The sequence below is a fragment of the Meriones unguiculatus genome, chromosome 7 (genome assembly GCF_030254825.1).
Source record: "Meriones unguiculatus strain TT.TT164.6M chromosome 7, Bangor_MerUng_6.1, whole genome shotgun sequence".
Lineage (NCBI taxonomy): Eukaryota > Metazoa > Chordata > Mammalia > Rodentia > Muridae > Meriones > Meriones unguiculatus.
The window spans coordinates 30,401,815-30,523,041 of NC_083355.1; the positions used below are offsets into that span (position 1 = coordinate 30,401,815).

Genomic DNA, 121,227 nt, shown 5'->3' on the forward strand with positions numbered 1-121,227 from the left:
AGCCTTATAGCTGTCATGAAACCGTCCTCTGGTCTGTCCTGCCCCTCCTTCTCAGCACAGCAAACCGAAGAAGGGCAATGGGCAAAGTTCCTGGGACTCTAAGGATGCCCAGTAGTTGTCCACTGGAATGCAGAGATGGGGTCAGTAAGGGAAGGCAGCCTAGAACAGAAGAGCATGAGTGAAGATAGGAGAAACTGGTAGGCATGTGCTGTGGTTATACCTGGCAAGGCTCACTTACGCTGAGCCCCCAACACTGGCTTAGTCAGCTTTATCTCTGCATCTCACCAAGAGCTGTACACGTCATTGCAACTCATTGAACTGATAAAATACCTGGTGCTTCCCTGGTGTCTTCATATGAAACCAAAAGAACGGATTGAGGTAGATGGTTACTCTGGCTGTTCCTAGTGAAGTACAGCAGCTAACTTCCGTGCCCTGTGTCCTCCCCCATCTTTTGACTCAGGCTTAGCCACACACCTGATTTTTACTGGTAGGTCATCAGCAAGTAAAGACTTCAGAGACAGCGGGTTGGTGCTTATTTACTCTGCTGAGAAGACATGGAAGAACCATTCAAGGAGGCCAAGAGAGAAGAGAGAGACCTTGATACTATGTGCAGGGGGGAAAAAAAAGAAAGGCTAAGCCATGCAAGCTCCCATCTGAGCTTCACCCAGAATGCACAATGATAGAGAAGCAATAAAGTGTTAGATACGTAAAAAACCATTAGTTTTGGAGTCTATCTTCCAAGAGTGGAAAATTGGGATGATCATTTTTTTTTAATGGAATTGTCAGGACAAAACAATAGCATGGCATAGAAGGGTCTTGAAAATGGACCAGTGCTGTTTGTAACTCAGGCACAGGTCAACCTACATCGTGATTTGCCACTCTGTATCCCCCTAAAAATCCACCTGAGGGACTAGAGAGATGGCTCAGAAGTTAAGAGCACTGGTTGCTTTTCCAGAGGTCCTGAGTTCAACTCCCAGCAATCACATGGTGGCTCTCAACCATTTATAATGAGATCTAGTGTCTCCTTCTGGCATGTAGGCAGAACACTGTATATGTAATAAATAAATCATTTAAAAAGAATGAAAGAATCGCATATGGAGATCATCACAGAAAACCACAACTGGACACAATGCACAGATGAACGGATTGTGGGAAGCATAGCCCCTAAATCACAGCTCCTACCTGTGTATGTCAGGGACCATTTCAGAAGGGGGAGCTGAAGCATTGTAAGGGACAGAGTACCAGGAAGTGTGCTGTGAGGGAGCCTTTCCTATAATTAAAACTCTGGAACACTGGCTATACACTTGAGGTAGAGAAGCCAGAGTTAGAGAGAGGGGAGAGTTGCTATGGTAAGGGGACAGGGCTCCAGGGTGCCAGTATCCAGAGATGACCAGCGGAAGTAAATTACATGAACCAATTTTCTCAAGGGATCCAGTGATGAGTCACCATGCCAGTTCATCCATCTGCAAGGAGAACCATTTCAAAGCCACAATGTTAGGTTCATCTAGGGTGGGAAGGAAAAGATTGCGCCGGACAAGTAGATTCCTTGAATCGGTAAGGTTTCATATGTGGAAACAAGGGGAAGGGGAGGAAAGGGCAGAGAACTGTCAGTGGAGGCGGGGGTGGGGGTGGGGGTGGGGGTAAAGCATCGGAGCCCTGCTGAGGGATGCCAGTGCTGAAGGGCTGTCACACTGGCATCTTTTCTTACACTTGGAGTCTTCATTTGTTTCCAGTCAGAATGCTTGCACCTCTCCTTGTGCATTGGCTCACAGTTATGGGGAAATTAAGTTAAGGAGATATCTCCCTCTCTGAAAAGATCACAGGAAGGGAAACCCTTTGTGTGTGTGAGAGAGAGAGAGAGAGAGAGGAGGGGGAGAGAGGAGGGGGAGAGAGGATTAACATGGGTGTCTTCCTATATTTTTGAGACAGGGTCTCTCAGTGACCTTGGAGCTCACCAGTTGCCTAGGCCAGCTAGTCAGTGAGCCTTTAGCAATTTCCTATCTCTGCCTTCCTAGTATTGGGGTTACAGGCCCCTGCTGCTGCTCCTGCCCCAGCTTCAAGCTTTTGTCCCTTTCCTCCCTCGCTCGCTCCCTCTCCGCCCTCTAGTTCGTTTTACACAGACGCTGGAGATCCACACTTGTGTCTTCATGCTAATGACCCAAGTACTTTTTATTCACTAAACCATCTCCTCAGCTCCCAGTGAGATCCCTCTCTTGTGAACAACAAAACAGTTGAAGGATTTGGGGACTTAAAAAAAAAAGACCATTAACTTCAAGAGCAGCGCAGGCACTTCCAGGACTCTGCCTCCAAGAAGAAACGCCCAGGCAAGCTCTCTCTATTACTGTTCTTCAAGTCCAGGTTAGGTTTGCTTCCGTGACGGTCACACGGTGCGCTTTTGACAGCTAAGACTCGTGCCTTGTCCATCTTCTAATCGGACCCGGCACAGTCACTGGCATGCAGTGATACTCAATAAATGTCCACAGCGGTCTCCACCGAGGGGGAGGGGGCTCTTGCTATCTCTGGCGTCTGACATTACAAGAGCATCTCAGAAGGTCAACTTAACCATTCATTCTGTGCAGGTTTTAGCCTGAGGAAATGAAGGTCACGAGAGCACCCACCCTCCTACTAGAAAACTTCTGCTCAGGGAAAGACCTTATCTTGAGCTGCCTTTGCCCCTGGCCAGCGACCCTTCAGGGTTTTCTGAATTTTGGGTTTCTCCTCTCTTCTCTCTTGTCCCTCACTCTTGATAGTGAGGCACATGAGTGGTGAGTGTGTGTGTGTGTGTGGTGTGTATCCCACTAACGTTTGCACTGCAGAGACCTGATCTATATTCGCAAAGGCCTTTGTATCTCCTTGAAAAGCCTCTTGCTGACCCTTTCCCACAGGTCTGAGGCGATGGCTCACTGCAGTCAGAGCACTAGCCAGACATGGGTAAGGCCTGAAGTTCAATCATCGTCAGTACTGCAAAAACCACCACATAGGCCTGCCTCCTCCAGGCAGGGGGACTTAGTAGTGGCTGGAATGTGTGTAAAAAGTGTAAAGGGAGAAAGAGGGCTGTGAGGATACTGTTGTTCGTGGGTCTCACCTCTCCTGACAGGCGAGGTTGAGAGCCTGCGCCCTGCCCCATCCACTCTGCTGGGGGCGTTCCACCCCCATCTCGAAGCCCTCAGCACCTACGTCAAAAGACTGCCTCCTCTACCAGCTCTAGAAAGGCCAGGGGGAAGTGCTGCAGCCACAAACGATAAGATTCCCTCAACCTTTTAACAAATATTTACACAATTATTTTAATTGACATTCAGTCCTTCTAGGTTGGCTCAATTACAGCGGCGCGGGGTCTTGCAAATACTCCCAATATCCCATTCAGTGTGTAAATCTCTAGTGCCGTCCTTCCGTTGCAAGCAAAGGTCTGTCTCATTAATTGCCCCCCGACAGCGTGGGAGACAGTTCACTCTAGCCTCTGTCTCTCCATTCTACAATTTTCATCCTGTTTAGAATTCAGGGAAGTATTTCTTTTAGGTGCGATGACATAAAAGAGTGGGGCTAGAAAGAAAGCACCAAACCACCAAGTCAGGGACCAGGAGAAACACTTACAAGTCCTTCGCTTTAGGTCTATCCAAATCGGGGTTTCCTAAACTCGGCCTCTGGCTGGAGCTACCGGGGGAGGGGGGTTCAGGCCCTCATCCCAGGGGGTCTAATTTAAATCCGGGATGCCACCTGGCCAACTCTTTGTTTATTTATTTTTTCCTTAAAAATTCCCAATTTATTTCCAAGATGAAAACCGCTGGCACGAATTCCTTATTGCTTTGCTCACTCTGGAAAAAACAAAACACACACACACACACACACACACACACACACGCACGCACGCACGCACGCACACACACACCAAACCCAAAGAGCTAGCTCGCAAACAGGTCGGCACCGGGGTGAGCGGGGTTATTCCGGGGGCTAGGCAGCCACCGAACCAGGAGATCGGTCACCTGCGCTTCCAGCAGCCCACCGTCCGCGGCCAGCTCCCGAAAAATCAGAGCGTGCGGCGATGCTACACACGCGGCCCTCGGAGGGCGGGGCTGGGGGGGCGGGGCTGACGGGGGCCCCGCCCCCGCACGCCTATCGGCGCGCGGTGCGGGCCCTGACGTCACTCTTGTCAGGGCAGCGGCACATGGACTGCCTGATGCGCTGAGCCGGGCGCTGCGGGGCCGCTGAGCGCGGGGAGCAGCGGCCGCGGCGGGGAGGGGGGTGGGGCGGGACGGCGCAGCCTCCGGTGCTGGCGCTGAGGGTCCGGGGCCCGCGCGCTGCCTTCTGCTCCTCTGCAGCCGACCGCATATTCCTCTTTTTCTTTTTTTCTTTCTTTCTTTCTTTTTTTTTTTTTAACCCTTACAATTTTGAACATTTTGCAAGACTGAGTCGGTGGGAGGCAGGTGAGAGCATCCTGCCCTGGGCCGGGGGAGCCCGCGGCGCTCCGTGCGCTTTCCCGGGAGCGTCAGCACTGAGAAGCCCGAAAGTTTTTTGTTTTTTGTTATTTTGATATTTGTATGTTGATATATTTACAAAGACAGGAGTGATTTTTTCTTCTTCTTCTTCTTCTTCTTCTTCTTCCTTATCTGCCTTGCTTTGAGAGCGAGTACTTTTTGGTTGGCAAAGGACGGAGGAGGGGAAAAAAAGCTCATCAACGTTTCGGGACGGCGACCTGGCCTTCTTTTTAAAAAGACAGTTGAGTGCATCACGATGGAGAAAATGTCCCGACAGCTCCCCCTGAACCCCACCTTTATCCCGCCTCCCTACGGCGTGCTCAGGTCCCTGCTGGAGAACCCGCTGAAGCTCCCCCTTCATCCCGAAGACGGTGAGCGTTGCCTGGGCTCGGGGAAGGGACGACACTCGCGGGGACCCCACGCCTGGCTCGGCGCGGGGCGTCTCTCTCCCTCTCGGGGAGGCTCGCTCGCTCTCCCCATCCCCCACCCCGCGCTCGGAGCCAAGGGGATCACTTTGGGGCGACGTTTGAAAGCGCGCCGGGGACCCGGCTCGCCCGCCCTCTAGGTATGTCCTCCGGCAGCGCGGGGGACAGGTGAACTTGACGGGTCAGGATCTCCGCCCCGAGGACGGAGCCTCCTCGGGGAGACCGGGGTCTCAGGGACCGGAGGGGAGGAATGGGGGAGGTGGCTGGCTAGAACCCGGGCGTGTGTGCGCGCGCGTGTTGGGGGGGTCTCGCTCGGCAGCCCGGGTATTTGGACTGCGTTACTGCTTTCCTTGCTGTTGGGCGCTGTGGACTCCCGCGGCGGGAGCCGAGAGGCGTTTTCTCCCGCAGCAGGGCAATTCCCACAGCCCGGTGGGGGTGGGGGTGGGGGAGTGGTCTGTCGGCGGGAAGCGGTGCACGCCTCCGGCGCTGACACTTTCCCGGTGCACTCTTCCCGGTGGGAGGGGAGAGCTGAGCAGGCTCACGTGTAACCGCGTGCAGGAGCCTCCTCCGGCTTGAGCCCTTTCTCGGTAAGTCTCAGACCTTCCCTAGGCAACCGTAGCTTGGAGCCCAGAAGACGGGGACGGGGTGGGCATGCAGGTGAGATCGGGCGGGGAAGCCAGTTTATACCCCCCACGGGTTTGTGTTTGGGGCTGATGCAGTGCCTTGCCTCTGGTCGTCTCCCAGTGACAAGAGCGAATCATGCTGCTCCTGCAGAAAGTCTTCAAAGATTATTCGGCTGCAAATAGCTTCGGGGTGTGTTTGCATCTTTTTTCCCCCCCCGGGGAGGGGACGCCTGTTGCATTGCAAGAGTTGCCGGTGCCTGATTGCGCGTACGGACCCCCACCCTCCCCACCCCACCCCTCGCGCGCGCCTTAAGGAGGAGCAGCATTTGGGGGAAAGCGGTTGCGGCTGGCTTTTGCGGTCCAACTCTAATGAGGTTGCGGAGGATCTAGATTAGAATGAGTGGCAGTGGGGCGGCATTTCTTTAAGGGGGAGGGGGAGAGAGAAACCACATCAGAATCAAATTCTGTAATCCCAGATTCCACCCACACCTGAATATTGGCAAAATGCAGAGAGCTTGGTAAAGACCAAATCCGGGGGAAGCTGTATTTCCAGGCAGGAAGTAGCTGCATTCTTCCGTCCTGGTGTAGAAACCAGCACCTTTGCAATAGTACTGCTGTGTGACTGGGTGAATAAATGCATACTTTTTTTTTTTCTTTTTCTTTTTTTTTTTGTAAATTGGGTAATACTTAAATGTTTGGGGAAGAGAAAGAAGAAACCACGTTTTAAAACTTAGTCCTTTTGCATATGTGTCCAAGCAAATGGATGAGTTTGAAAGTTCTTCCCTCCTCCCCTAAAACTCCCACCTGTCACCCCTCCCCCACAGGTCCTTGGCTCCTTCTAAGAACGGAGCATCCTTTTATCTTTCTTGTAGATGGGGAGAATTGTAGTCTCGCAAGTTTATGGAAACAGTGCGTGGAAAGGGGTAGTGCAGGGGGTTGGGAGCTGCTTGCTAGGACTAAGCATGAATACCCTGGCTTGTAAGTCTAAATGACCTCAGATTCTTGCTGTAATGAGTTTCTGAGAGATAGGATCATGCCGGGTTACTGGTGGTTTCCTTAAAAAAAAAAAAAATCACATCGGTTGAATATGCTCTTGGGTGTTATTTTCCCGGCATTGATTTCAGTGACTTAATCACTTCAAATAACACACCGCACTGGAGGAGGACTGTTCTCTTGTTTTTATTCCAGATCAGACGGTAGCCCTGTCCTGTAGACCAGAGCTTTCTTTCCAAAGTAAATAGGAAGATGTCGAAACTCTAGGTCCACAAAAGACAGCACCCAGAGGCCTCAGTGCCCACGAGAAGTAGTTTTGTAACAGATGGCAGGAAGGCTGGTGAGAGAATGACCCCTTTTCTGTTTTTGAAAGCAAAGCTCACCTTTCCCCTTCTCTTCCTTCAGCATTTAGCAAAGATAAAGACAAAGGAAAGAAGCTGGATGATGAGAGCAACAGCCCGACAGTCCCCCAGTCGGCCTTCTTGGGACCCACCTTATGGGACAAAACCCTTCCTTATGACGGAGATACTTTCCAGTTGGAATACATGGACCTGGAGGAATTTCTGTCAGAGAATGGCATCCCCCCCAGCCCGTCGCAGCATGACCACAGCCCTCACCCTCCTGGGTTGCAACCTGCTTCCTCCACAGCTCCCTCGGTTGTGGACCTCAGCAGCCGGGCCTCTGCACCCCTCCACCCTGGCATCCCGTCTCCAAACTGTATGCAGAGCCCCATCAGACCAGGTAAATTCTGGAAGGTTCACCCTTTAGGTGTGGGGGTAGGGGCGGGGGAGGGAGAGGTTGGCAGAAGTAGGAGAGCTTAGCGTCCCTTTCTAGAGAGGAGCCCCCTCTTCCTGTCCCGACTGGCCTTCCCCCCCTTCAGGGAGCATGCCTGGCTCTCAGTCAGAATAAGACTCTACGGACCTGTCCTTAGGAAGCTGGTGTTTTCAGGTCTGGGGTGTGAGCCCAGAATGCTCATTTTAACCAACTCCCAGGAAGATTCTGAGCAGTTGGCTCAAAGGCTACAGTTTTAAGATAATCCAGCCTGGAGTAAATGACTGGGCTAGTAGGTTAATGGAGGCATCCGTGTAACTCCTGCCCCCTTCACCTGGTCCCCAAACACAAAGATAAAAGCATCTTGCTGGATAATTTGGGTAGACCCCAGAAGGCTGGGTTAACCCATATCCATTCTTCTCTGGCCTAAATGGGCGACTGAGTAGAGGCATGGGTAGGTTGTTTATTTGTTTTCCATCCATCTCCTTTGGTCGTTGACTAGAATCTAAATAAAAGCAGGCTTTCCTGTTCACTGAGGCTAAGCCTCTTTCTTCCTAGCACTCTGTGTCCCGTGAGCCAATCTGCCTCATATTGTTTTCACTGTCATCCGTTTATCACATTTACTCCACCGTCACAAAGCTTGTGACAGGGCTGGGGAGATGCTCTTCATTCTGTGTGCTTGTGTGAGGACCAGCATCTGACCCCCGCTGCTGGGGAGCTGGAAATAAGAGCATCTCCGAGGTTAGTGGGCACCCATCCTAGGCAAATCAGACACACGTGAGTCTGATACACACCTTCCCACATTCAGACAAGCTCACACATATACACAAATAAGTAATAACAAGCGGGTTGGCTTTTTTTCTTTTTTAAAATAACACAAAAACGTTACCTGGAAAGAACTATGCTTTAAAACCCATTGCCAGAGGGGTAGGGCTAAGCACAGACTAAGGCCGCCCCAGACCCAGACCTTCAACACTCAGTAGCACAGAACAAGCAGAAAGAAAGCTCATTTTATGCACAGGTACTAGGAACAAAGATTCAGACTGATAAATTGGCAGGAAGGTCATGGAACGGAAGGCCCTTAGCTGCAGGGAAAGATGGAAAACGGGACAACGAGAGACTTGTGTTAGCGGTTTCTGCTGAACTCTGTGCCCTCGACTCATGCAGAAATTTCTGTCACATGCAGAGCTGGGTTTAAATGGGAGGAAATGAGGGGAAGGAGGAAAGGGTGCCCCGCCTTTTATAGGTTAGTCCTGGAGGAATCCTGGAGATCAGTCCTTCCTAGATCTCTGGACTTTCAAATCTATTTTACCCCGTCTCCAAAATCTACTTCGGTTGATAACTCTAGGCCACTGGTTCTATTGGAATTAAGTTTTAATCTCCAGCTACCCCCAAGGGTGCATCACCCTCCTGATGTGGATTAGACAGCTTGCTATGAGGAATGCGTAGCGCTGATGCCTTCGGTTTGTTCACCGGGAGCGGCAGACTGTAGACACTGGCACTTCTCACATTCTGCTGCATAACTGAGTGACCTCAGCAATGACCTCTTGGAGCTTCGCTTTCCCCTTTAATAGGAAGATATAATTTCAATTTGACGGGCCTATTTTGGAAACGGTAATTCAGCGTCGGATGGCTAGCTTCAGGTATTCTGTTAATTCAAGTGGTTTGTGGTTGTAGTTAACTCTTAGTGTTATGACAGTCCTTGTCACCCGAAATACCTTCCTAAAGTCACTAGATAAAGTTACACAGCTTTCCTTTGGAGAGCAGTATGGGAAGAGTTTGCTCACTGAGCACTACTGAAAGTGAAAAATTGGCATCTTAGAATTTGAGGCTCAAGTCGTTTGTCAGAGCTCCAGAGAGCCCACTGTGGTCCGTGATTCAGGTGATGGGGCCTCCCCCAGCCAGAATTGCTGTTCATAGCAAGGAACTCCCAAGTGTCTGTGGGTATCATTTTATTGAGTTACAGAAAAAAAAATATACCAAAAGGTCTGAAAATAATCCCTCCACTTAAACCTCCTTTCAAATGTGGTAGAATTACATTTCAAAATGATTTTATTGTTTGAATTAAAAATCCAGTGATATTCCTAACAGGAAAAAAATCCAAAGCTCTTTTTCAAATGCCAGTAGATAAAAAAAAAAAAAAAAAAAAAAAAAAAAAAAATCACATTCTGCCATTCATATAATTTTGCTCATGATAAAGATTATACTGAGAACCGGAATCTAGAGGACACAGGCTTGAAGGATGTGTTATCTCAAGCAAACTAGGAGAAGGAGGAAGTTCTTGGCTATTCTGCATAGCTCACAGGGCTGACCAGAATAGAAGTAACTACCCAGTGAATCTTGAGGAAAATAAGTCTTCTGAACGGAAGAGCACATATGTAGCAATGAGCATTCTGGGAACTGAGTGATTTCAGTCTCAATTGAGATTTCTCAACCTTGGCACTCTCTCTTGAGGGTAAGTCTTGTGGTATATGGCCTTGTGGATTTTAAGATGTTAAAGGACATCCCTGCTGTCCCATGTTGAGGCCAGTGGCACACACTCTCTAGTTGTGGCAAATAAAAAAAAATGTCTTCAGTCACCTTCCAATGTCTCCTGGGAATAAAATCACTCCTGCTTGAAAGTTAATGGCTTGGACCTTCAACTTAGGCAGCAAAATCTAGACTTAACTTAGGCTGCTATCATACAAATGATTCCTTTTTTATTTCCTGTAACACTCTATGGCAAAACTTTTGAGAAAGTGAAGAGGCATTGGCTTGCCAAGAAAAAAAAAAAAACAACAACAACTGTGTATTAATAAGAGTATTTTGCACTTTTAGGGGATAGAATGAAGTTACCAGGGTAACCAGGAGATAAGGCAGCGCAGTTTAAACATTTGCCTTCAGCTGTTGCTCAGTGTGCAATTTTGACGTGTGCATTGTCTCAGTACTGCTTCCTGTCTGGGTGAAAGGTAGCGGAGCCAGACTGACAAATTATGTAGAATGAGGGCTACCTCGAGGGTATCTTGGAATGGCAAGGTGAGCACTGTTGTGCATTTTCAAAACTACTTATCATGACTGCTCCCCAGACCCTTCTCCTATGTTATGCATCCTGGTCTGATTCCTCCATGTAGGTATCTGATCAAAGAATGACTCAGTATCTGAAGAAATAAACTTGTTTCCTGAAGACCTATTCCAGAGACATATTGAAAGCTGTGGTGGTGACGATGATGTCATAGGTTGTCCGGCCCTTGGAGGGGGGGTGGGGGTGGGTCTTGGATGAAGCAGGGGCTTCAGGGTGTCTGAGAGCAGCATCTTGGCTCTTCCCAGACCCAGCAGGCTGGTAGGAGCCATTCTGTAGTCTTTGGCCTTTGCATGTCAGATCTTATCAGAGGTAGTGGGGGTGGGGGTGGGGGGTGGGAGCTTGTTCTTGGAGGTTATATGCTGGGTACTAGGAAAAATAAGAATCTGTTTGCCCTGAGAATTGAGTGACTGCTTTAAGGACAGCTGTCCCTTTAGGGAAAGTCATCTATAGCAGACAAAGGCAGAGTTATTTTTAAACCCTGCGCTTGTAAGGATGGATTTGAAACCATTTCTTCTGGTGTATTTTTTTGGGATGTCCTGCTACTTTAAGGCCCAGATTCAGCTGAGAATTGTGAAGGTTTTCTTTTCAGTTCTGAGCCCAGGGACTGGGCTATGATGAAAGTCGGGTACGCAGAAAAGTGAAAACCCTTCCGTGTGGTCACATGTGAGAAAAGGAGGATGTTGAGTGAGTGGCTTTGAGAGATGGGGACAGGGGCAGTTGCTGTAGGTTTGTAGCCTGGCGTTCGTGTTCCCATTCCACTCACTGTCCTTGATAGTAGGGCTTTTTGGCATGGGAGGGAAGGTCCAGCTATGGAATTTGTGTAATTACGTATAGAACTCTTCGAAGGCGGTTTCAGGACTATGGGAAGTTCCACAGAGGAAAATGGGTGATGCCCACCACCCGGCTTCTCTTTACGGTTTTTCGAGACAGGGTGTCTTTGCATAACCTTGGCTGTTCTGGACTCGCTTTGTCCAAACTGGCTTCTGAACTCACAGAGATCCACCTGCCTCAGCCTCCCCGAGTGCTGGGGTTACAGACATTTGTCACCGTGCCTGGATGGTGCTTACGTTAAGGACCTGTAAGATAACATATTGCGTATGTCCATTTGCTGGCTGGATTGGAGCCCTGTGAGTGATGGGGCCGTGCAGACCACCTCATTTGGATGGAGGGAATTCTGAAAGGGAGAGAGCAAGTCCAGTTTGTCCTGAACGTAGCCTTTTTAGAATTACTTATCTTGTCCCACCATGCCTTGGAAAGGGGACAGGCTTGTTCTGTTCTTGAGTCTATGTCCCTGACGTAGACAGAAAAGCAATCCCTGGAGTGGGGCAAGAGATATTTGGGGAGGAAAACGGAAAGCAAGACAGCTTGGCGGTAGGAATGGAGGCTCCAGGAATGGAGCCTGAGGTTTTCATCCTAGACTCACCCCTTGGCTTGCCAGGTCATTTTGTGTCTACTTCTTAAGCTCTCTAAGCCTCAGTTTACTTAGCAATAGAACAACGGAGGCTATAAATACTCCCTCACCCACCCCTGGAGTTTCATCAGGCTTAAACAAGATAAAGCATGGCAAAATATACTGAAGTGTCCTGCACAGGAAAGCTCAGTGTCCTCATGAGCGTACTGGCAGGGGGGGAAAAAACAGCTGGGTTCCCTGTCCCCATTCTTCATTTAGGGATTTGTTCATCTAGTCCTCTTCCCTCTGCAAAAACAGGACATCCTTCTCCCCCCGGCCCCCCGGCCTCCAACCCCCAGCATGCCCAACAATCATTCTTGCGGTAGGTCTGACCTTTCTCTCCCTCCTGGGTTAGAACAAATCACTTCCTTGATGTTCACCTCGAAGCATTGCCCCTGGGTTAGCAACTCCTATTCTGCCCGTGGGAAACAACCCAACATCCTTCCCCCACCCTCCCCTCTTGTGGGAGCCCTGTACACCCTGGCTGGCTGCCTGCATGACCGTGTGCTCCAGGCACGTGGCCATGCCCTGTGGAGCTTGCCCAACCCTGGATGGTATACCCGCCTGTCTTTCCTTTTTCTGTTGTTCTTTTCCCTCCTCCCTCTTTTCCCTTCCCGGGGAACTATAGCAAGTGCCAGTGAGCAATTGTAATCCTGACCCTGGCACAAGCAAGCTGAGCTCCAGAGGGAGGATCATTGCTAGGCCAGGGAAACCTGTTCTGTCCAGTGGCTTCCCAGCCAGCCCCTAAGTCTGGCCCTCTGGCCTGCCTTTCAGAGGCCCCATCTCCTCTCTCTTTCCTGCACCGTGGCTGTGGGCAGGATTCCTGGAGGCTGGCTGTTGCCAAGGGTCTTGGCAGAGCGTTCTCAGTTCAGCGCTGTGCCTACCAGACTAGAAAAATAGCACTAGAAAGACAGAATTAGGTGGAGGAAAGGGAGAGATGGGGGGGGGGGGGAGTTGGGAGAGAGCCTTGATGACATCCTAATACAGAACGCCAGAGGGTGAGGAGACAGCAATGATTTATCATGTGTCTCCGATACCTCTCTCCCAACTAACACTAATCACTTTTACCCAGGAATCATTTTTTATGTCTTAGCAGTGAAAAGGAGGGGGAGAAGGAAGCTAGAGGAAGTAATAAGATGCAAAAACGCATTTATAGCAACCAAAAGGCAGAGAGAGCGATGGGTGGTATGGTGTTTGGTTCTGTAGTGTCAGGAAGACTCATCTTTACCCTTTTTCATTTCTTGTGTCTGGCATCCATTAACTCCTGTAAACATCGTCACCTAAGCCACTGAACCACTGCCTTGCCATAAGCTTAAATTTCTCAAGACCTACTGGCCTGGTGGCTTACCAAATACCCTGTGTCTCAGAATGCCCCGGGTTTGAGACATGGCCACATACAAGGTTCCAATGACTTCTAGAGCTTGGGCTCCAATACACAGAGCCAGGTACGAGTCCTGAACTTCCAGGCTTCCACCTGCTCTCAGGTGAGTCATTTAAATGACATGAGCATCTGTGTTCCCTTCTGGGATTCTGGAAGAGTTATAGGATCTCTTTCCTAGAGCTGTGAAGGTCATAGGAGACAGTGTGTGGTAGAGCCTAAGCGCAGAGCCTGGTGCTCAAGAAGTACCCACCACAGCTGCTGGGAGCGGCATCCCCAACCGTCAGTGAGTGTCACCCCCTTAGAGGACTGAGCCTGGGACTCAAGACAGTGTTGATACAGTCCTTTTGACCAGAATTCAGGTGGAGCATTCTGGCTTTCTCTTCAGCTTCTCTGGTTCGTCTTACCTGGCCCTCAGTCAGCCTCTGGGTTTTATTTAGGTGGTGGTGGCTGACTGTGGCCTTTACTCATTTCTCACAGGATTAAAAACTGAAGCAAGCAAACAAAATGCAGCCTGAAGAAGTTCTTGCTTAGGTTTATCTCCTGAGCTATTGGCTAGAAAAACCTTTCAGGGCCACAGTCTAAATTTTTTTTACAGTACGTTTTAATAAGTGCACTTGGCCCCAGGAGAAAGCAAAGCAAGGAGACTTCTTAGGGTGTTACAAAAGGAAAGTTTAGATGGTACCCCTGGTGACCTGGAAAAACTGTTCATTAATATTCCCGATGATACCCCCCCCAACACACATACTGTTTTTCTTTACTATGTACATTCTTGGACTTCCCGAACTTTCCCTGTGCAAGGCACAAAATAGCAGGCACCAGCATTTCCCACAAGTCAGCTCTGGGGCCTTTCTCTAGTGATACAAGGGTGAGACTGGAACAGAGAAGGCTGTAAGATGGCAGGAGCATAATGGACAGGCCGCTAAATAGCATCAGGTTTTGCTTTGTTTCCGTTGTGCTCCCGGGGGAAGGAAGATGAGGGGAGGGTTTGGTTGCTTTGTCTCCAGAGGGTAACCATTTCAGAGGGAAGTCCAAACTTGTAGGCACACAGGTAAGTGCCAGGACAAAGCATGCTCTCAGTGCCAAGTGATGAGTTTATCGAGACCTCAAGTGTCTATGGAAAAAAGAAAGGGTTGATGAAGAAGGCACCAATAACACTTGAAACCAAGGAAGGGATCAGTGCCAGCCCTAGCTGGCAGACCTCACAGGAAGTAGCCATGGCTCAGGACAGGGGTGCTCCAGGCCTGGCTTCCTGGAAGAGCTGGACCCGGTGCTGGGGCTCCAGAAAAAGTGGGGGAGCTGGTTGGAGAACGGGCAATGGGGGCACGGAGCCGTAGAGGTGTGGAGTCAACAGTGTGCTTGGGCAACAGAATGCAGACTGAGTGTGGCTGCTGCAGAGGGCTTGTCTGCAGGAGACCAGGAAGAGTAGCCATTCGTAGAGGTGGCTTCACGCATACCAGGCTTCAGAGACTGAGCTCTGTTCCGGAGGCAGTGGTGAGCCATTGGAGGTTCGTGAACAGGGAAACAGCATGTGGACATTTCTATTTGGGTTCAAGGTTAGATTTGAAACATTTTTAGAACCTTGACAATAGTTTCCTCTGGCGAACTAGGATTTCCTTATTTTTTATTATTTTGAAAATAAACACTCTCCCTTCAACATCAAACAGCTTTTTAAAAAAACACGATGTTCTAATTGATCTAGATGAAGTTATTTCAAAACACGGGGTTTAAGTTTCATTTGTGAAGCCCATAATTTTGGTGATTGGGGGAAGCACTCTCTGGCAAGAAAATAGTTGGAAGGATGTGAATGGTTTAGAATTTAAATGTCCAAAAGTAGAGCTGGCCTCATAGGAGCAAAAAATAGATTTTAATAAACTCAGCCCATTAGTGTTCATTGCTTTTAAATGCCTCTATTTTATACGGCTTACTAGGTTTGCAAACAAGTATATTGAACCAATTGTTATGAGCACATTTGTGTGTGTGTCTGTATGTGAACATGTAAGTGTTGGAGGAGTGAATGCCCCAGTATAACAAACAGTCCTTGATCTTAAGGATTAATTCATCAGTAGTATCAAGCTAAAAATACTTACCCAAGTTTCTGGCCAGGATATTAATTTTTATTTTGGAGGATTTTTTGTTGTTGTTGTTGTTGTTTTGTTTTTTTTGTTTGTTTTTTTTTTTTGTTTTTTTGTTTTTTTTGAGACAGGGTTTCTCTGTGTAGCTGTCCTGAACTCACTTTGTAAACCAGGCTGGCCTTGAATTCACAGAAACACCGCCTGCCTCTGCCTCCCTGAGTGCAGGTTATTAACTTTACTTGTGAAACAAAGGAAACATCTTTGCACTGCTGCATGACTGCTCTCCGACCTTGTATTGGTGGCTCCCTTCTTCCCTGAAACCAGAATGAACTGTACCTCACCCATTCAGTAATATGTGTAAGAAAAGAGGTGCCGGAGAAGAAGGCTTGGTGGGAGGTGAGAGGTGATGGGACGGGAGTCAGCTGCTGAATGGTACATGCTTGAAATGACTTGTTTGGGTTCCCCTAGAGTTTTTCCATATCAAGCTAGCGTTCGTTATAGGAGACCGGAAGATTTATGAGGACCTGAACCCATCCCCGTGAGTAAAAATAAAGGGATGAAAGGCAGTTGTGCAGTTTCACTTCCAGCTGCGTACAGTGGACGGTCCCTGGGGGGAGGGGGTGCTGATGGAACCTGGCATCTCCTGGAGAAGAAATCACACAGCATATGCTTCTCCTCCACCAGCATCCCATGGGCACGAACCCTGTGACCGAATATATGAAAATTTTCTAGAATGTTCTCGTTCCCTCTTTTCCAACTTTACCAGGCATCGTTACCATCCAAAATCACTATCCCCCCCGGTGTCATGTTCTCTCCTGGAAAAAAGAAAAAAAGAAAAAAAGATTGGTCACACCAAGTTCCTAAATAGTTTTATTTTTAAAAGTTTAATCTGGCATGTTTATTATTGTTATTATTGATGAGAGGATGCTTTGGAATTTGCAGGCCTTATGATGAGGTATGGTCCTGGCTAATGGAAACCCCTTGGTAACTCCAATCTTCCCCCGTAGACCCTAGATTCCTAAGAAAAACAATGAGTGTGTGCTACAGAAAGATGCTCATGGGACCTACAGCACTAAATCATCTGTGACAGAATGTTCTTGCGAAGAGTGGAGCTGCATAAATGGATCGGCAGAAATAAGTGCTTTGGCAGAACTCCTTGAGTGGGGAAGAGCGGTGTTTGCTCTTCTAATTAGCTCTGAGTAGCAGGCTGCCCTGATGTGTTTGCTGAGGAACCCAGGCAGAGGTCTCCTTACTGGTCTGTTAGAGCTTCGATGTTTTTTAAAAATTCATGCTTGTGCGTGTGTGTGCCCACATGGAAGTCAGAAGATAACCTCAGTTGTCATCCTGATGGATATAGTCCGTCTCCTTTGAGACATAATTTCTTGTTGGTCTGACTCACCCATCAAGCTAGACTGCCTGTCCAGGGATCTCCAGGGATCTTCCCCTCTTTGCTTCCCCAGCGCTGGGATTACAACCCCACACCACTGGCTTTTTATGTGAGATCTGGGCATCAAACCCAGATCCTCACGCCTGTGAGATGAGCTCTGCACCAGCTGAGTCACGTCCCCAGCCCGAGGCCTGCCACGCTCCGTGGAAAGGGCTAAGCACGCAGTCTGTTCATGCCCACTGAGTACTTTTTGAGTTGAACTGAGTGAGCAAGAAAGAGGAAAAGTTTGCCAGTGAGGGAAAGGATGCCACGGGGCTGGGGGCGGGGCGCTGACCAATGGCAATCAGTGCTCTAAACCAGATGAGCGCCATCCCCCAGGTACACAGCTGCCAGTATACAGGATAGAGATCACCATACCCCAAGGTATTATATGAGCTCTCTTAGGGATGTGGGCAAAGAAAGCCACAGGTTTGGCATGGAAGACTTAATTCACCTTACTCATTAAGACAAGGGCTTAAGACCACACCTTGAAATTTGATCCAGAGGACTGTGAAATGAAGGAGGAAGTGCACGCTAATGCAATCGCAATAGTATTGCTTTACTTTTCATCAAATGCTTTTTAAATTACATTTACTTGTTTAATTGTGTGTGTGTGAGTGTGTGTGTGTGTGTGTGTGTCCATTCACGTGCCTGAGAGTGAGTGCTTACCGTGTGCCACAGACAGTTCATGCATGGAGGTCAGAGGACAGTTTTCATGGGTCAGTTCTTTCCTTTTACCATGGGTGCTCTGGCATCAAACTCATGTTGGCAGACTTGGCAGTGAGCCATCCTGCTGCCCTTGTATTGCTTTTAAAAGGCCCCAAAGCCCTGGAGAGGTCACAGGGGGAAAGGTCAAAAAGTAAGAGCGAGGATAATGTGGAGAGAAGCAACACCTGGGTAGAGTTTCTGCAGGGCCGACTTCATGAGAACTGCACGGGTTTTATCTCATTGCAGCTAAATTCTTTATACTAATCTACATTTTCAGGGGATCCAACTGTCATGTTTCTTCAGAGAATCCACAGTATATTTAAATGCCGGCAATATGCACAGGAATGAACAATTTTTTCCTAAAGTTTTGATCTATGTGAAAATACACTTCATTCGTAGCTTATGAATGAAACTCACCCAAATAGAGAAGGTCAGCTAATAGTATCCAGTTATTAGATTCCATAGACGTTTGAAAGTGTACTGTGTAGTGTATATTTTATAGTGTGTATATTTTATAAAGTAGGCATAAGGAAATATTTGAGCCTGCTTGTGTCTGGTATTTTTTTTTTTTTTTTAATTACAGCTTGTCTGGAGGTAGCACTGCACTGACTTAGATTTTATGATCATTTGTCTTGAATCAGTGATACTGAAAACTTCACCGTCTTTGTATGTATGCAGTATGTGCATGAGTACATGTCTGCGTGTGTGCACATACACATGTATGTGTGTAGAGACCAGACATTAGCATTCAGTGCCTTCCTCTATTGCTCTCCACCTTACTTTTTGGAATGGGGTCTCTCACTGATTCTGCCAGAGTCGCTGGCCACCGAGTCTCAGGGTCTTCCTGCCTCTGCCTTCCTTGTCAGTGCTAGGATTCCGGGTGTCCGTTACCACACCCGGCTTTTATGTGGGTGCTGGGGTTACAAACTCTGGTCCTTAGGCTTGCATAGAAGATGCTCTACCCACTGGGCCCTCTCCTTTGTCATTTTATAAAGGAAGCTACCGTGAAAACATAATTTGGGCAGCACATTTGACTGATGTGAGCAGGAAATCGTCTTTAAGGACTTTAACCGTGAGTGAGTGTCTACATTGGTGCTCTTAACCAACAATGTGCATTAGTCGAGTCAAGAATCTCTGACTTGGAGATGTTTCTGTGACGGCGTTCACGACCCCCTTTGCATTGTTGCCCTTCCTCTCCAGCTACCCCATCCAGTGGCGTTTTCATCCTTCTGTCGTAAAATTCCGTGTTAGTACATGAAAACCAAATAGCTCTGTTTTCATTGTCTTGTCATTAGAGAGGCTGTCATAGACAGTTCCCAAAGATGATCTTTGTTGGTTGTTGTCCCTGTTTTTCCTAACGAAATCTCACCTGTCGGAGCAGTTTCTCAGTCTTCCCCTTTCCGTGCAGAAGTGAGTGTTAGACTTCTGCCCCTGGCTTCAATCTTGGCTCCACTGTTTACCAGCAGGGTAAGGCCTCTCTTTGCCTTTATTCCTGTGAGAGTGTGTGTGTGTGTGTGTGTGTGTGTGTACACAGGTGTGTGTGTAAGGCAGAGGTTGACCAAGGTGTCTTCCTTAGTCATTCTTCACTTTTTAAAATTCTTTCTTCATATATTACATCTGATCTCAGTTTTCCCTTTCTCCTCTCTCTAGAGCCTCCTCCCATCTCCTCTCCCCAGACCCATCCCCTCCCTGTCTCCCTTCAGAGAAGAGCAGGCCTCCTAGAGGCATCAACTAGACACAGCACAACAAAATAAGACCAGGCACATACCATCACATCAGGATGGATAAGGCAACCCAGTAGGAAGAATAGGGTTCCACAGGAAGGCAAAACCAGGACAGCCCCTGCTCCCACTGTTAGGATTCCCACAAGAACACCAAGCTCCTCAGCCATAACATATATAGAGGGCCTAGGTCAGGCCCCTGCAGGTGCCCTGGTCTTTCAAGTTGCCCTGAGTCCCAGTCAGTTGATTCTGTGGGCTGTGTTCTCTTGCTGTGTCCCTGACCCCTCTGGTTCCTCCCGAGCTCCACCTAATGTATGGCTGTGGTACTCTGCACCTGCTCTCATCAGTCACTGGATGAAGTCTGCAGGGTCTCTTTTGAACCTAGAGCTTCTCATTTTGGCTACTTTAGGTAGTCAACTTGCCCAGCGCATCCCATTTATGCTCTAGAACTTGAGATTACAAGAGTGGCTGACGTGCCTCTCTGTTTTTTGTTTTTTTTTTAAATGAGGTTACTGGGGATCTGAACTTAGGTCCTCATGCCTGAAGAGCATTCATCTACCAAGCCATGTAGCTCTGTAGCTCTCCATGATATGGGTAAGCCAGGGGGATGCCAAGAATTTCATGGAAGAGGTTGAAGCAGTGATTCTCAACCTTCCTAAGGCTGCAGTCCTTTCATGCACTTCCTCATGCTGTGGTGACACCGAACCATAAATTATCTTCATTGCTGCATCATAACTGAAATATCTGCTATTGTTATGAGTCATGATGTAATCTTAATCTGTGTTTTCCGATGATGTTTGGGAGTTCAAAACCCACAGGTTGAGAAATACTGTTGTAGAGCCTTCCTTCATACTAAGCATGGTAGTGGTTCTTGAAATTTAGTCTTTTTCTAGGAGGGTTGAATGTTGGTAATACAGTGCCAAAATGTGTTTTCTTTTATTCTCCATCAGCTCTTCCATCTTGATTACGGGCAGCTTAAAAATAAATTGGGCATATCTTAGTGGCCAGAAACCATGGCAATCAGGATGAAATCATTATCAAGGCAGAAATAACAAGCTTTGATAGAGCTATCCAGCGAAACACAGTCCTGAGAGCAGCCACACACTTGTCCGGACCCTTATGTCACCAAAGTAGATTGGGTTTGAAATCCCAGCTTTTGTTGGAAGCCTTGAAATGTGGATCTCATTCTAAGCCCTGGACTTTTCATCTAGAAATGGTGGCCTGCTTCACAGGGTTGCCATGGGGGTTAAGTTAGGGCAAACATGATATCGGTGCAACAGCCCATGGCTGTGCCTACTTAGGAGTTGCCACTGTCACTCTAAGTCAGAGTCATATCCTTTTGTCTAAATAAAACTTTCTAAAATGCATTTGTAGCTCTTAGCTTTGGAGTATCAGTTGCAAGCTGTTAGGCTGAGTCTTCACGAGTTCTCAGATTCTTGCTTAGGGACAATGAAGAGATCTTGTGTCTAGTTCTCCTGTGTGACCACTTGGGAATATTGTCTTATGCTAACCACCTGTTTTAGTTTGGGTTTTATTGCTGTGAAGAGACATCATGACCACGGCAACTCTTATAAGGGACAACATTTGATTGGGGCTGGCTTACAGGGTCAGAGATTTAGTCATTATCATCATGGTGGGAAGCGTGGCAGCATCCAGGCAGACATGGTGCTAGAGAAAGAGCCGAAGAAGGAGACTGTGTAACTGGGCGTAGCTTGAGCATAGGAGACCTCAAGGCCCACCTCCACAGTGACATACTTCTTCTAACAAGGTCACACTTACTCCAACAAGGCCACACCTCCTAATAGTGCCACTCCTCGTGGGCCAAGCATTCAAACACACAGGAGTCTGGGGGGTGGGGGTGGGCATCAATTACCATACCACCTCTTTGGGTTTTATGTCTATAAAACGAGAACGGCTCATGTCTTCTTCATTCATGTGTCACAGATGTAAGGTAGCCAATTGCAAAGTGGGCCAGACAAACCTCAGTGCAAAGTTCAAATTGGGTTGGCTTTATTATTTCCACTGGATTCGAAATGGCAACAGGGGCAATGCATGGCTGTCCCCCTTCAAGCGTAGCCTAGCTGTGAAGAAGGAAGAACTCGGAGTAGGCTGACCTAGGTTTTGGCAGCCCCTTCGGCAGGGTGAGGGTGTGTGCTTTTGGACAAGTGACCCCTGTTCTCAAGGCCCTGGTGTTCTTGTCTGTGAAACGCCAGGTGCTGCTTTTAACTTTGTGACTCTATGAACTGTAACACTCAGAGTCAAATTTTGCGGCCAAAACCCCATTTTTTTTTCTTAATTTTAATCCTCCCAGAGCCAAGGTGATGGCTTGAGAACCTGACAGCCTGCCATTCATAAGGGATGATGGTGTTTAAAAACTGCAGCTTAAATGCCAGGCGTTTGACACCGTTTGAGGTGGGAAAACAATTCAAGTGGGTTAAAAACAACAACCTTAATTCCAGGTGGGAACCACTGGGCTCCTCAACATTCCAGAGCCACTCTGGACCTCAGCTATCTGTCTGCAATCATTGTTCCAGGTTGGCCGTGGCAGTGGTGGTTTGTTAGCCAGACATAACACAGGCCCACAGCTACCTCTGTTGATGGCAGTTTTCCCATCTGGGCTCTAGCTGCTCCCTGATGTGCCTGGATGCAGGATTGTTCATGGTGTAAGCTTCAGCGCGTAGCCTGGAATGTCATCCAGAAAGATTCTGAGGTTCAGCCTCCATTAGTGGGGAGAGTTCTGCGATTAATTAGCAATGTCTGCCGTGCCAAGGTGTGGCAGGGCTAGGCCGGATATGTGCTGTCCCCTCCAGAGCAGGTAGGGAAGATCCTTTAAGCTGTGTACCCTCCAGCCGGGCAGCAGATCAAGGACTTGGGCCAGTGTTGTTTCCGGTGTCCTGGAAAAAATGTTTTTCCAAGCCTCCGGCAGGTTCTCTTTTATTCTCTTGGGGAGGCTCATTCTAGTTAAGTGAGCAGAGAGAATGGAAGAAAGGAAGTCTGTTGATTCTGCTCCACACTCACAAGACAGGAGCTGCAAGGTCAAGGAAGCTGGAAATTCTACTGTGTAATTCCACGGAAACGCCAACGAAGTCCAGGCAAGGTGCCCTCTGGCCCAGCAAAGGCAACCACAGACCACAGACCTTGCCTGGCTGTGGCCAGAGGTCATGGCTACCAATTCCCTGGACACTAGGCCTTGGTAGGCATCCAGTCATCCAGTCCAAATCCAAGGGCCCTGGAGAATTTGCCAGTCTATCTGAAATTGAAGGTGCCTCTCAGTTATCCATGCTGATGGCACAGAGTATCGGAGGTCTGTTTCTCTCCAGCTTTGGAATGTGACTTATGCCTTTGTACTCTTGATCTGCTTTCCCGGTGATGTCTGAGTATTTCAGATTTTTTTTTTTTTTTTTTTTAAGAAGCGTGGAGGGGGTGAGGAGTGCTTTTTTGCAGCTTTCAGTGTGTTTCTCATAGCCAGCCAAATATCTCTGAGCCTACTTAGTTTAAGCCCATGAATGGTAGCAATGAAATCCTAACACCTGCCTCTTACTGTGCTCCATGGGGTCCTGTGGGACAAGAGATGGATCCAGGAGTGTGTTGGGCGAAGGGGCTGGAGGCTAAACCTTGTGAAGAATCTACTCAAGACCTCACCTTAGAGTAGAGAGTGGCTGGGACTTCCTCTGTTCGTTCTGCTTCCTGTTGTTTTTCCAGTGACTGCACTTGAGCTCTGCATACAATTAACTTTCCATTATCCCGGAGCCCGATTAGTCAGCTTGCAGATTAACCAAGGTGAAGGCTCACCTGGGTCTTCCAGGTGCTCTTCAACTCCGTTGCTCTTGTTGATTAATTAGTCGGTTATGGCTGATTGACTGCTCCGTGATTCTGGAGCCCTGGGACTGGGTTATTTACAGCAGGGGAGGGTGCTCAAGGGGCAACTTTGTCCATGATTTTTGACTCTCTTTAGGTAGAGGTTTTCGCTAGTCCTGGAAAGCTCTGAATTCTCTAGCACAGTGCCTGAGAGGCTCAGACATTCCCTGGGGTCCTGCTGCTGTACCCTTACCCCACCCAACACTTTTTCCAAATTGGGAAATTTAAGTTGACCTCGGGGTGCTGTGAATTTTGAAAGTCATTGCAATTAGAAATCTGGTATGTTGAAGGTAGTCTCAGTACACAGCAATGGAGGCTGCTGTCGCCCTGCCTCCTCAGTCTGTGAACTTCCTCCCTCCAAGCTTGTAGATTGACAGCCCTGAGACACCGGGCATGGGAACCTGTCAGAGGTCTGTGGAGGTCAAGGTCATGGTGACAGTGGGGGGTAGGTGCTGCCTACAAATGCAGGTTTCTCAAGATCCTGTTCTCCCCCGGGGTGATTGTTGGAGATGCTTGTGACTCTATCTCATTATCGTCCTACTTCACAGAAGCTTTGCCTGAGTCTCGGTGGGGTGAGCGAGCCTTATCTTACACAAGGTCAGAATAAACCATGTAACCTGGAGTTCCCGAATCTGGGACCATCTTGGTTTGGGCAACAGATAACTCGAGTCTTTCGTATATTCTAAACCATGAGAAAGTGTCCGCTGAGGAAGGGTGGGGGGCACAAAGAAAGAGGGGACATGCATACGTCATATTTGATGGGGTTCTGTGGGTTGTCGCACTCATGGAGCACCCGGCAGGTCTCCCCTGGCTTCTCGTTTTACACTCCCCAGACCTTCATGCCAAGGGTTCAGCGCCCGACACCTCTTTCTAGCCAGGCCCATGGGTTTCTTTGGCCCTTCGTGTTTTCCCAGGGCTGTCAGTGTGTATGTACAGTCTAGAGATCACATTTTATTAACACAAAGAAATCTGCTTGGGCTGCCTGGTTTTGCAGTCACGTGGAGAGAAATGTGTTCCTTTGGTCCTCCAGCCTGCGGCTCCCTGTGCAAAATACAGCAGAGAGCTGGGCACTGGGCCAAGCTTACATTTCACTTCGGAACACACTTTCGAATCACTCCTTGGCAGAACATCCCCGGCGGTGTCTATTTGGGGAGTAAGTTAGGGAAGTGTTGTTTTTCTCTTATGAGTGTCGGGAGATAGGACCTTTAGAACATGTTTTACTTTCCCCATCCTCACATCTTCAGGGCGCCCAGATATCGACGTGATCCAGGAAAAGGCAGCAGAGAGAACCCCCCCTGCCCCCCCAACTTTTTTTTTTCCTTTGTCCCTGGCTGCCCTGCAAAATCAGTGAACACAGCCAGCCCTGCCTGGGATGGAGACACTTAAAGCCAGGGTAATAACATCAAAAGCAAAGTTCTGCAACGCCGGGGCAAAGGAGCCACTCTCCCAGATAAAACAACATTGTTGTCCAAATCTTTCTTTCCAAAAGATCTGAGACTTTCCTCAGGTTGAGCCTCAGCCAGCCAGCGAAGGAAGTAACTCCAGCGGGCCTTTGGAATGGTAAATGCTATGAAAATAAACAAACAGACCTCTTCCATTCCGTTCTCCCTCCCTTGTCTATTTTCGTTTCTTCCTCCCGTTGTTCTTTAGCCCTCTGCTGTACCCTGCCTGCTCTGTGCACCTCTCCCCACCTCCATATTTTCTGGGAGCAATCTGCCTTCAATCAAACAGTAATGCCTATCTTCAAAAATGAGGACTCCGGAGACTGGAAGTCTAATTCAGGCACTCTTTCCCTGCCACCTGAAGCCTAACTTGAATCCGAACAATGAAGTTGCTGTGGAATTTTAAACCTCCTTAAGAAAGACCAGAATGGGGGCTGGAGAGATGGCTCAGAGATTAAGAGTGCTGTCAGCTCTTCCGAGAAGTCCTGGGTTCAATTCCCAGCAACCACATGGTGGCTCACAACCATCTATAATGAAATCTGGTGCCCTCTTCTGGCATCCAGGCAGAACACTATATTTGCAGTAAATAAATTAAAAAAAAAAATCAGAACGGGTAAAAAAAAATTGCCAGCATCATATGGACTTCTCTTCTCCTAATGCACTAGAACCCTTTCATGAAAAGAGACTCTTTATCATTCTGGTCACCCCCTCCCATAAGCAACATAAGGATTTCCCAAGGGCCAAGCCTTGCTCTTATTCTAGCATCTGAAACTTGGGAAGGCTGCACTTTCATTCCGTACTTTGTGGCCAAGCAGCAACTGATTGGGACATACAGACCCTTCCTTGGCAGATGTGGTGTGCCTGTTTGCTGCTTCCAAGGCCAAGTAGCCACTAGGAGGCCACTCCTCACCTTGGAGAGGATGCATAGAGCCAGGCTCCAGCTTCCTGTCGCCCTGAGCTCCCTGCAAAGCCTTTGCTTGCTTTGTAGAAGGCAGGTGACAGAGACTCATCCACCTGCCTGAGAACCTGTTGGTAATTAGCTTAAAAAAAAAAATGCCAGTTCTCACGTGGCTGTTGGGTGCTGTTAACTCAGCGGGGAGGGAAGGCAGTGCCACTTCAAGAAATAACACTGTGTGCCATCGTGTTTGCCATTCCAAGGGGAGGTTAGATAAGGTTAACAGAGAGGTGAAGTCACCTGCACCTTCCAAGAGATCTTCTGCAAATGCTGGGGAATATCAGAATTTCCCCAAAGCTATTCGGAGCCACACCCCTTTCTTTTATATATGAGACTGGGATATTTTTTTTAAAGTCCGGTCTTCTTTTCGGAGGAGACTGGAGATTGAACCCATGGCTTCATGCATCCTAAGCATACACTTGACCGCTGAGATCCACCCGCAAACCCATCACATTTTTGGTGGTGGTGGGGTTGGGAGTGCTTGACAGAAATCCCTGAGAGAATGGAGAGTCAGTCACTTTTATCAACACCAAGTGTCAAGTTCTCCACAGTGATTGTGTGGGCCATCTTCTCCAGTGTCTTAGGCCTGGTGAATGAGTACCTGGCTAGTTACTATTTGCCACCTAGGGAAAGACTGTTGACCTCCACCCCCACTTAGAGAGCACTTTGGGAATGTCATTTCCCTTTACAAGCCACAGTGTATGTCTGTGGAGCATTGTGACAATAGGACAGTTATTATTCAGGCTGTGCCCGGAGTAAGACAATCAGTCCTTAAGGTTGCAAGACCTGATTGTTGGCCCCTCCTCTCACCAGTGGGAAACTTTAAGCTCTCAGGACTTTCACCTTCTGCATAAAGAAAGGTTTTCGGAAGCTGATCTTCTTGGCTCCCACGGATCTCTATAAGGAGATCAAGCCGATCCTTTGTGACTAGGTTTTTGTCGCTAACCTGTGTTTTCCGCCAGAACTGGTAGCTGGGAAACATTCGTTGAGTAAATAAATGATGTATCAAAGGTTCTGCTTTTGTTAGAAATGGCTTTAAATAGATGTTTGGGCTGGGTGGCAGACCCGCCCAACATGGTGGGTCATTGCAAGAGGTCCTGATGGAACTCATTGCGCCATTGGGCTACACGTTAGCCAGTGGGTCTTGGAGGAGGCCAAGTGTAGTCTTTCCCAGCTGGGACAGACTCTAGGATCCTTCACTCGTGACACGTTGATAATCACATGTCATCATCTTCTGATTGGTCGTATAGAAAATGGAGAGACCCTTCAGAGTAGAGGACTAAGTGATGCTTGCAAATCCAGGTGACTAGCCAGCTCCAACTCTCCACCCTTTAACCACAGAGACAACACCCGGAAGCCAGCCGCTCCACATGCCTGTGCCAAGATCTCCCTGTAAGAGTTCTTAGAATTCACCCAATAGGTTCTTAGCTGGGATTTTTAACTGGGTAAGTAGACAAAGTCCAGGTGGGTTGAGGGAAAAGGTTGTAATAGACACTTAAGCACTGCTCTACAGATGTGCTGTTTGCGGCCTCTTTTGTGTGTCAGATTTGACTGGCTGACAAAATGGCGACTCTCCTCACCCCGGTCAACAGCTGCCACCAAAGCACCCACAATCAGCCGCAGCCACTACCGCAGTGTCGCCCTAGGGGAAAGGGTCAACCGCATCTTTCCAGCACCCTCCCTCAGTGTTCCCTACACTGCATCCATTCTGAGCCTGCTGTCCCATCCCACGCGTCCATGCCAGGGAATGGAATGTGGGTCTCCGGCAGCAGCTGGAGTTTAATCCCTCCCACATTCACCATGCCTCGGTTCACGCATGTGTGAAAGAGAGGGATAGCCCTCTTAGCTGCCAGGCTGAGGCAGCAAAGGTGTGCCTCATATTACCTGGTCGCTACCTTAGTCACGTGTGAATCTAACGATTGCAGGGCAAGTCTCAAGAACTTTTGTTTTCATCAAAGAAAGAGATTTCATATTTAAGACTGAACCGTGACGCTTCTTGGGTTTTAATCTCTCCTAGAACTGCCCTTCCGATTTCTCAGTAAACAAGCCTGATTGCAGCCTAGTTTGTGGAATTCTACATTCCCTTTGTTTATACTGTGCAGAGGGCAAGAGGCTGATTGGCCTGGAGTTCTTCTTTGCTCCACTGTGGGATGCAGAAAGACTACTGTCTTGAACAGTGTGGAGGGACCGCCTTCTCAGTGAGCCAGAGAAGCAGATACATAAATAAGCAGAAACACTTTAACAGAAGGGCTCAAGCGCAGACTCAGGACACAAGAGCAGCTTTTGCCCAAGTGACCTCAGGATGGCAGTGGGAGGACCATTGGGTATGGCAGCTGTGCCGGACAATAGCCAGTCACCAGTGTGCTCTGCAGATGGAGGATGGAGCTTCCCTTTTTCCTCCTGTCTGGGAGACCCTTACTCTAGCAAGAAACTGTGTACCCTTTCATCTGGATTTCAGCCTTCTATCAGGCAGCAGGTAGAAAGGAAACAGCTCCCTCGTTACCACTCCTCCCTTTATGCTTCTGATAGTTAGGGCGATAGGCTGCACAGTCTATATGTATTATCCCGTTAAACTCCAAAGCCACTCCTGGGTATTACTAGCATTGGTATTAGGTTGGTACTGTTATTGCTGCCCTTTTACAGATGAAGCCTGGAGAAAGTGCGTGCAGGATGGTACAGACAGCAGTTATCTGGCTGGGCTGGGATAGGCTGTGGTGCTACCATCTGGCACTGGGTCTCTATGTTAGGTCACCGCAGCTTTCTCCACTACACAGGACAGGGCTCTTTGCCCGAAGAAGGTAGCAGAATGTTGGGAGCCATCAGTGCAACTGTGCCCATGAGATGGCGTGGTGCCTACTAGGTTCTGGGGACCTGAGTGTGGAGAGGCACAGGGGAAAACATGTTTTGATCTGGCGGCATCTCTAGAGGCCCAGGCTCTCTTCAACCAGCTCCTAGGGAATCTAATTTTAAAGGACAGCCAGACCAGCTTGCAAAGCACAAGGTTTATGTTTAAATCATGAAGATTTAGTTTAAAAGTGAATTCTGTGCTTTTGTATGACTCTCAGAGCCTCGGTTCCTTCTGACATAATATCAGCGGAGAAGCACTCAGAATGAAGAAGGCAACGTGTAGGAATGGCTGGGGGGTGGGGGGAAGTTCGGAACATGGAACATGGCTGTGTCTGTGTGGCTGCTGGTGCCCAGCTCCAGCACGGTTGTATAGCAGAGGGTCTGTGGACAGGCAAAAGAACTTCCATCTTTCATGAATAGAAGCATGCATGTTTGTCCTTAGCCAGAGGAACGCATGAATTTCTGACTATGCTGGGCATCAGCTGTGTTTAGCCCTCAGGAAGATATGGGATGGAGACTTTTCCTCAGTGTTCCTGTCTATCTATCTCCCCGTGGCACACCTAGTGAGGGCTTTTTCCAGATGACACGTGAAAGAAGCAGTCCCTCTAGATCTGCCTCCGGGAGGCGGTACAGGGCATTGTAGCCTCAGTTGGTAAATATTAGTTCCCTTCCCCTCCCTGTGTGTAAGGCAAGTTGTACGAGTGAGTGAGGCTTCAGGAACTCAGAGTGCAAAAATAGCTGCGCCTGTGAGGATGTGGCCTCTTTTTCCCCGAGTGTGGACCAGATGTCAGGCTGCCTGGTGAGGACTCAAGGAATGTGACAGCTTCCTTCTGGAGGGCTTCATTCCTTCTCTCCAGATGGAAGCCTCCATTCCCATGTGATTTTTTTTTTTTTTTTTTTTTTTTTTTTTTTTTTTGGATCTGAAAAACAAGAACAAAAAAAAGAGGACGGTTCAAGAGTCTTGTCCTTTATCAAAAGCATGTGTGTGTGCATGGATTTTAGGTATTACCCTTAAGTCAGAGATGTGGCCATCGCACCAGTTCCTCCTCTGTTGCTTAGTGACAATGAAAAGGAATGGGAATCTGTAGCCTATGGATATTCATTTTTGAGTTGCCTGTATCCATTCTTGACCCCACGTTTATTCAGAGCCAACCATTTACCGTGCACCTGGCTGGGTGTCTACAGTTGAGAGATGAGGAAGATGTCTTCCCTTGAACTGATAAAGCCTATGAGCTGCAAAGGAGATAAATAATTGTCAATGCTGTGTGATAAGTGGTAGAAGGAAGAGATGAATGATGATCTCTGAACAGGTCTAAGAGGGACCAGGAAAGGGATCCCTCTCAATTCCATCCTCAATTTGTGTCTTGAAGAATAAGCAAAAAAAAAAAAAAAAAAAAAAAAAATGGTATCAGCAGACAGGAAGGATTTCATAGGTGACTTAATGAATTTCTCTTAACTGGCATTAACGGTGTAGCAGTAATTTGAAGGAAACAGCAAATCTACACCAGTGACTCATAGGCAGAGGCCATTCAGGGTATTACAGGATAGAGGACGTCAGAAAAAAAAAGACAGGGAAAACCAAAATATGACAGTGGTGGTTGCTGTTTAACCTGAAGGAATCGCCTTGCCAAGATGAAGGAAGGGTTTGTGGCACCGTGTAGGGCCTGTGTCGGCACTCTCAGGGCCGCAAACCATGTGTCCCAAACACGGTGTGTTTTAAAAGGATGCTGGGCGGTTAGGAGCGGCATGATTGATCCGGTTTGGAAGTTGCTGTGGCAACACACCTACCTCTAGAGAGCTGGTGTCTGTGGGAAGGCCGGTAGGCTTGTGGCTTTTGCCCTCGACTATCCTGTGCCCCGCTATCACTTGCTCTGGGCCAAAGGTCCGGATAAATTCAAAAGAACAAGTGCCCCACGTGGCTATTGCAGCCAGTCTCTGTGAAATTGACCCTGAAATAAGATAAGGAGGTGGTTAGTAAACCAGCTAGAGGGTTACAGGGAAAGAGGGGGTGGCCTGACGACTCTTCAGGAAGCATCTCCCCATGTTGGAAGGCATGGAGTGGATTTCCATGAAAAATGTAAATGCGTGTGGCCTTCTTGCGTGTAAACTGCCCGTGTTATTAGCAGTAGCACGGAATGCTTTGGGGACATAAGCATTCCCCAAATGCAGAGGGTCTGTGCTTCTTTCATGTGTCATCTGGAAAAAGCCCTCACTAGGTGTGCCACGGAGTCTCCATCCCATATCTTCCTGCAGGAGAAACAGAGTTTGGAGTGGCAGGAAAGATTTGGGTTAATGAAGGTTTGGCTGTGGGGATGTTTGTGATTGCCTCTGCAGCTCCACCTTCTGGCAGATCATTGTGTAATGTGGTTAGAGGCCGGCTTTGGTTTGCAAAACTCCTGATGCGGAGGCTGCCATTGCAGTTCTTAACTTGGGCCTCACACAAGGAAAACTAGTGGCAACTCTTCACATTTTTATTTTAAAAATCCCTGTATTACAAGAGAAAGCGGCATCATTTTTTAAAGTCAGAACTGTACCACAATATAGCTTGAGTTCTTATAGCCTGTTTCCAGATTGGCTTCCAACAGTCTCTTACATGCTCTTCCAGAGAGTTCTTCTGCCTTTGTAAGCATATACATGTGTGTGTGTGTGTGTATTGTGTGTTTGGGCACATGAAAATATGTGTATATATACTTACGTGCACCTGGCACATGTTGTTGTAAGACTTGCCTCTTTAATATCTGTTGGAGAACTATCCGTATTAGCACATACAGATCTGCCAGCTGCGTGGAATGCTGTTGTCTGGGTGTTCTACGGTTCATCGTCGCTTCTAGGCGTTTAGATTGGATTCTTCCACAGATGCCATCGTTCACGTTTGTAGTAGACCTAAAATTTAATTCCTAGAAGTGGAAATGCTGGATCAAAATGTGTAGGCTCCAGATGAACTGAACTAATTCACACTCCCACTAGAGGCACGAAGAAAGCCATTTCCTCTTTCAGTGAAAGAAAAAAAAAAAAAAAAGAAAAGAAATCAGAGAGGCCAGGCCGCATTTCCAGATTTTCTGATGGAGCCAGGAAGCATGTTGGATGAAAGTGTTACCTCAGCATTCCTAAGAGTCTCACAGGTCCATCTCTAAGGAGGTGGAAAGATGAGCAAGGGTAGAGAGCAAGGGTAGTTGCTGGGTCATGCCCTTTGAGATCCAAACAGCAAGACCTCATGCATTGCTGTGAGTCGGGAGAAACAAAGTGATGGATTTCTTCTGAAACTCCTTTTAATTCGGACATCTTCAGTGAGATAGATGAGTCTCTGTCCATAAACATGATCTACTGAAGCAACAAGCTCTGGAAAAGGGCCACCTAGGTTCTGTTGGATACTTTTCCTCTCTCTGTTGTAATTATTTTGTCATGATGCTTTTCTTTCTTTCTTTCTTTCTTTCTTTCTTTCTTTCTTTCTTTCTTTCTTTCTTTCTTTCTTTCTTTCTTTCTTTCTATATGCTTTTAAGAAAAAGTTGTGGCCTGGGATTCCTTAGAAGAAGTTATTTTGTAGATAATTAAAAGTTAACCTTGTTGACTTTTGTTGCAGTATGAAATGTCCCAGGTTGATGCAAAGCTTGCCAGCTGTACAAATTCAAGGTTTCTTCTTTGTCCTGCTTAGGTGACACAGAAGATTGAGACACAGGAAATGTCAGCCAAGTTATGAATCAGTCTAGATATTGCCTTTCTGGGCAGCCCTGTTTCAGAAAAACATCACTAGCCTTCAGTTCCTTACTGTCCTTTGAGGGCATACTATCTCTCTCTCTCTCTCTCTCTCTCTCTCTCTCTCTCTCTCTCTCTGGGAGTCTTGGTCCTCTGAGCTGCTGGAAAGCCACGTGCTCTGCATTGTTGTTGTTTCTTTCCTCTCTCTTCCTCTTCTTTTCCCTCTCCCCTTCCCCTCCTTTCTCTCTCCTCTCTATCTCCATGGCAGTGCACCCTTCACACACACACACACACACACACACACACACACACAGAGAGAGAGAGAGAGAGAGAGAGAGAGAGAGAGAGAGAGAGAGAGAGAGAGGAAAGAGAGAGAGAGAGGCAAGAGAAACAGAGAGATGGAACTAATTTGTTTTCAACTTATGGCATTGCTTTGTTTTTCTTTTCCTTTTCCTTTCTCTCGCTAGAAATTAAACCCAGAGCATCAGGCATGGCAGACAAACCCCTTTCTTTGCCACTGAGCTATATCACCTGTACAATTTTATTACAATTATTATCATTACTTTGGAGACAGGTCATCACTAAGTTGCTCAGGCTGCCGCTAAGCTTGTTACGTAGCTCAGCCTAGCCTTGAGCTTCTGATCCTCCTGCCTCAGCCTCCTGAATAGCTGGTATTACAAGCATGAGCCATCATGCCTGGCTTCTTTCTTTCTCATTCTGAGGAAACTTCTTCCTGCCCCCTCTTACCTAGGGTTTTCCTAGTGTTCTACTTTCATTTCTGTTGTTGTAGTAAAACTGTCCAAAAGCAACTTCGGAAAAAAAGGGTTTATTTTGCTTAAAATTCCAAGTTTTAGGCCATCCCTGCAGGAAGTTAAGACTAGAACTTAAAACATCATATCCACAGCCAGGAGCAGAGAGAGAATAAACATGTGGATCCTAGCTTGCTCACTTGCTTCACAAAGCATTCTCCTGTCTCAGAGAGTTCAGGATTCTCTGCCTAGGGAAATGTGCTACCTAGACTCAGGGAAGGTCTTCCTACATTAATTCACAGTCAGCACAACCCCCCCTCCAGACTTGCACATTGGCCACAACCTAGTTCCTTAGTAAGACTGTGTCCTGGGTAATACTTCGTTGTGGCAAGTTGGTGGTAAAGTAACCACCAAGCCTCCCATATTCTTACAATCGCTTTTCTTTTCAGTCAGCTCATTTGCATGATTAGGGAAGGTTTGATTTTTGCCTTGGGGGTTTATGTAGGAAGTATAAGCAGAGTAGAATGTTAATGTTGTCTGTCAATGAACTGCAATGACAAAGCGATTCGGGGTGGGGGAGGGTGTTCTTGGTTCATGGAGTTGCTGTAGAGGACTAAGATGGGACATCTTTTTGGTGAACAGTCTTGCTGGGCATGGGCTGGAGGGCCTGAGAGGTAGTTGCAGCATTGATTATCCAACTGCTCGAAAGTGACTCAGTGCTGAGTTTCGGTCTACCGAGAAGCACACAGACCTCACCTTGTACCTGTGAAAGAGGAAAGCAGGTTTTGTCCCATGAAGATTTCTGCACAGACTACATTCTGCAGAAGCCAGATGGGTTCGGTTTGGCTAATCTTAGTGCAAGCTGGGAAATTTCAACTGAAATAACACATTTCTAAGAAATTGTCTGGTATGGAATATTATTCTCCTGTTTGTATAAGAGAGCAGCATGGCTATAGCATGCATGAAGCTGAACTACTGTATGCTTAGATGTAGTAGGGTCTGCCTGTACCTTTCTTTCTTACTTATGGCCATAGTAAGAAAGAGATTTAACAAGCATCCTTATTTTTCTTGCTTTCCATATCAATGCCTGTTAAACAGTTTTTCTGGCATGCAATACTTAAATTTATTTAGAAAGTCCACATAGGCCTTTGCCCAAATCTTGGGCTTCCATCTGAATGTAAAAATCAGACATCTCCTCCATGACTGTTTATTTAGACTATAGATACCTGTAATAGACCCAGGGCTCTACAGTTTTTTCCCTCCCTGTGGCCTCAGGGACTGATGAGGGAACTGTAGTTGTTTCGTGACATCCTCCCTGCTATGAAGAAAGCATACACCCAGGTCCATACCAGTTTGCACAGGAAGTCTTGGACACTGAAGACATGCACGAACCAGACGCTAACCTGCCCATCACTGAGTGCAAAGGCTGATAGCACTGGTCATCATTCACCTTGAGATCTTGGAAACAGGGAATCCATTTTTTTAGTACCAGTTGACCCTGTGGGAGTTAACTCAATTTCTGCTCTGAGATCCAAATTTCTGATTAAGCATGCCATCCGCCACAGGGACTCCTACCACCAAGCGACCATGGGGCAGATGTCTCTCGTAGTCAACCATAACAGTGGCTCCATGGACATTCACTTGTCCTTCTTTCCTCTTTTCCATAACATCGCTCTCCAGACCTACATACAAAAACACATAAAAAAAATGAGTAGAGCCGTTAGGACACAGGTTTAGTAGAGAGAAAAAAAGAGGGTTACCTTTATCAAACTAGGTCTTTTGCTTATAAAGATGCTTTTGAGAGAGCCTCTCTGAGATTTTCTGCACAGATACAGACACCTAACATTGCAAGACATGTGTGAGAGCCCCAGTGTTCCTGCCTCATGCAGGAGCCCTGTCAGTGTTGCTTGAAGGAAATTGTCTGATGTTAGCTGTTGGTGTTAGTGATATCTCTGATGGGCTTGTTGGGGTGGGGGAGTGGAAGTGTAGAAAGAAAGGACTTAAGTGTTACGCTTAATTTTGAATATAGCCTCCTTTAACTCACCATCTAAGTTTCTGCAAAGTACTTAATCTGTTCAGTTGTATTGTTTATCTGTTTGCTTGTTTGGTTTAGTGTTTTGTTTTGTTTTTGAGATAGAATTTGGCTACTAGCCCAGACTGGCCTAGTGCTCCCGACCCTCTTGTCTCCACTTCCCAGTGCACCTCCCCACTCATCTTGCACTGTTTCTTTCTTGTTTCATGGTGGTGATATTGTAGCTCCTTGGCTAGGAGGCATGCAGACTGCTCATTGGTGAGCAGCAGGGTCGTCAGGAAGATCTCTCATTGGTCAGTCCCATTTCCATTTTGCTACAAAGCTGGTAGCGTTTTCTAAGTACACATCACTGAGGCTCCTCTTCTGCCTGACCATAGAGGGTCAGTGTTCCTTCCCCAGGATCTTTTCTTTGACTTTCTTGATGCTGTGTGTCCTCTCCTGGAGAAGCGTCAGGATCAGCATGTTTGTAACCAGTTAACATTGCTCTTCAGACATCTAAATCTGCCTGTAGAACTGAGGTGCGTGTCCTTGGGGCTTCTCTACCTGGGGCCTGGGGGCACATGGGGCCACTAGATGCTGCCTCTTCCTCTGATTGTGTTCGCTTTGCCAATTTCCCTATGAATGAATGATAGCACCTCCTCTCCAGGTATACACGCTAACATCTCCTTCTCCCTCTCCTCTTCCCATCCAGTTGGCCAAAACTTACACTTATCCCACATCAGTAATGAGTCTTCCGTGTGGGTGAACCCTCATGCTTTCCGCTCCTCTGCTAACCCCACATCCACGCCATAGCCACATTCATCTTCCAGAAAAGAACCACGCGCACACATGATGTACTCTGATCTCCCCAGTTGGCCCCCATTTCCTGGATGGTAAAATCTGAACATCTCTAGCTGTTCTTTGCTCTCAATGCGCTCTACATGCCCCTCAGCTCCAGCTGTTCCTTAACTGGTGAGTGACTTCTGTGTCTGTACTCTTCCTGTGTTCTCTTCCCTTTCCCTTGATCTTCATCTCTTTCCTTTCTGGCCAGTTTCCAGACTTGGCCTAGAATAGATGCCAGCTCCCTTTGAAAAGCGTTTCTGCATGTCCTGTACTCCCTCCAAAGAGATACATTAACAATCAACTTTTCCACCGCAACCTTTGGCTCTTTGGACAAAGTTCTTTCAACCACTTAACACCTCGTACTCTAATCATCTGTGTACTTACTTACCAGTGTCTAGATCCAGACCACTTGCTCCTAAAGTTTAGATTTCCTTTTTATGTTCTCAGAACCCAGCTCACAGTAGGCATCCAATAAAAGTTTTTTAAAGCAAACCTTTTTTTTTTTTTTTTGTCAGCAAGCCTTTGTTACTCTCCTGTATAAGTCATGGCTGTGGTCTTGCCTGGAAAGATTTACAGTCAAACTTGAGAACTGGTAATTACTTAAAAGTCAAGAGTCACATAATGTGATACAAACTCCATATGGCATATGTTGAGTGCAAAATGGCATAGATCTCTTCCAAGGGAGATCAGTTTGCCCTAATGTCTACTATTAATTCCATAGTTAAGGGGAGGCAGAGGGCTGGAATCGGGGCTTGCTAGGTGGTAGGACAAAGAAAGGTGGAAAGATATGATGAAAGAAGAAAAATTTGGCTTGGGCAGATTATACATAACAGAGACGATATGACTCATCATGAGGCTATACACCACCAATGGTTTGAGACTGAGAGGCACTGAAAAATTATGGGCTGCTTTTGATTATGGTACAGGTGTCCTGAAGGGGGTAACCTGGTGGTTCTGTTGATGGGTGGACTAGCACGTGGCAGAAGGACCTGGTACGGAATATGAGAGGGGTCCCGAAATACGAGAGGGGCCCGAAACACAGAAGAGAAAGTACTCAGAAACTCCCCGTTTATTGCTCGACCTAGAAGGAGCCTTCTCCAGCTTCGCAACGTTCTATCTCATCATTTCATGCGAGTGCACACAGAGGCTCAGGGAGTTGCCCCACAAGGTTCCCATAATCTGAGAGGGTCTTTGGAGTCCGGGCCATGGCTCATTTCTCCGTTCTGCCTAAGGGTAGATGGTTAAAGTTTAAAGCCAGACGGCGTTGAGAAATAGTCCGTTTCCAGGCACAAGGAGCCCTGCAGGAAGGGTGAAGGTCAGCAGGAGGCTGGAATCGATCTGGGCTTGAACACATCCAGCCTGAGGCGATAGCGAGCGTGGAGGGACCAGCCGGCAGTCCGAAGCTCATTTAGCACTCCTTGTGAACCTTCGGCGTCCACAAGTTGTAGAGAGCACTGGAAAGAAGCCAAGGCAAGGAGGTTTCGGGGAAGCACGGTCATGTCAAACTTGGAGCCTCATAGGAAAAAAAACCGTGTAGCTCTCCTTGAGATGCCACAGATACTCCTGAATGCTATTCATGTTATCCAGAAGTTGATTTTTTTTTTTTTCAAACAATCCTGTTTTCCTTCCTCTGTTTTGTTTAATTTGGGCCAGGGGTTGGCAGGGGCAAGGTTGTCACTGTGGAGAGCATGGGCCCTTTGTTTGCACTTCAGTCCTGGGTTCAGAGTGGATGAGAACAAACACGGACTCTTCCTTTGGTCTCCTGTCTCACTGCTGCTTTCTAAATCCAAACCGAAATTTGCACGTAGCCCAAAGGAAGATCGTCAGCGTAATAACTAATCCTGGCAGCACTTTGTAAACTGCAGGTTTCAAGTGACTAGGCCTGCACATTTCCACCAACTCCAGCAATTAAAGAGTCTCTGGGGACCTAGGCAGTGCTGATTCTAGTGGTGGGTATTGCCGTTGAAGACGGGAAGAGCCGCTTTCTGAAAATAGACTGCAGGTATGGGACAGTTCATTTCCAGGCTCGAGAAGGAGGTCGCCTGTCCTAGGGGGAGTCAGGTAGATTGCTTACTGGCTCAATTTCTCCACCAATAATATGGACCCATGTAGGACTACCCATTTCACAGGGTAGGCAGGATGGGCAGAATGAGGTCATAGGTGGGCAGCAGATACCCAAGGAGATTTAAATGTTCATGTTGAGAGCAAAAGCCCTTCCCTCATCCTTTGTGGACCTATGGTGGCATCAACAGCCATCGTCACCTTGCACATGACAGGGGCTCTCCAGTAGGTTGACTGCAGTTTGTCTTCATTCTTCCCACTCCATTTAGATCCTTTTGGTTTGTCCTTTATTATGTACGTCTGAAAGGCAGTTTGGACTGGTCCTTCTATATTATACCTCTGGTGCTGCAGCAACCTTGGGAAGAGGAATCTGGCTGCTCCCTTTCAGAGGGACCGCTTTAAGGCCAGTTTGCAGAGTTTGAGCCAGCCAGCGGTTGGCTATCTGACTTCATCTTTCATTCCCCAGGACATAACACTACCTACCCACTCACAAGTGCAGAACAAACTAGGAAACCACCCCATTTCTGCATAGGTCCAAATATTGGAGTGGAGTGTGGGACAGGGAATGGGTGTAGGGGAGGAGCAGGGAGAGCAAGGCTTCTTGTTTCCCGTCCCATGCATGGCATCTGTATCCACCTTTACCATCCATGGCATCTATAGCTACTTTTCTCATCTATGGCATCTGTATCTACCTCTCCCATCCATGGCGTCGGTATCCACCTTTCCCATCCATGGCATCTGTATCCACCTCTGAGGCTTCTGAGCTGCAAGATCCCAAATGGAACTCACGCTGATGCTCAGGACTGTCGGCACTGTGAGTTCATTTGTGGCCTCCTGGCATGCTATTACATCTATCTAGAGGAGAAGCCACAGAGCCATATATGCTGACTTCTGCCATTCTGTAATGCCTCTCATCCTCCAACAGGTCTGGGTGAGGTTCTCAACTTAGGGAAGAGCAGGTAGAGGGTACTTAGTTGTCCTTTCCTTGAGGACCAAAAGTGAGAAGGCCTCAGGCCACACACACTCTGACCTCTAGTTGAAATATCTCTTCCCTCCCCACCTGACTGGCTTCTGCCAGGCTGTGGTTGTGAGCTCTGGTCCCACCACTCAGCGGGTTCAAGAAGGCAGATTTTGTTGACAGCTCTGGCAAGAGGACTGCTGACAAACACCCTTGGAATGAAAAGCCTCGATAATCCTCCAGGCCAAGCTCCTGCCAAGTTAGAAGCTGCAGAGTCAAGTCAAGGCCACTCTGAGTACTGATAGGCAGCCCCAGGGCAAAGTGCTTGTCCTGGGCACAGAGTCACACCTGGCGGTGTCTGACAGGCCTAGCAAGGCTAGGGCTAGAGGCAATGAGAGCCGAGGGCATGGCAGGAGAGAGGTTCAAGCTCCAGACCCACCTGGGGTCTTCCCTCTTGCTGTGTGTCCCATGGTTCCAGGTGAGGTGAGCGGCATTGTCTGTCGTCCCCCCCCCCCCAGTTTTCAGGTGAGGGGACAGTACAGTGACTGGCCCCAAGCCTCAGAGCTGTGTTGGTGACCTGCCTTCATTCCTGATAAGCAATGTTCTCCCCCTTAGGCTCGGGGTCCTGAGCAGGAATGAGGGCCTCAGCATCACGTTCTTCTCATAGCAAACAACAATTGTCATGCTAATCATACAGAGTATAGGTATAACACACTTCTTCCCCGAGTGGAATGGCCTGGAATCTAACTTGTTGTTTATATATATGACACCCTTTCAGGAACCCTGTCTCCTCAGGAACAGGAGGCTTACAGAGAGGTTCCTTGCATATGCTGGGTTGTGAGGGACCATAGTGACAGGTGTGCTGGCCTGGTTCGTCAGTGGTTGTCTTGTCAAATGTGGTCCTGCTCTTCACACAAGCTCACTATCTTGGAGCTAGAGCAGGGAGGAAATGAAGCAATGACACAGAGGGAGAGAGGAACAAGGGCGGAGACCTGGCTTTTCTGGGGTCTGGTGTGTATGACACAAGGCTGTACTCGTCTCTTTGGATTTCGAACTCCTGTCTAGGCACCTGTTGGGCTCTGAGGCATGGGGATGAAAAAGTCTCCCTTTAGTCCTCTGCTGCTGATGCAGGAGAAGGTGAAGTAAAGGAGAAAGCATGCATTTAGGCTCTGGATGCCTAGTGGCTGAGTCCCAGCTAACTTGAGTGACACAGTGTAAGTGGTGTCATCGCTATGGCCTTTGTCTTGTGGATCTGTAAGACAGGAGGCAGTGTGACTGTCCCCTGAGCAGGGCAGGCTGGGCGTTCAATGCAGTACAGTTTAGAGGATCCCTAGCCAGTTCTGTTTGGAAGATTCCCAGGCATGATGCAGGGTTGATCCTGGCTTGCCCTAGAGGCAGGTCGAGGCGTCATGGCCCCACCAGTGGTCCATTTGCCTGTTGCAGAGTGAGGAAGAGGGGACAAACCTGGCTGTTTTATTGGTCACGCCTGGCAGACGACGCAGCATTTCCAAGCTGATTTTGCTCCTCTGCTTCCCATTCCTTTATTTCCACATCTGGAGAATGAGGATAGTGGTAATTCCGCTCCCAGAGAGCTCACGTGAGGATTGAACAAACGAGGTAATCTTTCTGAAAAGCCTGATGAGGCGAGGGTTCCACCCGGTTACCCCTCAGTCACTAACGATGATACTCACGGGAGGGGAGCCACCTGCTTTGCCTCCAGGACACACTGCATCCGTCTTCACACTAGACAGAACACACTAGCTCCCTTCCTGCTGTCTACACGCCGGGGCTCAGGTGGCCCTGCAGCGTTACTACTTGCCCTCATTTGTGCTGACAGCCTGTTACTCAGTGAACGGAAGTATTAGGTAAGAGCCTGGAGATCAAAGTCGTCTTTTCCATGGGGCTTTCTTTGTATTTATTCTGCAGTCTTGAGAATGACTACTCTCTGACACCATATCTGAGTACATCTTCAAAAATGTGAGTGAGTGTGTGTGTTAAGGGGGAGGATTTATATGTATATGTATATGTATATGTATGTACGTATAGACATATATGTGTATATAAAGAGACTGACTGACAGAATGAGCACCCCGAATGCCAGGCTACGGATATTTAAAACCATCCAAGTCTTGACAAGCTTCTAGTTCTTGGGGGAGCAGAGGTCCTTTTCCAATATAATCCTAGGCTAAGCCTTTTCTTTCTTTCTTTTGGTTTATGCATGTTCATATGCACACACGCACATGTGTGCAAGCTGTGGCATATATGTATGTGAAGGCCAGAGGAGGATGAATGAGCTGCTGTATTGCTCTCTCTCTGCTCATTCTCCTGAGCTCGGCTCGAGGAAGCGAGCCCCAGTGATCTTCCTGTCTCTGCCACCTTGGTGCTATGGTTACAGCCCGCACAGGGCCATGGCCAGCTTTGTCAGGATCTGAAATCGTCTCCATGCTCGCAAAGCAGGTTTTCTCACCCAGAGGGCCACCCTTCCAGCCCCAGGGTAAACCTTTTCTCTCTGTGTCTTCTTTTCCTCCTTCCCCTGCCATTTAACTACTTTCTTCCCTTCCATGTCCCCTCTTTTTATTTAATCTACATTTCTTCTTTCATTAACTCCTGTGTCCCTTCTTTGGTTTCTTCTTTCATCCTGTTTCTTGACAGCTCCTGGGCCCCCCTTTCTTCCTTCTCCTCTAACTTTCCAGCCCCTTGGGTGATCTTCCCTCAGCAGCATTTACCAAGCTCCCTGCGACACAGGTATCCACAAAAACATGCCCGCTTAAAAATATTTTCATCTTTCAGGTTTTGAAAAGTAAAGGTGCCCCGCCCCCCCTTAGAAGCAATTTGAAAGTAAACATGAGAAAAATTAGTCCCTGTTCCAGCGCTTGTAAAAAATAATAATGTGTCTGATGATGAATGCTAAGAGGAAACCCAAAGGGCAGTGGGTGTGGCTCAAGCACATCAGAGGGTTACAGCTGGAACCAAACTCATGCAAAAAAACCAGCCATGTGGTGGAGGGAAAGAAAGTTGTAGGTAGGGGACAATACCAAACACCTATGCCTGAGGCAGCAGGCACTTGCATGTGTGTGTAAAGAGGAAGGGCCAGTGTGGGAGAGGAGTCTTCAGTGTTGTCATATGTGGCGGTGGAATGATTCTGGAAGCTTTGATACCAGAGGTGCCTGGGTGTCTGTTTGAGTTTCTTCTGGCAGCAGGATTACAGTTGGGCCTGGATGGAAGGACAGGAAATAGTTAGGAGGACAGAAGTTGCAGTTGTTCTGGAAAGGGGTGGTGCTGGCTTAGAAATAGGGATGGACCTGCTGTGTGACCCAGCCTCTGATCGTTGGATTTACTTTTTGCGTAAATGGTTATGGTTATATATAGGCCACTCATCAGGTTCTTTCCAGGTACTATGCTAAACCTGTGTTCATTGTCTGGTTCATTTTCGTGTATTTCTTCCCTGGCTGTTCGGCCCACACTCTGATCTCTTTTTGTATACAAGGAAACCAAAACTCAGAAAGAAAAGATACCATGAAAAACATCTCTGTCTCTCTCCCACTTGCCCCATCTCTCTGTGTCTCACAAATCTCTATTTGTCTTTCTGTGTTTCTCTTTGTCTCTGTGTGATATATTTCTCTGTGTCTCTGTCTCTGTCTGTCTCAGAGAGGAGAAACCAATCATCCCTCTTCCCAAGCAGACTTTGACAGGTGTGGAGGAGCGATTGTTCTTCTATCCACAAGTGTCCTGATGTGTAATATTCAGGTGGCAGAGCTGGAATTAGAAAGAACTTAAATGCATTTCCCTTCCCAGTTCAACGTTAGCTTCTTAACCCCTCGACGTAATGTGAATGGGGCCGTAAACATTCCCCATGTGCAGTAGCTCAGTTCCCGGAACAGCAGACCTCAGCTCAGTTCATCACTGCCATGAGAATGCCAACCAGTCACAAAGACTCAGGGACATACGCAGGTAAGGATTTACTGTTCACTCCCCTGCAACTGCTGTGAGTCAGTCGGTGGCTGTTCTGACCTTAGCTGGACCCACACTTCTAGGAGCAGGTGATTGAGCTGATCTTCTAGCCTCTCCAGCACCCTCCACCTTCCTGCAGGCTCGCCCAGACGTGTTTATGGTCATGACGCAGATGCTGCTCAGAGACGGGAACCTGCACAGTGCCTTTAGGCTCAGCTGCAGCAACACCAAAGCGCTCTTCACTCTTCCCATATTCTCTTGGCCAGGGCCAGGCAGGAGACCAGCCAAGATTTGAGAGGCTTGGAAGTAGATTTGCTTGAAATTGCTAAGTCACATGGAAAAGTCATGGGCAGGGGAGGGACCTTGGGTCACTGGAACATACCTGTATTTGTAGGGTCCTTGTTAAAGGAAATAACATCCCTTTCCATCAGAGCAGAAACCAGCTGACCTGGACTCAGAGTCTGGGAAGACTCACATCTTTAGGATATACTCAGGAGTTGTTTTTTTAATTGAATCTTTGTACATATTGCACTCTCTCTATTGATCCTGAGATACTATTACAGTCCCCCAAGGCAAAGGCCTTCTTATATTCTAAAGGGATTTCCAGGAACAGGGGTGTTTTATGTTAAAGCAGTCAGGCTATGAGCCCCGAATGTGCTTTGTTTTTCTTTTTTTCTTTTTTTCCTGAAATCTGGGAGGTGCCAAGAGAAGAAAAAAAAATCCTATTATGACCATCTGGGATCCAGGCAATCATAACAGGCAAACAGATCTCAAACTAATGATAGAAAGAGAAGTAGGCAGGAGAGAAATATCTGAGACCAGGCTTTGGACCATGAGACTTTCCAGCCATCGCTTGGAAAGGGACTTCTTTGGCCAATGTACACATCACCCTCCCTCTTCTCAGCCTTTCTTGATAGAGGATTTCCCTCAGCCTGCTCATCCTCCTGAATGATGTCTGCCAGCTAATCAGCTAATTGAACAGGGGCTGCTAAACTCTTATGAAAGAAGAGGAACAGAAGGGTTTCGGCAAGCCTATGAGGTAACCAAATCTTAGACCAACTTTGGGTTTGAAGGTGACTTTGAATCTCTTCCCAGATTTCCTTAGGATCTCTGTTCTACTCTTTCCCCTAGAATCTTCCTTGGCTCTTTTGGAAATAAGTGTCATCATGAGGCCTGTAGGAGAAGAACACAAGGCCCAAAAGACTACATAGTAGGGTTGAATCTGCAGGATTTAAATCAGGCCATAGAGAAACATCAAACTTAAATACAGGAGGAAAAAAGAAAAAAAAAAAACCCCACACAATTATCTTAACTCTTTTTTTTTTTTTTTTAAAGAGGGTGAGGCATTTGAGGAAATTTAATGCTCTTATTTCTGATCTAAAAATCAACTGCCAATACAATAAGGTTGGAGCTCCCTAACTGTGAGGCTGTGACCTCTTGGGCTTAATGGTGTGGGATGTTAACAGCATTTTCCATTGACGTCTGGACAGAGGGATCACCCGTCTCACCTCATCCCACCTCGTGTTACAGGTGCAGCTGACGCGGTGAGATTAAAACTCTTCAAAAGAAAGAAGTGGGAATTATAAGCATTCAAAGCAAGCTGTAACTGGCCCCTGTGGCGGATGATAAAATCATTTACTGAAACGTTAAGAAAAGTCAGACTTGCTAGAACTGTTAGAAGCAGGATGGGGGGAAAGTGGCTGGATTTGAGCCTGGCATTTTAAAACCAATTACGTCCTACATACTGGCAAAAACCAGCTAGGAAATAAAGGAACCAGTGACAAATGCTAAAGCGCACTTAAAAATTAATAAACGCAGGAAAAATGTGAAAAGTTAAGACTACCGTAAGAACTGAACTGCTGCATGTACTTTAAGACCCCCAAATAAAAATGGGATCTTCAGTATGTTTTAAAGATAACTGTTGCTTCGTGGCTCACTTGCAATCTTTACCCAGAATTCTCAAGTGCATTCTGAAACTCATCCCAAAGGATGTGTGTATGGGAGCAACCACAGACATTCTTATAAAAAGTACAGCAGTGAAGACAGAACTTGTCCCGTGAAACGTGAAGCCTCACCAGTATCAGTCACCAGAGCCAGGCATTTGGAAAACATTCGCTAGCAACCTTTTCATGTTGTACAAGAAAAGGAATTCTGGGTGACTCAAATGAACTCAAGTTACGGTTGTAATAAAGAGAAGTACAGGGTTATGTACAGATACTGGGCGTGTTGTATACATGTGTAAGATATAAATTGCAGTGGAAAAATCTCTCATTAGTAAAAAAAACTGTAAGAACACGGACAGTGTGGGGAGAGCTGTTATATGAAAACCAGATGGGAAGATTACATCAGTAGTCAATAAAGTTTCATTTTGAAATCGAGTAAACACTGGGCTCCTGAGATGGCTCAGCAGATCAAGGGGCCTTGCCGTGGAGCCTGATGGCCTGAGTTTGGTACATGGTAGGAGGAGAGAGCCAACTCCGACGAGTTGCCCTCTGACCTCAACTCAGGTGCACACGTGAGCCTACCCCAGTAATGCACAAGGTTCACAAAGAAATACAACACAATAAAAGTATTTTTAAGTTAATAAATAAAGCCTGCATCATCTTTTTAAGTCTTTTTGAGAATTTCTCATAGGTATATTGTATCTATATTACCATTTCCACTCCTCCCTCTCCCGCTTCTGCTGTGTCCCCCGACTTCCTCTAGAATTCATGACCTCTTACTTAATTATGTATAGTTATATAATCATATTTCATTATATATTATCATATTACATGGAATAAAATACTTATTGTAAGTATTTATATGCGTAAGAATTCCCCCGTCCACACTGGCATGTCAGCTGGTGGTGTACTGCAGGGATTTTGTGGCTGTCGCTTCCCTGACCCATATAGAAGATCCTATCTCACAGCAGACATTATGGTCCTCTTACAATCTTTCTGCTGCCTTCTCCTGGATGTTCCCTGGGCCTTAGCTGTGGGAGCAGTGTTGTGGATAAATCAGTTGGGGGATAGATAAAACCAGAAGGGTACACAGAGGAAAAGTTGGTTCCCAGTTATCATGTGGGGTGATAGGCTTGATGCCTAACTGGAGAGATGAAAATCAGTGGTGATGATTCGTGCACATCAAACTGGCACCATTTTACAAATGAATGTTTAGCTGGATGAAACTTGGACTCTTGCTTATGTCTGTGCAGATATGCATAGAATAACATTTTAGAGCAAAATTTGGAAATACATTTCATCAATATCTATATTGATGAATATATTGAATGTGATACATATTAATATATCAACATATTAGTAGATAAATGAATATATAAATTGATGAATATAAATATATATTAAGTGGACCTGGCTTTGTGTGAGCGGCCCTGTTTCTAGAGATCTTCTGTATTTAAAAACCTGCCCTAAAAGCTCACTAGCTGTGGACATTTTGGATACGTTATTATATTCAAACAGTGGGGTAACATAACACTGATCCTTTACCAGGAAAATAGACATGGGATGGAGCTGGGGATGGGGTGGTAACACTTGATGAACTTGCCAGAGTCCCTCGGTTTGATCCCTATAGAGCAATCCACATAGATTTACTATCTGTGTTCATATTTTTTTTGTCTTAAAATATTTTCAAAAGCAAAGTAAGACACATAATCCCGTTTGGGTTATATTGCTTACGTGTAAAAGCCAAGGCATAATGGTAGTGGGTTAGGGATGTGGTCCAGTGGTAGAGTGTTTGTCTAGCATACTAGCAGCCCTGCTTTCATCCCCAATACCAATTTCTAAACTTTTTTCACATGGTAATGATTCAAGGCAGGAGAGTGTCACAGCAAGGGGTTCGTCTGGGGTGGGGGTGGGGGTGGGGGTGCTCTGAGAGGGCTGTGGGAACTTTCTCAGCTTGTTTCCGCATTTGAAACAGGTTTTTCTGGGAACATTTCTGATAAATCAAAAGTAAAATGTAGTGTTGATACTCCAAGTCAACAATTTTTATGGTAAAAAAAATTTGAAAATTCATAAAAGGTAGACAAGCATAACAAAAGCCTTTCTCCCTATGACCTAATGACTCTTGGGAGTTTCCAATAAAAGAATAAAAGGGAAAAACAACGTCAGCAGGAAGTAATGTAGCAGAAAAGACAGACAAAAAGGAAGACAAGAGGGCCCTGGTTTTGTTTCTCTGTCCTTCGTCATTTTTCTGCTTGACCCTGGGGCAGCCATTTGCTTGTGCTGAGGTACACTTACATTTTCTCCACTTGGCCAGCCCTACTTCCATGGAGAAAAGGGCTACAGAGAAAGAAAGAATGCTAGATTGTTCTGCCTAAATGGCAAACGTTACTGTTAGAAAGACAATGGGTGCATGTCATAGTTCAGGGTCTCAGAGGGCCATAGCAGAACATGGGAGTAGATACTATAATGAGGAGTGGATGCCTATGAAATAGCTAAAATGTGAAGAACAATGTGGTCAGGTAATAAGGGTGTGTGCCAGCGTGCACATGTATGTCTTTGTGTGTGTATGTGTACATCTGCCTGCTCACACATTCATGCTCATGTGTGTAAAGCTTAAAACAATTAAGATATCATAATAAACAGAATACTAAAGTCTGAAGGAGGGACTTGAAATAATGGAGAGATTCTATTGGAGAAGCATTAAGAGATTATTCAAAGCCAGGAATGGTGACACACAACCTTTAATCCCAGCACTCAGGAGGCAGAGGCAGGAGGATCTCTGAGTTCAAGACCAGACTGGTCTACGGATCAAGTTCCAAGACAGCCAGGGCTACACAGAGAAACCCTGTCTCAAAAAACCAGGGAGAGAGACGGAGGGATGGAGCGAGCGTTCAAGAGAGTAGGGAAAGAGGTAGGTAAGCTGCTCGGTAGGTAAAGGCACCAATCCTGGTAATGATAATCAGAGCTCAGTGACAACATAAGTTTAATCCATCCCCAGGACTCACGTGATGAAAGAGGAGCACTGACTCCTGAAAATTGTCCCCTGACCTTCACATGGATGTTACCCCTCTCTCTCCCTCACCCCCTTCTCTCACACACTAGAATATAACAATTTTATGTAAAAAGGTAGAAGAGAGTAGATACCTATGAAGTGGTCAGGGATGTGGTGATAGGACATTAGGCAGTATTGCCATTAAGGTCAAAAATAATTCCTTCATGAAAACTACCATCCCTCTTTGATGGAAATGAAGTTCCTCTCGAGGCAAGGTCAAGAGGCACAGGACGAAACTGTATCATCACCATCCAGCACCGAGCTCAGCAGTCCTCAGAAGCTGGATCTGTGCAGCAGCTTGGCTAATGAGAAAACCCCATCATCTGCCAATGCCTCGGGGGCTGTCTCTTCCTCTTTGGCAAGCAGCACACAAAGAGAGCTCAAAGCGGAGAAGGGACCTAGAAGGTCATCTGGTTCATTATTTTTCACATCCCCTCCCAGGCCTTTTTGGAAATACATACCCAGGGTTTCACTTTCACGACGGTATGAGCAGCTGCCTATATGCTTCACCTAGGGGTAGGCCTTTAGATGAAACCTAAAGATTTCTTCATGCACGGGGGCCTACCTTTGGCAATGAGGAAGAAGAGGAGCTGGGCCAAACACAGCCTAGCTGTATCCTCTCATTTATTCTCCAGGCATGAAAGGGGCAATTGTGAGACTCGGGTGAAACCAGAAGCTAAGCTTCAGAATGCCCAGCATAAACATTTGGTCTGTTATTAAGTTCACTTTCACCAGCTAGACAAAGAGACACAATCCACCCATTGTTCCGTGGATGCCTGTGCAGTCCAGTGGCTCAGCCTGCAGAGGGTTCAAGTCGAAGTTAGGTTGTCTCCATTCTGCGCTTTCTGATCTGCTGAATATGTTTTTTTTAACGTGCCCCTTCTCAGCATTTGTATAGTCAGTGTGTGTGTGTGTGTGTGTGTGTGTGTTATACCACAATAGCCTTGCACCTGACCTGTCTCCACCTGAGTGTTATTTTAAACTAGCTGTTACACCACTCCTCAGAATCCTCCTGTGACATTCAGATTTGTCTGGCCTCTGTCTGTGGACTCATGTCTATAGTTTTACCTAAAAGTTATTCTGTCTTCTGGCTCTGGGTTCTAACTATGGACGACTTCTTGTAGCTCCTCAAAAATGCAAACTGGAGGCATGGGGACGTACCACAGTGATGGATACTTGCCTACAACGCTCAAGGCCATAGCTCTATCCCCAGGGGAAAGAAAAAAAAAAAAAAAAACTTAGCAAATGAGGGGATGGGAAGATGGCTCAGTTGGTAAAGTGCCTGCAACAAAAGCATTAGGATCTGAATTCAGGTCCCTAGAGCCCATGTGAAACCCCAAGAGGGAGAGAGGAGTGGAGTCAGGTGGCTCCCTGACGCTCATCGGCCAGCCAGCCTAACTCAATTTATGAGTTTAAGGTTCAGTGAGAGCCACCACCTTGGGCAATAAAGGTGGAGAATGATTGAGAAATGACACCCAGTGTCTACCTTTTGCCTCACATGCATGCTTGCACAGAGCACATACCTACACTGACAAGCCAGCATACAGCACAACGCACACATACATTGAAATACTTATGTCTACCTTAATGTTGTGTCCGAGTGCCCTTTTGCTGATTACTATCTATTCCAAGATGCAGCTCTACCGGGCTCATCACCAGGATCCCTCCTTAACCTCTTCTGTGTTACGTATGGTTTCCTACACTCTGGATGCACGTGATAATTGATTTTCATCCGACTACCACTATACCTTACTCTGTCTAAGTGGCCATCTCTGTGACTCACCTGGGGAACACCTGACAACTCGGCTGCACCTTCACAAACAGCCTCTCTTTGAGGACTCTTGGCCACTTGGTGCCAAGCCTCAGCTTCTCTCCATGAACCCTTCAATCCTGGGGCTTCTGCTTCGACTGAGGCTGCATGTTCACCGATGGCCTCACCTGGCCTCACCTGGTGCCAAGACCCAGCCGCTCTCCATGACCACTTCACGCCCTAAAAACTGATATCACCCGGGAGACTCATAACATATTGCCAAGTTTGGCTGCCCGCATCAACCTTAGCCACCTGTGTAACACGGCTTCCATGTTGATTCCAAAGAAACGTTTCTCCTAAGATTTCACCTCATTGATGCTAGTCTCTTCTTAGACACCACACATTTCTTGGACCCGGGTAGCCAGCATCAATTGTCCCAGTAAAGCAAAGGTTTCACTTCTGAGGTCTTGTTAATCACAGCTGATTCTTCAGCCCCAGTTGATAAAAACCATGGGTTCTTATGTGGTTCTTCTCCAACCTGGGGGACTGTCTCTCACCAGCCCACAAAAACAGGAAGGGCACAAGACGGGGCACAAGACGAGGCACAAGGCCAGAAAGGCTGGTGAGCACTGTATGGAGATCAGCCATACTGGGAATCACTGCAGAGAGCTAGTTCAACTTTAATTTCAGAGAACAAAGGTTGTATACCCCTTGGGGAGTGGTGAGGGGCCCCAGGGATAGGTGTACATATTTGGTTAAGACTAGGCGCTTCAAGTATACTTGATTTGCATTAAACAGCATGTTCCTATCATATGAATGGAAACATAGTACCTAATTATCGTGTAGACTGGGGAGGGGAGAGCTAGCAGGAAGCTGTGTCCAAGGCCATATATCAAATGTGGTTAGGAGCATCTATGTCTAAAGAAACTCTCTAGATGAAGCCAGGCAGAGAGCAGGAGGCGCTGGTGGGGAGTGGGGGCCCTGCCCCTTAATGCTGAACTCAGAATGGTTAACTCAGGACTGGAAGGACCGTAACCTCAAACAGCAGGGTTCTTCCAACATTCTTAAACTCAAAGTATCAGATGGTCTGAATAGAGTCTTTGAGGGACTCAAAACTTTACTCTTAAACTTTACATGCCTCCACAGTCTACACTGCACAGTGTTATCTTCCAACTTGCCATAGAACAACTCACTGAGCTCTGAGCGTTCAGCGGCGTTTCCAGCCCCAAGCACCAAAGTCCTTCCTCAATCCTCCCCCAAAACAGCGTGGTTAGGTCTGTCACATCAACAACCACTCTCTAGTGTCAATGTCTATCTTACTTAGGATTACTATTTCTGTGATAAAACACCAAAAATAACGTGGGGAGGAAAGGGTCTATTTAGTTTATTCTTCAACGTCACAATACATCGTGGAAAGGTGTCAGGGAAGGAACTTTAATAGGACAGGAACCCAGACTCTAGCTCTTGTCAAGTTGACGTTAAACTAGCCAACACAATGCATGGGATAGGAAAATAAGAATGTATATATATATTTTTTTAATTTCTCCATCCTGTTTGTTTTGCCTGATAAGACATAAGCCAATCATGCTGTGCCTGCTGTGTTCTCGGAAGTACGGTGAAGATAGATGAATAAGGACAGACGGCAGTAGGGTCAGACATAAGTTAGTTAAAAGTCTCTCATCACTCCTAGAAAAATCACTAAGTGGCTCTGACCTGGGTTGGCTTAGAACTGACATAAATTAAACCTCCTGTGTTCTTCCAGGCCAGCTGTTGCCAGCAAACCGCAATACACCGAGTCCCATTGACCCTGACACCATCCAGGTCCCGGTTGGGTATGAACCAGATCCAGCAGACCTTGCCCTCTCCAGCATCCCAGGGCAGGAAATGTTTGATCCTCGCAAACGCAAGTTCTCGGAAGAAGAACTGAAGCCACAGCCCATGATTAAGAAAGCTCGCAAAGTCTTCATTCCCGATGATTTGAAGGTAAATTGGAACTGGTAATCAGGCTGTGGGCAAATGGAGAGTGGGATTAGGGGAAAATGAAGAGGTGATTTCAGGAAGGCCGTACACACTCGGAAACAAAGGGCCTGTGAGTTCTGATTATGTTTGTTGGCATGTGACGTGACTTCTTGGCACAGTACTTCCTCTCTAGGAGTTTTCTGAAATATGCTTTCATGTCTTGATACTGATCAGACGTGGGGAGAAACGGTGAAGGGCTGAAGAGTTGTTAAGTCCCCAAAGGAAGCAAACTGGCTCCTCTCTACAAGAGGTCCCATGAGCTCATGTATCAAGCCCAACTCTTTCAAGGCTTCAAGGGAAAAAAACAAAACAAAACTAGATGATTTGAGAAGGAACGTGGACTATACCTCAGTTTTCTGAGCCCTGCCTCCAGTGTTCACTCTTTGTTGATAGTGAACTCTACCGTTTCCTTGAGTGTCTTGGGGACTAGACAAGTCTGGGTTTCTTTCCCCTTCCACATTGCTGACTCTGGGTAACCGGGACAGCATGTTTTGGGCAGAGACGTTGGACCCACTGCCGTTATTTGTGTGTCATATAAAGCTCTCACGACATTAACTAAACACTCTGTTCTTGGTGGTTTTTCTCTGCTGTGTTGAAGGGGATGCATCATTTATCAGGGAAACAGATTGGCCTGTTTATTCTGATGCATTTACATTAGGATGAAGGATATTCCTGAAATTCTTCTAGCACAGAACTCTTTATGATTAGCCATTTCATAGGACTTTTTCTGTTTATGCTTTTTTTTTTTCCAGTCGTGAGAACAATAAATGACCATATGTATTCAATGCGTTAGGATCAAGCATAATTAGCCCTTTTCTAACACCTGATTCCCATTGCCCAGACTTAAATATGCTTCATATATAGAGAACACTCCCTAGGAGAATGAAAGTTTGGGACATTGCATGCAGTGGTAGGCCAGACTTTCTGCTTTTTTGTATCTAGAAAGAACACAAGGGGCAGCTGTACCGAGGAGATCTAAAGCACGGCTGCCATCCTCACATCTGAGAATGCCTTAATCGCCACAGAATGGGCAAGTGACAGGGCTGAAATCCAAAGTTATCACTTCATAGTTGAGGAAATGGAGGAGCAGAAAGGGGACCTGAAGTGAACCCTACTTTAGAGTTAAGACAGGTTCTAGAAAGGTCAGTGGAGCACATTAGCCCAGACAAGGGGCCCTCCTGCAACAAACAAGAGCTGTCACCCTAAGAATCAAAACCAGCAAAGCCTACAGGAAGAATACCAGAAAATCTAAACTCCTCAAGGATCTGATAGTTAGATTGCAAGGGGTTGTAGGATTAGGTCCAAGCTGAATAAAGTACCTTCTTGCAGTTGGATGCCTCCTGGGGTCTTGAGTTCTTAGTAATCTAATTCTGTGTATTTCAGAGTTTTATCCCTTCACCTAAACCAGGAAGCCTCTTCGGCCTGGGCCCCTTCTGGACGGGGAAGTGGTTTGACAGAATGCTAGCAAGTAGTAGATTAAGCTTCTGGCCAGACCTTGCCATAGTCTCTGAGTTTTTGTGTTTGAAGAGTGAGCGCATTTAATGGCCCATGTACTCTTGGCGGCAAAGAGGCCATGATGAACCGTCTGTCCTGGAATCATATGCATCGCTGCTGTCATGGCTAAGCCTGCCCTTTCCGCATGACGGGTAGGGAACTGGCAGGAGCCTCCCCTGCAATGTGCCCTTAGAGGCTCTTCTCAATTGCAGGTGAAGCCTCAAGGCACAAATCTGAAGCTGACAAGAAGCAAGAAGAGAAGGGTGTGTTTGAGAGAGAGAGAGGTTTCTCCTTTCAGCAGAGAGGACTGAGCTGGGGTGGGTGGGAGACAAGGTGTCTGTGGCCCTCAGTATCACATGACAAGCAAACCAAGAGGTGGGGCAGAACCTGCCAAGGATGGTCTTTCCCACACGTGCTTGAGTTTCTTCTCTGGCCTTTTGGGTTAGCATGCATACTGAGGGAGAGCTGAATGATGACATACGGGGACTCCTGACTGATAACGCCTTTTCACATTTATTCCTTAGCACGCTTAAGGATCATTCATTCAGAGGCTTAGGGGATGCTAACGCGAGCCAGCATCAACACTGTGCTGGATCTCACAGACATTCTACTCTGTAGAGAAAAGGGGAGTGTCAGCCGGTTAGAAGTGAGTCCCTGAGTGAAGGTAGCCAGAGAGCATCAGCTATGGCAGGTACAGGATGCAACAGGGGGTCTAGTGTCAAATCTTATCATGTTCACTAGGGATTCTGCCTCCCTGTTTCAAATCAGAATGATGAAAGGAGGCAAGGTGGTTTTTCTAGGCTGGGGCAGGCATTCCCTCTTCCATCACTCCCATCTTCTCCATCCTTTCTTACAGCTCTGTTCTTCTTTTCCTTCCTACTTAAGAGACTTGTTCTCCATTCCACACTTCATCTAGCTCATCTGCATGTGTGGGCAGATGAGGCTTGGGGGAAAAGCGCTTTACAAGTGATAAGAGGTCTGAGTAAAAACTCCGAAGAGAAGTTGAGTTGGTTACACTAAGGTCAGTTGGTGAGTCCTTGGTCCTTAAAGACATGGTCAGAGTTGTCCCAGAGAGTCAAATCCATTCTACAACTTCCCAAGAGCTTGCTGTCATGTACAGCCTCACCTCCTGCCCTCGTGTCCCCTTGTGTGTAGGTTCTGATTTGCTCTGACTCAGCCCTTCCTCGGAATGTTCTTGGAAACCATACTCCTGGGCATATTGACAAGTGTGGTAGGCTTCCTGATACTATAAAGGGGGTGGAAGGGAGGATGACATCCAAGTCACACAGACAGGCTCCATCAGAGCTGGATGCCTCACTGTTGTGAAGAAACCTTTGGTTCCCCTCACCTATGTGATGTCACTGGGACAGCCAGTCTCCCTTTGTGCCCGTCCCACCAGCTTTGAGATGCACAAACACCAAATTCTATCAACAACCATAGAATACCTGTCCACACTTGCTCCTCCGGGTTTGCCTCAAAGGGCTCTCTCCTCCCTAAGAAGAATTCTCATACCAGCTGTTATGAAGATCACGTTTTCATCCTGTTACATACTGTGAAATGTGTAGAAATCTAGAGGCCCTTTATGAACAAAGGACAATCTTGTGACAAGCAGACAGGAAGTTCCTCCACACACTTTCCCATCTCCCACACGGTCTTCACACGAGGTACATGTTTGCTGAGGGTAATGGACAAGTATAGGGGCAGACCACTTACCTTAAACTTACCTTAAGCCTTGAGCCACACCCATGTGAATGACTCCCTCCAATGCCAGCTGTTCTCAGCATGCCAAGAGAGGGGAGGGGTTGGTCTCACCCACTTATTCTAGGAGGCATGAACTAAAGTATCAGCTTCGGAAAAACAGAGAGATTCGCTGTAGCAAGTTGTTGATACAAATGGAGTTGCAGAAATTCCTTTTGGCGCCATCCCCTCATCGGATTAAGAAGGTCCAAAAAGATTTCCCATCAGTCCTTATGGGAGCTTTCCTTTCTTTTGGTAAGGAGAGCAATGATGGAGCCAGATATGGGAATTCCAGATGCAGTAATTAAAGCCCAGCAAGCAGTTACACAGGAAATTAGAATACATTATTTAAATGTTAGCCATTGGTAGGAGTACATTGGGTAATGAAAGCTAATATATTTTTTAATTTCTGTTTTCAATTACCAAAGTGGACATGCCCCTTAGGTGATATTCTGGTAGCTCAGGATATAAACTAAAAGTGTGTTTATATACCCTTTGGCTGTTGCCTTGCTGGTTTGGTCTCCCTTATAGAGACACCTATATTGGCCACAATAAATCCAGCTGGGCTTCTCACTATTAGTAAAGTGTAATTTTAATCAAACTGTGATAAACGTGCATCATCTCCAGGAGATGGCTCGTTTCTACCCACGTCATAGTGTATCACACAGATCTTTGCATCCCCCAAACCCACCCCAAGGCTTTATTTTTAACAACTGTAGAGTGTCCCTCTGTGTGACTCTATGATAACGTAGTTATCAACTCTACTATAGATGATTACTTTTTCTCATTTTTAGCTTTTGTAAATAATTTTATAATAACTGATTGCACCTGTGTCTATGTACATGGAGAATACTAGATGGAATCATGGAGGTGGGGCTGTATTCATCGAGGTAGATTTTAGAGAGATTTGGCATGGTGGTGATAAGGAGGCAATGGCAGGAGGATCAGGAGTTCAGGTGGCTGTGGCTACATAGTGAGTTCAAGACCAGTCTGGGTTATGTAAGACCTTCTCTTAAAGGGGGAGGTTAGTTAATTCAAAAACAGAAATTATGTATGTATATTATTGAGAGATATTACCATATTGCCTTCCAATAACACACTCCCACTGTAGATAAGGCTACATGTGTATTCATGGGAGGAAAAAAAATAAGTTAAAAAAAATATAACCAAGAGAGTGAAGAAAATTAGAATGGAATTTAGGGTGTGTGGTGTACCTCCAGATTTCAGCTAAGCTCTGAGCTCTGCCTCACTGGGCACACAACTGCGTTGGGCAAAGCCTGTTGTGACAGGTTGGTCTTTTCTCTAGGAAGGAAGCCATGGCTGGCAGGCCATTCCCTCAGACACGTAGAAGCTGTAAAGGAAAGAGACAGGAATTAAGAAACCCAGGCTTGTGTCTCAGCCCACCCCTGGCTGCCACCCAGTGCAGCTGAAACCTAATATCTTGTTTCTTTTTCCTTCTGTAACTAATGAGCAGGATGACAAGTACTGGGCGAGGCGCAGAAAGAACAATATGGCGGCCAAGCGCTCCCGTGATGCCCGGCGGCTGAAGGAGAACCAGATTGCAATCCGGGCCTCGTTCCTGGAGAAAGAGAACTCGGCCCTCCGCCAGGAGGTGGCTGACTTAAGGAAGGAGCTGGGCAAATGCAAGAACATACTTGCCAAGTACGAGGCCAGGCATGGGCCCCTGTAGGGTGGCATTTTTGTGGGCTGGCTTTTGAATAGATGGACAGCTTGTTTCCTGTCTGGTAGCACCACACCCAAACCAACCTTTCTGACATCAGCACTTTACCAGAGGCATAAACGCAACTGACTCATTTTGGTGTGCATCTCTGTATGTGAGTGTGTTTGTGTGTGTGTGTCTGTACACATGCTTATAGTCCCATGTGTGGTCAGCGGTATGTATGTGTGTGTGTGTGTGTGTGTGTGTGTGTGTGTGTGTGTGTATTCCTTCACACTTGCCATTTTAAGATAGTCCTCTTGTTGTCTTTTAGTTCTGAACAAGAAAGGTGCCATGTTTTTATTACACTCTGGGGACCCCTGTGGGGTTTCCTCCCCTCCCCTCTCCACTCCTGCCCCTTTCCGCCCCTTGCTTCATGTCCTAGCCATCTTACTTTGCCAGGGTCCGCGTGGCTTCAGGAGACAGGTCCCTGGTGAAGTGGTGGATCTCAGTTATCAAGAACATAAGCTCTTGTTTCTGTTTCGATTGCCGTGCTAAGAAGGTGCATAGCCTACCCTAGCACCACAGCTGAATTCCTTCATAGGTTGCCCCCTCTCTCCTTCCCCCCCTCTCTCGCCGCCCCTTCTCATTTTCCTTTCAGTTTTGGTGATAATTGTCTTCAAATCTAAAGTGCTGTTTAGATTTAGTAGATCCCATATTTACTTACTGCTACCTACTAAGTTTCCTTTTAACTCCACCAACCCCAGATAAGCAAGTACCATTATAGAACACAGAGTGTGTTTTGCACTGTCTGTACCTAAAGCAATAATCCTAGTGTACGCTAGAGCATGCTGCCTGAGTATTAACTAGTGGATGTAGGAAATTTTCCCTACCTAGGAATTTCACTGTCTTTTAAAAAAAATCAAAATTAAAGTAATGCATTTGCGCATGACCGGAACATTCTCAGGACAGGGAAGCAGAGGGTAATGGGGAGCCTAAGAATGAGGGATTAATTTATCAGTATGTAAGCCAAAAAGAAAAAGAAAAAGAAAAAAAAAAAAAAGCATCTTGGTGAAGGCTTTGCCATGGGTGTGCTTCTTCGTGCTGTCTCCCTTCCCTACACCCAGCCACGCCCACTTTTCTAGTTAACTTTTTCCATCTCCCTCTTGATATTCAAAATGGTTCAGTTACTTAAGATTCAGTTCACCTACTTTTTTTTTTGTAATATGTGTTTTGGGGACGACATTTTGCTGTTTTTAGAAATCAGTTAATTAAGTTAAAAGGTTGATGTTTTGTAAAGCCCTCCCTCCCCCCCCCCCCTTGCCCCTTGTGGTGTCCTTTTCTGAATGCCTCTCAAATTTATGATTCTGTGTTTCTTATCCCCTATTTTGCTTTCGAACGTATGTGCGCCTATCAAGTGGACTTCTGAAAAATGAATGTAAAAGACACTGGTGTATCTCGGAAGGGGATGGTGTTGTCACAAACTGTGGTTTATCCAATCAATTTAAATGTTTACTATAGACCAAAAGGAGAGATTATTAAATTGTTTAATGTTTATACAGAGTAATTATAGGAAGTTCTTTTTTTGTACAGTATTTTTCAGATATAAATACTGACAATGTATTTTGGAAGACATATATTATATATAGAAAAGAGAAAAAAAGGAAAACTATTCCATGTTTTAAAATTATATAGCAAAGATATATATTCACCAATGCTGTTCGGAGGAGTGCTTGGGGGTTTTTTGAAGTCTTTAATATTTTAAACCTATTACTGACACATCAGCATGTTTTCTGCTTAGAATTAAAATTTTATGACAATATTGAGGCTTGCTGTGACGAATCCTGCTCCAGCCCTTTCTTGTTTCTTATTAGGTCTCGGGAGGAAGTCAGTTAACGTCACCCAAAAGCACAAAATGGGTTTTAGTCAAATATTTATTGGATGATACAGTGTTTTTTAGGAAAAGCATCTGCCACATAAATGTTCGCTTTGGAGTTCTGAGTTGCCGGCATGGAGTGTTATTGCCCCAAACGATTTTGTTCTCTTTCGGCCTGTACATCTCATGCAGTGTAAGGTTGACCTCGGTGCTATGTGTATGGCTTATAATTTGATAGATGTTTTGACTTTAAAGATGGTTCTTTTGTTTCACTGAGTTGTATAATGTCGAGAGAGTCTGCTGTTTCTTCAAAGGCACATTTTGTGCTCGATTAAAATCCCCTTTCATCCATGGATGTTTTCCGGTCTCCTGCCTCCACAGTACCTGAATTCTCTGCGGATCCGGTGATACCCTTCTCATTCCATCAGCTGCACTACGGTCTAGTGTCACAGTTCTGGAAAATGAGACCTGTAGGATTTCTTCCCAGGTGCCTGTTTTGTTTCAAGCCTTAGATAATGGCAGGGTAGGAGAGGGTATGAGACTTGAAATAAATTTTCCAAGTAAACTACTAATAAAAAAAATGCTTCAACAATCTTACATAGAACTGAATAAGAGATGACTCAGTAATAGCCATGGGATGACAAAGAGTTGGTCTTTTTGAAGATAAAAAAGTAGCTGCAGAACTGTTCAATGACGGTGTTCCCCAGAGCAAAGATGAGTATATGTGACCTTAGGTAGAGAAGTGTTGACGTGTTGCACCGATGAACCATCCAGATTCGTGGAACTATCAAGTAGTAGTTGTCAGAAAAACATACCTGGTCTTTTTTGGAATCGTTTTCCATCAAATGAATACCACACATGTTTTCTGCAGAAGACATTAAAAAAAAATCATAATAAAAACTTACATTCTTTTGTATTCCGGGAAAGGTTTTAGAAACCTACCTCATTAAAAACAAAACAAGACAAAACAAAACAACAACAACAAAATCAACACTTTGGAATCTCCACAGGTGCCTTATCCATGGTTAATTATCGACCCCCTCCCCCAGGCTGACTTCTATTAGTCTGTGGACGTTAAGTAGATGAGGCCTGAGAAGCTAGGACCCAGGGTCAGGTGACTGCAGCAGACCACAGCCGTTAGGAAGTCCGGTTGTCAACTGTTACCATTTCAATGTAGGCATCTTCCCATGACTAATTATTTGGCCACTAAAAGTGCATCCAAGCTATAGCATGCCCTGTCATTTAGACACAATGTGGAATGAGCAGCATTGCAACTTTCCGACTAGGTCATGTCATCTCGTTTTTCAACAATATTTTCAAAGAAATTAAAAATATAAATGAATCCGTGTATCTCTCTGCTGATGCTACCTTAAGGGGATGGGAGGGCTATAAATGACAATGTTCAACTCTAGAGGAAGCGGTGCTTTGAGCCATTCACAAACACATCAGGCATGGCCGGGCTAGGCCTTTGTCTCTAAATATAACAGGCCCTTAAGGAACCATCCATTGAAGCAGAAGGACCCTGCATTTGAGAAGGGCGTGATGGGATTCAGTCACTGGGTGAGTGGAAAGCCAATAAAAGAACCCAGAGGTTCCTTCTAACCCACTAGCCTCGTGTGGAAATCTACATTAATTCTAAATGGACCGTTGAAAGGGCTGTAGCCTTGAGTTTGGAAGAGCTGTGCAGAGCTGTAGGCGGCAACTTCCCTCCTGCCCAAAGGTGAATCAACTGACGTTGTGTACAATACAAGTTACACTTCGATCTTTCTAAGGGTTCGTCTGTTTCTGCCCTTATTGTTTCTTTTAGAAAAACTCAAACTTTGTCAGAGTTAAATAGCAAGGTGCCCCAGCAGGGTCTGGGCTGTATGTGGCCTATCTCCACAGGCCAGGGTTTAACGTTGGGATTGGTTCCCTATCGGTGACCGAGGTGGGATGCCCTCCTGTGGTAGGTACCTTCTGCTCTGGCTCTGACTGTATTTGCTTCCTGCCGAGGGCTCCTGAATGCATTTCTGTGGCGAAGCCAAATTCAGCTCCAGGGGTTTGGTAAAATCAGTGTCATTAACAAATGAGCGAAACGTGTAGGTCTTGACCGACTGAATTTTTAGTAACTACAGTCAATGCGTTTTGCCAAAATGTGTACAGGGGAATGTGTGTTTGTGTATGGATGTTTAAATGGAGACATAAAATCTGTAATTGTTTAGCACCTCACGAGACATGACAATTAGCTATTATCCTTTCGGCAACACCACAAAGATTGCATCTGTTAAATAGGTTCAAGTTAACGGGAGGTGAGTGTAATTGTATACCTTGATACTGGTGGTATTTATGCTGTCAAGTCTGAAATTTTATTTGTTCTTCTAAATGTTTAATAAATTGATTTTTTCCTTTTTTTCTATGTATTTTTGTAAACAGCCAGCTACCAATTGATTTTATTTCTATCACTGTAACCAAGAGTTTGTTTAAAGAGATTTGCATAGATGATAATTATACTATATAATTAGTAATAAAGTATCATTTATTGACCATATATGTACTAAATACTGCACTATACAATGGAATATTTTAGTCACAAAATAACCAATGAAGTAACAATGTTACAGAACAGGAAATGATGTCATAGGCAAGTTAAGAAGTTTACCTAAGGGGAAGGAGAGATGGTTCAGTGGTTAAGAGCTCTGGCTGCTCTTCCAGAGGACTCAAGTTCAATTCCCAACACCCACATGGCCATCCATAACCAACCACCTATAACTCCAGTTCCAGGGGATCTAGTACCCTCTTCTGACCTTTGTGGGTGCAGACATTTATGCAAGCAAAATTCACCCATACACATAAAATATAAATGAAAAAGTGTTCTAAAAGTGATGAGGACAGATGTGACAGAGATGAGTCCTGCTCTGTTGACTAGGTGCCATATAGAGGGGGATTTCAGAAGCTAGTCTGGATCTGTGTTGTTCTTGTTGGATAAACAAAATCACCCAGAGACATATCACAGGGGCACAGATCAAGTAATTATGAAGCCAGTTTGAGTTGGGACCCAGAAATCTGAATTTTTTTAACTCACACATGTGATTGAGCTCAGCTGACCTTCAGGATCTGAAGAGAAATGGTTCAGGACCCTCAACAACGACCAAAATCTGTGATGCTCAAATCCTTTATATAAAATGGTGCAGTGTTTGCACATAGCCTGTATAGGTCTGATTAATGCTATAAATCAGCTCTGGGGTACCTATACCTGCTACAATGTGAAATGTTATGTAAGTAGATATTTATAGGCAATGATGAAGACAAAAGTCTATACATGTGCAGTGTGGACGAAACCATTCCAGGCCCAACTACACAGCCTACAAGGGCAATATCAAGCCTGAGGCTTTAAGCACTCTCTCAGCCAGGTCAGTTTTCGGGAAAGAAAAACACAAAAACACATATAAAAGTTGCAGGAACTTCTTTAAATTTGGTCTGTGCACATGGGTTTCTTGGGAATACTTTGTCCTCCAACAGTTGACAGTTGGTTAAAGTAACCTAATCCCTGTACACACTCAAGTCTGCAAAGTAGTCCTCGGATGCTAAACGGACCAGTGCAGGAGTGAATGGCAGATCTATAAAGGCCTTTGTGCTCCTGCAACGGCCTCTTGACTTCCCAGGTCTCATTGTTCAAGTTACCAAAATCAATACAACACCTAGCCCTATAATTTCCCTCCCCATCCTCACCCTTTGAACGGCTAATTTGACAGGGCTTCAATTCCTAGCTGGTAACTTTACAGTTAATATTTCTGAATTTTAGTGTTGTTATTTTAATATCATTTGCATCACACAAGATTATATATAATGCACAAGGCAGATACATAAATCCCCAGCAAAATATGGGTTGCACCCCCATACTGTCCAGTCTCCTCTCCTGTTCTTGGACAATCCACAAGATAGATAAGAAGCCTCTAGAATGAACCGGCTCGGTATTAGTGTCCTCTCTCTGGCCTTTGAAAATCAAATGAGTAGCAGGAGGGACATCAGGCAACAAAGAATCATTTTGTCCCCTAGGCTAGATCCGCTTGTAAGCTTTCTCCCTTAAGTGTATTAGAGGACAGGAAGTGGATTAATGGTCCAGCTCTAGCCACATCTGTTTTGATTTGACCATGGAATGCCCACCACAGGCTCATGGTTTTAATGTTTGCTCGCTGGCTAATGATGCTGTGCTTGAAGGGTTCAGAATCTTTGGGAAGTGAGACCTAGAGGGAGGATGATGCTCAGGGGTACTCCTTCCTCCCTTTTCTCCTACAAGCCCTCTCCTTCCTGTCTGAGGTGAGCTCCTTTCTCTGCCACACACTCCAGCTGCCATATTGTCCTGCCAAGCACTAGTACCAAATGACCATGGGCCAAATGCTCTGCAGCCATCAGCCAAAACAATTGCCACCTTGTTTAATTTTTTTTTTTAATATCTGCTACCTGTCTGGTCACCTCAATCAGATAAGTAACCGCTAGACCTCTGTGACGGTTAATGTCAACTGTCAACGTGATGACACTTGGAATCAGCTGGGAGGTTCGTCTCTGGGCACCTCTGTGAGGGACCTCCATAATTACGTTAATTGAGATGGGAACACTAACCCACCGAAAGTTCCACGGGCTGGGATTCTGGACTATGAGTGGAGCAGGCAGTCATCGCTGTCCGTCTTTTGACTGTGGATGTAATGTGGCCGGCTACCTTAGGCTTCTGTGACTGTCCTGCGGTGATAGACTGAGCCCTGGCATTGTGATAATAAACCCTTCCTGCTTACACTGCTATTGTCCGTATATTTTCTCATAATAACTGAAAAAGTAACGAAGACAGCTCCCCAGCAATTATCACACTGTGGCTTCCCACCCCCTAAGATAAAGTGGCCGTGCAAGCGCTGTGGACTTCACTACCGCCATCCCCAAAAGGCACCCCGATTCGTTATACATGTAAACGGAGTGTTTTTTGTTTTATTTTGTAAACATAGCTCTGTAACTTCTCCATTCAAAGTGCAGCCCCAAGCCTCTTCTAAGAAGAACCTCCAGACAGCTACTGGAACTCAATTCCCAAATATAAAAGACCGGACACCAGTGTCCTTTGGTTGACTCTGCAGTCACTAGCCAGTTGGGAACCGTGCAATTTTCCTTGGAAATAGATAGGGTGGACTTCTAGTATGAGTCACAAGGCACAGATGCAATCCAGTTTCATTCCCCAGAAATCAATTGTCTTTCTCTTATCAGGCTCTCATGCCTCAGGAAGAGGTGAGAGAAGGGAGGGAAAGTAGGTCTTCTCATGAACTTTTTTTTTCATTTTCTTTATTGTTATTATTATTATTATATTTACAATTTATTTACTTTGTATCCTAGCTGTGGCCCCCTCCCCCATCTCCTCCTGGTCTCATCCACCCTCCCTCTTTCTGCCCCATGTTCCTCCCCAGTCCATTGATAGGGGAGGTCTTCCTCCCCTACTATCTGACCCTAGCTTATAAGTTCTCATCAGGACTGTCTGGATCCTCTTTCTCCGTGGCCTAGTTGGTCCTAGAATCTTATGGATAAATGGGGAAATAGAAAGACCTGGAGGGGACAAGAGCTCCACAAGGAGACCAACAGAGCCAAAAAATCTGGGCCCAGGGGTCCTGCAGAGACTGATGAATCAATCAAGGACCATGCATGGAGAGGACGTAGACCCCCCTCAGATGTAGCCCATGGGCAGCTCAGTCTCCGTGGGGGTTCCCTAGTAAAGGGAGCAGGGGCAGTCACTGGCATGAACTTGGTTGCTTGCTCTTTGTTCACCTTCCCATGAACTTTTACATGAAGCAGCAATGGGGTTGGGGATACTTCTGGCTCCCTTCCCTGTGATGAGGATCCCACTCTCTGAATATCACTGCACGAGATGAACATTCCCTCACCTGGTTTTCTTCACAGCCCTTTCAGGAACCTGTGAGGTATGCAGAGCAGAACAAACTAAGAAACACAACAGCAAGCCTTGGCTGAAGGTCTGAGCCTTGGCTGAAGGTCTGAGAAGTGGGACAGACTTGTGTGGCAATGCGATCTGACATCTCTTTATTCCTAGAGGGGCTGTGTCCTGACGCAGCTTTGTCCCCTGTGGGTTGGAGGCAGGCATTTGTCATTCTCAGCCTTCTGCACACGCTCTCTAACGTCCTCAGCCATAACCAAACAATCTCAAATACATTTAACAAAATGAATGCCTGAGGCAATTTGCTGATTCCCATAGCCTGCACCCCAGTGATCTTCCACCCACTACCCCTGAAATTGGAAGCTTATGATGTGCAAAGGAGATGACAGTTTGGGGCTGACTCCATCTGAGACAGGCCTACCTTTTCCCAAAATGAGCCTACTTCACCTGGAATCTAGTTCTCCCCTAAGTTTTCTGTTCAGAACTTTGCAGTCAGAATGAATGTTCTTTGACAAAGCTTCCTGACAAACATCCCTCGCCCTCTGCAGCTGCCTACCTCTTAACCGGGCAGCACTGTGGAACCCTGCGACCCTTCTTTCAGGTCGCCTTCTCCCACGACTTCAGACATACCAAAGCAGGAGAGGAGACACAGACGAGACTAATGAAAGAACCCTTAGAAGACCAAAGTCTTTTCATTCTTTTGAATGAAGACGTCTCTTAGAAGTAGCAGGATGTTATTTGAAAGAGACAGGTGGGTGTACAGAGTGGAGATGAGCCGCTCCTTGGTCTCCTAGCTCCCGGGGAGAGCCTTGGATCTGAGATGTTTGTGAGCCCCAGAGTCCTTCTCCCTCTTAATATTATGGTCTTTCATCTCCCTTTTTTCCCTTTCTTCTCTGCTCCCCCGCTCTCATACTTCCCTCCCACTGTGTGCAGGGGAATATCTGCACATGGACAAGAGGTGGAAATGGCACCAGGGATGGTGAGGATGGGATTCATGTCCTCAGGCGGAGGATGGGAAAAAGGAAAGTCCAGATGGGAGCCAAAACCTTCTCTTCTGGCCCTCTGATAGCGCCTTCATATACATGCCATGGTTTTGAGATCTAGTCACTGAAAAGTCAGTATAATTTCCCATTTTCTTTTTTTTTTAAAAGATTTATTTATTTATTATGTATACAATGTTGTGTTTGCATGTACACCGGCACACCAGAAGAGGGCACCAGATTTCATTACAGATGGTTGTGAGCCACCACGTGGTTGCTGGGGATTGAGCTTGTGAACCTCTGGAAGAGCAGCCAGTACTCTTAACCTCTCAGCCATCTCTCCAGCCCTAGTTTTCCATTTTCAAAGACTGGTCTCAAGCCACTCCTAGCATCAAAGAAAATAAGGTTTGAGTCAGAAGGTGCACTGTCTGTGTTCCATTTGGTAAATTCCCTCACTCTCTGGATGAGAAGTTTGTGGTCTTGAGTAGAAAGGTGACTTGCAGAATGCTGTACACAGCTACACACAATCACATTACAACAGCCCCTGCTTTCCAGCCCACAGTGTTTAATGTAACACCCTTTCTCTCCTTTGGCTCTTTTTCCATACTAGACCCAAAGGACTAGGTTGGCCTGATTCTTGTTTTGCAGATGGAGCAATGCGCACTGGAAGACCTTCATCCCTCTGTCCACCCTCTTCTAGGGTGGAATACATGCTCTGAGTATCTAAATCCTGCCCATTCTTTGTTATAAATTGAAATCAGTTCCCGTGAAATGTCCTGTAGTATCCGATGTTGGCTGTGGTTGTTCCCTCGTTAGAATTCACCCCATCTCCACTCGGGGATGCTTATGTCCTTCTCTCATGGTGGCTAACTTCCTCTAATGGGGAGTAAATACATCGGTCCACAGTGAAGCATGGCTCAAAAGATGCTAGCATCTCTGAGGACAGAGACTCCATGCCTGAGGCTGTGGTCACATCCAACCCTAACTACTTCATGGTGCAATCTTTTGGAAAAACGTGTTTCTGTGTTTGCACAGATTTTGTTTACAAAGATTTTTTATTTTTAGAAGAAACACAACAAACCTTTCTTGGCTTCTGACTAAGATTAAGTGAAGACACACAACAAAGAATTGGGAGGGCAGATTAGTCAGTAAACTTGCAAAGATGAGGACCCGAGTTTGGTCCTCCAAGATGTACTACAAAATAAATAAAACAAATGATAGATAAAACTTTTTTAATTTTTATTTTTTATATTAATTACAGCTTATTCACTTTGTATCCTGGCTGTAGCCCCCTCCCTCATTCCCTCCCAATCCCACCCTCCCTCCCTCATCTCTTCCCATGCCCCTCTCCAAGTGTACTGATAAGGAAGGTCCTCCTCCCATCCATCTGACCCTAGCTTATCAGGTCTCATCAGGACTGGCTGCATTGCCTTCCTCTGTGGCCTGGCAAGGCTAACGCCCCTCAGGGGGAGGTGATCAAAGAGCCAGCCACTGAGTTCATGTCAGAGACTGTCCCTGTTCCCCTTACTAGGGAACCCACTTGCAGACTGAGCCGCCATGGGCTACGTCAAAAGTTGGATGTGTTGTTGTGCACCTGTAACCCCAATGCTGTAAGTGAAGGCAGATCCCCATGACACTTTGGCAACCCAGCGTACTTGGGTATGCCTACCTGGAAAGTCCCAGGCCAACAAGAGACCCTGGCTCAAAAAGACAAAACAAAAAACAACAACAAAACAGCACACACACACAAAACCCAAGATGGATTATACTTAAGGAGCAACCTGTGGCATTGGCCTCTGGTCTCTAAATCCATGCCTACACATGTGCTTGTACATGTGTATACAGGTGAGCATGCATACATGCACACAAACACATGTAGCACAACAACAGACTTAGAAAAGAATCTAATCTTGGAGCACCGTTATTTATTGAAGCCTTTTTGCCACATATAGCCTAATCCTAATGAAACACCTCCTTAAAGGCTCTCCCTCAGTACATGCACACCAAAGGTTGGTGACAGAAGGGTCAGCCCTGAGCATAGGTAGTAAGAGCCAAGTTATTCAGAAGGGTTGTGTGTGTGTGTGTGTGTGTTCGGTCTGTTGAAATGGTATTTCGTGTATCCCAGACTGCAACATAACCAGTTATGTAGCTCAGGATGACTCTGGGTTCTCCTTATTCCAGCCTCCACGTCCAAGTGCTAGGATTACAGGAGTGTGTCTCCATGCCTAACTTGAAGTAATCTGAAATGAGATAATGCTAATATTTTTATTAGCCAGCCATTTTATCATTTTTAGAATAAATTTATCTGTGTTCACCAAATATGATCAGTATTATGAAATTTCTGTTGAAGGTATTTTAGTGGAAATTTTTAGTTGTAGAGACTTGGAACAGTGCTAGATTAGACCCCAGTGGAAAACAAATACATGGGCAGTGTTGTAATTTGGAGGAATCTGTTGGGAAATGAGATTTTTTTTTTTTTTTTTAATGAATCACTGCTGATCTTGGAGACCCATGAAGATTCAAATTCTTTTTGGAAAATTCCTATTTGCAAACCTGTTGCTTTGTGCAAAAGAAAATTTTAGAAATTAGATTGTTGAATGTTCTCCAAATTGCCCACACATGGGAAAAAAAAAAAAAAAAGAGCTTGATGTGAAAAAAGCTATCCTATGATATGGAAACTCAGGGAAAATAAAGTGACTTGCTCCTGATAACAAAGATGGTAAAACCTTGAGAAAAACAAGCCATCCTGTCCTTTGACTGAATATGCTAAAAAATGCAATTCTGATTGTCAATCATTAACAAATTTACCAATGTCAAGGCATAAACATAAAATTTATAATAAAATAATACTGAAACAGGTCAAGACACAAGTGTGTGTCTTTCCCTTTAAAAATACACCAATGAGAGACTGGGGAGAAGGCTGAGTCTGTAATGTCGAGTTGCATTGCTGGGCAAGCATTAGGGCCTGGTTTCTTCCCCAGCACCCACATGAAAAACAAGTGTGGAGGCATGCATTTGGAATCTAAGCACTGGGAAAAACAGACTGGAGGATCCCTAGGGCTCAACGGCCAGTCAGCCTAATCAGAGAACCCAGGTAGCAGTGAAAGGCTGTCTCAAAAAACAAGGTTCCTAAAGAATGGCACTAAAGGTTGGCCTCTGGACGCTACACACATATCCACTGACATGTATCCAAACACATTAGCACACATACATAGAAAAAATATATATACATATACAAAATAAGAGAGGTCTGGTGGTCATGCCTGTAATCTCTGCTTCCTCAGAGTCCAAGGCAGAAGGATCATGAGGAGTTCCAAACAGCCTCTGTCACATAGTGAGATACTGTCTGAAAAACAACGAGCAAAGAAAAATGAATGGAAAAATTAAAATCACAATGGTAACTGCTCTTTTCTGATTTATTATATTTATTTATTTATTTATTTATTTATTTATTATTATTCTTTTTTTTTTTTCAATGCAGTTTATTCAGGAACCTTGAACAATCATCTGACCCTGGGGAAAGCCAGCTCACAGCTTAGCCTCTGGGTAGCCAGCCCCAGCATGCCACGTGGGCAATGCAGATAGGTCCACATACATGGAAGCAAGCCAGATCCTCAGCCTTAGCCAAATGTGGAATTGTTCGTGACAGAGAGCACTCACCATCGGGAAGGTGGAAGGCGGAAACCAGCTCCATCTTTAAGGCGCGGCATTCCGCAGCTCTCTACAGTTCCCCCTTTTTGTTTTAGACGCATCAGGCAAGAGTAGAGGTCTGATCTCTGATATTAGAAATAAATTGGGACTTTGTACTGATGTTCATTTAGGTGTCATCCACCCAAAGAGCATCAGACCCGTCCGATACCTTTTTCTCAGAGGCGGGACCTGGGGCATCAACCCGCATGCAATCAGACATGCTCTTCTCTGGGTCGAAAGCGGCTGACCCTGAGTGCAGTGCTTAGCCTCGCATCCTGAGCGAAACATTTTAGCTTTTTATGGTAGCCAACCATACTTGGGGAGACTGTCCTGCTTCAATGGCTGTAAAGGCCTGAATGGTCATGGCTGCATTACGCTGTTGTGAGACTCTAATCTTAGCCAGGAATCATACTGTGCAGACTGCTCAGACCCTCAATAACCTTTTAGCCAATGTAGCTCATGCCTTAGATGTACAAAAAGGAATTAATGCTCAACTAAAAGGAGGCTTGATGGTGTTCAATCAGAGGATTGACCTCGTGCAGGAGCAAATTGATACCCTATGGCAAATCATTCAACTTGGCTGTCAATGAAAATGTGCTGGACTTTGAGTCACTAGCATACAACATGAGAATTTTCCCTGTGCTGCAAATCCGTCTAAACAATTGTCGAGCTATATTTTAGGTAACTAGACTGGAGAATTCGATACTACGATGGAGCAGCTGAGAGTGGCCATTGTCACGGTAAATTCTACCAGAGTGGACGCAGGACTAGCCACAGGATTATCATCATGGATTGCTGCAGCCATCAATCATCTGAAGGAATGGGCGGGCATGGGAGCGTTAGCAGGCCTTCTGGTGTTGGTCTCCTTGGTTTGCCTGTGGTATATATTTATTTATTTTTACTGCCATAATTTTCTTAGGTGACATTCAATAGAAGAACCAATTTATGGCTTTCTAGCCAATATTGGTATGTCTTACAGGTTGCATCATTACTAAAAATAATTACACTAGACAGAGGAGAAGAAGTTAAAAGCTAGCCACTTCCCATACAATGCTGTGTACTCCCGTGCTATGGGGACCCATTCTTTGAAAGGACCTTTAACACTCCTACAGAATTGTGGAAACAAAGCTCCAATAATGTGATGTCTCTGGCAAGGTGGTATATTGCTTGAAGACTCTTATTAAATTTTATGTTCATTGGGTCTGTTTCTTGTCCATTTTCATAAATGTGAAAGGAGAAAACCTCCTGTCACATGGTAGAAGGTTTCTCCACATTGTCATTGTTGCCATTTTGGGCCAGACAATTTACTAGGGAAATTGCCTTGGGCATCATAGAATGTTCCACTACATCCCTGGTGTTTACTCACCAAATACCAGTAGTACTTCCTCCTGGACCAGGACTACCGGATTTCCTATGCAGTTGAAAACCTCTACAAGAGGCTGAGTTCTAGCATTGTATTGTTGAAATGGCTTTCTTCTATGTGGCTGAATTTGGACAATGCTCCTACTTTTGCTGAGCTCTCCTTTTCCTCTCCCACCTCCTTTTCCTCCCATCCCTCACACCTAGAAAGTGAGAACAATACCATCTACTCTGATTTGGTATAAAAGCCACAAAAGATAACACACATAGAAATGGCTTGTACAGCTGCATAAGGTTATGATAGACAGGTCAAGAATGGTATTAACAACTCAACTGTAGGGGGCAAAAGACCTATAATTGATTTCCTCTTTAAGTCCCTCAAAACTTAATTTGTCAAATTAAAGGTAATTTCTTCTTTTCTAAATTCATATAGGCTCTTACAATCAGTGAAATCCATTTGAAGAGCAGTTCACAGGACAAATGTTCATGATTTCTCTCTCCTCGAATCTTGTCTGTTAGTCCTATGACAGTGAGGAGTGGAGTTTGAAGCCATGTATTGACTTCAGGTGTATGCTAATCTCTGGGATGTTTGGGATGGGGTTCATAGTATTCTGTTCTTTGGAGCTTCGTATGTTTTCCCAGACACGGCCTCTAGCACTGCATCCTGAAGTCACCTGGTTTGCTCTTCTCCTTCACTTCTTTCAGCTTCTGTCTTCCCCCTACATCAACTAGAATCTGTACATATAAGAATATAGAGCTTCAAGCCAATTTATGCAGACTTCTTTACAGCCCTTAGCCTGCTGCTCTGGAGTATCTTGGAATTTGAGCTGGGTGGACCAAGGAGTCTCTTTAGGTTAGGTATAAATAATTCTATTTCCTTATCTGTGAAGTTCTGCTCATTGTCCTTCCTTCACACTTGAAATAATCTCGGTTAAAAAAGAAAGAAACAATCTAACTTGTCTGAACCTCCTCAGAACAACAAGCACCACTACCCCCATTTCCCTGGTGAGTAAGGAATTCCTTTATCTTTTCATTCTAAGAGGGGGTGTCTCACTGTATAGCCCTGGGTAGTCTTGAACTCATGATTTTCCTGCCTCTACCTCCCAAATGCCGGAAATTCAGGCATGCATTACCATGGTTTTCTCAATATTCTACTATCATTTCTGTTGTGATAAAACACTCTAACCAAAAGTAGCTTAGGGGAGAAAAGGATTTATTTGGCTTATACTTCAAGATAGCACTACCTGATTAAGAGAAGTCAGAGCAGAACTCACACAGGAACTTGAAGCAGAAGCCTTGGACAAATGCTGCTTTGCTGGCTCACGCTAGTTCATTTGTTGGCTAGCTTTTCTTACACATCCCAGGACAACATGCCTAGGGAATGGTGCTGCCTAGAGTGGACTGAGCTCTCCTACACCAATAAACAATCCAGACCCTCCTTCACAGGCCAGTCCGATCTGGGCATTCCCTCAGCATGAGACTCCTTTCTTAGGTGACTCTAGGCTATGTCAAGTTGACACCTGTAATTAAGTAGGACACTCCCTTAACAATTTATCTAACCTATGGAACTTTTTTTCTCCTTTCTATTGGCAATATGGTAGAAGGGATAGCAGATTTTTCAAAACACTGATGTCTATTTCAAAAAACAAAACAAAACAAACAAACAAACAAAAAACCTCTCACAGAGTCACAGTGAGGGGTCATTGCCAGGTGATGGGAAGATTTCTGTGAAAATAAAATACACTGTCCAAGTTATCTTCAGACTTCCTACAACTGTCCTGCTACACGGAAATAATCTGTTGCCCTTGAAAGGCAAAACCCACCCTCAGAAAGAATGTGGCTTAAGCTTGCCCTTGCAGGTCTGAGTTGTCTCTTCTCTTCTTACCCTCCTTATTCCACCATTATCTGCCTTCTCTTTGGATTGGTTTCCTGTGTGGACTGTCCCTGGAAGGAAGCCCTTGGGTGAGCAGAGGGCTTGCTGACCGCTTTCCATCTTTCTGGGGGAAGCCAGACTGATACAGCTGTGTTGGCAACCAGTGTTTCCAAGGAGGGCCGCCAAGCATGTGGGGTCTCCTGAGAGAGCTCAGACAACATTCCCTCATGGAAAAACCATTCAAGTATGTTTCTTCAGAACCGTCAGAGAAGGCCAGGGCAGTCCTCAGGACTCTTTGCCTGCTACAGGAACCTCAAGAGCAACTCTTGATGGCTCTGTCAGAAGTTGCCTTTGGAAACTGAGATCCTTGAACCAGCCCAGGGCCAACTATGCATTCCTCGTAACAACCCCAAACTTGTGCTATGTGCACGTGATAGACATATGCATGGGCATACCTCCCCTTGGACTTGGTTTAGGAGCCTGGATTTGTATAATGGAACTTCTCTGCCACACAGACTAAAATAACTCTGGAATCCCTTTTGGGGAGGATTTTAATTAGGAAAGACATAGCGCTTAAATTATGCTTATTACTTTCAGTTGCTTGTACAGGCTGTGGATTAGGAAGAGACCACAGGCGTCATGTGTACTATATTTTTTTAATGGGGTGGATCTAGTAAGGAAAAATTCTACTCCGTGTCAGAACCCTGGCCAACGGGCAGCGTAGGGTCTTACTTAGTTAAGGGGAGAGTTGGAGCAACCGGTCCAAGTGGGAACTTTAAGAGAGCAGGAGCACACCCTTACCTTGACTCAGTGACTCCTCCCTGGAGCCCCAGCTCACGTGTTATGGCACCTGGCTGTTAACAGGTGCCTGATGGAAAGGGTAGCTAAGGGAATGGTGAGTGTGATACAGATATTCAGAGTCAATCGGATGCATAAGAAGTATAGATAGGGGGACAAGGCCTGAGCCACAGGCTTCATTTTTGAGCCATTTGTCATATACAGTGTCACTTGCCAATGAATGGCTATCATTTTGCTGAGAATTTAAAATTTGGAATATGTATGTATGTATGTATGTATGTATGTATGTATGTATTTAAATTCCTCTCTCATAGCTTTCTTTTCCAAATCTTGATGGATATATTTTGATGAGAGCAAATTTTCAGCCTGCAACTATGATTTTAGTTAAGATACTTTAAGTCACCTGACTTTGTGTTTCTCTCTCTGTGTGTATGTGTCTTCTGGGTGTGTGTGTGTGTGTGTGTTCGTGTGTGCTTGTGCGTGTGTATACGTGCATATGTGGAGGCCAGAGGGCAACACGGGGCAACTTCTCAGTTGCCCTCCATGTTATTTTTTAAAGTGGAGTCTCTCACTGAACATCTGGAGCTTGCTGAAGTAGCTAAACTGGCTGGTCAGCAAGTTCTGGGCCTTGTCCTGCGTCAGCCTCCCCGGGGCTGGAGTCACAGGTGTGCGGTACACACCCAGCTTTTAAATGGGAGCCAGTCCATCCTCACATTTGTGGGACAAGCACTTTACCTACTGAGCCATCTTCCCTGCCCTTGACTTTGAGTTTCTTTAATAACCACATGACTGTAACTGCAGCATCTACTTGGTTTTCTAAGGCTCATAAAAGATTACATATGCAACTTTTTTTTTCTTTCTGTGAGACCTCAGATGTATCACATGTTTTTTTTTACCATAATCATTCTTTTAACTAATTAATTAATTATTTTACTGTTACTAATATTATATTAATAAAACGGATAGAATGTAATATAAATGCATAATATATTATTGATATTAATAGAAGTAATATTAAAATTAATTATTGATTAATCATCTCTTGCCAGCTAGTCTGTTTTCTGCGTGACAGGGATGGAGAGGTGAATGGATGGTAATGAACAGGGCAGGACAGCCGGGTAAGCCAATGAAAGGATAGCTTCAGATTATAATAACAACTGTGAAGGGACTGAAAGAGAGCAGAGCTAAAGGGCTGTGATGGTATCGGGGCTGGGGTGGGCGGGGGGGGGTGATGTAACAGTCAGAAGGGCCTCTCCCAGAAGAAAGCCTTCTAAATGGAGACTGGTACATCTGAGGAAAGAAGGGAGAGCTCAGCAACAACCGCCAATGCAAACAGCTCCAATGCAGAATGCACAGGTCAGTAAGCTGTGTGTGTGTGTGTGTGTCGGGGGGGGGGGAGGGTGTAGAGGGGTCCAGCGCAGGGACACAGAAGAAGAAGGCATGGAAAACGTTACAGGGCATGGTAGGAAGCTTGGGTTTTATTCTAAAAGCAGTGACAGTATTTGGAAAGTTTTAGCAGAAAGGAAGCTTGCTCTGGTTTACATGTTAAAACGGTCCCTCTGGCTGCCATATGGAGAATGAATTATAAAGAGGCGTGCATGCGAGTTCAGTGGAATATTCCACAGTGGAGGTGATGGGAGCTGGGATAGGTAGAGACATTATGGAAAGGCCTGGAAGTAGAAGAACAGAAACTAGTGCTCAAGCCCACTGAACCAGCTGGCCCAGCCCTACTATGTGCCGGTGTGAATATGCCTCAAGCTCCCTGAACAGAGCTTTCTACAGGAAGACCTGGCCAACGGGGAATACCTAATGTCTCCACAGGGACTAGAGTAACATGATTCGAGTCATGATCCTATATTAGCATCTGTGATATCCACCTTCCTGGAATGCTGGTCACAGAACAAGTCATGGGAAGGCACCAGGCAAGGGCAGGAGAAAAACAAACAAACAAAAAGAGCTGAGAAACCCTAAACTCCTTCTTGTGGAGCATCTGACCCAGAAGAAGTCTGAGGAATATACAGGCAGGCAGGAAAGAAGAGGCCCATTTCCACCCAAGATCAACAATGCAGATGGAAGCACAAGGAAAGAGGTAGGACCAAAAGATTCTGGGCAGAAGGCCAGTGACTTAGATTTTCAGATGGATTTGGTTGGGGTGGGGTGTCAGGGAGGAGGACAGTGAGACCTTGCAGCAAAGGTCTCAAAAGCCCCTCTTCCCCCCCCCAACATTTTTTTTCCAGAATTTCCAAGCATTTCTAAGAGTTCTGTATTCCCCATAAGTCCTGTGAGCATCATCACCATTCTACCAAGAACATCACTAATACATCACGTTACAGTATATATTGCATCCTGTTATAGTCCTTTCTCCACACATCTGTCTTCTCCATGGGAGAATGGCCTCCTTGAAAGGGGTATAATTTGCCTTTGCAGCCTTTGGCCATTGAATGCAGTAGTCAATCTAGAGAAAACCGCTCGACAGTTAGATGCGTGACATTTCTGAAGAACCAAAGGCTCATTCTTAGCTATTAATCTCTGTTGGCTACAGATGCTTTCAAGAAAAACGATGCTGGCCTTGGATCCTTTCCTCAAGAAGAGCTCATACAGACGAGAATGTTTCCTTCCAGGCATGGCGGTAGCATAGCGGGGAGCCCATCCCTCAGAAGGCTGAGGCAGGCGATGTCAAATTTGAGGCCAGCCTAGGCTGTACAGGAAGAAACTTTCTCACAGTAAATGGCAATGAACACAGAGATCCATGACTGATCAAGGAATAAAGAATAAAATAGTGTGGGAGTGCCAAGCCCTAAAGGGAGCATCTACACACACATCTCCCTGGCTGAGGGATCATCTCTCGATCGAGAGACCCAGAGGCAGTAGATGACTACAAAGAATGTTCTCCAGACACAACAGGACAGTTACACATATGAACTCATGGTGCACAGCCTCAAGCCAGAAAAAAAAAAATCCTAACATAAATGGAGAAGGTGGTCACAAAATCCCACTCTTATAGGGCTGAGGAACTGTTCACATTTGATAGCTTCTAGGAGGAGAAGAAGAAACTGTTTCCTTTAAAGGAGGTGACCCCCGCCCCCCAGTCAGTCAGCCATGACTTAGAGCAGGGCACATACCCAAGAGTATTTGACCAACACAAAATTCACTTGATGAGTTTTAAAGAAAGATGATAGGAGAGGAGAGAGGACAAAAAGTTTAACTGGTAGGGAGGTGTGGGATCTGGGAGGAGATGGGGTGAATACAATCAAGAGACATGACATTCTCGAAGAGTTAGTAAAATGATATTTAAAAGTAGTTTCATCTTGCATCTAAAGGCTCCTTCTCTCCATAAATGGATTGTTTATTCAATGTTATTGTCCCAACATCAATGAGTTCAGTTGCGTCCTTGGATCATGTTCTTTCTAAATTGTTGCTATCATGAGTCACGAATAACTGAAATCGTCTTGTAACAGAAATTGGCAAGGTCCTTCCATGAACCCTGTGATACTTAGGAGATTTCTCTTTGCTATCAAGTCACATAATTGAAATATGTAATGCCAAAAAACCTAAACACACAAGATTTCTATGTGTGCACGTGTCCCTGTGTATGGGAGTGTAGATATACAGGTGCGCTTGCATAAGAGAGCCTTGGGCGCTGTTTCTCAAGTTCCATCCTTTTTATTTTTAAATAAGGCTTCTCATTGGCCTTGAATTCACCACAAAGTGTAGGTTGGCTAGTGAGCAAGTGAGCCTCCGGAGCCTACCTGCCTCCTCCTCCGTAGTGCTGGATTCTACCACAGCAAGTTTTTGTTTGTTTGTTTAGTTCGCTAAGTTCTGAGATCAAACTCAAGTCCTCATGATTACAACGCAAGAATTTTGCCAGCTTAAGTATCAGCCCTATACATTATAGTCTTAACTTTTTTTTTTGTAGTTGGTAAAATTGAATACCAAAAAACAGAAGTGAGTTGTTCAAAGCCACCATTTTTTTTTTTCATATTCAAAACTCTGCTATCCAGATTCTCCCATCCGTTGTCCGTTCTGTGATACCTGGGCAAACTGCACATATCACACTCACTGAGGATGTCAGGCCTATACCAAGAACTGATCCTTGAGGTGACAGCTGAGGTAAAAGACTGCTACCCTGGGCTGTTGTGACCAGGTTATGTCTCTCCTGGGCAGATGAGCCCAGAGGGTGCTGAAGTCCGGGAAATGGGTGACTACTCACTCCACTGTCCCTGAGAGCAAGGCAATAACGGCAAGTGTTGTGTTTAGCTGAGCTTACTAATTAGCTCATTTCAACCTCCTGGACATGAACACTTCCAAGCAGCAGCTCTGTGTCCTTGCAATCCAGTTGGTTTGGGACCAAATCCCAAGGGGTTGGAGGACTTGAATGGTCCTTCAACCCTGCCTCCCTCTGTCAAGAGTAGAAAGAAGCAGATTCTGTGAAGGTTGTCCCACAATCTAAGTCTAAAAGGAGAGGAAGGGAAAAAAAGAAGGAGAAGGGGGGAGAGGGAAAGAGAGAGAGAGAGAGAGAGAGAGAGAGAGAGAGAGAGAGAGAGAGAGAGGAGAGAGGTGTTTAAAGAACTGAAGATTGAAAATGAAAAAAGGAAGGAGAAAGAAGCCCCGGGCTGGTGTGAATGGCAATAAGAACATTGTTCCCTACAGCTGTGAAGTCTTTACAGCCTGAAAAACACATCCTCAATGGCTTACACTGAACCTTTGTCCTCCAGCAGCTCTGAAGATGGGTGGGACAATGATTTGCGCCCCATTTCACAGATGAGAAACATTGAAAAGAACAAAGAGACAACTTCCAGGCATTTCCAGATTCCTGTCTCCATTTGTTGACTGGGCACATTTTGGCAGAGGGTTCTGGGGGGAGGGTCAGAAAACCATCAGCTAGAAAGTAATATCAGCCCTATTGGCTCGTGGAATTTAGGAACTGGGTGACAACATGTTGGTTTAAATGAACAATGGTTCTTGTCCCTTTCCCAAGTCAAAATTTCCCTGGGCAATGATTCAAGATTTTTACATCAGAGACCTTTTAAAAAATTAATAAAAACATGGATTTTTCTCTCTGGACTTTACCCGGAAGCTCAGAATCCTACCGTATATAGAAGTAAGGCCCTTGAAGATGTGATTTGGTAAGAGAAGTTCAAACAGGACTGGAATGGGTCCTGAATCCAATGGTGTCTGTCCCTGTAGGAACGGGAGAGGATGTACTGAAAAGCGCCAAGAGTCCAGGGTTGAGAATCCATGGCATGATGGAGACAGGCTAATGACACAGTGACAGTCCGTGGAATGCCCGGGCTTGCTAGAAAGACAGCAGAAGCTAGAGAGAAACCAGGAAGGATCCTCTCCTAAAGCCTTCATAGGGAGTATAGAAGCCTCCAGTGGAACTTTGATCTTGGATTTCTGGTCCCCAGAACTATAAGAGAATGAACTTCTTTTATTTTAAGGTACCAGGTGAAGCATTTTATTATGTCAGTCCTAGGAGCTTGGTATTAAATATGTCCCCTACAGACTGTACGCAGGGAAAACAAGCCATTTGCATTTTTCTGATCATGCCCTTAGGTCCCCATGCACCTCACCTTTACCTAGTGACTCCCCATCTCCTACGGACAAGTTCCTCTCCAGTTCGGTGCCAGTTCAAAGCCCAAGGCTTTCGGGTAGCTTTTCTTTGCCAGAACTTTCATGATCCCTTCTCCCTCCAAGGCTGGTTAAACACCAACCCCCTCCCGCCATCTTCACATAGGTTTTACCTGGATCGTGATTGTTACACTTATCCTGTCTACTTATTAGACGAGGAGGCTAATGAGGAGGTAACCTGCCGAGCCCCAGGTGTTGATGGCGACCTGGTATCTCCTGGATAGTTAAATGTGGCTGCACATTACTTGTAGACAACTGGCTTAGTCAAGACAATGCAGAGCTCCTATAGCAGGCCATCAGTGAGAGTTCCATCGAGTTTATTGTTAGGATATAGTTAAAAATACCACACACTCAACAGACCTGGATATGAAGAGATTTATTTGGGGGAAAGGAACGGGGAGAGGCATTAGAGAGAGGAGAAAGAGGAACATGGTGGGGGATACCTTAGAGAGAAAAGTCAGGGAAGAATGAAGGGGAAAAGGAAGGAAGGGAAGAAAAAAAAACTGAAGTAGAGAGAGAGAGCACAAAGCAGAGAGAGAGGGAGTGAGAACAGCATGTGGGTTATATCTGAAGCACCTGGTCCAGGTGATGACACAGGACACAGATAGTGACGTAGGACATTGTCAGGACCCTAAAGGCCCCTGAGGGCAGGCCATTTGAACTGTCTGTACACCAACATAATGTTCGTAGCCTGTGAGTTGGGGCCAGTGCCGTATCAGGTGTCACAGACATGCCGATAAGACTGCCTGTGTGAAGGCCCCCGCCTGGTGGCCTTTGCTATTTCATATGCTCCTTATTGTCCTGGGGAATGAGACCAAAAGTTATTGCTCAGATCTCTTCTCCTGCTCATAACTCATGCTCTGGAACATGTCTGGGAGTCCAGAGGCATTGGCCCTTGCTCTGATAAGAGACTCTCTGTGTGGCCTACATGACCTGAACATTACAGCACTCACCACTTTGGTCTTCATCTGCAAAGTGAGGATCTAGCAGTTGAGGTTCTAGCTCTGAGAGTCCCCTTTCTGAGGTGCCACAGAGCAAAATAGCAAAGTGATGTGGGTGCCTTTTAAGCTGATGCGCATACTCCTCACCCCTACCCCACTATTTGAGTACCAGAATGCTTCCTTCTTCGCCCATGCTTCTAAGCATTCTTTTGCCCCATGACTCTGCCTGTCTCTACTGGTTGCAAGAAATCAGAAGGCCTGGATGGAAAGACAACATCCTCTGAAACTCCCCTCATCATTTTCTTCCTCCTACAGGCACTGTTCTCAGTCCTGGGGAAAACAGAACCGAAGAAAATACACTTTACAAAACAATAAAAGGACAACTAGCTTCCCGCCAAGGATTGCCATTAAATGCCAGATGTCCAGTAGGGAAAGTCCGTAAAACAAAGCAGCTGTTTGGACAGTGCTCCCCAGGCCTCCCTTTCCTCCAGGCCCCTCATACCACAAGTTTCTGTACCTTTGTGCCTAAAGGAAGCTTTGGCTGCACAGCGTGGGCTCAGTGCTTTAAAAATACCAAGCTTAATGTGTGGGGACCACACAGATCCTTATGGAAAGACTCCTTCCCTTCAGCGGCTCTCCAGGCTCCTAGAAATCTCTCACTTTCAGCCCAATTCAGCTCCAAAGTTACCTTTTCGTTGCTTTTCTTCTCCCACTGACTCCTTCCTCTGTCCTCGAAGATGAAGACAGCTAACATTAAGACATCCATGTGCTACTTTGTCTTAAGTACCAGGACTAGGAATAGCTAGGTGTCTTCTTCTGAATTCCTCTGCTTTTGTCTCGGCCCTATGAGTCATCTAACCAACCATATTTCCTTTTCTTTATTGCCTTGGATGCTGAGAAGCTCCAGAGGTGGGGAAAATCTGTGACCCAACCTTACTGGGTTTACTTATTCCTAAGATGCAATCCACAATGCTAACCTCATCTTTATCCCTTTCCTTCTCTTGTCTCTGCTTTTCTTCCCTCTTGATCCTGACCATTATGTGAAATTATTATCTGGGCAAGTAAGCTCAAATCTCAGATCAAGGTAAACAGCATTAAAATGTAGAGTATACCTCTGCCACTTTCCTAATGCTTCTGAAACTGACAAGGAAAGAGGGGCTCAGAGGTTACCATGCTTAGTTTTTGTCCGTTCAACACAAACCTACACGTCACTGGGAGGGACTCTTAATTGGGAAGATGTCTTGGTAGGCCTGGCCTGTAGGTAAGTCTATTGGGTTAAAAAAACAAAATCAGTGATTGGTGTGGGATGGTCCAGCCCACTGTGGGTGGGGCCATCCGTACAGGCAATGTAGGGAGTATGAGAAAGCAGGCTGAGCAAGCCATAGGGAGCAAGCTATTAAGCAGCACTCCTCCCCACCGCCTCTCCATCTGCTCCTGCCTCCACGTTCCCGCCCTGTTTGAGTTCCTGTTCTGACATCCCTTTATGACGGACTGTGATGTGGAGCTATAAACCATGATAAATCCTTTCTTCCCCAAGTTGCTTTTAGTCGTGGCGTTTTGTCCCAGCGATAGAAACCCTAACGAATGACAGAGCCGCTATCTAACATCTTCAAGATCGTGAAGCTTCTAAGTCAAAGAGCTAAGAAGTCAAAACTATATATCCACCTGTCTCCAAAGCTCACGCTCCAGTCGGCTGAATGAACATTCAGTAAGGACCTGGGCTTGTGCCGAATACCACAGGCGTCTTATCTCATTTGTCGTCATCACATCACAGAAGGGCTGCAGAGAGACCAGATCATTTGTCCAAGCTAACGCCGTCAAACCCGCACAGCCTGAACTTGAATCTCCCAACTCTTTGCAGCCTTCCCAACGTGCAGCAGAAGTAAGCTACACAGATGCCTCATTAACTGTTGCCTGGCTTCCTTTGAATGCCCAGCTTCATAGTTAGCTATCCCCAAGCTTTATCATCTAAAAACTCCTATGGATGTCTGGCTAGGAATAGGTATTTCTGAGTTTCACAGTTCTCCATGGAGCAGATGGATCAAGAAACACAAAGTCTGTGTGCGGCACTGGATTTTTAAATGCCAGCTTGAGCACTGGCAGGGAGGAAGATCACCCAGCGTCTAGGGTGAAAAATAAAAGCCTTTGGGAACAGCGGCTCTGCTCGTTGGCGCCACCTAGCAATAAATGTTGGCAATTGCTCAGAGAAAGAAAACGAAATTCCGAATACAAACTATTGGACCTCTTGGGTGTCCAGTATTGTCTGCTCATCTTTTTCTCTCCTACAAATCCTAGTAGGAAATGTGTTCTTATATTGAGAATTAGAAACCTATAGATGATAAGTAACTTGCCAAGGAATTTGACCCTAACCTGTGCTCTCGGAACCTTTACTTTCACTATACTGCCTGTATCAGTTCTCCAAAGTAGTATTTCTTGGTAGCCTGTGTCTTCTCCATCCTCTTGCATTTGAATCACAGATGTTCCACACTCCGTTGAAACTGTGGTGAGAGTTTCAGGAAGCATATCAGCAGTGGGTGTCCACAGGCTGGGGTTGTCCACACCCACAGTCTTGCAGAACTCTTGGTGTAGAACGCAAGGCTAAGGTAGCAGGCAGGAGCTCTCTCAGATGGAGAAATGGCAGATCCTCCTCACGGTAAGGATCTACCACTTTTTCCTGATTAGGCTCTGCAACGGTTAACAATACTAGCCAGGCCCTGGAGCACACCAGAGCCTTCTAAACGAGCTTAGGAGCTCCAGTGAGGTTTGTGGCGCTTTAACTTACTGTAATGGCTTGTGTAATCAATTTGACAGGATCTGGGGTCCTCTGGCAGATGGACTTCTGGGCATGCCTGTCATTGATTATCTTGATTGAGTTAGTTATGGAGGAGAGACCCACTCACTTCAAGCGGCAGGGTTCCCTGGCGGGGATCCCAGACTGTCTAAGCAGAAAAAGGGAACTAAGCATGGATTCGGGTGCACGACTCCATCGCTCTCTGCCTCTCGCTTGTAGATGTGATGACGTAGTGTAACCAGCTGCTTCAAGCCCCTGTTGCTGAGGCTTCTCCACCGTTGCGGGTTGTGCCCTTGAACACCGTGGGCTAGAATAAACCCTGTCTCTCTTAAGTAGATTCCGTCAGCAGGTTTAAATCATGGCATCAGGAAAGGCAACTAGGACATCTACCTCACCCCCATTCTCCTTTTCCCAGCACCACAATCGCCATAAACCCAGAAGCCTCCTCACCTTGGTGGCTTTGAAAATCAACATCCTAAGCAGCCTGGAAAGAGCACAGTTTGTTTGCATCACTCCCTAAAAGCTAGCTTCAGAGACCTGATGCCGTCTAATCCATCTGGGAGCGCCCTGAAGATCTCTGTTCCTAGAGTTTGTCTTTCAAAGAAAAAGTAGTAATAATTTTAGTGTACAAATAGGTTTCACTGTGATAGTTTTATACATACATATCATCGTATTTTGCTTATGTTTATCTTTCTACTTACCTACCCTGTTCCTTCTCATTCCCATTGTTCCCTTTCCCTAAATAGCATCATCCTTCTTGCTTCTATAATAGATAGATGAAAGATAGATAGATAGATAGATAGATAGATAAATATAAGTAGATAGGTAGATAGATGTAGTAGGTGTATATAGTTAAATCTAGATTCCACATCTGAGAAAAAAACATTTTGTCTTTCTTTCACCCATTACTCTCTTGTGTTCCTCCTCCCTCTAGTTCCCTCTCTCCTCCCTCATAGTTTCCCTTTACTTCCATGTCATGTGTGGATATGTGTGTGTCTCATCATGTCCTATGTAAGTATAGATTTCATACATGAGAGAAAACACGTAATATTTGTCGGGTTTCCTTTTTTTTTTTTTTTTCAGTTCTCAGGGTTTATTTTCTTTGTGAGCAGAGTTAGAATTAAAAGAAGCTGCTTATGGAATTTTTTTTTCAGCCTTCTTTTTTTTTTTAAAAAAAACAAATGGTGTAATTTTATTCTTCTTAACGAAGCTCTGCTGTGTATATAAACCCTATTTTCTTTATTCATTCATTCGATAATGGACATCTAGGCTGGCCCCATAGCTCGGCCCCACATTGTGAATCAGTGCAGCAACAAACGTGGCTGTGCAATCCCCTCTGGATCATGCTGACTAGGGTGTTTAGTCAGGAGTGGTTCATAAGGTCGTCCTATTTTTAGATTTTGGTGAACCTCCTACTAATTCCCATCGTGGCTGGTTGCCGCTAACGGTGGATGAGGGTTCGTCTTTCCACATATCCTCTTCAACATTTGTTACTGCTTGTTTTCTTGATGAGATTGCCTTTTAGACTACTGTGAAATAAAATTTCAGTGTAGTATAGTGGGGTTTTATTTTTTTATAAATATATTTTTATTTTTAAAATTAAGGTATGATTACATCATTTTTTTCTTCTCGTTTCTCCTTCCAACCCTTTCTATGTATCGCCCTGCTCCCTCTCCATGTATAAGTATGTAAATGAAACCTGATGAATCTCTTTTGTGTTGCTTATAGTCATACTGTTTTAGGGTTGACCATCTGGAATTGTACAGCTAATCAAGAGGCTCACCCCTGGGGCCAAGTAAGTCTTTAGTTGCCTTGCTTACAGTTCTTTGTGTAAGGATGGGACTCTGTGGGATTTCCCCCTTTGCACATTAACATATCTATTGGTGTTGCAGTGGCTCAGGTCTTTTTCATGAAGCCATACTGTTGAGGTGTCATGGCTGTAGCTTCTCTCTCACTTCTAGGAGACAACATCTCACTGTAGACTTTCTGTTCTTCTAGCTCTTGAAATCTTTCTGTTCCCTCTTCCTCCGTGTTCCATGATCCTAAGACGCAGGAATTGTATTATATGTATCTATTGGGTCTGGCACTCTCTAATCTTTTCTTTATGACCAGTGGTGGTTTTCTTAATGGTCTTCATTCACTGCAAACAGAAGCTTCTTTGATGAGGGCTGAGAGCTATACTTATCTGTGGGTGTGAGTCTAAGTTTTAGAATGCACTTAGGAATGGTGCTGGTCCAGTAAAGTGGCAATGACCTCTCATGTAGTTTTACTTTGCATTTCCCTTACAGCAAGGGATGTTGAAGAATTTTTTTTTTCAAATATCTATTAGCAAGTTGTATTACTTTTTAGAACTGTTGGTTCCATTCATTTTCCACTTACTGATTGGACGACTCATTTGGAGTCTTTCTAGACTGTGTGTTAGCCCCTGTTAGATGAGTAGTTGGCAAATATTGTATCCCAGTCCACAGACTGTTTCTCCACTCTGCTGGTTGTTTCCCTTGGCATGCAAGGGAATTTTGGTTTTCAATTCTTGCTATTATTTTATGAGATTTTGGAGAATCATTTCCAAAGTCCTTGCCCATGCCTGGGTCTCAAGGAGCTAGAGCTTAAATTTATTTGATCTTATTCAGAGCTCCTTGGATAGGGAAAATTTGGGGCATTTGTTGGAAACAATTATGAGCAGTCTTAAACATTAATACTGAGGTTGCTTAAAGCAGAGGTCATATTTAGGGCAAAGAAGCTGAGAAGACTTAATAGGAAAAATAGATTGAGATGCTCACAGGAGACTCTGAAAAGCTGCAACGTTTTTTTAAAAAAAGATTTATTTATTCACTTTACATCCCAATCATAGGCCTCTCTCTCCTCTCCTTCTTGTCCCACCCTCCTTCTCTTTTCCCCCTAGTTCCCCTCCCCTCTCCTTCAAGAAAAGGGATGCCCCAACCAACCCTCCCTAGTACATCAAGTCACATCAGGACTGCATATATCCTCTTCCTCTGTGGCTCGGCAAGGCAGCCCCACCATGGAGAAGTGATTGAAAAGCAGACAATAGAGCCCTTGTCAGAAGCAGGTCCAGTTCTTCTTACTAGAGGACCCTCATGAAGACCAAGCTGCCCCATCAGCTACAACTGTATAGGAGCCCTAGGTCCAGTCCATGTATGATCATTGGTTGGTTCTTCAGTCTCCGCAAGACTCCCTGATCCCTAGTTAGTTGGCTTTGTTGGTCCTCTTGTGGAGCTCCTTTCCCCTGTGGGTCCTTATATCCTTCTCCCCAGTCTTCCACAAGGCTTCTTGTGTTCCTCAATATAATGTTCTTGTGGAATGTATACAGTTTACCCTTGTTCATTCAAATGCTGATTTCTCTACCCCACTATCTGTTTTCAATTGGAACATTGCATTGTGATGTTTATTCTAAGCATCACCTGTCTCAAGTTTGTGTAAACATGACACCATTTGTTCTCTGTATTGCCAATAAAACAACCAGCCAATGCTGAGCAATGGAGAGTCTAGGATGGACATCCTGGTCCAGAGGGGAGGAGAAGAAGGAAGATAGTGGGAGGAGTTGGGGAGCAGAGATTGGCAGGAGAGGACTTGGAATCACCAGGAAAGATGAGCTGGACCTAAGATATGACTAAAATCAAGTATAATGTGAGAAATCTGAATGGTAGGAAACTATGCAGGCTTAGAGGTTTAGGATGGAGTAACTATTGTCGAGCATCGTGCTCTAGGTTAATTAAATAAATCTTAGTTTCTGTGTGGTGATTTGGGTACAGAGCTGGTTTAGGAATAACTGCTGTTTAACTAAAAGATAAATCAATAATGAATATTAATAACCCACAACAAATGGAGTACCAACATGTAGCAGAATTTACAGTAATCTAGCAAGAATGTACATAGAAAATAAAACTACAGAGCAATTTTTTTAGTTCTGTCCTTAAAAACAAAGCATACATACATACATACATACAGACCCCAGAGAGGCAGTTTCTTTAGGTAGAGAAAAAAAAGTGGCTCTTTAACAAGGAAGCTTCTCACAGCTTCAGTTTGTTAGCCAAAGCAGAAAGTAAAATCCCTTTGAGAAGAGGTTCTTGCCGGTCTGAGGAACAAACATTTGTTTGTTCCTCATTAACTTCCCAGAGTGAGGAAGGGGTCAGGATCCAGTACGGGAGGCAGAAAAAAAATACCTCTCCCTGGAAGCAGGAGCCAGAGACAGACAGAGAAAGCCTCAAGCATCTGAACTGGTAATGTCTAGAAGGGAAGCTGGGTCTAAGAAAGTAAAGTCCTTAGGGAAAGGTTTTGAAATTTAAAAAGATAATTTTCAATGTTGAAAATGAAGGAAGACGCAATGACACAGTGCTTCTGGATACCATTTGAGTTTGTGTCTCTTAGCATACAAATAATTTTTTCAGTTTTGTATATCCTCTTTAAGAAAGATCAGGATAAGACAGACTTAGAGAAAGAAGACACTGAGAAAAATAGATGTTAAATTGAAGGCCATAGAACAGAGGTTGGGGTAATCTTTGAATCAAAATAGAGAGCCTTCAAAGCAATCCAATCTGGTACTTACAATAAGACCAAAAAAGATGGTTCCAGACGAGAAAAGTCCACAGAGGCTTGAAAATACTAAGAAAATGGCAGCCTATTGAGATGTGGGGAGTTTTCAGCTACAGGGCAACTTGGTCAGACTGGATATTGTATGTGTATTCTTAAGGTTCAATTACTAGACGAAGGCCTATATGCTAAAGTAGAAATGAATTATCCTGTTTAGTGTTGTCTTGGAACAAGGTCATATAGCAGCTACTGTGCTCCATTTTACAGTTTGGAGAACTGAAATACATGCACCATGCCATAGATTCACATTCAGAATTCCAGTGGGCTTTTGTCTTAAATTCTAGAGAGCATGATCCTAAGGTTACACATTTGTTAGAGATGGTGAACATTTTGGAGATGCCCTTGCAAATGGGGGCTGATGGTGCTTTAGCATGTATATCCATTGGAATTCAACAATATTTTAGACATTATGACATGAAACCCGTTACAGATATAACTTAAAAAACCCTATAGTTCAAACAATTATGAAAATATCTAACAGTAATTTAAAAAGTATGGTCACAAAACAGAAGGGAAATATATCTCCCCAAAATAGATTAAATAATGATTTATCAATTTTAAAATGTTTAAATGAGATAAGTAGCACACCTGCTAAGACACAGTGGAATTTAGAAAGGACTGCTGAATTAGAGCAACATGTACAGGTTCTAATTCCAAAATGGAGAACAGGGAATGTGTTACACTGGGGAAGAGGTTTTGTGTATATTCATACAGGAGAAGAGAAATTACGGGTTCCTTCAAAACTAATAAAAATCAGAAATGACAGAGGAAGATCACCTGAAGATCCTGGCCACACATAAGAAGAGAGAAATCAAGAGCACTAAACAGAACAGGTAACATAAATTCCTGATCCCTTCACATGGGAACAACCCTAAAACTGAGTGAGGCATACAAATGTCTCCAGCCGAAACTTCAACAATACATGGCCAATAAATCCTTGGCTAAAATATCCTCAAAATTTATTATGCCAATTTTTAAAATGGCATAGATAAAACTAGTTTACAGTTTGGTTTCATCCTGCACAACTCATACATTTATAATTTTAGCACTGTATAACACTTGTGAGAAATTTATATGTTTGCAGAACAAAAGGGCTGGACACTAGAGATGCTGGATCAAACCTGACAGAATTCATTCTTCCAGCATGCTAAGACATTGACACATCTGTTCCAGCATCTTTCATGTTACAGCATTCTGCTTATTCCTGCCTCAACTGCTTCAATTGCTGTTTCTCATCAAAACCTGAGCCCAAGAGCTTTGAAGAAAGCTGCTAATCTCAACTGGTCCAGCATTTTAGACTGTTCAAACAGGACTTCTATTAAGCCTGAAATTTCTCAACAATCAAAGACTGGACCACAAATGTAAATGCTTGCTTAATTAACCATTTTCCCAATTTCCTTTGGGCTCCCTAACAGAATTTCTGCATGTCCAAAAAGTTAGCTAGAAAAAAATTCATGAGAACGATGCCCAATTTCCTTTAAGGGGGGTTGGGTAGGATTTCAGTTGTTTAAAGAGGCTATGAATGTTTATTGTCATTGGGAGATGGTTATAAGTTATTAAATATTTTATTCAGAAAAAATTAAGTTTAGGATATTAGGTAATGCAACTTAATTGTTAATTAACTTATAGTCATATCAGACACTAGTCTAATTTATCACAGGGGTATACATCCTAGGTTTAACAGATAGATATGATTATATAAAGATAGGTAAGTCTTCAAAAACCTCACAGACCTACAGAATATGGCATTTAAAATGTCTTTATTATTTTAAAGATACTTTGACAATGAGACAGGTCATCTCCTGGCAACACTCAGCCTACCTCAAAGAAGATGATGAGCATCAAAAAATTCCAAATGAAGATGGCTTCAAATGTGGCAAATGAGCTATCTGGACAAAAAGAAAATGCCTCATTTTATGACAGACAGAATTCTGCAAAAAAATGGGCAAGCTTAATTGCAGGACAAGTTGACTGACGAACTCCACCAAGACAGGGTAAGCAAGTCCTAAATAGTTCCTGCTTCACATATATGTCTATCAAATATACTGAGCCAGAAAGCTGAAGATGATGCTCCAATGTTATAGAGAATTGGGTGATTTGGCAGCAATCTGTCTCTGCCAATTTTTTTTTTTTTAATTTTATCCCTTCTCAAGTCTCTGGTGGGGTTGAAGACCAAATAGTTATAGTTCCACAATTAAGCTTAAGTTGTTTAAAATTTAAGAAAATGTATTCATATAGGTAATACCAATAAGGACAAAAGTTAATTTAGGTATAGAACTCTAAATTTGTCAAGAGAGGATAGATAATCAAATACTTTCTCCTAAGTTGCCAAATGCACATGGACTGGACATTGCACATGTAAATCTTCCCTAATAGTTTTCATAACTGTTTCACAATTATTATTGTATTGCTAGAAAAGGAGCCTTTTATTAGACTTAAAGGGGGAAATGTTGGTATAATGATCTTGTGGAATGTATACAGTTTACCCTTGTTCATTCAAATGCTGATTTCTCTACCCCACTATCTCATTTCAATTGGAACATTGCATTGTGATGTTTATTCTAAGTATCACCTGTCTCAAGTTTGTGTAAACATGCCACCATTTATTCTCTGTATTTTTAATAAAACAACCAGCCAATGCTGGGCAATGGAGAGAATAGGGTGGGATATCCTGGTCCAGAGGGGTGGAGAAGGAAGCGAGTCGAGAGAGTTGGGGAGCAGAGATTGGCAGGAGAGGACTTGGAACCACCAGGAGAGATGAGCTGGACCTAACATACGATTAAAAGCAAGTATAACGTGGGAAATCTGAATGGTAGGAAACTATGGGAGTTTGGAGGTAACTATTGCCCAGCATTGTGCTCTAGGTTAATTAAATAAATCCTAGTCTCTGTGTGGTTATTTGGGTACAGGGCTGGTTTAGGAATAACTGCTGTTTAACTAAGAGATAAATCAGTAATAAATATTAATATCAACTACATGCTCTGCCCAATGTTTGGCTGGAGTCTTTGCATCTGTTTCGATATATTGCTTGGTGGAGCCTCTCGGAGGACAGCAATGCTAGGCTCCACTCTGCAAGCATAGCAGAGGGTTGTTAATAATGTCAGGGGTTGGCTTTCTCCCTTGGTGTGGCTCTCAGACTGGGCCAGGCATTGGTTGGACATTCCCTCAATCTCTGCTCTAACTTTATCCCTGCACATCTTATAGGCAGGGTAAAAGTTTGGGTAAAAGCTTTGGGTCGAAGTTTTTGTGTGTGGTTGATGTTCCCCTTCTTCCAGTAGGAGTCCTGTCCAGTCTTCATGACCCCCAGAACTAAGACAAGTTGGAGACCAACAACAGGATAGGCTCCTGGTAGGATATTGGGGTGACTCAAGCGGCAGCATCTTCACAAAGATCTAGAAGACCATGCTTGTGTGCCGGGCAGGGCCCAGAAAGTATCTAAGAATGTCCCAATTTCTTATCTTCGGTTCACCTTGTGTCTTCACAGTAGCTTGAAGTGAAGGCTAAGGAGGCAGAGTTGTAAAGTCTCTGCCAGGGTAGTGAAGGCACATTAAAACCTCATGGAGAGGTCCCTGGCAACACCAATGATTTTGTTAGTATACTGCATTTAAGACCATCTCTACTCAGTCTTTAGCTGGTCACTAAACTGAGTGGAGAATTCTCCGATTTCGTTCAACAAACAGAGATGCAATAATAAGAAACTCTCAAGAGGAGATCGTATCTGATTTCCACAGTTGCCATATTGTACCCTATAAATTGTCCAGTTTTTTACAACCACAACCAAAACTTGTTAGACATGGAACTATAAAGAGGGTACAACCAATGTTCAGAGATGAGGTGTTCCATGGAGACAGCCTGTGAGGAAGGTCAAATGTCAAATAAGTTATTATCGCTGTTCTCAAAGAACTAAAGCCGTGTGCAAAGAATGAAGGAAGATCCCGAGAACAAGTCTGGCTGAAAGGAGACTCTACATAGAGAGCCAGAAATTATAAGGATGAAGCAGACAGAAGTTGTAGAGCTGAAAGGAATCTAATATCGGAGGTGACCAGAAGAACTTGCAGCACAGGAGAGCTACAGGGGATCAATAATGCTTATGGAGTCTGGGGAAAAGAAAATAACTGATCAAGATAAACCGGGAGCATCAGGACCTCTGAGGAACCGCCAAGCACACAATGTGCTCATCTATTTGAATAATGATATGGCTAAAAGGAGAGGGGAGGACAAAGGTGGCAAAACGAAAATTTGAAGAATTACTAATGGAGGGCTAAAGGCGCGGCTCAGCAGTAGATCATGTGGTGACAAATATTATTATTATTATTTTTTGGTTGTCTTTTTGAGACAGGGTATCTTTGTGTAGCCTTGGCTGTCCTGGAATCTCTTTGTAGACCAGGCTGGCCTTGAACTCACTGAGATCCACCTGCCTCTGCCTCCCTGAGTGTGCTGGGACTACAGGTGTGCACCACCCTGCCCGGCAAAACCTGTGAAAAACTTTAATGGTAAATTAAAAATAAAACCATGTCCCAAGCCAGGTACAGAGATGAACACCAGTCATCACAGCACTCCAGAGGACGAGGCAGGAAAATGACATGTTCTAGGCCAGCCTGAGCTACTTTATTAGTTACTTTTCTCACTGTTGTAACAATACCTAAAAATAATAACTTAATGATGTTCTTTCTTTGGAGTACTGGGGATTGAATTTAGAGCCTTGCGCTTGCCAGACAAGGCCTCTACTACTGAGTCACATCCCCAGCCTACATCAGAAAACAATTAAAAAAAAATGATTTATTTTGGCTGATATTTGCATAGGTATCTGTGGCTCTGCTCACTGTTTGCCCCTTTCCTTGGCAACCATTCATGTTCTCGGCTGCCTACAGGGATCTTCTCCCTGTCAGGCTTTTGTCTGTAAGTCAGAGGACAACTTGTCAGCTCTCTCATCCTACCACGTGGGGCCTGAGGATTGAACTCGGGTCTTGAGACTTGGCAGCAAGCACACTTAGGCCTGCTGAGTCATCCCAGCAGACACCAAATGGTTTTAGTAGCTAAATATTAATTTCTGGGTATTCAGTAGATTTCTAATGGTGGGAAAAGTTTAAGGATTGGCATTTTGTCTACATTTGTAAAAACAAACAAACAAAACCAAAACAAAACCACAGTCCCTAAAATCACTGTTTCTATCAGGCCCAGGAAAACTGTGGATGGTACTGCTAGAAAGCAAACCAGGATGTTGACAACTGTATAGCCATAACCCAACAGTAATTTTATTAGAGGCAACTTAGGGCAGGAGAGGAGCTTCACTGGACCTGGATGAACTGGTGAGATTTGTTTAATATGAGGCAGTGAGACTCTAGTTCCTTCATCTCTAGGAAAGCGATAACCATAGCTGTCATGTCCGCCGTGCGGGACTCTGCAGCTGTAACGAGACAGGCACTAAAAGTGATGTGAAATAGTCAATGTCTGTACACTTTTCTTTTATCCAGTCTCTGATAGAAATAAACTTAAAGAAAGTGGAGTCTGTGATCTGAGATATTGGGGTGAAAATCCACAATAATGCTATTGTCCAAGAGCCTTCCTGTGTCTGTGTTAGTGGATGCCTTTTCACTAGGTATAGGAGGTAAGGTGGGACTTTTGGACTGGGATTAAATATGGATAGTTTGCCAAGTAGGCAAAGAAGCTTAGACTCTACAGAATACCAAGTATAGGATATAGGAGGTCTGAAGTCCAATGTAGGTTGAGTCTGACTTTACTACTTGTGAGGTTAGCTATTTGTTCTTAGGCAAATAAATGTATCTCTCTCTCTCTCTCTCTCTCTCTCTCTCTCTCTCTCTGTGTGTGTGTGTGTGTGTGTGTGTGTGTGTGTGTGTGTGTGTGTGATGCTTAAGCACACAATGCATTCGTAAATACATGTGTGTATGCATTTGTGGGCATGTGTGTATTAAACACACAAAACATTTAATATCAGCTTAGCCAATCATGCTCCCATCTTTCCTTCCTTCTTTCCTCTGTTATGACTCTAACATAGGCAGCAGCTGGATGTTTTTTTATCCATTTCTCCTCATTGTCACAGAAGCTAGAATATCCATGCTGAATGAGTAGCCTTCTAGGCCCACACTAGCCAGTGATCTCACATGTAAAGCAGGGTTAGGCCTGGGAGAGTGAGAGGCAGGTGTGAATTAGAATCAATGACAAGAATTGAGATTGATGCCACAGACCAGGCTGAAACCCTGAGGTTGCACTAGCACCAGGAAATGAAGAAAATGTAAAGGAAGGCAGGATAAAAAAGCACCAAAGAAGGAGATAAAGAATATAGGATGTAGCCATGACTGAGCAAGAGGACTTGTGCCAGCTGGGAACAAGTATTTTGTCACGATCTGTTCCATTTTCCCCTTTCCCACAGCCACCCTTTATTCAGGTCCTCAGCATTCATCTGACTGTTGGGTCAGTGTATTGTTTTAAAATTTGTGTCACACAGAGACGTGCCTAAGAATTGTTTTCAACATTCGATTCAGTTTTTAAAAGCCACTGTGTTCTGATATGTTAGAATGTAACAGGGATGTTTCCAGATTCTGGCTATTACAAATAAAGCTGCCATGAACACGGTTGAACAAATGTCCTTGTATGGTAGAGCATCTTTCTCGTATATGCCCAGGAGTGGTACAGCTGGGTCTTGAGGTATGGCTATTCCCAATTTTCTGAGAAAGCGCCAGATTGATTTCCAAAGTGGTTGTACAAGTTTGCACTCCCACCAGCAATGGAGGAGGGTTCCCCTTTCTCCACATCCTCTCCAGCATGTGTTGTCACTTGAGTTTTTGATCTTAGCCATTCTCATGGGTGTAAGGTGAAATCTCAGAGTAGTTTTGATTTAGATTTCTCTGAAGACTAAGAACATTGAGCATGTCCCTCAACTGAAGAATGTATACAGAAATTGTGGTACATTTACACAATGAAATACTGCTTAGCTATTAAAAAATAAGGACACTGTGAAATTTGCAAGCAAATGGGTGGAACTAAAAAAGATCATCCTGAGTGAGACAACCCAGAACCAGAAAGACATGCGTGGTATGTACTCACTTATAACTGGATTTTAGCCATTAAATATACTATAACCATTTTAAAATCCACAGACCTAAAGAAGCTAAATAACAAGGAGGACCCTAGGGAGGATGCTTAATTCTCAATCAGAAGGGCAAACAGGATAGACGTCAGAAGTAGTGGAAGAGAGGGAACAGGATGAAAGCCTATCATAGAGATCCTATGAAAGACTCCACCTAGCAGGTGATTGAAGCAGATGCCAAGACTCACAGCCAAACTTTGGGAAGAGTGCAGGAAAAAAGCAGAGGATAGAAGGACCCGGAGGAAACAGGAACAACTCAAAGAGACCAACAAAGCCAAAAAATCTGAGCCCAGGGGGTCCTGCAGAGACTGATGCACCAACCATGCTTGGAGAATACCCAGACCCCCTGCTCAGATAAAGGCCATAGGCAGTTCAGTCTCCATATGGGTTTCCTAGTAAGGGGAGCAGGGCCTGTCTCTGACATGAGCTTGGTTGCCTGCTCTTTAATTACATCCCCCCAATGTGGCAACCTACCCAGCCCACAGGGAAAGAGAACCTAGGCACACCTGATGAAATTTTATAGGCTAGGGTCAGATGGAAGGGGAGGAGGACTCCCCTTTTGGTGCCCTAAAGGAGGGAGGTGTGGTGGGGAAGAAGGAGGGAGGGTGTGATTGGAATAAGATGAGGGAGGGGACTACAACTGGGATATAAAGTGAATAGATTGTAAAAAATACAATAAAATAAACAAATAAAAAAGAAAGCAACAGGGAGACACAGTAGGTGGAGACTCAGGTTTCCTTACTCTCGTTTCAAGCCAGAACAAAAGCTTCATTTCCGTTTCTCTTAACAAGTGCGGGCTTTTAACGCTCAGATGTATTATGAATGCCTGCTTTAGCAGTGTCTGCTCTAGTCTTCAGCAACCTTTCCAGGGGCATCCCCCAGCCTGGCCAGCCTTCTGTCCCGTATTCCAACCTAAGTAAATGATGCTAAACACTTCCTTCATTAAGTTTACCCCTCTCTGCTCCATCATATCTCGTTGTCCTTCTTTAATCATCTTTTGGCCACAGGTCAAAGCCTTACCCAACCCTCTGGGGCCCCACTTCAATCAGAATGAAAGAATCAGGCCAAGTTGTTAGGCTGTTTAGAATCATCAGTGCACAGGCCCCTCAGTGAGTGAGCACCAGGGTAGTAGATTTTATTGCTCCTTAAGGGAACTGTTGCCTTTCTTCAGCTCATGAAACAGAACCTTTGTACATGGGAATAGCACCTCATAAACGAAAGAGATATCCCTCTTTACGATGGAGTTCTTTCATATGTTAACTAGCCAGTTTGGGAACATTGCCCAGTGATTTGGGGGAGGGTCATGATCTTCTGTGTGTGTGTGTGTGTGTGTGTGTGTGTGTGTGTGTCTAAAATTGGATGGTGATAGTTAGGAACTGATGTCAATGTCCATCTCGTGTTCTCCGAAAAGACACTTCCCCCTGAGTAGTCATTTGAGGTTGCGGAGATGGCTTAGAAACCCCTTGAGCTCCTTGTGGGGTTGGGTGCCCCCTTGTGGTAATCTGTAGCCATGCGGATGTTTGCCAGATGGCCACAACGGTGGTGGTGCCTGATTCTGAGCTGCAAGCTGCACAGTTTTTGTAGCGTAACAAGTGAGGTAGCTACTATTAGCTAAGTGATTCATCGTAAGCAGCGTGGATAATGAGTGGCTGCAGTGAGAAGTTTTGAGTTGGGGTTTCTTTAAAAAAACACAGACGTATTATAAGAACGTGTTTTCCGTTTAGTTCCAGGTGTTGGAGATATGGGGCTGCTTTGCCGCAGCTGACCATGATTATTTGCCTTGTGCTCTAGCAAAGGCATGGCTTTGCCAGCTGCCGATAGTTTCTGCAGTTGTGTAATGTTTGGAATTCTGGGAACTTCTCAGAGTGTATATAAATGCTAGAGCCCCATAGGTGGTGATGGTGATGGTGGTTGTGGTGGGGATGTTGTTTGGTTGTTGGTGGCTATTGGTTGAGGGGATTTAAGTAGTAGTTCGCAAACACACACACACACACACACACACACACACACACACACACCAAGAAGAATTTCAATATCCTGATGGTGAAGATCAAACTTGACACAAGGATCTTGCAGGAAGTAGTCTGATAAAAACATTGCCCCCCTTCTTGCCTTTGGCTTTATTTAGGGATCTCTTTCCTTTCCTCTAGATCCTTTTTTTCCCCACTCATGTCTGGACATAGAAGTAAAATCACAACCATCCCTCCCAGCTTGGAAAGCCATGTCCATGTTCAAGTCTGCACCTTCATAGGGGGAGCCAGAAGGACCCATCAAAAAATGGTTTCTTGGTTGCATGTGGAAGAAAAGAAGTAAGGCTCTCTGAATTGTGATGATCACCTCCATATAATATGGCCAAGAGTTATCGAATATACAGCCTTTGGCTAGTGAGTTTAGTTAGGCTAGAAGACAAAATTGAGGAGAAAAAGAAAATCCAAGTAATAGCATCAAAAGCTGCCCACTGCAGATAAAATAGGCTGCGGAACCTTTTCAGCCCACTACTAAACAAATCAATGGCCAAGGAAACGGGCACCCCTGGGAGACCAGAGCCAGGAGTTCCAGCAGTGGATTATCAAATCTGTCCATTTCCTGAGAAATGACTGTGAGACATTCAAAGAAGCAAGGGAATGTGACCCCGTACATAAGAAAAGCAATGAGAAGCAGGCTCCCAAAAATTTCTCAGGAAGGACTTAGATGTTGCATTTAACTGGCAGAAATTTCAAAGTAGCTGCTTTGATGTGTTCACAGAAAAGGAGGAGGCAGAGTGAAAGTCTCACCAAATACACAGTGTCAGTGAGGAGACAGAAATTGTTTCCCAAAGAAACAAGGAGAAAATCTGTAGCTGAAACCTGCAAGAACCAAATGAATACTTCCTTAGAGAGGCTGCTCCACAGCAGGGCTGAGCTGCTAGAAGAAAGAATCAATGAATTGATAGACTGATGGGTAGAGACTTAATTATACAGTGAGATATAAAGAAAGAAAAAAATAATAATAAAGGAACTAGAATCCCATTGGCATGTGGGGCCATTAGACACACCAACATACAGGAAATGAGAGTAACAGAAGGGGCAGAGTGAAAGGGACAGGAAGACGCTGGAAGAAATAACAGATAAAATGCTCAAAACCTGATACAAAGCATTAATCTACACATTCAGGAGATCAGTGAATGCCAAGGCATGGAAATACACAAAGACCCACACCAGGGACATCCTATTCAAAAGAGATGAAGGCTAACCCTGGAAGCAGGGAGGCTCGAATTCAGGAAGAAACACATCACATCCAACACATTCAAAGTACTTCAAAGAAAAATCCCCCACGAATACAGAACCGTAAAATTATTTTGGAATATAATGTTTTGTTTACAAATGCAGGTAATCTTCTATTTGGGGCATGGATGTTCAGGATTGTGATGTCCTCCTGGTGGATTTTTCCTTTGACGAGAATGAAGTGCCCCTCCTCATCTCTTTTGATTAATTTTGGTTGAAAGTCTATTTTATTAGATATTAGGATGGCTACTCCAGCTTGTTTTCTGGGTCTGTTTGCTTGAAAAGCCTTTTTTTCCAGCCCTTTACTCTGAGGTAGTGTTTATCTTTGTTGCAGAGGTGTGTTTCTTGGATGCAGCAGAATGTTGGATGAAAGAATCCATTCCCAAGAGGTCACAGCGCACACAGATCTAGTACAGAAAATGTCCGGAATGGTTAGCTCTATGGAGACTGAAAAGAGATTAATTGCTGCCTAGGGATGGGGTGGTATAGGATGGGGTGATGGTTGCAAAAGGGAAGGGAATGAAATGCCTTTAGAGTTACACTGTGGTGGGTGAGTCGTGTGGCGTTTGAGTCCTGCATCCATGAAGCTGAATTAGACAGGTTCTTGGCCCTTAGGAAGTTTTCAAGAACAGCGCTGGGTAAGCAGCTGGCCTGCTTCCAAGCTATCAGAGTGTGAACTTGTGAGAGACAAACACCATGGAACAGGTTCTAAATTCTTCAGTCCCGGAGGGGAAGCCCTCGGTGATGGGGAGAGACAGGTGACGTAAACCAGGCCAGACTTGGAAGAGGCTGATTATGGCTGTGTGGTGTTGCTTCGGCTTGGCTGTAACAGGAAACGACTGTCCAGAAACAGCAGTGAGGAACAGGGGATACATCTATCCCACCACCTAATGTTGAACTGTGCGGGGGTAAAAATGCTCAAACACCTGAGCAGCTATTACAAAATAAGGCGTAGACTGGTGCCTTATACACAACAGAAATGCAATCCTCCAAGGACTAGCGGTTGGGAAATGCTAGCTCATGGTGCTGGCAGATTTCGGTCTGGGCTGAAGGCCCACTCCTCACAGGTGGTGCCTTCCCTCTGTGCTGGTGTTCAGGGCAAAGGGCAATCTCCTTTCACTTTCTTTCTGCAGGCCTCTCAATCCCATTCACAAGGACCACGTCCCTACAATTTGATGAACTTCCTCTCAACGCTGACCTCGCAGAGGCTAAGGTTTCAACACGTGAATGACAGGCCACAAACCTTCAGGTCACAGCAGGTGGCACAGTTATCTTGAATGTCATCAAAGGAAAGAATTTCAGCAGACGCTCAGAGAAGGTCTGGGAATGTAGGCGAGTTTGCTAATCACTTAGTGGATTCCTGGGGACTGAGAGGTGGGGGCAGGAGAGAGGGCAGAAGTAAAGAATATTTAGATGAGGAACATTGTAAAGATACAGATGAGTGTGTGTGTGTGTGTGTGTGTGTGTTTTGTGTATACAGGTAAGCAAGCACATGTGTCCTTGTTGTGGGTGGAGACTAGATGTCACTGTTAGGTGTCTGGTTTTCAATCTCTACCTTATCTTTTGAGACAGGGTTTTCATCAAGTCTAGAACTCATATATTGAAATAAATTATCCTGCCAGTGGGCTCTGGTGATCCAGTTGCTTCTGCCCCCTGGAGCTGGGGTTACAGACATGCATTCCCGCTTTTGCATGTGTACCAGACTCAGTTCCCCACGTTTGTGCAGCAGGCCCTTTACCCACGGAGCCCCTTTTTAAATAGCACCAAAATAGCTGGTTGTTTGGCACCTAACTTAATCTAAGAAAGTCTGTTATGGCCGTACATTTTATATGCATATTAAAACAATCTCCCCATCCTTTAATAAAACAACTGCAGAGAATCCCAGCGGTATCTGATTTGGTTTTATTTTTAGCCTTTTGAAATGTCTTCCTTTGTTCCTTTAGATATGTCAGGTCCTTCTTGGTGGTTTGTGGCTCTGACTCTGTTCAGCTCAGCTGGAAAATAAACCATTAGGAAATGCATTTCGGCCTCTCTGTGTTCCCAGCAGCAAACCCAAAAAGCATACGGATTTCATTAGCACACCAGGACGTGGGGAGAAGTGAGAAATATCTGGAAATGAGAACAGGAAAGACTAGGAGAGATGTCAGGCAAGCTTCACAAATTTAATTTTGCTTTTTTTCTCCCCAGACCTCATAGAAAAACAGCTGCCAGAGTAGATAAGGCAGGTAGGATGCTGAGGTTCATATAAACGCAACAGGAAAGGGATCTTCCTCCCCTGGTGGGAAATTGCTTTGTTTCGTAGAAAATAGAAGGTGAATCAAAGGCAGTACTGTGGCTCCCAAAGAAAACTGAGAACAGGAGAAGACCACAGAGCCCTGGTTCTCAACCTGTGGGCTGTGACCCCTTTGACAAAGCTCTGTCTCCAAAAATATTTACATTATCACTCACAACTCTAGTAAAATTACAGTTACGAAGGAGCAACAAGGATACTTTTATGGTTGGGGGTCACCACATCATGAAGAACGGCATTAGGAGGGTTGAGAAAGCACTGCCTTAGAGAAAAGTGCGCGCACAGAGCCTGTGCTTGTCCACCCGGGTTTGGCCTGCCATCAGTGGAGTCAGAACAGGGCTCTGCCATCTGCTGGTCTGTAAACAAGACTATAGTCCATGAGTGACAGCCTAGCTTAGGGTGTGTGTTAAATGTGGGTATGACATATGGCATCCAGGTGGAGGCCATCAGTGTCCTCTTCCATCACTGTCCGTCTTATTATTTTAAGACAGGAAGTTCACCTTTTCAGGTAGGCTGGCAAGTCAGCAGGCTCTTGGGATCTGCTCATCTCCAGGCCCCGGTGCTGGTGTTATAGGCACATGTGGTGTAGGACCTGTCTTTGCCTCCGTAGCACTGGGATTACATACACACACTCCCCTGTCTGGATTTGCATAGGGGTTCTGAGGATGAAACTCAGATCCCTGTCCTTGTGCAGCAAACACTTTACCAACTCGGCCATCTCTCTGGCACTGGGCGCAGCTTTTGATCAGCTTGGCAAACAAAACAATATCAACAACAAAACATTTATTGAACTAAGAGGGACCCAGCTCATCCTAAGATACAGCTATAGGATCATTCACTTGGGCCTTATTTAAAGGTATTACATCGGTAATTTAAATAAGATGATATATTTATTCTAGCAACAAGGGAGGCTATTCTCTAGTTCAGTTCCCCATTTTTTATAATAACAGTAAGCAGTGGACCACATACATTGCTCTGAATTCTAACACTGTCATTCTTTAAAACTGACGCTACCATTGTATTTTTTTTAAAAAACATTCAACACTATTCAGTAAAGAAGCGGCTTCATCTACAAACTGATCTCACAGCAATAATCATGATTATCTTCCGTAGGATGGTTCTGTTGGCCAGTGTGGTGCCATGCATAACATATGTTATCTCCACGTTCCCTCCAAGCCTGCATGACAGTTCTAGGCCCTCAATATATAGTTGAAGCACTTGGAACATCAGGGGCTCCTGCTGCTTAACCAAGACTATTTCATTAGTGACCAAAATCATAAAGAAAAGTTTTGCTTAGCTCACTCTAAGACCCTGACAAAGCACAGGCACCTGTTGGTTAGATTCCTAACAAGGATTTCGAATCCCTGAAAAACGGTTAACGAATCCTGGGTCACAGTGATCAAATGTGAGTGGTATCTCACTAGAAATATCATAACTCTATTTTTTTTTTCTTGATGGCTGAAGATCTTTATTAAAACTGAGATGTCATCTTATTTATCTCTCTGTGTGTAGGGTGTATGTCTGTGAGTGTACGGGCCCATATGACCATGAAGGTTCATGAGAAGGATAGAGGAAGATGCTGGGTACCCTCCTCCGTTGCTCTCTGCCTTAGTCTCTTGAGACACTGAGCTTGATGTTTTGGCAAGCTTAGCTGACCAGCAAGCTCCCTGATTCCACCTACCTTGACTCTCCAACACTGAGGTTATAAGCATGTGTGGCTATTCCCAGTCTTCTAACGGAATGCTGGGGATTTAACTCAGATCTCACATCCTTATACTTGCATAGCAAGCTCTTTTGCCCACAGAGCCATCTCCCCAGGCACAAATGAAGCTTCTTTAATTGTGGGAATCTGTCCTTTGATTCATTCTCTTCCTTTTTCCCATTGTCTCTCTGGGAAATTCCACTTGTATTAAAGTTGGCTATAATGACCAGTGATACTCTGGTGACCTTAGAATTGTTAAATACTCTTCAATCTCTTAGTTTAAAATTATAGATATCCAATTGCCCATTAAGTATATTCTCCTGGGGGTTCTAAAAGAAATCTAAGCTGCAGATATCCTGCAAACTTCCTTGGTGGCAAGAGCAGGGATGGGGAAATCTTCACAGACTTTTCCCTCTGTTTCTCTTGATATATTCTATTGGTCACTGCGTCTTATAAAGGAGAGTTCCCAGAGTCTCCTGATGGCTACTGGCAGCAGCAGCAGCAGCAGCAGCAGGAAAATCATCAGAATTAAAAGCACATGAACCCCATAGTGATTCTCTTCAATCAAAATCTTCGGGTACAGGATCCCGAGATTTATATTTTAATAAGCACTTCAGGGGATTCTGGGACATGCTCTAAATTCACCTTCCTCTACATGTCTTTAAATTATCCTGTCTCAGGAGCTGCTGACTAGACATGCATTCACTGTGTCACACCAGAACTGCTACAATCACTTCTCAACTAGTGTGCCGTTTTCATGAGCCCCCGCCTCCTACAGTTGTACACACACACACACACACACACACACACACACACACCTACCTCAGTGGGATTCTCCAGCCTTACATCTCCCAGGTTATTGTCCCCAAATATCTGATCATGTCCTAACTATACATGAAACTAGTGTTACCCTAGAATATAGATAGTCAGGGATGTTTCCTAGAACTATACAATGGTTAAGGCATGTAATCTTAGGTGACTACTGGGACATTTAAAAAGTAGCGAGAAACAAGGGAAACTTGCTGGTAGGTGGAGGGAGCGAGACCAGGTGGAGACCTCTATCCAGTGTTTCCAGTTTTTGCCACCATCAGAGAAAGAATTTAGAGACCAGACAAAGTACATCAGAGGAAGTTTATTTCAGAGTGAAAGCAGACACCAGGAAAGAGGGGGCTCCTTAAGAGAGTCAGGCAGCGTAGGATCTTGGATAGCACCGTATGACCAAACTGATTACTCATGAGTTAAGGTATCAGAGGCCTAGCCTGTGCATGAAGTTTAGAAGTTAGACACGGTCCTGCAAAACAAGGGCTCAAGGGAGACAGGGAAAACATGAGAGCCCCAGCCTGGTACAGGCTCGCCTAAGTGTTCGGTCACGTGGAAGGAACAGATCAAGCCAAGCTTCTTGTAGAAGCAAGTTTCTGTTTCTCATGATATATATTGTATGATGAGAACAGTTTCTTACCCTTCTGCTATAAGCTCCTTGAAGGCATGTTTTGTACCTCATGCTTTTCTGCTTTCTCAAAGGCCAAGGTTTCCACACCTGAAGCCCAGCTTTGTTTGGGAAGCTGCTGTTGGAAATGAATTGGGTGGGAGACAGTGTGTTCTCTGCTGCTCACTGCTCACTGCTCACCTGCTTCACAGCTCAGGAAGCTTGCTGTCTTCTTCGTTTCCCTAACTCATTCACAAGCTCAGTCTCAGAATATGAAAATACTCACTTACTTACTCATTAATTCTGGACTATGACGCTACAGCAACATTTGTGAGGGGAGCAGAAGTGATTTTAAAGGGTGCCCTCTTCAGAGGACCCTGCTGGATGAGGTTACAGTCCTCCAAGTCTGATAGCCTTTCTGAGCTCAGTGCTAAATGGGGGACTCTCTCTCTGGAGCAGGGCCTCCTATCCTCTGCCTGACCTCATCGGGAGAGTATCTTCAGGCATAGATGCCTCTAACCCTATCTGATACATGGCCTTTGTCACAGTTCCCTGGAAGCCCTCCCCCTCCCTGCGCTTATAGGATAATTAGGTAGTGTGTCCCTACTCAGGCGATGGGGCTGTGCTGTTTAATGTAAATTAAGCACACTGTGAACACCTATGAGAGCACCACCAAGCTACTTCCCTTTTCCTATATATCCCCCTCACCCCTGGGGTAAAGCTGATCTGCCTCCCTGCAGCTGATCCCGGAAGCTATTCCATAGAGCTCACAGACTTCCAAGCCCTGTACCCTGCCTCTGCTCCTCCTGCCCTCGTGGGCTGGTGGCCAACAACCCCCGAGGGAAGAGAGGACCTACAGTGCCCAGGATTCACCTGTGTGCATTTCATTCCCTAGAATCCTTTCTTGCTTAGACGGTCATGGCAGTGTCACAGCTACAGCAGAAGTGAAGATAAGCAAATGGTGTCCATTGGGAGGACAGGTAAAGAACAGGAGGGACAGGCTGAGATTGACCAGTGTGACACAAAAGTATGTGGAAGAGTCTGAGGTGACAATAATCCTCTCTTGTCTCTGCTTCACACAGAGACATCTGCCCATCTGTGAGGGTTAAAAGTTCAGTCAGCCAAAGGAAAGGGTTCCCTGTGGCCAAAGGCAGAGCAATTTGGTCAACGTAACAAACCAAGAAGCATGTTCCAAAAACTAAAATTTAAAGCCCATGGTTGTATGTGGATAGAAACAGATGATGAAAAAAAGAGAGTACATGAAGGAAAATAGCCAACTTCCTGGAGAAGAATTTCATGTACGCACTCCGTGTTCAAAGATGCCGACTGTGATTCTCTGCTCCTTGACTATGGGCTGAGCACTGTGATGTCCTTGCTGAGGGCTTAGTGTGGACAGGGGAGAAGAAGAGCACTTACAGGGAAGCCATCTGATAAACACTTCCTCAGCCAGGGCTGAAGGTCGGCGTCATCTGTGATGAGTCGTGGTGGAAGAATGAACCCTAGATAACACAGAACGCAAACATCTTTGGAACTTCATAGTCTCCATCAAAAACCCAGAACCGTTGCCTGAGCACGAGAAAAATGTCAGGACTATCTAAATGAACGCACTTTATACAACACAGCCAACCAGCACTCTTCAACACACACACACACACACACACACACACACATAAACACGCACATACAAAGACATACAGACACATATACATACACATATACACACACACACACCCAACCACCACCACTAGCAGCAGCAACAAAACTGAAAAACTGTAACAGCCAAGAAGAGCCAAAGAAGACACAATAACTAAAAATATCATGGCACCCTGGATGGGACCCTGGGAACACATAAAGGGAATTATGTAAAATATAAGGAAATATGAACAAGGTATAAATGTGATTTGTTGATATAATTTGTTGATTTTGGTGCATTAACCATGACTAACATAGCATCCTTAAGTCTAAGTTATCAGAAATAGGGCAAACTGGAAATGGGGGTATGTGGGAAGCCTGCATTAGCATCACAGCTTCTCTGTAAGTCTAAAATAAAAAGCATATCAAAGCTAAAATAAAATTTAAAAACAAAGGTGAATTGCAAAATGAAAAAAAAAAAAAAAACAAAACAAAACTCCAAACTGCTAGCATTAGAAGGCAGTATTTTTTAAATCTTGTGAGTGTAGTATGTATGTGTATATGTATTGCTATAGTTGGTTTTAATGTCAACTTGCCACAAATTAGAAGTGTCCTGATTGTCCTGTTTGATGTGAGAAGACCCAGCCGGATGTGAGCATGGCAGAAGGGAAAACATCTTGCCTTTTCCTCCCATGGCCTTCCCTCTTGCTATTGAGCAAATCTGACCTCTTGCTGTTGCTGTTGATCCCTTTGCTGATACCAGAACCAGAATTCCCAAGCTTCCTTTGTGGACTAGGCACCAACAGGCTTCCAGGAAACCTCCTGGCTCCTGGCACCATATTGAAACTGTTAAAGCATCCCCCAGCCTTATAGAGTATGTAACTACCAGCTTCCCGGCTCTCCATTCTATTGTCACACATATGATTCATCCCATTGGTTTTGCCCTTCCGGAGAACCCCGACTAATACACGTATGCTTGTGCATGTTTGTGTGTGTGAGTATTGACATATGCATGCCAGCTTGGAGGCCAGAGGACACTTTGGTAGAGCATTGGTCCTCAGCTTTCACCTCACTTGAGAAAGAGTCTGTTGTTGCTGTTTTCCGACATGTCAGTCAGTGGTCCCCAAACATCTGGATTCTCTTGTCTCCATCTCCCATCTCTCTTTAAGAGAGCTGAGATATTGGAGACTTAAGCTCTGACAAGGGTCTGAACTGAGAGCCTCTGGCTTCCACGACTAGCACTGCGTCATGTCCCAGGTTGCTATCCAAGTCTTTAACCTTCTGTCCCATGAGTCTGTGGGATTGAGTCGGTCAACTTTGGTGGAACTTAGTAGCACGAAAACAAGCTTTGTGTCTTGAAGCAAATACGTGACCTCACTAGTACTAGGAAGATTCCGGACACGTTTCCAGTCATTTCAGCTTTGTTCGTCCGGGTCAGTAAACGCACAGGTCATTTTTGTTTTTCAGGCATATCTGGAGCCTGAATAACAACCGCGTCATCCCATTTGTTTACAGAGTCCAGAAAAGCGTGGGAGGCAGAATATCCTTGAGCATTGCTTAAGTGCCATCATGGCCTGACCTTGCCAGCCTACCCTCTCTTATTCTATTTCTTCATCCAGAAGGTGAAGATAATGCCGCTCTCCGGAGCAGTGCCAGGCTAAGGTTAAATTACACAAGATTTGTGAAAGCTTGCGGTGACCTAGAAAGGACTTCACAGTCTTATTTTGGAATGTCTTGGGGGAGATGAGGACCTCCTTCAGTTTTTCTCCTTTCAAGCAGCCCTGTGACTTGTTCACCCAGTTCCGTCTGTCAGACATCTGACAGGTGTCATTGATACACTAGGTACATGAAGAAGTGCCTCAGACAGTTAAATGGCATCCCTGGAAATATAAGAAGACAAACTTGGTCTTTTCAGATTTCCGTGGCAAGAGCAGTAAGTAGACAGATGGATAAAGTGTCTGGGGAGGGAATAATAACCCGTGAGAGGCCCAACTTGGCAACAGTGCCTGCTGGGGACTAAAAACCGAAGAAGTTGTTCAATCGGCAAATGGAGAGGCCTCAATCGAGGTGGGCTTCAAGGTTCAGCAAGTCTTTGTCTATGTAACAGCACCGGGGACCCAACTCAAAAGTGTTTTGTTTATCTACATGGCAGTTTGCTTTCTCTTTAGCTGCCTCAGAGTATTGGGATGCCTGGCAGCAGCAAGCGCCCATCCTTGATTCCAGGGGATATAATGGGATGGCTACCTACAAAACTCAAGCCTTGACCTTAACCATTCTGAGTTAACTACCCTTGTAGTTCACGTCTTCTGTTTTGCCCTAAGTCTGGATTGTTTCCAAGTGAAATATTTACCATTTATTTTATGTGTCACCAGTTTTATCTCTCCCTCTGGACAGTAACATACCATGAGGTCTTGTGTTTCATCTTGGTCTTTGTTGGTCCTTAAACCCCCTCTTAAGGAGACTGTGTCTCTCTATAGGCCACAGGAGAGAGATTGCATCTTTCGTGAGGGCTCTTTCTTCTCTGTTCTTCATACGCCCATGCTGCTTCTCATTTAGGTTCTCACCGCTGTCTTGGGTTCTGCCAATCAGGAACATTCTAGAATAAGAGAAAGCTAGGTGTCCTTTGGAGAAAGTCTAGCCAAAACCAGCATGGGTTAGTATTGTCTGGGTATCGAAACCCGGTCCTGTGACTGGAAGAGCCTGGGTAGAAGTGGAGAAAGAAGCTTGTTGGAAAGGCTGTCTTTGAAGAAAGAGCTAAAACAATAGTGGTAACAAAGTAGATGGTGAAATAGGCAGAAGGAAACAAGACAAAACAAGATGTCAGGTGGTGATCAGCTCCTCTCTGAGTCTGAATGGAAGGTGTGCATTGCAGGGCACCTACTGTCTATGTTCTTGAACACCTTTGCATGTTGAGGCTCCCAGAACCCTGAGTTCTTGGAGTAGAATTAGTAACAGCTCTTCCCATTTTAAGAGCATTGCATCACTCACTGAACATGGTCTACAAAATCTCTTATCTCTTCAATATTTGGTTGTAACAGCTTTTCTAAAGGATGGATAAGCTGTAATTGGACAAAGCAAGCCTCAAAGTGCCTTTCCCAATACCATCCAGGTACGAGCAGGGAAAGATGGATGGAGACATTATTCTTCAAGTCTTGAGTTCATTCTACCTCAGTGTAGCCAGAAAATAGGATAGTAGTAGTAGTGTCTTGAGATAGTAATAGATTTATAATCTCTCTGGGCTAGGTTTCCTGTTTAAACTTTAGTTGTTGTGAACTCCTGTATACACGGGATGTTTTCTATAATGCAAACTTAAAAAAAAATAATTAAAAAAACCAAAAGTTGAGTCACTTGGTCAGCTCCTGCAGAGTACATCAAGGAGATGTCAGTCAGGGGATGAAAGGCTTGAGCTTTGGTGCTTTAAGAATTAACTTTTAAAAGGAAGAGGAGCATTTGGGAATAAAAAAAAAATTACAGAAAATCACATGCATGTTCAAGCAGCTACAATAATAAGAAAAGAAAACGGCACAATGGAATGACTTATTCCCCTGGGGTTTTTTTATTCTCCTGCCAGATCCTTTAATTATATTTCTATTCCTTTTACCTAAATTTAATTTTACTCCGGACTTAAATAAAGAACAGACGATGCCTCATAGAGGACTTGGTAAAACAGCTTTTCCCAAGTTATTGTGCCTGAGCACAAGTCCTGGCTGGCTTTCCAACTCACTGTGTGATCCTGGGTTATTAACCTCCCGGGAGGGTCTGCCTCTCAGCTGTAACATAGGATTTAGGACACTTGCCATGCAATGGCTTCCAGAAAAACTGAAGGGGAGCCAGAGTGACAGGCATGAAGGTGCTCAAGAAACTTCCAAAGAGATATGTCTTAGCATGAGAGACACTATCGTTACTGCATCTCCCCAAATCCCCTGGGTTATGGTTATTATAATTCAGGGATATCTGCTTCCCTGCCATTAAAGGCGACAGGACCCTAACTGCCTGGGTGGCTGGAAAGGGACCTTAGCTCTCCAGAGTATCATGATCTCTCTGGTTGTTTTGGCTTCACACAACTTTTGTCTCATAGGTATTATTATCAGTTTGTTCTGATGCATCATGAAAGAGAGGGTCCTCAGAGAACACAGCTAATTCTCCATATCTGTGCTAAGGGAGAGAAAACAACCTCAAAGAACAGATAATTTTGAAGAGTATAGATGTTTCTAATTCAGTACTATAGTAATTAAAATGGTAATATGATTATTACAGTCTTAATTTTGCTTTGCTCCGGCTAAATTCTAGAAAGTGGGAGAGGGGGTTCTTCCTAGATAGGGGTAGCATGGAGATCACCTGGAATTAAGCCTGCCTCAAGAAATTTTTCCTTCTTTGTTGTCACTGTTGAAGACCTCAGTGTATGTGCTAATGGCTCAGGCGACAGTCTGGCCTCCTTGGTTCTTGTCTTCTCAGTACACTTCATGTTCTTTCAATGAATGTTCCCATTGATATGCTATCAAGTCTTCTTCATGCACTCAATTTAGAAACAAGTTCTAAGTGACTCCTACATGCATGAACCTCTCAAAGGTCAGGAGTATGAAGATATGAGAAATGTTTTTACCTTGCAGTTTCTTGTGGAAATGGGGGAGTACAATGCAGTGTGATTCATGACTAGCCTAATGGAACACGCTAGAGGACTGCAGTGGAGGAGCGGGTTCTAAGCCTAGATGGTCAGAACAACTTTAAGAAGGCTATACTTGAATTTGGACTTGACAGTTAAGTGGGGACTTTCAATGTAGGTGACAAAGGTAAAGTTGGGGGGCAGGAAGAGCATCCTGAGAAAAATATCCATCCTGTGCAAAGGCTGGGGAGTGAGACAAAGCACTGGCATCTCAGGTCAGAGGAACAACAAGCATCTTGAAAGAGGGTCGAGAGATGAGTCCTAATAGGCATTCTAGTGGCAGATCGTTCCTGGGTTCTTCCTGAAGGAGAAGTGGAACAACTTTGGAGAACTGGATTACATTCTTATGTCAGAAAGGAGATGCTGGCAGAAAGGTAGAGAATGGATTAGTGGTGTGAGACAGAAAGAGTCGAGTAGGTAGCAGGCAGACCTGATGGAGCTATCACAATAAGCCAACTAAGAGTGGAGCAAGACCTCAGCCAAGGCAGTATGGAGAAGGTGTGAATCTAGGAAGACATTTTAGCAGAAACCTGGGGACCATCGGGTGTAGAGCATTGACAAGCAAGAGGGAGATGTTTGGAGTAACTCTCTGGTCTCAGACCTAGGTTTTTATATAGATATTTTCAGTGTTGGATTGCACGGGGATTGCAGTAAGAGAATCCAGCTTGAGAGAAGAGAGGATTAATTTATCTTTGAAAATGTTGACCTTGACATAGGTGTGGTGGGACAGCTGTGCAGAAATAGCTAGTAGATAAATATGTTGTGAGATTTGGAAATCAGGGCCTGGTGCAGGCCTTCAGACTCTTACTTCAGGTGTCAGCGATATCACCGAGGGATAGTGGGGAAGGGGGGGAGGAGGATCATGGGGAACAAGATTCAAGAGCCAATAGAAGAACAGGAAGCAGTAAGAAGATCAGAACGAGAGGTCAGAAATGCACATGGGAAATGAAGGTAAAGTCATGCTGGGAAGAGCAGGACCAAGGGGAGGCTTAAGCTAGTACAGTTGGGGAGACGGCTCAGTGTGTGAAGTGTAAGGCCTGGGATTTGGAATCTCCGGCATTCATGGGAACATCGTGTAGTGGCCCACTGGAACTCCAGCACACAAGAGGCAAAGACGGCATCACCGGAGAAAGCTGGCTAGGTAGACTGACTGTCTCCATGAACCCCGGGCTCTACTGAGATGCTCTGACTCAGTGAAGGTGGAAAACAACCAAGGAAGACTCCTGATGTCAGCATCTGGTCTTTACACATGGGAACACATATGTGCATATATACATACCACACAGAGACATGTGCAGAAGGTTAAGGAGTAGACAACCCCATATAGGTTTTTGTTTTGAGACAGGGTCTTACTATGTAGCCCTAGCTGGCCTAGACCTTGCTACGTAGACCAGGCTATCCTTGAACTCAGAGAGCCTCTGCCCGCCCCCCAATTGCTGGGATTAAAGGCATGAACCACCATGTCCAACCATTATGTAGGTTTGCAGAGGGTAAGTACAAGGAAGGCTCCAAATGGAGAGGTGGTGAGACAGTGGTTCAGTACGGGCCAAGCAACTGAGGTGCACAGTGAAGCATCCACACCGGACCAGGGCTGCCTGCCACTAACATGACATAAAAGGAGCTAAACATGTGATCAACCCACCTGCACTGCTTTGTCCTAATTCCTAGCCAAGGACAATTTCACAGTTGTCAGAGCACCTCTGATGAAAGAAAGAAAGAAAGAAAGAAAAAAGAGGTGGAAAAAGAACTTAGCACGTATTGATCGTCAAGTCCAGTGCTAGACGCTTTATGTAAATAACTACACGGAAGCCTTTGAGGTCTTTCCCCATCAAGAAGTGGGGGGGGAGAACGAAGCCTCAACATGCTAAAGTTACCTGCCCCTCTGTTTTCTCTCCAGTGGTTGCCAGGCTACGATTGCCTAAGCAAAGCTCCAAGGAGCCTTTGACTCTCACTGCCTCGAGGCCCTAACGCTAAGTGAAAACAAGAATGGCTGGATGTAGGATGTTACCTCTGCCAGAGAGGCCTCCACAGGAATGCAGCTACATCAGCCTGAGGCAGGGAGGTGCCCCCCTCCCCCACAGAGCTGCCATCTTTCTAAGGAATTAGGGTTGGTGTGGGTGAGATCAGAGGCAGGAGGAAGTTCAGCCACTATCTCAGCTTCCTCCTCCCAGGAGGCAAATCTACCTCCAATCCTCCCCCACTTCCCCCAGAAATCAGACTCTTCAGGGCTTTAGGAATATGCTGGCTCACATACGTGTATCTTGAGGATCATCAGTTTTGGCGGCTGGAGAGATGACGCGACCAGTGAAGAGCTTGCTACACAGGCATGAGGACCTGAGTTCAGATCCCTAGCACCCACGTAAAAAGTTGGGTGCGGGGATGTACAAGGATAACCCTGGCATTGGGTGGTGGAGACAGGTGGCTGCTGTGGGTCACTGGCCAGCCAGTCTAGCCGAACTGATGAACTCCAGGTTCAATGAGAGATTCTGTCTTAAAAAAAAAAAAAATCCTCCCAAACAAGAACAAAGTAGAGAATGATAGAGGAAGGCAGCTGACATCCACCTCCCCCTCTACACATGAATGCATATACACACCTACACATACAAGTACATCCGTGAACATGTGCACACACCTATACCAAACATACACAAGGCAAAAAGAAAAAAAAGAAAAAAAACCCCATTACCGTTTTAAAACTATCATCTTGATAGCGTTCCCCTGCTTTGTAAAATCACCTGCATTTTGGCAGGAACGAAGCTGAGACTCCGGTCTTGGTCCCTGTATCTTCCATCACTTAGGAGCCAGGTCTCAATTTAGTATTCTGAATCGAGATGCTGGGATAATTATAATACCAGAAGCATGGAAGACGCTACAGGAAATGTCACCAATAATAATTATGCCGTGCATGTGCCTCTGGGCCTTATGTGGCCCCATGTAGCCTGTCATTCAGAACCACTCTTAAAGGAAAGATAATAGATGGCATTTCTCAAAAATGGCAGGGCAAAGCTTATCCTGTGAGACTGCTGGGATGAATTCTGAAAGCAAGGAGGAGTGTCTCAGAAGGGGTGGTGGGGGCCGCTGGATGGAAAATTACCAAGAAGAAACATCAAGGGTAGGCAGAGTCTCACTGGTGGCTGGGTGAGGAGGGACACAGAACTCAACCCACTATCCACAGGAGGGAATTTTTATGAAAACAACCCAGGAGGTCAGGAATTGGTCAGGAAGCACCTGACTCAAGCCTGGTTCCATGTCTTTGTCATCTCCCACCCCTCTCCCCTCCGACCTCATTACCTCATCCACAGTATTGGATGCTAAGGCTTTTGCACTTCCTGTGGCCTCTGAGGCTCTTCCTAGGCTTCAGAGTGGCCAGGGCCTTTTGCTTCCATAACCCCTTCTCCAGAAGGCTTTCTGTTATCTGTGCTTCTATTGCCCCACCTCTGCATTCCCCAGGACTCCCTCCTGACCAATCTTTCTCCCTAGGACTCTATCAGCACCTGAGACACCTGTGTTTCCTCACCTGTGCTCTTATCTGTTTCCTTCTGTCTACAGTGCCTATCCTGTGAATCAGCACCTTGTCTGTTTTCATTTCTGTCTTCATGTCAGCACCTGGAAAAGCATGTGGCATGTAGAAAGGGCTCTCTTAGTTGAATGAATGGAATGCTTGGACGAAGCCTCTATGAACACCTTCAGACCTTGATTTATGCACGTCAGTAGCAAAGCACAGTAATTCCCAGTGACAAATGACCTGTGACCCACTTCATGATTTATTCTGCCATGCTTTTTGTTGTTGTTGTTGTGATTCCAACACAAGCATTAATTCAGATGGACTTTAAGATGTTTTTTTCTTGCATGACAGTTTTATGGAGGTTCATGATCACAGGGAGTAGATAAAAGTCAAAGGGATTCAGAAATAGCAAGACAAAGAAATCTGCTTGGCTGGAAAAAAAATCTACATGATTATAAGATCACCATTATAGATCTCAAAAAAACAGATGAGTCAGTATGTATGAAAATTATGAAGAATGGGCCAGATTTCATAGTGGGAGCTCAATCAATATTAATTGTTCTTATTGTCTCCCCTTCGTGTCATCCCTACACTCTCTCAAATGCACCCTACGCTGCTCCCCAACCCTGACTCTGCACACTTTCACTGCACCTCACCCCCCCTTCCCACCCCACCTCCATGCCAATGTCTCACTCATGTTTCCAAGTCTCAGTTGAGATGGCTCATCTTCAGGGAAAACTTCCGACTCCCTAGGCAAGTTAATCACTCCCTCTTCTGAGGCTAACACCCAATATAAACATTGCATTGTAATTGTTCATTTGTTTTCCCATCCTGCCCTGGAGACTACAGGAACTGTACAAAGACTTACCTTAGTAAGAACTGTATTTGCAGCCAAGACCACCAGCATGATACCCAGAAGGACTGGAGTGGATAACAGAGAAACTGTAGGCATTCCAGAAGCAAGGAAAATTCGTGTTTCTCAGGCATCACCTCTTGCCTGGGGAAATTAACTTTACTTCCAGTGAGCCCGAGAAACCAGGCAGAGGGTGAGTCATTCATTTGAAGGCAGAGCTCATCATGGGTTCCCTTAAGTGTGTGCTGTTTTGGTGCTCTCAAAGGTAAGAGCAAACTGGCAATTCACCCCAGCCTAGAAGATAAGCAAATGTGTGGCTCAAAGTAAGGACCCTACATTGAACATCTAGGCAAGTCAGGATTTGTTTCTCTTTGCTTATGTGTATTGTTTCACTTAATGGCCGCCTACATGGCGTCAACAAACAGACTGACTAAAGCACATGGAGACAATACAGATTCCAGAGTGAGGCAAGAAAGGGTGTAGCTGGGACAGGCTGGCTCTTGGGCTTTTGCGATTATTCTAGCATCCCAGTGTCCTGACCAGTCTTTGGCCCAGAGTTGACACCCAACAAACATTTGTTGAAGGAAAGTGAGATACATCACTGGGAAAGAAACAAGAACATTACAGTACTGCAGCTTGCAGGCACTCCTTAAGAAACCACAGTCTGTGAGTCCCCAAGAGGCAGGCTCAAGTACCGACAGACTTTACTTAGGGCCTGATGTGTTACTAAGCATACAAACCCACGTAAGCACAAAATAACTCACCTAGCTTCCTCCATAAATACATAGCTTTTTGTTGGAAGAAATGTTGGATATTTAAAGAACAACTGATTATTTTTTATTAAAATTTTATTTTTTTATTAATTATGGTTTATTAATTTTGTATCCCAGCTGTAGCTCCCTCCCTTATTTCCTCCCAATCCTACCCTTCCTCCCTCATATCCTCCCATGCCCCTCCCCAAGTCTACTAATAGGAGAGGTCCTCCTCCCCCTCCATATGACCCTAGCTTATTAGGTCTCATCAGTACTGGCTGCATTGTCTTCCTTTGTGGCCTGGCAAGGCTGCTCCCCCCTCAGGGAGAGGTGATCAAAGAGCCAGCCACTGAGTTCATGTCAGAGACAGTCCCTGTTCCCCTTACTAGGGAACCCACTTGGATACTGATCTGCCATGGGCTACATCTGAGCAGGAGTTCTAGGTTATCTCCATGAATGGTCCTTGGTTGGAGTATCAGTCTCAGAAAAGACCCCTGTGGCCAGATTTCTTGATTCTGTTGCTCTCCTTGTGGAGCTCCTGTCCTCTCCAGGTCTTTCTATCTCCCCCTTCTTTCATAAGATTCCCTGCATGCTATCCAAAGTTTGGTTATGAGTCTCAGCATTTGCTTTGATACATTGCTGGGTAGAGTCTTTCAGAGGGCCTCTGTGGTAGGTTCCTGTCCTGTTTCCTGTTTTCTCCTTCTTCCAGTATCCACCCCGTTTGTCTTTCTGAGTGAGGATTGATCATCTTACCCAGGGTCCTCCCTGATTATTATTTTTTAAACCACATAAAACTTTTAGAAAGGAATAGGCCATTAAAAAATATGCTTGTATGTGCGCCCACATGCATGGGGTGCCCACGGAGGCCAGAGAGTAGCCGGGAGAGGAGGAGTCAAAGACACTTCGGAGGCATTAGACAAAGATCTTGGGAACTGAACTTGGGTAGAGCAGCACACACACTCATAACTGATAAGCCATCTCTCCAGCCTCCATGGTTATTTTTAAGTGTAAAAAAATGCACAAACATTTTTGAAAGAGTTCTGTAAGGCTGCTTCTGCATGGAAAATCTCCCCAGGTGGGCTCTAGCCATCATTTCAAAAGCTTGGCCATACGGCAAGGAGGCACTTGAATATTTTATCTTGTGCCAACAATATCCCAGAATGCAATATGTTTTTCCCCCTCATCACTGAACTGAGAGACGCAGACAAACCCCTTTAACAGATAGGAACTGAGATTCAACGTAACTCGCCTTAAGCTAACCCAGCCAATGTGTTCCAGGTGTTCTGATTCTATTCTAAACTGCCTTGTCACTCACCAATGGGATTCGGAAAATACTAGTACAGTCTTAAGAAAACCAAATACTTAGGATGGAAATTGGGACTGACCTTTTCCTTGGCCAACATCAGCTGAGTATATTAAGAATGCCTTAGAACAGCGACCTCTCCTTAGAGGTGGCATGAGATTCCAAAGCTAAGTTCCCCAAACTCCCTAAGCCTACTCAGACTAACATGAGTTAATCCTTGGCTGTGGTAAAAGTCGGGGTGGTCATGAGCTGTGAAGAAGAACGAGAAGGGTTTTCTTGAGCCAAGCAGGACCTGATGAGAATAGCATCCCTCCCTGTGCAAAGTAGCTAGAGTGCACGGTGGCACCGTTTCTTGGAAAACTACCACCGCTGATACACTGCAGGCATGTAGGTGGGAATGGCACAGAATGTAAGAACATATTGGCACTGTCTATTTAAAACAGGAAGAGCAGCAGAAAGACACGAAAGGAGTAATCCTAAGTTTTCACAATTGAAAAACACTGTCCAGGTCCTCTGGGGAAGCTTTAGTTTGCTTCATCAGGAGGGGGAAGCTTCTCCTTTGGGCTCAGGGTCGTTTCCTATGCCACTCTTCATCTAATTGGCATTTGGCAGAAGCTGTCACTCAAAGACACAAAACACAAAAAATGGGGAGGCAGAAAGCAATCTGTATCTCTGAAAATACCCTCCTGTGGGTAAGCCCGTCAGTGAAACTCTGAGCTAGGGGATGAACTGACAAAAATGAAAAAATAGACTAGGCTTCCTGGCTCCCAGGCCACCACCACTTACCCTGGGCAAAAACTCACTCTCAGTGGGTACTTCCTCCTGTGTACAATGGGGATAAGAAAAAAATGTCTAACAATAGTTTTTAAACTGATTGAATGAGGTAACTAAGGTAAACCATAATAGCACTTGCCGTATAAGAAACATTCAGAGGGCTGGAGAGACAGCTTATCGGAAAAGAGCGCTGGCTGCTCTTTCAGAGGACCCAGGTTCGACTCCCAGCACCCATATGGTGGATCACTGTCCAAATTCCTGCGCCAGAAGAATACAACACTCTTCTGGCCTCCCTCAGCACTGTCTGTATGTGGTGTACAGACACACATGCAGACTATAAACCCATGCACATAAAATATCATAAAATAAACAGTTGCTTACTGCCTTTGAACTTGAAGTATAAATACAAATACAAAAGAGCTTTAGGCTCCTTGCACCATTGTTTATAATAATAAAATATTGAAAAAGGATTCTAAAACTTCTCAAACTAGCTGCATGTTCAAGCAAAATTTTTACTTCTGAAAAAATGGTAGAGCCGCTGAAAATTCTGGCTACGTTTCTCAGCATAAATCCTGTGCTTAAATCTGCAGTATTGCACCAAAAAGAAAAGGATATTCTGCCTACCAAAGTGATGTTCACCATTTAATGTGTCTCTGTGTGTGCGCATGTGTGTGTGTGTGTGTGTGTGTGTGTGTGTGTGTGTTGAACGCGTCCCAGAGCACACACACAGAGGTCAGAGTTGCATTTTTGGGAGTCGGTTTCCTACTTCCATTGTGTAGACCTCAGAAATAGAACTCAGGTGGTCAGGCTTGGCAGCAAATGCTATGACCTGCTGAGTTACCTCACCAGCTGAGAGCTATATAATATTTTTAAATATGCATAGCAAGTAAGTGCGGAAAACGCAGTGCCATACCAACATTTTAAAATTTAATTTTATTTTTATTAATTACAGTTTATTCACTTTGTATCCCAGCTGTAGCCTCCTCCCTCAGCCCCTCCCAATCCTACCCTCTTCTCCCTCTTCTTCTCCCAAACCCCTCTTCAAGTCCACTAATAGGGGAGGTCCTCCTCCCCTTCCATCTGACCGTAGTCTATCAGGTCTCATCAGAATGTCTTCCTCTGTGGCTTGGTAAGGTTGCTCCCTGCTCAGGGGGAGGTGATCAAAGAGCCAGCCGCTGAGTTCATGTCAGAGACAGCCCCTGTTCCCCTTTCTAGGAAACCCACTTGGACACTGAGCTGCCAAGGGCTACATCCGTGCAGGAGTTCTAGGTTATTTCCATACATGGTCCTTGGTTGGAGTATCAGTCTCAGAAAAGACTCCTGGGCCTAGATTTTTTGGTTCTGTTGCTCTCCTTGTGGAGCTCCTATCCCCTCCAGGTCTTTCTATCTCTGCACTCCGCCCAAAGCTTGGCTATGAGTCTCAGCATCTGCTTTGATACCCTGCTGGGTAGAGTCCTTTGGAGGCCCTCTGTGGTAGGCTCCTGTCCTTTTCCCTGTTTTCTCCTTCTTCCTATGTCTGTCCCATTTGCCCTTCTGAATGAAGATTGAGCATCTTACCCAGGGTCCCCCTTCTTGATTAGTTTCTTTAGATGTGCAGATTTTAGAGAGATTATCCTATATTGTATGTCTAATATCTGACAGAGGGCTAATATCCAGAATATATAAAGAACTTAAGAAGTTAAACAGGAACAAATCAAGTAATCCAATTAAAAAATGGGGGTACTGAGCTAAACAGAGAATTTTCAATAGAGGAACATCGAATGGCAGAGAAACTCTTAAAGAGATGCTCAACATCCTTAGTCATCAGGAAAATGCAAATCAAAATGACCCTGACATACCAACATTTTTAAGAGATTTGTTTTTATTACAATTTTTAATTCTTTGTATGTGTATATCTATCTGTCTGTGTGCACATGAATGCAGGTGCCTGCCGAGGCCAAAGGCACTGGGTTCCCCAGGTGCTGGAGTTACAGGCCCCTGCAAGAGCCATCTCTCCAGCCCCTACAATTCTTATGCTGGGGATAAACAGCTACATAAAACAAAAACCAAATTGTATACATATGGGAAAGGAAGACTGACTAGAAATATATGAAGGTCTATTCAAATGAGTAAACTCGGGGATTTAATTTTTTTCTTGATTTTTTTCAAGAATTATACACTTGCATGATCAGGGATACAAATATATGATATAATATCAATATGTATATAGTTAAAGTTATTGCTTTTTTAGCATAATCTGTGCTAAGGCTCCATGGAGCCAAGCACTGAGTCTGTTCATTTTATTATTAAATCAGAAAAGAAGGAAGGGCCATAGGGAAATAAGATAGGCAAGAATAATTTTCCAAGCTCCTAAACTGTTGAGGGATTTTATGAAAACGTCAATAAACAAACATGGCTTTTCTTTACTTAGGGGAGTGTCTAATGTTTACACCCCTCTTTCCTAACTTCCGGTGGCTTATACAAGCTTTCTGAAGCTAAGAGTCAGGTTCCAACCAGTCCAGGGAAGTCTAACTCTGAGATCTAAATAATATGCCTCCTGATCTCCCCCAGTCTCCCTTCCCTTTCTTTCATCCAACAAACTCTCAGCTTGAGCCCAGAGCTACAGAAGAAGCTGAAAACAGAGGTAGACTGAAAGACTTCCTTCTCAGGATGAGAGGCAAGGAGATAGCCAACATCATCGATATGAGATAGGCTGTGGAGTAATCTCAAAGCTGGGGAGTTCTAGCCATGCCAGGCATCCGTGGCCATGGCGAGGCAAAGTTTAGCCTCCTTTGGAGGTTGGGGAAGAGAGGCGTGGGTAAGTACAATTTATGCCTAGCTGCAGCAGACACAAAGCCAGCAAGAGGGCACAGACATTGGGTTGGGAGGTCGTGAAAGTAACCAGCAGAGGGGTTAGTGTTCTGGGCTTCATCAGGTGAAGCGGGAACACAGGGAGTCCGTGTAAGAAGAGTTCAGGCAGAGGCACTGAGCAGGGATTTACAGAACTTCTAAAGCAGAGTAGACACGCGCCAGTTGTAGCAACGTGGAAGCTGAGTTTGTTCAAAGACGGTTCAGCATGGGCAGAGATGCAGGCAAGAGGGTGGCTGCAATGTTGGAATAATTGCTTGTGCACTATGTAAAGGCTGTCTCTGTATTATTCAAGTGTTTATTTCTGTACCAGCAGAGAGCCAAGTACAGAGTGAATTTTGTTATTGTTGCTCTTACAGAAGCATGATATTTTGCAAACACTCCCTTCAACACCTTCTGATCGGTTTAATAAAGAGCTGAACGGCCTATAGCAAAGGCAGGGGAGCATAGAGGGAACTTTCACACAGAGATAGGTACCTTGGGAAAGAGAGACATGCTTGAGAGATTCACAGCTAGACACGGAAGAAGAAACTGGTCCTGGGGCCATTTAAGAGAGAGGTAACGGGCCCTGTGGCAGAATGTAGATAATTTAACTTATAAGAGCTAGTTAGGAACAAGCCTAAGCTAAGGCCAAGCTTTCATAACTAATAAGGTCTCTGTGTCATCATCGGGAGCTGGCGGTCCAAGAAAAGTCCAGTCATAACTGCCACCCAACCCATTACACTGCAGTACTCTGAGGGTTAACCAGGGTCCTCTAGAGCCTTGCAGCGGGAAGAGTGGAGGGGTGAGGAGGAAGGCACAGATTACAGCTGTGAAAACTGGTCGTGGGGAAGGGTGGAGAGGAAGCAAGAATGGGCGGATCTGTGGTTGTTAACCTGAAAAATCTAGCTGTTAAAGACATTAAATCTAGCCATTAAAGATGGGAGACATTAAGGAGGCAGCATGAGGCGGGCAGGCCCTCTAGAACTAGGTGATCGCTAGTTCTGGGCTTGTGGACAGACTTCGAGGAAGACTTCCAAGTTCCACGGAAGGGTTGTCAGGTGCTTACAAAGGCTCTCCCCTGTATGACCACCCCCAACCCCTGTATCCCCAGCCCTGAGTCCACGCTTGGTGAATGTTCAGTTCAGATTCTTTGATTTTGCTCACAGTAGTCACGCCGTGGTGGCACATGGCCAAAGCAAGGCTTCGGAGGTGGACTGACCTGGTTCCTTTCCTTGACATAGGATGAAGCAGCCTTCTCTCTCTTACTGCCCAAAATACAGAGTGGGGCTAGGGGACTAGCTCAGTGGCAAAACACTTGTCCAATGTGTAGGTATTAAGTTTAATCTCCAGCACCAGAAAAAAAAAAAGTCTACAAAGAACTATACCCAACACTGGAGTTGTGGTTAGGGTTACAGTGTTAGGCCTGACCTAGTCGTTGGCCACACGGTAGCCTTTTATCCGAATCCTAGGATGCATTACATAAGCTAAGCAAACGTTCCCCTAGGTAAAGACGTGTCTACAAATGTTTATATAACTTGAGGAGGGAGGAAGAACATGACACTGTTACAGTTTACTGAAGGCGGGCAGCAGTGGCACACACCTTTAATCCCAGCACTCAAGGTGGATCTCTGTGTGTTCATGTGTGTGCATACATATTACATACACACACACACACACACACACACACACACACACACACACACACATACATGTGTACATACACTGAGGAGGGAACAGTGACAGGGGAAATGTGTAGCTTCCCTGGAAACCGGAGAGGAGCTTCATTTAAGACTGAAAGCGAGGAGCGAGCACTCAGGATACACTGCCACGAGCGGGTCGATGGGAGAAGGTGAGAGGAGCCTCTTCGGAGAGCAATCTCTAGAGCACCTCCTTGAACAAATCCCCACTAAAGTCTCTAGACCAATCTCCCAACAGAGGAGAAACCGGACTTCTTATAACCTTTTAGGGGAAGTTTCACATCAAGTGACTTAGTTCAATCGCATACGTGACAAAGAGCCTGGAGGAGCCAGGTGCTGGCTAGGACTGTAAATCAAGAGCTACAGCACGGACAGCTTCTTATCTATCTGACAGAACTTCTTATCTAACTGACAGAGAGGTGTGGGGGTGATCTCCTCAAGCTGTGGGCTTGGTGTTTTAAAAGTGACCAACCATTCTGGTCACACACACACACACACACACACACACACACACACACACACCATTCTATCTATCTCTATCATCTGTCTTCTACTATCATCTATCTATCTATCTATCTATCTATCTATCTATCTATCTATCTATCTATCTATCTATGTATCTATGTATTTATCAATCATGTTTATCATCTGTCTTGTATCTATCATTATTTACCATCTATCATCATTTATCATCTAAATATCTATATTTTTTCTATTTAGCATCAATGTATCTATGCACCACAATCTCTCTCTCTCTCTCTATTCATCCAGATATCTATCCATCCATTCCCCCCTCCATCCATCTATCTCTCTACCTCTCTATATGATAGGATCTCTTACTATGTAGCTGGAATTAAC

At 45.1% G+C, this 121,227-nt stretch overlaps 1 protein-coding gene across 4 annotated transcripts; it reads left to right on the forward strand.

The window, feature by feature from the left end:
* Positions 1–4,176: 4,176 nt before the first annotated feature.
* On the forward strand, positions 4,177–60,388 carry Hlf (HLF transcription factor, PAR bZIP family member). 4 transcript variants are annotated; one of them, XM_021655183.2, is made up of 4 exons: positions 4,177–4,843; positions 6,919–7,254; positions 50,979–51,199; positions 55,938–60,388. In XM_021655183.2, the coding sequence occupies exons 1-4, from the start codon at positions 4,729–4,731 to the stop codon at positions 56,154–56,156; spliced, it is 891 nt and encodes a 296-aa protein (XP_021510858.1). In that variant the 5' UTR covers positions 4,177–4,728; the 3' UTR covers positions 56,157–60,388. The 4 variants fall into 4 exon arrangements, with proteins under 4 accessions (XP_021510858.1, XP_021510859.1, XP_060242971.1 ...); XM_021655184.2 differs by having other exon boundaries at positions 4,181–4,843; positions 55,941–60,388; XM_060386988.1 differs by lacking the exon at positions 4,177–4,843 and adding an exon at positions 5,015–5,037.
* Positions 60,389–121,227: the final 60,839 nt, after the last annotated feature.

What these genes read in the sequence shown, in the direction of transcription:
- Hlf (XM_021655183.2), top strand. Translation starts at nt 4,729, where the DNA reads ATGGAGAAAATGTCCCGACAGCTCCCCCTGAACCCCACCTTTATCCCG. An exon ending in GCAGAGCCCCATCAGACCAG is followed by an intron (nt 7,255 to 50,978) that starts GTAAATTCTGGA and finishes GTGTTCTTCCAG; the next exon opens with GCCAGCTGTTGCCAGCAAAC. An exon ending in TCATTCCCGATGATTTGAAG is followed by an intron (nt 51,200 to 55,937) that starts GTAAATTGGAAC and finishes GTAACTAATGAG; the next exon opens with CAGGATGACAAGTACTGGGC.